The sequence below is a fragment of the Ammodytes marinus genome (assembly GCF_949987685.1).
Source record: "Ammodytes marinus genome assembly, chromosome: 9".
In the NCBI taxonomy this organism is placed as follows: Eukaryota; Metazoa; Chordata; class Actinopteri; order Uranoscopiformes; family Ammodytidae; genus Ammodytes; species Ammodytes marinus.
In genome coordinates, this window is record NC_137213.1 from 21387437 (window position 1) to 21531615 (window position 144179).

Consider the following 144179-nt stretch of genomic DNA (forward strand, 5'->3'; position numbering starts at 1 on the left):
GGCTGAAATCAAAAGCAGCGTATTAAAATCTGCCTCTGTAATCATTTGCAAAAAAAAAAAAAAAAACATTACCTCTGCTGTCAAAGGCACCACTTTATACTGTTGTCCTTTGGGTTTACCCTGGTTCTGGAATATGTCATGTGCTTGCACATGGAGTGAGGCTCAAATACATAAGGCCTTATTTTAGTTAAACTCACACCACAGCACACTCCACCTGCTGGGCATTTTGTGTATAACATGGAAAACAAATTTTTATTTATTTTTATTAATGGTGTGTGCTCACCCACGGTAATACCACAATTTAACACCACTTTACACAGACATCTTAGACTAAGAGAGAGATTCGCCGATGCATAATAGACAATATAGGCGGTCAGCATGTTTGTGTAAGCTGTCTCTGTGTCTGTTGCTGAGGGGGTTGTTATCAATAGACAGCTTACATGCCAAACTGAGGAATGGGGGGAGGGGGGGTAATGTGGCTTCAAAACACCACGCAAGCAACTTGATATGATTCAATTGGGTGCTCAAATTTGTGTCACAAAAATATCTATTTGCCAAGCAAAATGACATGATTACAAATAATCGAAAACTGATTGCAAAATATAAGATACAGGAGTGTTTGTACACACTACAACTGCGTTTGCAAACAGTCTGGTAAACACAGAGCAAAGCCTGCCCAATAACATTGCCATATCTTCTGTGCACAGTAGCTGCACTTCCTGTACCAAAACCACCAACATAACATGACACCATCCTTAGTGTCAATATCAGAGAGGATGTGACCTGAAGAAAGACAGAGCATAGCATTTTCTCATCAGATATATAGGAAATTCTCCAGTCATTTTCTATGGTGTATCATTGTTACACGAGCTGAACACAAACATCATGATGGGTGGTCAAGCTTCACCTCCCAAGTATTCCCAAGAAGATGCAAAGGGCTTTCAAGAGGAACACTGAGTGAGACAAGAACTGCAGGCAGGAGCAGCATTGTTGATTTATGAAATCCAAATAGTGCATGCTCCTATCCATCTGCCAATAGGATCTAGCACTACAAAAAGAGTCTATCAATATTAGACGTACGTTTACAACGTTATATCCGTCACTGCCCTCATACTTCCATGCGTCCTTTATGTTGGAATCGACATTACGCAAATCAACCATTAGTGGGCAGCAGCGCCGCTCAGAGTAAAATGTTACTCAAATAGGAAGAAGAAGAGTCAAACAGTGAATTAACTGGAATAAATATTTTATAATAAAACAGCTTTAGCGATATAGGCCTACTACCGTAACGATGTAAGAGGCTAAACTAGAGGCTGTAGGCTATTATAGACAGCAGGGGTCTGTGAGGACATTAATCACAACATGTCAAACAAACTAGTCTCGCACGGACCTCCGGCACTTCTCTAGCCTGATGCTGAGATTACTATACACTAGAGAGCAGCAGAGCAGCACCCAAAACAGACCCTCACTGACTCATATTCTCTCCTCTAAATACTGCACTATGTACTAGGGGTGGGAATCTCTTGGCCCCTCACGATTCCGATTCAGAGGTCAACGATTCGATTCAAAATCGGTTTTCAATGCATCTCAATGCAAAAAAAATGTATGTATACCCATGTGTGATTTTCAAAAATATATTTATATACATATCTGAGTATTCTACTCAGAGTTTGCTAATCACTTCCTACTTTTGTGATGATCCTTAAAGACAATCAACAGATGAATTACCTTCTCTAATATTTTATTAAGAGAAAAGCTTTTCTTGTCACAAATATGACTTTCTATGAACAGTGCAATAATCAATGCAGCTTGCATTTCAACACAATAGGGAAGTATGTAAAAACTAAACCGATTCAGTTTTATTTTATTTCTAATCTCGTAAATCATGTTTCTATAGGATTTATATTCTATTGTCTATTATTTCCTATGTCATTTCAACACATTGTACAAAAAGTATGGCTTGGAATTCAGCTCTCATACAAAAACGTAAACAGAGATAAAGCCGGTGCAGGTCATGGGTTTGCTGCTCTCAGCCCTTTTGTAGCCACGTTTGTAAACAACTCGCACATGTGTGGTGTGCATGCACAATGGCGCAGGAAGTACTAGTATTTAATAAAAAATAAAAAATAAATCGATTATTGACCTATCTGAATCGATTCAGAATCGTTCAAGAGAGAATTGCGATGCATCGGAGAATCGATAATATTTCCCACCCCTACTATGTACCCACATATTAGGATAAAACACACAACAGCCATCTGATAATTATTTCACTTCATGTCACTGAGTTATGAATTGAACTCTGTGTTTTCAGTTTATAGAGTTGTGTGAATGTAGTATGTTTAGAAATACCTCACATACTTTAAACAGTTGTACATTAGGGCCAGAAAGAAGAAAGTGAAGGTTTGGATTGAAAACAAATTGTTTTTAGAAATATGTAAGTTACTTTAATATCCACCAAAATGTTTTTTTAGCCACATTGGGATATGGCCTCACTTGAGGAGAGAAGCGATTCATTCTATCACCTTGGCACAGACTGTTAGACCGCAGGCTACGCATCTCCCAAGTAGCAAGTATTGTTACTTTTTGTTGACAGAGTAGATGAATATTTAACAGGACGAGGGGAAAGTGGTAGGCATCAGATCACTAAGAAGACAATAACACTCTCCCCATTATGTGACTAGACTATCAATGGTGTGATGCCCGACTAGATTAGCCTACTGCTCTTGATTGGATGCTCAGGCCTATAACTTGCTGGCCCCGATTTATACATGATACATGATGTATACTCACTGTGTGTTTGAAGGTCAGATAGGGTCATGTGGTGGGACGGATGCCTTTGAGAGAGCTGCAGGCAGGGTGGAAATGTGTGTGGTCAGCACTGAGGACATCGAACAGAGGCTCATCCAGGTGATCAGCGCCATGCGGTCGGAAATCAGAAAGCTGAAGCTGGAGAACATGTGGCTGAGAAGGAGGGCTGGCGCTAATCTCCCAAAGAATGCAACAGTTCCCATCATGACAGCTAAATGTAGAGGTACATTTGCCAGCAGTTTATATTGAGTTACACTGTGTACTTTAGGCCTACTATGTTGTGTAACTTACACAACATAGTAGGCCTAAAGTAAAATATAGTGAAGTTTAAAAACAACTAATTTAAAGACATGGTGTGTTGAATCTATTGATATTTTTCATAAAAGACTTGTTAGAAATGAAATAAATATTCCTAAGTATGTTTCAATTAGTATATAATCGCTTAAAATTAAAATGTTTTATTTCTTTTATTTACTTGAAATGAGTCTTTTATATCTACATAGGTGCGGGTCACCCAACACGGGGCTGCCATTTTGCACTGCCTTGTTTCTACAGTAGCACAGAAAAGACACACTTTACAGCCATACACGTTTCTATATAGGCCTAGGGTGTCCTGGGGAAATGCACCGGGTGGTAGATGAAGAATTTACTATAGACAAAATAACTAATTGCATCTTCACCTCACCACTTGATATTGTGGAAAGACATGAGGCAACACCACTAGATTCAACTAAATATTCCGTAGTAGACACTGTACCTTTAAAGTGATATTACACATTGCACCTTTAAAAGGTACAGTGTGTAATATCTGAATATGTAGTGGCATCTCAAGGTGAAAGTTCAAGAAAGCAACGCTCCCTAGGTAACCACTCCCTTTAGAATAATACCAGACGCTACAGTTGCCTTCATAGACAAAAAGCTAGTTACTAAAGATGGCATCATCCACCACTGCCTCATGTCTTTCCACAATATCAAGTGATGAGGTGGAGATGTATTTAGTTGTTTATTCTATAGTAGGCTACTTATTCTTCGTCTTCCAACAGGTGCATTTCCCCAGGACATGCATGGCCATTAAGTTTGTCCATTCTGTGCTTCTGTAGAATCATGAGTGCAAAATGAAGGCCTCTATGGCAGCCTCCATAGGGGGGACCCGCTCCTATATAAACGGCCCACCCTAAGGAAAAAAAATAAATAAATTATTTTCAAGCGATTTTATAGCCTACTTATTAAAACATAGGCTACTTGTGAATATTAGGCTATGTTAAATTTCTACCAAGTAGGCCTAGGCCTAAGCCTATTTTCTGAAAAAGAACACACTGCACCTTTAAACCTGCAGTGTGTAAAATGTTGGGTTTTATTTCCTAGCAGATTTTGTAGAAAGTAATTATAATATCCATAAGTACATTTAATTTAGTGCATAATAGCTGAACATTTTTTTTTGAATTATTATTTTTTCCCTTAGAAAGGGTCTCATATATGTCCATATTTCTGCATATTTTGGACCAAGGCCTAGTGCCGCCATTTTGAAAGTGTCATAGTTGGAATGTCATCAGGTGCATTGTTTAACATTTAGAATTGTTCTTGTCCTTGAAGGCCACTGTAGCTTCTATTATTATTCGAAATGGTTGGGGTTACCCAGGGAGCATTCTAGAACTTTGTAGAACTTTCTTGATGATGTCATATTACACACTGCACCTTTAATATAGGCCAATGTCAAATTACATAATTATTCTGAATCATTTTTCTGGGTAAGGAGACTCCATGCCCCCTTATCTTTTTGTGCATGACACACCCCTGGAGCCTGTGGCATATTGACCATTAGGCCTACAGTCATAGTATAGACCTGGCCTTTTATTTCCGTGGACTCACCTATTTGTCATTGTGTATTTTTTCTGCCAGACAGCGTCGTCATGACGGTTAGAAGATATTCAGTCTTCCAGCCGTTGGTCAGTCATCGGAAGTTGCTCTCGTACAAGGAAGGAGCGGTGGTCTGGAAAACAGCAACGATGAAAATTAGCATGGGGTCAAACTGCGTCTGACACAGAGGGCATGTAAGGTTATGCTTTCTGTTAAAAAAACGTGCTTCTAGCTGGGGATGTTGGCCTAACCTAGAGGCAGGGATACCTGGAGCAAAACAGTGCATCACTTGCACCTAATAAAGTTATTTTCAGAACTCAGTGCCATCCTGTCAATCCTTTTTAATTATATAGTCGCTTGAAGAATTTTTAAATACCGAAAGCGTTTCTTCGAAACAAATGTTATGCCAATGTAACCGCTGTGTTATGACTTAGCAGTTACTATCTACCCAATCAACCTGTGGAATGCACCTGTCACTGGAGTGACTTTACTCTCGCGAGACTTCGGCGTTGCGCAGTGGAGTACAGCCGTCCGCCATCACTGCGAGCACAAGCTAACGTTAGCCAAAAACCACTGAGGAGAAAGCGAGTGACAACAACATAACAGACATTCAGACCGACCTAATTCCCAAAGGGGAGGTCACTGAGTTTCCCTGCCGCTTTCCTGGCGTAGAAAGCAAACCAGCAGCTGCCTTTCATGTAGTCTTCAGGTCAACTTAGACACGAAAGTCGTTCTAACTAATCATGTCCAACCTCAAAAGCAGCACCAAGAAGGACACCAAGATGAGGATACGAGCCTTTCCTGTAAGTCTTCACCGGCTCTGTAGGCGCCGAGACGCTAACTATGAGACTCGAGCACCGCGGATGACAGGTCTTATGCTAGCAACTGCCAGCTAGGTAGCAGGTTAAACGAGAGAAAAAAACAAGTCATTGTCGTGAAATCTGCTATTAGCTGGACAATGTACCTGAAGAAAATGAGCTGTGTTATCAGTTCTGTTCATTTAACGTTAGTTAGCGGCTTGGTTTGATAATGCTATCGTTTGACATGAGCTAATGTTAGCATATGTAACGAAACTTCCTTACTAGCAAATATAAGCTAGCTGTTTAGCAGGCCTGGTAATGTTAACCTAACTGACTTGACGCCAACCAAGTTGCAGTATGTCAGCAAGAATCTTTACGCTATGGTAACGGTAAACTTTTTTTAGCTGTTGTTATTTAATTGCACCACGCGTTTGGCGTAGTCTGTCACATATGTTAATTAACACAATAATGTGTATTGTTAGCCTGAAAGCTAACGCAACTTCAGCCTAATGAGAGGCTACAGTAAACATGCCTTGGGTAACTTGAGTAGTTGATGTTGTTGACGTTGGTCAACCCAGCTACCTACTACTAGTGCTTCTGTGAATTAAACATCCAGCCACTCAAATGATCCCCGTAGTTTGCCCAATTGTCATGTTGTGGAATTGTCATTCATGGCTTGGTTACCTAGTCCCTTTCAACATCCTTCCATTCCTTATGAAGAGTGTTAGCTGGAACAAAGACAAATGCTTTTTTTCTGTTGAACATCCAGTTGTATGTGTGGGTGTCTGGCAGAATGAGTCAGTGAGCCTACATAATGAGTACACAGTTAATCCTTTCTCATAAATTGAACTTGCTTCCAATTGTTAGATCAGCCCACAGTGTAGACATGACCAGGTAACACAATTAGAAACTTAAATTCAGGAATTTATATTTGTTGATTCTATTACAGCTCTTGTATTTCTTGTAGCTGTTGAGACATCCTATGATTTGAAAATGTAGGTTAACTGTCGGGCTAGATTTGGTTTTCAATTCAACTTGTTGTCTCCAGATACTGGTTCTGTTCATTACTAATCTGATACCAGTCGTCTATTTTTAGCAAATGTTATAGTCAGTTAACTAGAGCTAGGTATCATTTAAAACAAATCGATACAGATACTGCTGATTCCTTAACTTTAATACCAGTTCCTAAACCATACTTTTTTAGTAGTTTCCAGTGCAACATGAAAGATGCAAGTAAGTACATAAGGCTCACTGATGCATACTGCGTAACCTATGTTGTAACCTAATGTATTTTTCCTGGATGCTTCAACACAACCAATCACCAGCACTTTTAGATCTTCGCACATCACGCATATTGCATGCTATTTGTAACTGACATTGATGAGATTAAACTCTTAAGTATTGCAATTTGGTATTGAATGACAAGACATTTTTCAAAACTTGAATGTATTGAGGCATTTTGGTCATGTTTAACATGAGGCCAAAAACTGAATTGGCATCACATGTGCCTAAATGAATGGTGGTTATAGCTAAAACACTGAATTCTATAATTACATTGACAAACTGTATTTATGTGGATCTGTCACATCTAACTGAGACCTGGTTGCTCAATATGGCTGGTATTATTGCTTTTGATAATGCATACCTACTTTTCGTATGATTTCTCAGTGCGGCAGAAACTAGTCAGTTCAGGTTTTGATCATGTTCTTGGTTTAGTATATTGTGAGATACCCAGAAAGTGTGTGCCACAAGCGTTTGGTAATTAGGGAGGAATCATAATATGTCATGATAAAAATATAAATTTCATGCCTACCTTTTGCCCTTGACAATACTGAAAGGTTAATGGTGGATATAAGTATTTTGGTAGAGAAGTTTGGAAAACTACATTTTGGGAGAACTGGTACACAACCCAAGCAAGGTCATAATGCCTCTATATATATTGACTTAAATTACATTTTGAATCCTTCATTTTGGACACTCAGGAAAAGAGAGGGTGTTTGGTTACTTGTGTGCTGAAGTCAAACAGCACTGGTTTCTGGACAAGATATCACAACAGTGCCAAGATTGCTGTGATATCTGTTTCTTGCCTTGGCTTATGCTTCTCTGACAGTTAACTTGTATTTTGCTTTGCTTTTCATTATTTTCATATGCTACAACCAAACTAAAAGCATGTTGTGTTGAATTTGTGTCACATTCTCAACACTATCACATGTGGCTGGCTATATTAATCTTTCTACTCGATACCTCCTCAATGGATTTATCAGGCCTCTATTCCTGCTACATGTTCGCACAATTTTGTCAGTGATGGATCTCTTTATTGCTGTTGATGTATGACAGCTTCCTGTTAACCAAAGCCAACAGCTCCGGTGCTTCTCGTTGACATACTCGATCAAAATGCCATTATGTGCTTGAAAAGTTTTCTGACAGCAGACGGAATAGTCCCGACATCACCTGCATACATTGTATCGCAAAGAGAATGGCAAGTAACAGAGATGTGGCTAGTTTGGGTTGCTGCTACACTTAAGTACCCAAGCTTGGCTGTGAAAGTCATCAATCAAACATCTTTGCTTTCAAAAACCCTGAAATGTAGAAATTGCTTGCCTAGTGTGGAACCGAGTATCTATAGAAATCTGCATTACATAGCTTTAAAAAGCTGCAATACTATTAGTCATAAACGTGCAATGTAACTGCACTGTTTGTTATACCTTATTATATCTGCCTGTTTGTTAACTCATTTTATTGTGTTAGTTTTCGTATTATATAACATTTATATACAAATTATATTGTTTTACTTATTTTATCACGTGTTTATTTACCAATACTCCGACCTTGACATCTCCGTCATCTTCTACTTATACTATATGGATGTAATGACCAATAGACATTTAGACATTAGCACACTTTTAATCTTTCTGTCCCCTTCCCAGATGACAATGGATGAGAAGTATGTGAACAACATCTGGGACCTTCTCAAGAATGCCATCCAGGAGATCCAGAGGAAGAACAATAGCGGCCTAAGCTTTGAGGAGCTGTACAGGAACGCCTACACCATGGTGCTCCACAAGCACGGGGAGAAGCTGTACACAGGCCTGAGGGAGGTCGTCACCGAGCACCTCATCAACAAAGTAAAGCAATATATGAGATAATCAATTATAGTAATTGTAAAATGTAATGTCTGTGTTTTTAAATAATTTAAAGTTTGTCCTTGTGTTGTGACCTAATGTTTATCAGTCACCCTTGGTTATTATAAAATTTTGACCTTAATTTAGTGTTTTTTTTTTGCATTTCTAGGTACGGGAAGATGTTCTAAACTCCCTAAATAATAACTTTCTGCAAACACTGAATCAGGCCTGGAATGACCATCAAACTGCGATGGTTATGATCAGAGATATCCTCATGTACATGGTAGGTCGGCTGTTGTGCTGTCTTTTCTCATACTACTCATGTTTTATAATTAAATTGTTCCGTAGTTGTGAATGAATTACTAAAATCTTTACCATTTCACAATGTAATGATGGTTATTTTGTTTTTCTGTCATTGAGAAGAAAACGTAAGTTCTAAGTTCCCCCAATGGGTTCTGTTGCCTCTGCAAGTGGATTACTGTGCTTGCTCCCTCTCATGAATAATTCTGTGCTTTTAAAGAAATGGCCTTTTGTTTCCAACAACTGCCAATCTTCACTTATTGGACTTTGATTGTAAATTTGTGCGCCCAACAATGAGCCTCTGTGGCTTTATTTATTTATTTGTTTGGTTGGGAAACTGGCAGGACTAGTTGATTTTTTACTTAAGCCAGCAGCAGGCCCATAGTTGTTTGTGTGCGAGTATTTGAGCTCTTGAGATAGGCACATGTGTAGGCTAAACAATGGCACAGCCAGAACAGAGACTTCACGGCTCTCTTTTGTTCTACACTCTCCTTTTTTTCCTGTCCTTGCCTTACCCCCGGACAGTCTGCTTACTGTTGTTTAAGTACGGCAAACTCACCACCACGTCGTTGCAATGAGAGCACCCTGCTGTTCTTTTCACCTGCCTGCTGACCTCTAGAGGAGAGCCAGAGAGATGCAGCATGTGTATTCACCTTGTTTGAAGCCACTGCCTCCCTTTAGCCAAACTTTATTTATTTGGCCAGGATAGGGCGATTGTGGATTTTCACACACTATATTAATTCATTTTAATGCAGTGTGGAGCATGTATGTATTTGTTTATTTGAAAATTTTGACCTGTTACTTTTTTTATAAAGTAATATGATAAATGCCAACTTGTGCACTGCTGTAATAAAGGAAAAACTGAAAGGCAGTAGGAAGTCAAACTGCATTTAATCAACAACATAAGGTGGCTGGAAAATTGAAAAAACTAAAAGTAAACTCTTTAATGCAACAACATTTTTTTGTTAATTTAAGTCATATTATAGTATTCGCAATATCCTGGACGTTTGTTGGCTAGAAGAAAGCACCTCCTGTATAAATTGGCACAAGCTAATATTCCTCATTTTGCACTACTTCTGGTCGATTCTAATGCCAAATCTTGCTCCTGAGTAGCTCTGTAAATATTTGATCATCGATATCCGTCTTGATTATTTATGTATTCTGGAAGGGGTTTATGTCGTAACCTTTAGACACTTACCACACATTTACTCAGATGCTCTCGTGAACCTATAAAAGCTTTGCAACCTTTCAGCGTTATTGTGCAGTGTATAATAAAAGGTTTCCTGGCATATCCAGCTCCTATAAAAAAAAAAGTATTTTGCCACCGCATTGAATCACAGTGGATGTATTCTTATGCCTCGTTTCCACCGAGTAGAGCGGGTCGGAGCGGCTCAGAGCGGGACAGCTCACTTTAATAATCTCGGTGGTGTTTCCACCGCCGACCCTACCCTTACTGGTAGGGCGGGGTTTAGGCTGGACTGCGATAGCCGCCGCCAGAATGTGGGTCAAACTATTGGGCTGTGGAACAACTGTGGTCAAGCCAGCGGTCTCTCGTTTTCGCTTGGTCAAACCAGCCGCTTCTTTATTTATTCCCCCCGTGTTGTTGTGAGCACAGAGACGGCTCGGTGCAACTGATAGAGACAGTGAGCGAACAGCGCTGGCTGCGGCAGCTACGTGACATCGTAGCAGTGGGACACAGTGTAGCCAACTGATTCATTTAATGACGAGGAAAAACACCACACAATAAACAGTGCCGCGCTCACATTTTCGCCAAAACACAAGACTCTCTTCACTCTAGCCGAGGTGACTACACACGGCGGAAATTATTATTTCGACCAACTATGGTCAAGCCAGCGGTCTCTCGTTTTTGCTTGGTCAAACCAGCCTCTTCTTTATTTATTCCCCCCGTGTTGTTGTTTGTTTGTTTGTAACCTTTATTTAACCTCGAAAGATCAATTGAGGGGTGACCCTCTTTTACAATGACGTCGAGTGAGCGTGTATTTACTAGCCTACTATCTATGGGGTGAACACACAGAGACGGAGAGGTGCAACTCATAGAGACAGTGAGCGAACAGTGCTGGCTGCGGCAGTTACGTGACTAGCAGTGGGACACAGTGTAACCAACTGATTAATTTATTGACGAGGAAAAACGCCACACAATAAACAGTGCTGTGCTCACATTTTCGCCAAAACACAAGACTCTCTTCACTCTTGCCGAGATGAATACACATGGCGGAAATGATTCTTTCGACCAATCAAATGACGGCAGTGTGTAGCTCCGCCTTTTCGTTACCCTTTCAGGCGGCTAGTACCCCAACGGAGGAGTACTGAGATTAGGAGCGGCTCAGAGCGGTTAGGTGCGCTTAAACCGTACCCTACCCAACTTTTGGCAAATGAAAAGCCAAACTACCCGGACCGAACCGCTCCAATCCGACCCGCTCTTTGCGGTGGAAACGAGGCATTATACTAGTCGGCATGAAAAATACTTGCGTTGCAGTACATACGTAAATACAATTACATACAATTACAATGTCCAATGGAGATGAATAGATTTCGTACACATGGTGCTTAAATTCCATTTACACTTTGATAATCGAGTCAGTTTGGACCAAAGTATTTATTTCATTACATTCGGTATCCAAAGTCTTTTTCACCACACTGTTTTTCGTCTTCCAGGACCGGGTCTATGTCCAACAGAACAATGTGGAGAATGTGTACAACCTCGGCCTCATCATATTCAGGGACCAGGTGGTGCGCTACGGCTGCATTCGAGACCACCTGCGGCAGACGTTACTGGACATGATTGCTCGTGAGAGAAAGGGAGAGGTTGTGGACAGGTAAGCAGGGATACTAATTCACTTTTTAGGCTTAAGGGATACTGTAACTCTGGGCCTGCTCCTAGATATGCCCCAGTTTTAAATCGTTGACATGCTGCAAGTTTCCTATCACTATTACATATTCGAACTTCATCAACAATCATGTATTTACATTTTCTGAAAACGAAAACATGAGAATTTGAATGGTCATTTTAAATCTTTGTAATATTAATTTGTAAACCTTACATTTGTTTTATCATTCATTACAGGGGCGCCATCAGAAACGCCTGCCAAATGCTGATGATTCTTGGCCTGGACGGCAGGTCTGTATATGAGGAGGACTTTGAGGGCCCTTTCTTAGATATGTCTGCAGAATTCTTCCAGGTAAGTCTGTGGTAGATTCTTGGCATCCCTTATGTTTTTGTAACAACTGGAAATCGTTGAAATGTAATACAATTAAACCAATATTTGCTTATTCAGATGGAGAGCCAAAAGTTCCTAGCAGAAAACAGTGCCAGTGTCTACATCAAGAAGGTAGAGGCCAGAATCAATGAAGAGATTGAGCGAGTCATGCACTGCTTGGACAAGACTACTGAGGAGCCCATCGTCAAGGTGGTGGAAAGGGAGCTCATTTCTAAACACATGAAGACCATTGTGGAGATGGAGAACTCTGGCCTTGTCCATATGCTCAAGAACGGCAAAACAGAAGGTAAAATCTTTGCATAATTAATGGTTTCCTTTTTTCAATTAATTCCAATAAGGATTTTCCTCAAAATGTTTTGTTTGTTTCTAATTATTTCCCCCCTCTTGTTTCCTCTCAGACCTGGCATGCATGTACAAGCTGTTCAGTCGTGTGCCAAATGGCCTCAAAACAATGTGCGAGTGTATGAGCTCTTACCTGAGAGAGCAAGGCAAAGCTCTGGTGTCAGAAGAGGGAGAGGGCAAGAACCCTGTCGACTATATCCAGGTATTGCTGGCTAAACAATCGAAACGCACAACTTTCTGTCTCCAAACTTAAAAACTTAGAGCGTCACGCTGGAAACTGTAAATTTGAGAGAAATGGGTCGTTGTAGATTATTTCACCTCTTTGTAATCGCCTCCTCAACAGGGCCTGCTAGACCTGAAGACACGATTTGATCGTTTCCTCCTGGAGTCCTTCAACAATGACAGACTTTTCAAACAAACCATAGCAGGAGACTTTGAGTACTTCCTCAACCTCAATTCCCGCTCACCAGAGTACCTATCACTCTTTATTGATGACAAGCTTAAGAAGGGTGTCAAAGGGGTATGTAGCTGCTTTTGAATTTACATTCATCGCAGAACAAATATTTATCTCTTTATATTTTATTATACATGTCCTAAATTCTCTCATTCTTTTCTCCCTGCATTTTTTCAAACTAGCTGACAGAACAGGAGGTGGAATCTATCCTTGACAAGGCCATGGTGTTGTTCAGGTTCATGCAGGAGAAGGACGTGTTTGAAAGGTACTACAAGCAGCATCTGGGCCGTAGGCTGCTCAGCAACAAGAGTGTCTCAGACGACTCAGAGAAGAATATGATCTCTAAGCTCAAGGTAAAAGAGTGACAAAGTTTGTCGATGCTGCTTTCAACATGTCCAACCCCCCCCCCCGCCCCCCCTCTGCAGTTTTAACTGAATGTTCTTTGTCTTTCTCCTTTGCAGACAGAATGTGGCTGTCAGTTTACCTCTAAACTGGAAGGGATGTTCAGAGACATGAGCATCTCCAACACTACAATGGATGAGTTCAGGCAGCACATACAAACCACGTCGGTAAGGCAATCAGAAAAACAAAACCGTAATTATTCTAAGTGAGGTACAAGCTAAAACAAAAAAAAAAACCTGAAATTTTAATTATGAACACATTTAAAGTACAATTCATGTTCTATATGTTTATGTAGGAACCATCTTAACAGTGGATTGGAAATAAGAGTTTTTAATCATTATTTCATCAGATATTCACACAAAGTGACCAAAAGCCCTACTGTGAACCTATTAGTGTCATGGAGAAGTAATAACTGCAAGGCCATGTTATTTGTCAAAATGTATATTTAGATAAATTCTGAAAAACTTCCATGCATCTTTTTTAAGGCATCTCTTAGTGGTGTGGACCTCACAGTAAGAGTCCTCACTACTGGCTACTGGCCTACACAGTCGGCAACACCTAAATGCACCATCCCCCCTGCTCCCAGACATGCCTTTGAAGTGTTTAGAAGGTAATGCTCTTTAATTTTTTCTCAAATGTTTTTATATATGCTTAAGAGGGCTCAATGTTGTTCTGTGTGTCTAAGTTGTTGTCTAAGGCTCTTGGTCCTGTCTTTTATTCCACAGGTTTTATCTCGCTAAGCACAGTGGTAGACAACTCACACTGCAACATCACATGGGCGGGGCGGATTTAAACGCAACTTTCTATGGAGCTGTTAAAAAGGTAGATGGAAAAATTCCGGTTCTTTTTTGTGGGATGCAGAATTCCAGATAATAAATAATAAATGGTATAGTTTAACATTGAAATTATACAACAAATGTTTTTTCAATGAATGAATGAAGACTTTTTTTTCCAGACAAATTTTATTAGTTCACAGATAATCAAAATATGATAAAGAGCATGTTACAACATGTATTCCATTAACCAGCATTGACATGCCAGAAAGGAGTAGCAGGAAGTATAATAGTTTTCTTGTAAGCCTGATCATGATTAATACATTTGCCTTCCCTTGTCGTTCCTCTGCAGGAGGATGGGTCAGAGGTGGGTGTGGGAGGAGCTCAGGTGACCGGCTCCAACACCCGCAAGCACATACTGCAGGTTTCCACCTTCCAGATGACCATCCTCATGCTCTTCAATAACAGAGAAAAGTGCACTTTTGAGGTAAAGGCACAGTGAAGCACTTTTAGCTGGACATCTTAATCCCACACTACCATTAGATCTTTTCTATTGTCTTTTAAGAGGTTATTTCTGCGTAATGTAGGTCTTGCATGCGTCCGTCCAAGCGAAGAAAGAGTCTTACAATAATTTCAGAGTCAATATGGCTGGTAATATTCCTGATACAACTCATAGACATACGTTTTAAATAGCCATATGATTGTCTACATTTAATTTAAACCAGATGTCGACTGATCCTGGATTTTAAAGGCCAATATAATGATAGTTTGTTACATTGTTAAATGCCACAGTTTCAAACCAGTCATGTTCGCACATATTCCCGGGGTAAGGAGGATCCAAAAGTAAGCTTTACATGGCTGGATTATTTTGAATGGAGAACAGTTTAATGATTTATTTTCCTTCATATCTGTCTGTCTTGTACCATAGAGAAAGACCTGAAAGCGTTGTGTAATATATTTGAAAGAGAACTTTAGTAAAGAACTGCAAACATGTCATATATGACATAAATGCTACTTGTCAGCCATTGCTGTAAAATCAGCTGTTCTAATGTTTAAATCCGCGACCACAATGGTTTAGCCCATATTTTCTTACCCTATCGTAACATTTTTCATAGAATGGCACCAGCGAGGGTAAAACCAAACCTTTCCATAATATAAGTTTATATATCATTTGTCTTTGCAACATATTTTATATGTCATGCAATATTAGGCTATTTAATATTTTATTAATGAATGTATTTATTTAATTATTTGTTTGGTATTTCCCACCTGACATTTTGGGTATAGCTTGTTTTATCGTAAGGAAAACTAAATTAAACTAAATACCGGTCAAAGTTTTGCATATACTGAGTAACAAACACCCTGAATAATCTGTGCCATCCCTTTGTCAACCTAATCGCCCCTTTTTGTCCCCATGCGTAGGAGATCCAACAGGAGACAGATATTCCTGAGAGGGAGTTGGTGCGAGCCTTGCAGTCTCTGGCCTGTGGGAAGCCGACACAGAGAGTTCTCACCAAGGAGCCAAAGTCCAAGGAGATTGAGAGCGGCCATGTGTTTACAGTTAATGATCAGTTTACTTCCAAACTGCACAGAGTCAAGATACAAACAGGTGGGTGAAGAAGATTACTTCTAACACATAAAGTCAACGTCCCTACAGAGAGCTTAAGTCCCACCTCACTCATGGGCCACCAGTTTCCAACCACTACTGTCTGTAACACATTGTAATTATTGGTTAAAGAGTTTCATTTCTAGAACAATTTGAAATATGATTCCGGCGTGGACTCCTTCTATACTCTGTTTTTTTTTTTTTTTTTTAAACCTTTATTTATACAGGTATATCCCATTGAGACCGAAGACTCTTATGCAAGGGAGACCTGTTTTCCTTTCCCACGTTACCATTCACACACACATTCATACACCGATAGCAGGCTAACTATCGACATTCACACGAGGCAAGGTGGGTGAAGTGTCTTGGCCAAGGACACAACAACTATGACACAAGTGGCAGGGCGGGAATCGAACCTCCAACCCTTTGATCATCGGCCGACCCGCTCTACCAACTGAGCCACAGTCGCCCCAATTGGTTCATTACTACGATGTCTGTAAAGGCTGTTTATCTTGTGATTTTTCAAACAAATTAGTTCAGTTATTCTATTAGCATTCAATAACATTATTTGAATAGAAATTGACATCAGTATCATCTTTCACCCTTTCAGGAACATGGTTAGTTGAAAAACCTTTTGTTCAAAAATACATTATGACATAGAGGTTGGGTGGGACTTTTCCTTTCAGCTATAATATAATACAGTACCTTGAGTCTTCATGTTTTCCCCGTTTCCTACTCTTCCAGTTGCTGCTAAACAAGGTGAATCAGACCCCGAACGGAAAGAGACGCGGCAGAAAGTGGATGACGACAGGAAGCATGAGATCGAGGCAGCCATTGTCCGTATCATGAAGTCGAGGAAGAAGATGCAGCACAATGTCCTTGTGGCAGAGGTAAGGAACATACAATACATATGTAGGTCTGTTTCACTTTAATAATGGACGGCAATTATAATTCAGTAATTTTCCATCGTCTCCACTTGATCCTGGAACATTTAAATATAATAGTAACTCCATATTGTATTGTTTTTTAAGTTTCCCTTTTCTTCCATGTGACTTTGTCATCTTCAGGTGACTCAGCAGCTCCGGTCACGTTTTCTTCCCAGCCCTGTGGTTATCAAGAAGCGTATAGAAGGACTAATAGAAAGAGAATACTTGGCGAGGACGGCAGAAGATCGTAAAGTGTACACTTACGTTGCGTAGAAGATGAACTGTGGACGAGAGGAGGAGGAGAAGACTGGACGAGGAGGAGGAGGGGATTTGTTTGTTTTCTTTGGACTGTTGTTACGCATGGACTGGAAGTTTCTTTTAAAGACAAATGCTGGGAACCTGATTCCATCGTCCCTTACAAAAACACAGTAAACACACGTAAATGGGGAATAAAATGTTGGCGCAGACAAAAACATCCATCAAAACTTGTAGATGATTTTTAAATCAGGCCCAGGTCTTCCTATTCCCTGTGAGTTTTAACATGGATGGATCCAGCTTCAAGCTTTTCACTGTTTTACCCTTGTAGAGATCAAACTTGCAAAGAATCCCTTGGGAAAATGTGAATGCACCACATTATTTTTTTGTTTCAATACTGTATAAAAATAATAAAATTATTAAAAACAGCAAACGTGGATTGTTACAAAACATAAAATTAAAATAATGAGTATTGATGCTCTGTAGTTTTTCCACAGAATGCTTTACTCATCGTCCACATTTGAGTCTGACATACTCACCGTCATTGCGATTTTAACATTGCAGTCGGTATGAAAATATCTGCTCTGGTGCTGGAGTCCAAATTATACACTGATTAGTTATCTGATACGACTCAAACCCCATCCATCACATACATAAAAGTACAATATTTTGAACCTGAATTGGCCCTCTGAATAGGAGCCATTTTTCACATTAAATCAATTTTTCATTGAGCATTCAATGTTCCATTTTATTTCCCAAATCCACGCAAATACCCAACCATTTCAGAAGCACAAAGGGGGAGCAGTATCTACTGCATGTCTAAAATGTAAGCACTGCAAACTACAGTAAAAAAACACAAATACACTTCTCCATAGGCGAGCCCCAGGTCTAAATCACACATGTTATCACCAAGATAACAGACATATTTATTACACTGTCTTTCAATCATGAAACTTACACAGCAGACCAGTTTACATATTTTCACTGACAAATCAGGCGACATTGAGCTAGAAACACGTCTGTCAGACTGTGGAGGCAATTTAAAACACAATTCAGACAAATTTAGGTGTGGAAGTTCCCGGGGGACTGTTGAGATCGTCATCAGGTTGGGACTGAATGGCTTTGCTCAGAGTCTCCAGCTGAGTGATGAAAGTCTGAATCTCTTCGGCAGAACTGTGAGTCCAGGCCAGAGGCAGGTGGGCAGGAACAGGCCTACGATCTGTGACGCACACAAACATGTCTTGTCAGAATCACAAGTGATGCCATATGATGGTGTTGACTCAATTCACTAAAGAAGATCTGTGCTGTTCACCTTGAAAGAACTGCCCGCTGCGTGTTCTGGCGGCCGCTCTAGACAAGGCCAACCAAACCACAGTGTCTGCCCCTTGGTCTACGCTGCGCAGCCTCTCCCCCATCATGTGGTGAAACTGAGGCATTGATGTAGCAACAGCTGGAAGCAGGAAAGATTGAGTTGGAGTAAGTGAGGTGTGTACATGCATATTGTATTAACAACAAGCAGGGACCTACAGACTCAAGAAAATTGAACAGAAGTTAGGTTTCCACTTCAGACACACATTGAATAATTAGGAATGATATGAAGTCATTCCGACATCCTCTATCCACAATATTCACATATGTTCTGCAATACATATGTAGTAATGTCATGGAAACAAAAGTGATGAGTGCTTTCAAAAGTAGGTTGTGAAAGAAAAACTAATTTTAAAAATAATTTGGCCATTTCTCACCAAATTGGAATGACTTAAAAAAAAGAAAGTGTACTACCAGATGTCTAATGAATTTAGTATGTATTACCTCATCAAATAATGACATTGGTTGTGTGTTGATGGACAGGAGTACTACTGTGTAAGTGCAGTATGCAGTATCATCTGCCTATAGAGTCAGTACCTGGTGTATCCGCCCAGCCTGGATGCATGACAGAAAAGTGAATAACTGGGTTGGCTTTGGCCCATTCTTGTGTCAGCACCACCTGCTGTCTCTGAAAAGAAATAGCACAATATTCACTAAGGCTGTAAATGTCTTTTTTTTTATCTGTTCCAACCATATTACAGAGACATATACTGTATATACCCAGTGAGACATATGTTTTACTCAAAAGTAAGTAAGTAAAGGTAGCAACACTACAGTCTTCAACCACTCAAAGTCTAAGTCCTGCATTTATTATCAAAAAAAGTACTCATTAATCAGAATGGCCCACTTTAGAGTCATGCATATGATATTACTAGTTTATAATTAGTGATGTCTATGTTGATTTATTCATTTATATTTTGCAAATATAACATCTAAATGTTCAAAACGTAGTGGAGAAGTCAAAAGTAGGATAAAATGAAAAGGCTTAATAAATGTAGAAGGACCCGAAATTGAACGTACAGCGCTTTGTTACTTTTTACCACTATTTTCTAATATAACCTGGATGACATTCTCCTCTCCCACCTTGTTCTGGGCGTAGACCATGACAGCATCAAAGTAGCCCTTCTCTGCCTGCAAGTCATCAACTCTGAGCTTCTGGACCAGCATGCCTCCTGAGGACACAGTGACCTAACAGGCCCGGAGAAAGGAGGCACAGTGTGCTCACAACAGCCGCCACAGCACGGACAGAAGTGGCATTATGCTGTCCACATGATGCACTGACAGTGTGTGTTTGTGTGTGTGTGTTCACGCGCTCATACCACCCTGGGATCCCGGCTCTTCTGTATAAGTGGTATGAGACTCTGGGTAAGGATGTACATCCCTAAAAAGATGGAGATAAGTTAAAAAAAATTGACTTTTGTGCATAGCAGAGTGGCCCTCTTTGGCCGTCAGACTAAATATCTCACCCATAGTGTTGGTGGCAAAGTTCTTCTCCAGTCCCTCAGCGTTCATCTCTCTCTTGTGTACCATGCACCCTGCATTGTTTATCTGTCACCAAGAAGACAGATCAAACAACTGAGCCCACATCAATAACACTATAAGTTAATGGAGAAACACCTACCAACACATGCAAGGATGGATATTGCTTCTTGAAGGCCTCTGCGAACTCCCAGACCATGCGTGTTTCTGACATGTCCACAACATGGACGTGTACCTCCTGAAAGGACCAGATAAAGTATGAGTCTCTCTTTTCTGAAAATCATTGGATTTGCCACATATTTCTTCCCCATTTAGTGTTTGGAATTGGCACCATGACTCACAGTGTTCCCAGTCTCACGGATAATGTCCATCCTGGCCTCTTCTGCTTTATCTTTGTTCCTGCACACCATGTGGACCGTCCCACCTGGAAACAAAAGATCAATATACTTTTTCCCGCCAGTCAATGTAAAGTTCACAACATTCGAAATCTATCTCTCCAACAGTCACCTTTCTTGGCTATAGCCAAGACTGTTGCTCGGCCAATTCCACTGTTGGCCCCGGTGATCATGAAAGACCTTCCCACCACAGACACATTCAGGTCTTGGGGCTCAAAGTATTGAGATGCATTAGATACATATCCCTTCCTAGAGACACAGGCAAACAACACAAAAAACATGGATCACAATTTTTTCTTTATCTACATGGTAGCTTTGGTAGAATCAGGTGATGTGTCAATTTCAAGGCACATCAGCTTTCAATGGAACTATTGTAATTGAACATAAAGGCCAGTTTGTGTGGTGATGAGTGCCATGCAGTGATCAGACCTTTGATATTCGTCTGCTAGGCAAGTAGGAACTATGTAGGCAAAAATAAAGTACACGGAAAATACATTTCAAGCAATTAAAACCAATACTTACACAGTCAACAAGCAGGACTACTACAAATCTTATATTTATATAGGCTACTATTAGGCCTACTGATACATTGAAACGAGCAATGAAATAATTAAAAAAAAACATCCTATGGCAGCAATTTCTGTAGGCCTACATCTCTAGAAACTATCCAAAGTGTCTAGGATGCAAAGGTGTTGACTGACCTTGTATATTGTTGGATCCCGTTCAAAAACCAGACGGCGTTTCGGTACAGAGACATGATGTTACCAAGTGTGTAGTCTCGCGAAGCCAGACCAAACTACCAAGTGTGAAACAAATCCCCAACAGTGGATCAGCTCGCCAGTCCCAGTCCACCACTGTGACAGATGGGTATCACATGAAGCAGACAGGGGTTGAGGGGGGGCATTTGCTGCTCTCTGGCGACGCTACATGGCAATGACAGTCAAATTATATTTGTTGGACTTTCCAGAGATCGTTCACTCATCTTTTTTTGTACAACAAAAGTTGTGAGTGATTGGCGGCCGCGCCGCAGATCTGCAGTAGCCAATCAAAATGGTCGTGAGCTGTGGTGACGCGTCCAGCGGCTACGGGGGCGGAGTTAACCAACTTTCAGACTGAGTAGGAGTGGACGGTGGATAGATATGTGCCCAGGAGGAACTGTTGACCCTTTGTAAGGGTTAAAGTGTATTTTTTCATTTTTTTATATCCGTTCATATAGCCATTAACGAAGCGTCAATATGGTAAGTGTTTTCTACTTCTGCCTGCTCTGTCACAGCGTCAGCCTGTAGGGCTGAACACCTGTTGCACCTGTCGTCGCTGACAGGTAGCTAAAGCTAGGAACTACACCTCTACGCCGCTTTATTTTTACAATGGGGCCTGTTAAGTTTTTGTCTGGACGTTGAACAGCACTTTAGTCTATTCGGTTTCTACTGGGACTTTTTCATTGTGTATATCCCACTTTAAGCGACAGTCGGAGTAAAGGTGTGCATTTCCTCAACTGGTCCACCCTCAGCAGCAGAACAGGTTTCGTTACAGGTTACGTAGCGTCGAGTCGTGCCCTGATGTCGGTTAAACGCTTACCATATCAATTTGCCTATGGGCTGAAACAGGTGATAGCCTACACACCTGAAAGAACCAGTATTGAGACCTGCTGTAGCTTATTTCTAGTATAATGTGGTTGTGCTCCAGGTAACATTTCTCGAGCTGTTTCCTTTTCCCGTCCACTTTACAGTGAAAAGGACACATCTCCTCAGTGTGTTCAGTTGAACTCTGAAATGTCCCTTAAATGACTAAAAAGTTCTTAATGTTCAATTCATTGAAGATATGCACCTTTGGGTGAAATATGAAATCCCAACAAGCCATTAAGCAAATATCTAAATGATAATGTTCTCAGTTCCTTGTAAGTCACTAACTTATTGGCCCTTTTTGGGGAAGAAAGACAGTGCTTTTATGCACAGCATGAGTTAAGAAAGTGTCCCTGGCCTGAACTGGCTAGCCTGTGAGGGTTGAGCAGGGTTTCTATTTTTATTTTGCGCTTATTCACTTAGGCTCATTTGGCCCCAAATGACATATTTCCCTCTAAACCAGTGCATACGCCAAAAAAGCAAAACAATAACACACTCGACATTATAGTATTTCTTAACCATGATGGAAAGGAGAAAGGAAAGATTTAAAGGAAATAGTGCTTCAATGTCAATGTGACTCATTCTTAAATTCATTTTGATATGTAGAGTTTTTAGAAATCCTAAGAAGAACATTCACTTAACAGAGTCCAACTCGTTGGCTCTTTCGAAAATCACAATGGAATCTGCAAAGACCTTTTCCTCAATCATTTGTTGACCTTTACATTCCACTCAACCCCTCCCCCCTTTAAGTGATTTGTTAAAGTTAATGGAGTTACTCTTTAATGAGCCATGACACAGCGGCACACCACTTGTTTGACGCACACACACACAAACAAACTTTGACCATCTGTGTGTGTGTGTGTGTGTGTGTGTGCATGTAATGGAGGGTATAGGCCTAGTTAAAAAGTCCTCTTCAATGACTTGTGTGTTTGTGTATTCATACCATTAGATATAATATAAAAGATTCATACGAGTCCCAGCCCTCCCAGTTTGTGCATGCATCTTGATTGCCACTCTGACCCTGCGGTGTGTCTTGTGTTGTCAGATGCGCTTCCTGCTGCTCTTCAGTCGCCAGGGAAAGCTTCGTCTGCAGAAGTGGTTCACGCCCATATCAGAACGCGAGAAGAAAAAGATCATCAGGGACATGACCGCAATGGTGTTGGCACGGCAACCGCGCACCTGTAACTTCCTGCACTGGAAAGACCTGAAGATTATTTACAAGCGGTGGGTGCTCCTGCCCCTCCCCCCCTTAGGCCTGTTTGTTTAACTAGTACTACTGTTCCCTGCACCAGCCTCTTTTCTACTGATATTTACACTTGCTGTGCCGTGTGTTAGTTTATAACCCCTCTATATAGCTATTTCAGATGAAAATAACTATCACCTTTTTTTCCTCAGGTATGCCAGCCTGTATTTCTGTTTGGGCATAGAGAATCATGAGAATGAGCTGATAGCCCTGGAGGTTATTCACCGCTACGTGGAGCTGTTGGACAAATACTTTGGCAATGTATTTTATTGTGTTTCATTCACTTGACAACTGTGTAACTGTTTTAATGTGGTCGTAGCAGCTCAATGGTACAGTGTGTAAAATGCGTAGCCAATTTATCAGAACAGACTTGGTAGAAATGGAATATAATATTCATAACTATGTTTTAATTAGTGTATAATCTCTTGAAAATAAAAGTACATGTTTTATCACCTTAGAATGAGCATTTTACATCTACATAGGTGCGGGGTGCGCGCCACCAAGTTGCACATCCTTGTTCCTACAGTTTCTACATTATTATGATCATTGCAATAATCACACTGTCATACCTCCTCTCAGGTGTGTGAACTGGACATAATCTTTAACTTCGAGAAGGCCTATTTTATCCTGGATGAGTTTCTCATGGGAGGGGAAATACAAGAAACCTCCAAACAGATGGTGAATCGTGCCATCGAGGCCTCGGACATGCTGCAGGAGGTGAGACGCTTCAGCACACTCTCATGCACAGCACAAGACAACACAACATCTGTGGTGTGAGCATGTAACATTTGTGAAACGGCTCGGCATAATTACAGAAACAGTAACAGGTTTTAATTTTAGTTTTGGAGTTGATTACAACCTCTCTTAATCTGGACTGTGGGGGTGCATAGAATAGTCCAGATGAGTGAAATTGGTTTATTTTAGGTTTTTACTAAACAAGGACACTTGCTGCGTGAATGCTGCATCAAGCTCCAGTATGGGAGCTTGGTTCAGTTTTATTTATGTTTGTGTGAGCTCACCAGCAAGTGCCGCATGTAGTCATAATACAACCTAGTGTGAACATAATTAGTTCAACTTAACAGTGGTGCTGCTGAGTCGTTGGTGTGCCTTTGTCTTTGTCGTAGCTAATAGGCTTGTGGTTGTTAGGTGTTGCTCTCTTTGTTTTGTACAGACTTGTGTTTGTCCAGCCGTTTTTTCTCACCCCTCTGTGTGTGTGTGTGTGTGTGTGTGTGTGTGTGTGTGTGTGTGTGTGTGTGTGTGTGTGTGTGTGTGTGTGTGTGTGTGTGTGTGTGTGTGTGTGTGTGTGTGTGTGTGTGTGTGTGTGTGTGTGTGTGTGTGTGTGTGTGTGTGTGTGTGTGTGTGTGTGTGTGTGTGTGTGTGTGTCTCTCTCTCTCTCTCGCTCTGCCTGTGCGAGTGAGAGACAGATTTCCCCTGGAATGTGGCGTAGGTTTAGTGTTGGCTGATGCTTCCCGCTCTCCCCGTAGGTGCGCGTCTCTGTGTGGTACGGTAGTTAACTGGGTGTGTTGTTCTGTGCTTCTGAGGAGGGGCTGACTAACACTTTTAATCCAGAGTTGAATGTTGTGCAGTGTAGCCTCGCATTCATTTTGACCATTATCGCTTCAGGATGACAACAGTGATTGGTATGAGGTGGAGCTGTTTGGATGACCTTGAATATGGACAGAAAGGTTAGATGTTGTGCTTGTGTTGTGTTGCCTGCTAATCAGCACCCAATAACAGGTGATGTGTGTAGATGTGTGCCTGTGAATATAAATTGTGTTATGATGTATTTTTCACTGGAACTGCAACATGATTTTGTGCTCTCTTTGCCTTTTTCTAGACCATGGAGGAGTATATGAGCAAACCTGCGTTTTAACCCGCGGGGGGAAAAAAAGGACTTGATGTAACAGCGGGAGGAATACAGGAACCAAATGTACTGTGCATGAATCAAAGAGGTTTCTGAATATGCACATTGGATTAACTTTGATACTATTGAACATCTTTACAAGAAGAAATTGGCACATTGAATGTCCGCCCGCCTTCTGCGTAAAGCGTTTCTGCAATGTAACTTCATTTGAGAGTAAGTCTAATATTTGTTCATAGTAATGTGCTCAATTGAAGGGGAGGGGGGGGGGTTTGCATTGTTTGCTGTTATTAAATATAAATGAAGTAGTAATAGAGGATCGGGTTAGGAGCATTATAGCACTGATTTCTAGATTGATATATTAGCTGCATTTCTATTTAAATTGTGTACTTAATATATTGGATGTGGATGGTTTCATTTTGAAAACACTACAGATGAATTGCTTTAAAGAACGGAGCTACTTTCCAAACGAAGTCGATACTTCAAAATATCAAATTTCAGTCTAAAAAAAACATTTATGAATGATGTTCCAAAAATACTGTGATGGTATGAGAACAAATCTCATTATCAATTAATATTATAATTACAAAAAACTCATTTTGAATGATGCTGATTACGACAAATTTCTGTTTAGGATCTGTTTAACCTTTTGTCCATGTGTAGGACCATTAGTTTGTAAGAAGAAGCAGTCTCTTGTGTGGTTGTGATTATCACTTGTTTTTACAATGTGCAATTTTATGATGTTGGAGCTTTTGATTAAAATGTGTTTTTATAAACTTTGAGTAATAATTGTTATAGTCATTGTATATTTGTTGACTCATTTGATTTTGCAGATAAAAGAAGGAAGAAAAAAAAAAGTTATATTTTACCCAAAAACTATTTCCCCAACTTCCTGATTGTAAAACCTCATAGTGTAATTTTTAATAAGGCAACACAACTCAGCAAGAAGAAAAATAATACAGCTGATGCTTTATTCACCTGTGATTCATCACACATTATTGAACATGTACAAAATGATTTATAAATGAGCATACATAACACAACCACTGGTAGGCCAACAACACAGAGCTTCGCAGTATGAAAAGGTTGGAAGGCAGGCGATGTCTGATAATTTAGCCTTGGAAATAAGTATCCATAACAATAACGATAAATCCACTAACCCTGAATATATCATGAGTCACAACACTCCTTTCTCAACTCAGCGCACTGCCCTAACGAAAAATTCCCATAATATTTCTATAATACTCCTTATACCGTATGCTAGTGTTTTTAAAGGCCAAGTCATCTATACACTTTACAGTTCCAGTCACATCGATGAAAAACAGCTTTGTTATTTACTCAGTTGATTATAGTTGAAAATATAGGCCTTTGTTCTGCAAACACTATTACTGTAAACAAACCTTTAACGACATCACAAAACTTGAATAGCTTGGAATCCATTGATTTGATACTGTATATCTCAATTTAAGAGTGTTGGCAGGTTCACATCCAAATCAAAGAGTTTTTTCTGTGCACGGATTGCACCTTTTTAAATCTCCTAACATATCACTATACTATTTCTTATAAGGTTCTTGCAGCAAGTAGGGACAATTTTTTTTTTAATATTTTTTACTTTTTTATGGAGGTGTAAGACTAGTTCCTTTTCATTAGGGTGGATATTAGCAATACCAGCTATAGTTTATATAATATAAATTTTGTAAACTAGATCACATCCACCAAACTTTGTTTTCGAGACAGTATAAATACTATATTCATGATTTCGTCGTGCGTCTTGAAGGGGGCTATAGGCTACATCCCAGCCACTGCTTTCTCACGGTGGTGCTCCTCCTCCCCTTCGTTCACGGTCTGTGGAGCCGAGGTCTTTGCGGTCATCTCTTCGTTCCCCTGCATCTCTGTGGGATTTACATTCTCCTCCGTGGCTACCTCGGTCTCCCTCTTGGCCAATGGCCTCTTTTCACTGTCCGCCTGCTCCAAGTAGTCCTTCAGGGCCCGCTCGTACAGCTCGTACGGGAACTGTCCCTTCAGCTGTGCCTGGGTGTCCCGCTTGTTGATGGGGTTGGGATACTCAGTGAAGATTTTCGCCGCCAGGTAGGTCGTCACCTCGTCTTCCACATCCCCGTCTTCGTCTTCATCGTCTTCTGACTGGCGTTTCAGGGGCATTTTGTTGAGCTCGGATAAGAAGAGGTTCTCCCTGCGTCCGGAGGGAGGGGGGATTTTAACCGGAGCTGGATTTACAGGGGGCTTAGACACAGCGGGGACCCTGTCAGAGGAGACGGAGGTCTTCTGGGGTCTCTGCACCACAGGATACTCATTACTGATAGTCTCCACGCCGATGATGTCTAAAAAGTCCTCCCTGTCCATATCCTCGGGGGCAGGGGCGGGCTTACTCTTCACCGGCAGGCGGCGGCTGTAGTACCTGATCTTGGGGGTCTGGCCGCCGGTTGTGTAGCTGAGGCGAGCCGGGGAGGCGTGGGGATCGCGGTGGAGTTTCCTGAGCTCCTCCGTCAGCAGCATGTCGATGAGGTCCTGCGGAGGCACGTGGAGCTTTAGGGAGAGCTGCAGCAGCTCCTTGACGGTCCTGGGGTCCAGGATGGAGGGGCGGATCAGTCTCTTTCTCTGGTCGCCGGTCTGGTCCCTCCTCTGCGTCTGGTCGCTCATCTCCAGGACCTTCAGCAGGTAGTAGTCCACCAACTTGGTGTCGTCGTCCGACTCGTCTTGGTTCTGGCCAGCGCGACGTTGCATCTCCTCCCTCTCTGCGTCCTCCTGCTCTCCCAGGGCTCTCTCCATCTCCTCGTGGCTCCTGTTGATCATCTCCTCCGTCTCCTCTCTCTCCTCCACGGGGACCCACTCCTCTCCTCCAGCCACGTCCTCATAGGCCGGGCTCCTCAACCCGAATCTGTCCTCGCCCTCCTCCTCCTCCTGCTCCTCCTCCTCCTCATTGTCGTCCCCGAACAGGTCTCTCTTCTGGCCACCGAGCATGGGCATCCTCTCCAGTTCTTCAAAGATGGACCTTAAATTGGCAAGGCTCTGGGGTGTGTACTGCTCATCCAGGTCCTCCGTGGCTCGCTTGGAAGCGTCTGTGTCCTCCTCGTCTTCAAACATCAGCGGGTAGTTCTTGTGGGGTCTGGGGAAGTTATTGTACTGTACCCGTGCGCTCTGGGGGACCTCCGTTTCTTTGGCGCGGTGCCTGTGCGTGCGGCGGTCGTTCCTCGGCGCCGATGCGGGGCTGAGCTTTGGTTGATCCTGGAGAGACTTGAGCAGGGCTTTCATCAGCTGCTCGGCGGTAATGTCCTGCCTCGGCACGGCGGGGGCGGGCTGTCGGTCCCCGGGAGCCTCGTCCTGCTGCGAGGCGAGCTGAAGCAGCACCTTGAATTTGTCCACTTCGTCGTAATCCGCGGGTTGAGGTCGCCCCGCGTTGCGCTGCTTCAGGTTTTCGATGTACTCCAGGGCTTTGATCATGTCGGAGCCGGGTGGGTAGGCAGCCGGCTGCCCATCACTCTCCCCGCCTCGGAGCCTGTAGTGGCGGGGGAGAGACGCAGCCTGCACGGCGCATCCATGGAGGAGGAAGGCGAGCAGAACCACGGCTCCCCCCACTGGCAACTTGTGGTGGAAATGCAGCATTATAGGCTATTTTATACCTGCAAATGAAGAGAGGGTAACGTGTAAGTGAAGCTGTTGGAAAACAAAATAACCCAAATCCATTAGAAGCTACCAAAGGCGAATATCAGTGATCGATTACGGCCAACAACTTACTCGACATCAGCATCGAGCATTAGCGTGAGCAAGTCTGTTGCGATCTGGGATTTGTGCGCCTGTGAGGGAGTTACGCTCCGCAAATTGAATGGCACGATGGTGTGCGTGAGGAGATGCATTCACATCACTGGATGAGTCACTCCCCGCGTTGTTGTTTTCAACCTCCTCATCCGATTTCCTCTTTAACAAAACAAACCTTCCTTAAAGAATAACCACCCTTTCCTCGTTACTTCACAAACCTTCCTTAAAGAATAACCACCCTTTCCTCGTTATTTCACTCTTGAAACAACTGATTGTAATCTTCGATTGTTGAGGATGCGTTTAATCGCATTGATAAACCCCACTTTAACTAAGTGTCGAGATCTGCGACAAGCGAACGTAAATGAATAAATAAAAAAGGGAACAAAGACCGTCTTTACATCTAAGACATTTGGATATTAATTTAAACTAAGATAATTAAACAATCAAAGCAAGTAAAAAAATAAGTGTCTTACCTTTGGCAATAAAGCTCAGACAGCAGTGAAGGTGTATGGCATCTCCTCTGGAACGGGTATCTTCTCTTCTGTTTTCAGCACTTGGACAGCTCCCCTCGATATATGAGGCAACACCTGACCACCGCGTCATCGCATAACGCACGCACGCACGAAAGAAAAAAAATCCATCTAAATGATTCAGGTATATGATATGGCATATACTTTAAATCTCGCTGTATTAAAAACAGTTATCTGCTGCACAGCACCCCTCTGTAAAACTTATTGCCTTGACGTATCTTTAAAACGTCTGGAATCAGGTCTAGAAGCCATGTATGTTTGCTTTTATTCATCTATTTATAACATGAATGATGAAAATGTATTCAAAGGAGATCTTAATTCTAAATGGTAATTTCCCAACGTTAAACAGCAACTATAAGGCACCACTTTTATGAGACTGTCATCTTAAAATACATATTTCAAATGTCTATACAAAAAATCAGTTTTCTTTCAAAAACTTCAGTTTTGTGACACCTCGGTGCAAAGCAATATACAGTTTAACCATCCCCGCCACTCTTTGTCTTGGTAGCGGAAGAGTTAAACCCTCTAGCGATGACTCACAGGCTAAAACCACCGCGGAGTTGCTGTCGCAGTTCAGCAGCCCTCCCTCTTCCCCTCTCTCCCTCGTCTGACAGAGACGCTGATAAACACCCTCCTGTCGGCGTGGGGCCAAAGCTCCGGCAATCCGCAGGTCGACAAAGATAAAGCGGTCCACAGCACGGAACCTGTCGATTAAAGGTCAGGGATGGGTGGCGACAAAATTGTTTAAGCCTTGCAACATGTGGAAATCTGTGGCTACCATAATTAAAGACACACTTTCACAATATTGAGTAGCATTGTTTCAGATGATGCCATCAAAGCACAATAAAGGATCTGACCCAGGCACAGCAATTCCCTCTCTGGAAGACATGCAAAGTGGACACTGGCTAAATTCCTTTGTGATTTTGGGCTATTTCCCTTTGGGGGCGGGGGGGAAACAAAACAGCTTTATTATTTCATTTAGAATACTACTTAAATGTATTGTCACATGAGCCACTTAATTTAACACATTAAAATCAATATTTAATTGAGTATTTACATTCTAGTATTCCTGTTTCATGCTTTGTTGGTATCTCCCTAACCAACCTGATAGTCATTCAATTACATTAGGATGATTTTTATGCTGCAGCAACATCTCAGATCTCCTTTATACCCTCTAAGTGATTCTAACTATTAGCTCAATGCACTCTGACACCCCCCATACACATAAGTGCTCTTCCATTTGAGCCCTGCTCTGACCCACAACCACCGTAATTTACTTGTGCAAGTAATTGCATCCAATGTTTTCCTTTTTAAATCCAAAATTAGATCCTTTCTCGTCCGTTATCAAACTAGTGAAAGAAAGATACTGCACCCCTTAATCTTTGCATGTCACTCTCACCTCTGGAGGACACTGTGTCATCTAATTAAGGCGACACCAGTGTTGGAGGTGGTGCCGATTTACTTGAATGTGCCACCAGCTACCGGCTCTCCACTGCTGAAGAGCTGCAGAGAGCCTCCTGCTCGTGACGTTATTACACGACACATCCATCTGGCCTGGCTTCTGCTGCTGCTGTGTGTGTGTGTGTGAGCTTGTAGAGCCTACGTATGTGTGGAGAGGGAGGAAAGGAAAACACATTGTGAAACGCAGATCATTGACTGATAGAGAGAGGGAGAGAAGGAGAGGTGATGTTTGCAAGATGTGTTTTATTATCCCACAGCATCTCTCCATTCAGAAACAGACTCCCTCCAGCCCTGATGGACAGGCATCAGGTCCTGAGGTCACGACAGTCAGCACACACAGTCAGTCATTCAAAGGTTACGGTACATTGTCTCCTGTGCCCATGTAAGAGCTGCATAATAGAATATGCTCACTGTCTGCTTTCACAGGGGGTATATGTAAATGAATTCAAATTGTTCGGGTAAATTCTTGGCCAGGCCACTGACAGAACACGTATTTAGAAAAATCTAGAGCTAGAGAGAGACAACATGTTTACTTACTGTCTTTTCATGTTGGTCTGAGTCAGAGGGGCTCAAATGCTGTGCGCCTTCCATCGTTATAAATAAATCGTCACATGGCCGCTGTGATGTGCATGAGGAAATCACCACAACAAGTGAACAGACAGGCATATTAGGATATGTCATACTCTCAAACTGACCTCTGCCAGTGCCATAGATAATGAGGGGAAAAGTCCTGCATTCAGAATCATATTTAAAGTTTGTATTAGCAAAAAGTGCCTAGTAGGCTATGGAGGTAAAAGTACTGATTCTAAAGACATCTGTCACTGACTCGCTATTATATAAAATATCCTGTATATTATTATTACATATTCCACTATTATATTTAATAGTTATTCCTCAATGCATACGTTGCATTTCACTGCTGCAATTGGTCAAGGTTGGGCTAATTTCAAACCCTCTATATACCGTTAGGTAGTTGAATCTACATCAATGCATTGCTCATTTTATGTGTTGTATGTTGACAAAGTAGCTACGGCTTTCAAATAAATGTAAGGGAGTAAAAAGTGCATTACCCTCTGAAATGTAGTGGAGTAGAAGGTTAAAATAGCATGAAATGGATCCACACAAGTTCAAGTACCTCAACGCTGTAAACACACGTTGTTGTTCTCAATTTTTTCCGTGTGTTGGGGTGGAAAGTGTGCAACATTTCTCTCAATTCTTTAAAAAAATAAGTTTTAACTGCAACAGTTAAGGTTAACATTTGGATGGATATAACAGAATCAGATATAAGCAGTTTGAATCGAATCTAAACGTCGGGATTAGTTTTTGAATCTGTCGTTGTGTAATTGTGCCCCAGGGCGCTGGAGGGTTCTGAGGGATGGATCAGTGCTTTTAAAACTCAAATCCCAGCAGGTTCCTGGTGGGGAAAAAGATTCACTGGCTGAATCTGTGATATTCCTCTCCGGGGGCTTGTGATGTGCTGTCTGTATTCCATGCAGACCCACAGAGTTATTTCAGACAGTGGGGGGGGGGGGGGGGGGGGAAGACATTTACAGTGATTGGTACGGCTGTGTCCCTTTTATCACTCTTTCTCTTAAAAAAAATGGGAATATATACAAACTCCTAAATGAAGAAGAAGCTGATTGATCAATAGTTTAACCTCAATTCACCTTTCCTAACAAACAGAAAAGATAATGTGTAATTTCACTGTATCTGAAAGGCATCCTGTGAGGAAATAAATACTCTAGCAAATTGACATTGTGAATACTTGAGTTGCTCTACATGCAAAGGCTACTAGTGAAGTATGCAAGATGTTTAGATGGATAGAAATATGGATGGATGGAGATCGATAGATAGATACAGACATACATACTGTACATACATACATACAAACACATACAAACATACTAACCTACTATCATTTATTCTTCACCCCTGAAAAGAAAATGTAAACTACACACTGTTGGATGTGTAGGAAAAGCCACACAGTCCACACTGCTCTCTCCCCATTCAGACAATCTCACTCTCTGTGCTTCTTCATCTAGCATATTACAACTGCTACCAAATCAAGCCAATTAGATCCCGTTAGCTCTAACAACAGCGTTGACAAAGTAATTTATCAAGTCAAGTAGTTGGCTGCTGCTGTAAATGAACACAGTACACAGACACAGACCTGTACTGCTTGTGTTACCTATATGGCAGTGGGCATGTGATAGAATGTATAACAATGAGTAGAGTATTTTTGCCTTTTATCATCATCTTTGTTAAGTTTGTATATTCAACAGGATTTATTCATATGGCTATTAATGTCATAAATGAATATTGAATATTTTTGGGCAACATATCATAACTTTTATATATTCTTTGAGTAACTGCGCTGATTTGTATACTTTCGCCTCCTTGATCATTCAATAAAATCGCCCACCATCCACAGTATCTCCTTCCTCCACCCTCAGTCTGTAAACCCACAGCAGTCAACTGGGACACTGCTGCTGTTTATTCACATGTCATTCAAAGCTGTGGGGAGAGAATGATATCAGCTCATGGTGTGCGTCACAATGGAGCTCATGCACACGCCCATCTGCAAACATACAAACATACACAAGCACAGGCCCACAAAGCAGCATTTTACAGGCTGCTTTTTTTTCTCCCCCAATCTTTTGTTTGTGTTTCAGATGCTTTATGCTTTTATACTTCATCAGCTCAAGGACTCATGACTCAACCAGGAGCTGAGGTGAGAGAGCTGCCAACACTGCATTGTTTCAACCTTGGATTTCTTCTCCCCAACGTTCTAATGTGACACCGTTACATCACTGTGAAAAGCCAGAGACCGGAGACAGGCCCATGTTTGAGCTCCATTGTTTGTTTTCATCCTCTTCCTAACCTCTTCATGCCCCCCCCCCCACCCCCACCCCCACCCCCCATCACACAGTCGTCAGGTGGGGGAGAGATGGCACGCCTGTTGTCATGGCTCGCCTTCTCCTCAAGCGACGTCTCCATGGCGACGCAGCCTCACAGTTTTTCATCTGCATCCACCTCCAACTCCATCTCTTCCCACAGGTTGGTATGTGCCTCCCCTCCATTAGTCTTAATATATATATTTTTTAAAGCTGCTAGCATTCATTACCTTTTTCTCATCCGTTTGTGCCTGTCGGTCTCATCTGTCTGTTTTTGCCAATTAACTGCGGGTTTAAAGCAAGGGCCTTGTCTTCAGGAGGCAGGTGGGCACAGAAATGGTGGTGATTAGAGCTGAAATATGTAGTCTAAGCCATTAGGACAGAGGATTGGAAATGAGGATAGATGGACGGAGAAGATGCTTGAGCAATATAGGGAGGAGAGAGGGAGCGAAACGGAGAGAGTGTGGAAGGAACAAAGGTGGATATTCTACACAAGCCATTTTGAAAAGGGCACAAGTCCACGTAATGCCACAGGAATGCAGCAGAACGACTGTGAGAGTGGGCTAAATATCTCGGCATTAATGAGACTGCGGCTCACCAGTTGAGCCTGTCTCTTCGGTCATCTTTTGATTTTCCCCAGAGAAGAAGTTTGACATTCGGGAAACACGTGTAATAATCTAACGTGCTTAATGAAATTTAGATTAGGATATTAATACCACTACAATATCTACAAGGTAAATGTACAGCTAGAGCCAACATGCAGAAGCTGTAATAATGACTTATATGTACATGAAAATGCAACATTTATCTCTGAAATGTGGTGGAATACAAGTACAAAGTGGTATGAAAAGATGAACAAGACTCAAGTTCCTCAAATTTTTACTTACAGCAAAGTTACTTCAGTGCATGTATTAGTTACATTCCACCACTGACTCATGTCATGCTGCCCAATTTATTTTATTGATCCATTTCTTCGGACTGAACCAGCAACATTTGCCTTCTAGGGCTGTTGCCTTATCCCCTATAATAAGTGCACCAGAGTTCCCAGTGCTTTGCAGTTGGTTAAGTTTCAATCCTGAGCATTTTTATTTACGTCCTAACCTACGACTCTAAATTAAAATCACTATTTGAGTCACATCTTGCGACCACCGTCACAAACCTGATTAATCTCTATCGTATTGGCAACCATCCCTTAATGTCTTTCCCTTCCTTCAGTCATCAGTTTCAGCGACTTTTGAGCCCTGCCTCCTACTGAACTGTCACACTTCATTTTGAAATAATGACTGTTTACACTCATTATTATTACTAGTGTCCACCCCCTGCTTTTTTCTACCCTTTACATATTATTGGTTATGAGTGTTCACCTTGGTGTTCTGACTCATCCCCTTTCAACAGGCCAACAGTGTGCAGTGTGTGTGTATGATAACACGTGCACAGGTTCCGCTAGTGTCTAAGGGGTGCGGCGTGACGCACTGGCTGATGTCACCACAGGCAGGATATGTTTTCTGATGGAGAAATCCTAGTAATTAAAAGAGAAACAGAATGCCACCATGAGGGAAAATGACAAAGTTAAAGGGATCTCTGTTCAACACTCTAAGTCCATAGAGACAGCTGCTGAATATACCATTAGCCTAGTAATGAACAGCCAAATCATAAATACATCAATGTTTGCAAAGCTCCAAATATTATTTTTGCTTCTCAAATTGCATCACTAATTGGTTGTGCATGTAACATCAGTATGTGTTTTGATTACTGTGAAGATGTGCAGTGTCTAGGCAACCACACACACACACACACACACACACACACACACACACACACACACACACACACACACATATATATATATATATATATATATATATATATATATATATATATATATATATATATATATATATATATATATATATATACAGTCATATGAAAAAGTTTGGGACCCCCTTCTAATTTTGGGGATTTTTGTTCATCATTACCTGGGATTTCAAAGAAGCAAATTCCTTTACATATATGACATACCTTAGGTAAACAGAAGCAATTCAGCAGTGTCATTTTGTTTATTGGAATAATAGAAAATATGCAATAAGCATCATAACAAAATTTGACTGGTGCATAAATTTGGGCACCCCAAAAGAAAAATGTCATCAGTACTTAGTTGAGCCTCCTTTTGCAAAAATAACAGCCTCTAGACGCCTCCTGTAGCCTGTGATGAATGTCTGGATCCTGGATGTAGGTATTTTTAACATTCTTCCATACAAAACGACATTAACAACATAATCCAACCAATTTTGTGTTTAAAGTCCTCAGTTTTACATGCTGTTACATGCATTAAAATCAGCAAAACCACAAGGGCTCCCATATTTTTGCACAGTTTTTCACATTTTATTTAATTTCATAAAACTAAATACTGCTTTTCAAAAAATCTTTGTTTGGAAAACATCCCAGTACTTAGCTGTTCCTGGTAAATGAAAGACATACCACTTTTATCTTTTTTGTGTGAAAGCAGAGTCAATTATAATGCCGGCTGAGAGGGGTTCCCAAACTTTTTCATATGACTGTATATATATATATCTCCATCTATATCCATCTATATGCATGTGAGGCTGCAGAAAAGTGTGAGTCAGTCGATGTAATATGTGTAAGGATGTTTGTCACTATACATTGTAGCGATGTTATTGATGTCGTCATTATGCAAAACCAAAGATGTCCAATGTTTGCAGAGGTGCAAGCTCTGTGTTAACACGCAGTTTGTCTCTGCAGCGTGGCACGCCCCAGCCACATTTGTTTTGTTTTCTTCTTTATGTGAGATATAGGCTCATTCTCATACGCACACTGTTCTATTTTCGTCTCCCCTCCTCTCTCTCATCTTTGCACTACGTTCAGTCTCATTCATCCACCCTTCCAACCCTCCCTCTCCCCCACTTTGCCTGTTTTCCAACCTCCTTCTCTGCTTTAGGCCCCTCCCATTATCCCTCTCTTTCCCCATTCCTTCTCTTCTCTTCTCTTCCCTCCCCTCCCTTGTTTCTTCTCTGTTGCTTTATCTCTGCGGTCTCTCTGTCTCTCTCTCCACCACTCCCTATCGGCCCTGCGCTGATGCTGTCCTGGCCGCCTCCCAAACCTCCCTGCTGATGCTATAAATACCCACCATCGGTGAGTCATCGCCGAGACGTATGGGTTGCCTCTCCCTCTTCTTACACACACACACACACACACACACACACACACACACACACACACACACACACACACACACACACACACACACACACACACACACACACACACACACACACACACACACACACACACACACACACACACACACACACACACACACACACACACGGAAACACACACGCACGCACACACACACACTCCCACTCTCTTTACCCCTCTCTCTCTCTCTCTCTCTCGCTTTCTGCTCAAGCTCACTGCCAGCCCTCACACATTCTCCCACCTCCAACTTTGGCCCTCACATCATCATGACCTAGCTCAGTCAAGCCTGTGCCTGGCATGGTGCAGCCAGTGTTTGCCGAGCACAGCCAAAGGTCAGCTCGACACCTTACCACCGAAAAACACAATCAGCAGGAGTGCACACAAGATGGGCACCACAGTCCAAACCAAAGAGGGAGCATCACAATGACTCATTTTCCGATTTTTATGATAGAAAAAGGTGGCCAGTGCCCCCTCCAAGTAGCCCCTAAGTACTTCAAAGTAAGATCAAAGATTTATCCTCTTTAATAACTAAAGATAAATATATTCAGTATCAGCTTGTTCCATTGTTTATTTACTGTTATATCACTCTAAAATGCTGACATCAAAGTCTAATTTGACTGTAGTTCAGCAAATACGGTATTTGGGATCCCTGAAAGCCTTTCAATGTTGATTTCACTAAGTTTAAATGTCTGTACGTGCTTTAGCACACATATGAGTTATTAGGGACGGACCAGCCAAAGAGGTTCATTAGATTATAGGCCTTTGTGCAAAAAATGGAGCTACTTTAGGCACAAAAGTGTCATTTTTAAAATAAAGGAGAGCAGTCGAGAAAGAAGAAAGAGGGCAGCTCAAGAAATATCTTAAATCCAGCAAATCCCTACTGTACTTAGTACACTGTGTCATTCATGTAATGTCAACAGTCCAGCATCATATCTCAGTTCCGGTTATCGCTGTACCACCATTTCTCAGCCACAGATGCAATTACTGTTTTATCCAGCCGCCACCACCCACCTCCCAAGAGCTATGAGACAGCTCCGGTTCAGCTCTGCTCATCCTTGGGTAAACTCCAATATATGGCGTATTGGCTAACACTGGAGTGTGCGCATTAAGCACAAACACAGATAAATGCTTTTTTGCGCACTTCTGAGTCATAAGTAGACAGGAAGAGGAGCAAGGTGAAAGAGGGGATTGGAGAGAGGAGGAGAAAGAAAAGTTGGAATAGAGTGTCAGAGACAAAAAAGAGAATGTCCTTCATGTTCTTGCTGCTTTGTGCTGTTGGTGTTGCCTTTGTGGTAGAGACCCTGAGTGTGTGTGTGTGTGTGTGTGTGTGTGTGTGTGTGTGTGTGTGTGTGTGTGTGTGTGTGTGTGTGTGTGTGTGTGTGTGTGTGTGTGTGTGTGTGTGTGTGTGTGTGCGTCAGAATCAGTAGGCTAATGAAGGGAGTATATGCCTCTGACGCACTCTCTGGTCCCATAGGGCTGGATGGAAGGAATAGAGGAGAGGAGGAGTTAAAAGATTCTCTCGGTGTTGTTGTATCCTGTGTGTTTAAAAAAAGAAAAAAAAATGCAAGGGCAGACAGGGCCATAATGTAAGATTTGAACCACTTGAGGTCTTACACCAGAGGTTTGTTGTTGTCAATAAAGAGATGCAATTGCAATGTATATTACAGCTCCATATACTTACATTCACCGGCCACTTTATTAGGTGTGGTTCAATTTCTTGTTAACACATATAACTTATCAGCCAATCACAGGGCAGCAACTCAATGCATTTACGCATGTAGAGCTGGAAAAGACAACTTATTGAAGTTAAAATTTGTGTGGACGAAAATGCCTTGTTGATGTCAGAGGTCAGAGGAGGATGGGCATACTGGTGCGAGATGATAGAAAGACACCAGTAACTCAAATAACCACTTGTTACAACCAGGGTATGCAGAATACCATCTCTGAACGCACAAAACGTGACCAACCTTGAAGCAGATAGACTACAGCAACAAAAGACCGCACCGGGTGCCACTCCTGTCAGCTGAGAACACTAACTGAGGCTACAATTCACACAGGCTCACCAAAATTGGACAATAGAAGATTGGAAAAGTGTTGCCTGGTCTGATGAGTCTCGATTTCAGTTGCGAAGGCAGATGGTAGGGTCAGAATTTGGCGTAAACAACATGAAAGCATGGATCCATCCTGCCTTACAACATCAACCATGCCACATTTTAAGTCACTTAAACCCCCTTTCTTCCCCATTCTGATGCTCGGTTTTAACTTCAGCATGTTGTCTTGACCACGTCTAAATGCCTAAATGCATTGAGTTGCGGCCATGTGATAGGAAGATTGGCTTTTTGTTTTATAAGCAATTGATACTTTAGATCACCATTTGCTTTTAGAGAGGCTGCATGAAATTGGTTTTGATTATTCTACATGTAGCTGGTTTAGGGACTATCTCTCTGATAGACAGCAGTCAGTTAAGCTGGGAAGCTACCAAACTGAGTTTTTAACAGTTACAAATGGTGTTCCGCAGGGCTCAATTTTAGGTCCGGTCCTATTCACAATTTACATCAATAACATTGTTTCATCACTACAAAACTGCCATGCCCATTTGTATGCGGACGACACTGTACTGTATTGCATTTCTGATTCAGTGCAACAATCTGTTCAGAACCTACAGAGCTCTTTTAACACCCTGCAGAATTGTCTAGTGGATCTCAGGCTTGTCCTTAATATAGAAAAAACAAAATATATGTGCTTTTCCAGAGCAAGAATTACACATTTTAATGATCTTATTATTCACACAAATAATGGATCTCATATTGAAAGAGTCACTGAATATAAATATCTTGGCATCTGGATAGATGAAAAACTCTCTTTTACATTTCACATAAAAAAATCTTGTCTGTCGTCTCCGACAAAAGATTGGCTATTTTTATAGGAATAAAGCCACCTTCCCGTTGTTCAGTAGGAAAAGGATTATTGAGGCAGTTTTTATGTCTGTCCTTGATTACGGTGATGTGGTTTATCGGCATGCATCTCGTTCATGCCTTAAACTCCTAGACTCTGTATTTCACTCTGCTTTGAGATTCATTACAGGAGATGCTTATGATACACACCATTGTGTTTTATATGAAAAGGTTGGGTGGTCCTCCCTTAAGGAGAGACGTGATGCACATTGGCATATTTTTATATATAAAGCTCTGACTGGAAAGCTACCACTATATTTGACAGAAATGCTGCTTATTTCAGATGGGCTTTATCAAACCCGCTCGACTGACATGCTCATGTTATATGTCCCATATGCCCGGTCTGAGCTTGGTAAAACCGCTTTTAGCCATAGTGCCCCTGACTCCTGGAACAGCCTACAACATACAATTAAAATAAATACACTCATAACTGTTAACCAATTTAAAATTATTATTTTGAATCAGCCCCTCTACACTAGTAACTGTTTTAATTAGGCTATTATGTCTCTCATTCAATTGATCTGAATGTTTTAAATTGTTGTCTGTGTGTGTGTGTGTGTGTGTGTGTAAACTTGTTATGTATTCTCATTGTATATTGTGTATCTGTACAAACTCGACGTCATTGTAAAAGAGGGTCACCCCTCAATTGATCTTTCGAGGTTAAATAAAGGAAAATGAACAGATGTACCTAATAAAGTAGCCGGTGAGTGTACATAGTATAGAAGCCCAAGTGCAGATTTGGCATTGGTTGCTTTATATATATAGCTTAACAATGTAACCTGCACAACTTGTTTATATTGTGAAGCCGTGAAGCAGATAACACAATAGATTTAAACGGGAACAGCCCGAAGATGAAATGTTTCTACGGAAAATATATAATGAAGTACTGCTGAGTCCAACAATCTACTAGTCCATTAACTCAAAATGTGGTTCTGTATAGTTTTGATAGACAATCAATTATGTCCTTTTTCTTTAATAAAGATACATCGATACCAAACAGATGTGAGAAACAGGGCCTAATCTCCAAGATTCATTTTAGGAGACTTATCCTAAGAGATGCAGACACTGCTTAAAGGCTGGAACCAGGTGTATACAGATGCATTTGTATTAGGAGTACTGTGAGCCAAGTTACCCCCTTTAATAAATCAAGTGATTTCACACGTCTTGGACTCCCTTTGTTTACTAGCTCTGATTGAAGGTTGTCTTCCAGGACTGTGTGTTCCGTTTTCGTTGAGGCACCACACACAGTCCCTCACAAATCACATGCACAGACACACTGGCCTCTGTTGCCATAGAAACTCTGGTTTCAGGCTGATTCAAGCTGCTGATGTGATCATGTTGTTCCTCGCAGATTGCTTTCAGGTGTTAAACAAGCCTAGAGACAAGCAATAATTACAACACAAACCATTCTTTATTTCATTTCATAACATAATTTTCAAGGCCAAATCACAAATAAATAAAATGGAGACACTTGCGATAGACCCCGAGTTCGCTGGGCCACTTAACCACATAAAAACAAGGAGGAGACCCCAAAAAAAACTGGTCAGTCACAAAGACTATTAAATATGTCCACATCAGGAGACTTTACACCTGTACAATTATTGGTAGTTTGAATGAACTTTGATCATTGATCCCCTCTTGACCTATTTACAATACTAGTGAGAACAGCATGGAGTGGAGGAATTCACCAGTTTTGCACCACTCCCGTTGTCTTTGCCTTGCTGTACAAATGGATGTAGTCAAGACGCGGCGTGTGAGCCATCAACTAAAAAACGCGAGTGCTTCACATTCTTAAGACCCCTGAAGACAGCTCATGTGTGTCAAAAGGCAACTAGCCGCCTCTAGCCAGGCAGAGGACAAAGCAGCAAACACCACAGTAAGCTACTGACCTTCTAAAAAAAAAAAGTATCAGGAGAAGGAAAACGTTCTTAAAAAATTCAACAGGAAAGGGAGGAATGGGTTACCACCAAATCATGATAGTATCATGGTCAAATATTTACAAGCTAAAAACAACCCTTCTGCACTGAGCTAGTAGACATATGATAATATAATTAGTTAAAGTAGCTGACTGTACCTTTATTAATGCTAAAATGTGTTCAGTAAATCCAAAGCAGCCCCCTTACAAAAAAAGACCAAAAACTATTTCATCCGTCTGTCTGTTAAGCCTTAAAGAGAAGAAAGACTGAAGCAAGAGCCATACCATTACCAATACCATTCAGAGAACATCACAGCCAATCTTAAAAAAACTAACAATAATTGACATAGGCTATGATGAGGTTGCACAGGAGTTCAAATAGTCACTGGACAGAATCAAAGAACTGTAGGCCCTTTTTTTTTATATACATTGCACACATATCATTTGAAGATATAGAAATGTTACCAGCACTCTACGAGGTCAGCTGAGCTTATATACACACTGACACGATTAAATAAAAAGGAGTGTATCCATAAGGGGTTCCTTCAGATGTTCGACTGGAGTGCAACTTTCTCATTTCTCTCAAATATATATATTTACATATAAATTCAAGCTTCGGCTTTGGTACAGTTTAACGATTTTCGTCAGGCAATTTCTTTGACGCCAAATCGTAACACCTTGGCTTTACAGTCTTATTAGAACATTTCATTAGGTTGAAATGGGCTACATCTGGCCTTCCCTATCAGTGTCTCTCTACCCTCCTCCTCTTTATTCCTACGCTCACGTTCCTACAGGTCTTTCAAAGATGCACTCAAGTGGAAAGTAAGAGGCCTAAACATTCATACACTACGGAGAGGCTGCTGTCTGTGCATTTCTCCTTCCTACATACTTTTAAAATTTGTGTATAAATATTGCACATTCATTTTGTATTTTGTAAGTTGAAAAAAAAAAAAAGGTAACAGTAACTAGAACTATGGCAAATAGGATCACATGTACAGTTGCACCAAAAAAAGTACTTGGGAGGAGCAACCAATGAAAGTCTATTACTATCTTTCTACAGTAGGCTAAGTTCCCTTGGAGACATCCATAGGTGCATTGGTCATGGTCAGGGGTGGAGAAAAAATACGTGGCAAATGCGACGGGGCTTCGGCATGTCGATGACAAATAAAGCAAGAAGACACAGGTCGGGAGGCATCTCCATTGGCTGCTAAGATCCGGGACAGAGAGCAGGAATTACAACAACAAAAAAAGGCCCAATGGATGGATGCCTTTTGGAATTGATTTCTGACCTTGCTGCAAAGGCAAAGAGCAGAAGGGACTGTAGATGGGAATGGTTGGGACTTGTCAAGTCGGTAAAAACTAAAAAAAAAGAAGAAATAAAAAAGAAAATAAGTACAAACTTTGGGACACAGGGGGAAAAAAAAGATACAAAAAAATAGAGCTTGTAAACACAGCTTATAAAGTAAAGTTAGCGTAAACAAATTGGCAATAAAAAAAACCGGGAGAACAAAGCATAGGAAATTGTAAGAATAAGTGCTTCAGAAAGCCTTAATGCTCAATCTCACATGGCTTTGCAACAGCGATTCCTCCGACACAGGGCTTTCTTTTCAAAAGCAGACAAACCAAACAAGAATGTAACAATACAAAACAAATTTAAAAAACACATCATAAAAAGATAACAGAGCATCCCCTGTATAGATTCCAACCTGAATGTTGCTTAAAAGCCCAGGAGGAGGGATCCCTTAATCACACTCACGCTAACCCATTTCACTGCCAGTCCACCGACCATGCCGACACTTGTGGTGGAAGGCTCCGTATGGAAGAGGGGGTGGAGAAGCAACAACAGAGGGGGCGGCACTGACATTGGTCCAAGATACAGCTAGCCTGACATTTCTTTTTCACTTCGCAGACGTCCGACTTTATGTGCTGCCAAGGTTGTCATAGCAACCATGGTGGGGGGGCCTAATCCATCAAAGAGGAGCAGGTGAGTTGTCTTGTCTGGCTGGTTCAGTTGTCTTTGAAGGACCTTCTTTCTGCCTTATGGCTCTGGACATACAGCACGAAGATGGATTCAAGAGTCGTTTTTTTTCCCCTCCCCCCCTTCTTTGATCGAAGCTGGTCGCGGGGGGGGGAAGCCAAAGAGGAGGAGGTGCATGAGACGCTTTGTGTGTCTGGAATAATGTATGTGTGTATGTGTGTGTGTGTGTGTGTGTCTGTTACCTGTATCCTACAAGTATAACTCCTCTCCTAGTAGTCCTGGTAGTGGCTTCTGATCTTCTTGTGTATGTGCGTAAGTATGTATGTGTGAGGTGTTGCTGTTAGGTTTTGGAGTGTGTCTGTGGGTTATTTTCCACCGTACATCCTCTCAATGTCTTCCTGGTAGTGTGATTTGAGCTCCTTGCGTTTCAGTTTGAATGCGTCCGTGACCAAGCCGGTCTCTGGTGTCCAGGCCTCGGCACTCAGACGGATCTTCTTGGGGATCTCGAACCGCTCCAGTTTTGCTGTTTATTTTGTTGGGGGGGGGGGGGAGAGAGAGAGAAAGGAGTCGCAAGTCAGAGGGACAGATATAAGTGTAACAGTAGTACAAGTGAGGCGCAAAGGCAGAAATTATCACACCAAATCCAAAACTGATAACTTGACAGAAAGTACAACCAGGCTTCAAAAAGGTGAAATCAGCGATTCTGGAGAATGCTTGTTGTCAAAATGTGTGTGCTGAGAAAAAAACCTCAAGCCTAGGCTCTGTAAAAGGGGCACGTTGCTAGCTACGGTGGGCCGCCTTTGTTTACATACCTGTCTACAAAGCCTAGGCCGCCCAATAAAACTGGATTTCTTTTTCAGTGCACACACAGTATGGACAGTGGATTGTGAGGAAATAATCACTGATTATTTCGACAACATCCATTCTCCAGAATCGCTGACTACACCTTTGATCAGATCATTTGAACTCTGAGTGAATTAGCAGGATAAAAGACAACTGTAAAGAAATACAGAAAGGGCTCCCCCCTACCTGAAATAGCAGCTTCAGTAATGATGCGGAGGACCTCTTTCTCCACCTGGGAGCTGTTGCAGATTTCCTCCCATGTGCCCCTCACCTCCACTTGCTCCGCCAGTTCCATTAGCTGCTTTTGGTTAGGCACCACAAAGCTGATCACATACGACTGGTCACTGCAAAATGAGCCCACAAGTTTAGTTTAAAAGGGAGAGAATGAGTTATAACAAAGTATAAGCATTGCATCGATAGGTGGTTCTACAAAGTATTGACTCAGGGGGGCTGAATACCTCTGCAAGCCACACTTTTCAGTTTTTTATTTATATAACAATTGAAAACAATGTATAATTTGCATTCCACTTCACAATTATGCACCACTTTGTGTTAAATGTACGTGTGTGGTTGTAAAGTGACAAAATGTGGAAAAGTTCAAGGGGTATGAATATTTTTGCAAGGCACTGTACAAAAAAATTAGACAGTAGTGCTTGGCTGGCAAGCACTTAAAATAGGGAATTTTTAACTTAAGTCAATAGAGTGTGTGCAGGATTGTACCTGTTGGCGTAGGCACAGATGTTGTCTATGAGCGAGCAGTTCTTCAGTACAGCCTCCACTTTTCCTAGTGAGACGTACTCGCCTGCCTGCAATTTCACCAGGTCCTTCTTGCGGTCTAATGGAAGACAACACACGCGTCACAATCCCAGCACATATAACACTTGAACGCACACATTACGTACTGCACGCTAGTTCAAGGATCTCTCACCGATGATCTTTAGGCATCCGTCGGGGTCGACCTCACCAATGTCTCCGGTACAGAACCATCGCTGGCCGTTCTCGTCCACATAAAAGTCATTGCGGTTCTTGCCTTCACTTTTGTAGTAGCCCATTGCTACACTCGGACCGCCGATCAAGATTTCCCCCCGTGGGTTGGGCTTGTCTGTGCAGTAGTAAGCGCCTGGAGGAGGAGGAGGAGGAGGAGGAGGAGGAGGAGGAGGAGGAGGAGGAGGAGGAGGAGGAGGAGGAGGAGTATGACAAATCTGATTGGTAAGAAAACAGGAACATTTTGGTTGCCTTCTCTAAGGTTTTGTTGTTGCCATGACCACTCACCCTCCTCCCAGTCTTTCAGTTTGATCTCAGAACAAACCAAAGGAGCACCAACTCGCCCTGTGCTGTAGTCGCACTCTGAAAAAACAAAACACATCCAAACAGCAAAAGGTCCTGCATTAGCATGGCATATTTAGATAATAACTTCAAATCAAGTTTGTTATTTTTATTAGCTTGTTCCTTTATTTCCCAACGGTGGAGGCAAACAAAATAAAAAGTTGCTGTTTTAAATTCCTTCATGAAAACCACTCTCTTACCCTCACTGATGGAGCCAGCTCCACAGGTCTCTGTCAGGCCATAGCCCTGGCCAACAGGGCAGCACAGGCAGATGTTCATGAAGCGCTGTGTGGCTGCTGAGAGTGGAGCTCCGCCAGAGAGCAGCACCCGCGTGTCCCCTCCCAAGAGCGCACGCACCCGTTTAAACACAAGACTGGGTGGGGCACGAAGGCACAAAAATAAACAACATGGAGATGATGAGAAACGGCTAGAGGAGACTATAATAAAAACAACAACGAAAGACAAATAATAATAAAGCAAGTTAGCCATACATCTCCATGGTATCCAGATATTGGCTTATACCGAAGAATGCGCCGTGCAAACACACTACTGGGATCATTACTAAGCAATGATTCACATACTCTGGCTAGAGAATAATTCCCTACACCTTTTGCAGTGACTCTGTGCTAACAGGAAAAGTTAGGATGAGCCATGGAGTCACAGAGGCTAACGTTTGCTTTTGGGCTAAAACTCCTGTTCCTTTATATGACCAACATAATAAGTGGATTACCTGTCACAGAGGGGCGTGCTGTAGCCCTTGGTGATCTGCTCTATCTTGTAGTTGTAAGCCAGCACAAAGAGTGTCTTCTGGAACTTGCTCATTCCCTCCACTTTGGTCATCACATTCTTGTAGATTCGATCCATGATCTCCTACACACACACACACACACACACACACACACACACACACACACACACACACACACACACACACACACACACACACACACACACACACACACACACACACACACACACACACACACACACACACACACACACACACACACACACACACACACACACACACACACACACACACACACACACACACACACACACACACACACACACAAACTCTCAGTTAACATTAACATAATTTGATTGTAGAATGACACATCATTTAATTTAGAGGCACTATCACTAATACAATACATTTGATGAGTTTGAGCAGAGGTAAAAAGACTTACTGGTACAGCAGCCATGAGAGTAGGTTTCAGCACACTGGTATCCCCCTTACTGCCCTTCTTTATCTTGGTGGACTGTGAAAATGAAAGACAACAATTGGTGACCAAACGACCCAGGCCTGTAGTCACTAATGTAGGTGTCTGACTATGCAAGGCTTTAAATGGCCAAAGGAATTTGAGTCCGATTTTAAGGTGGCTTCAGCTTTTTGACTCATCGGTTCTGTAGAAGGCTTTTAGTCAAAATCAATGAATATCTCCTCACGATCCACTATGTGTATCTACTGTGTGTGCCCCCCCAAAAAATGGTGTTAATTCACTGTATACTGGAATGTAAACAAAGGGTATGTAAACAAAAGGGGGCCCACCACAGCTAGCAACATGCCCGTTGACGTCGCCTAGGCTGTGTATTAACACCATGTTTTTTGTTTCAGCGTGCACAGTACGGACATGGGAGGATCGCGATCGGGAGGAGGAATACACTGATTTTGACAAAAAAGTGATTTTGACAACAAGCATTCTACAGAATAGCTGACTCTGCCTTTAATAATCATTTTCATCTCAGCTTTCTATACAGAGGAAGTCTAGGTTTGATATGGAACTGAAATGTATCCAGGAGAGACGCACAACACTGCAAGGAAACATGGCGGCCACAAGGGGTTTCTCTGCTCGTGTGCACTCACCTGGTCGGCTAGAGTCTGAGGGGAGGAGTAGCCGATGCGACCGCCATGAGAGATGCACACCAGCTCGGCGCTGAGCTCCAAGACGTGGGCCAACGGCAGGTAGCCAATGTACGTGTCTGTTTCACTGTCGGCACGGAAAACAAAACAGCAGTGGTTACCAGGAGAGAGGCGGATGAGAGACATAGCGAGGTGTGACACGGGAGGAGGAAAAGTCAGTGTATTTGTTTCACAAGCAGTGCAGAGAGGCAGAGAGAGAACAAGGGGGATGTTTTTGGGGATTTCAAAGACTTGCAGAACATAAGGAAAAGTAAAAAACTAAGAAAAGGAAGGAGAGGATGTGGCAGTGACGGGGATATTGGCATACTTGAGGTTAGTAATTCGCTCAGCCATGCCAGTGATTCCGGCAACGAGGTTGCCATGGGAGATCATGACACCCTTGGGGATGCCAGTGGAGCCGCTGGTGTACATGATGACGGCGATGTCCGAGGGCACTGGCTGCCTGCGCTGCATCCCTACTGCAGAGACACCAGAGTGGAGGGGTGATGGTTAGAGAAGAGATCCATTCACAAAGATAAAACCCAATATAAAAATGATTAGTTGTCATCATGAGTTATAAGAACTGTTTGCTCACTGAACTACAGAATGTGTAGGGCTGTAATCAACAACAGTGTTTTCTCACCTCTTGCTGACTTTGTCACATCACTCCAATTACACCACAGGGTATTGGCTTTGTATTAAGCCTTAATCAGTGTACTTTCATTTGCCTGACAAAATTAGAAACCTTTTGAATCACATCGCACAAACACTCACTGTTGTCCGGCGTGGATCCCATCTCCTTCACAGCATCCATGCTGTAGACCGTGATGCCTCTGGGGATGTTTGGCCAGCTTGTGGGTTTACTGTCCACCACAATGACATACTGTAGCCTTGGCACATCACACAGTATGTCCTGGTAGGATGTTTGAGGGAGAGGAAGTGATAGGAAAAAGGTAATATGAGATAGAATTATAGATAGATAGAACGGAGCCCTACTGGTATACACAATAGACAACCTGTAACTCAGTGAAATGTCAGTGAGTAAAGCAGTCAAGCAGGTACCTTAAGACGGCCCTGAAGCAGCTCTTTGCTTGTGATGATGTGCGTGACCTCCGTCTCGTTCAGACCGTGGGCGATGGCCATCGGTCCGAGAGTGGAGTACAGGGTCACAACTGTCAAATTCAAGTTTCAGTTAGTTAATCCTGAGTGTTTCACTGTAGGTCCTAGAATGTACAAATAGTACATGTATTTGGCAGTCTTGTCACTCACGTGGGAAATTGTACATGAAGCAGGCTTGCGCTGCCACGATCCACTCTGCTCTGGTCTCACAGAAGATGGCGATGTTACGCTCTGGCCTCTGGCCGAGGGCTGCCAGGCCACTGCCAAAACACTTTGCTGCATGGTGGGCTTCCTCGTACGACATCCAGTTATAGTTCCCCAGGATTACCTGCAGCCAACATGCCAAAAGTACATGCAATATTCAAGATTATTTCCATATATGACACCAGTGACTATGAAAGCAAACATTCTACAGGCCTGGGTAGCTTCACAACATGTTTTCAGGAGCAGCAGTCTTAGTCAACAATGAACATGAACAAAATTCCTAAATGATTCGGAACCTTATACCCATTGTATTCAGGTGGATGGTATTAATTCTTTTTTTAAGTATAAAAAAGGTTAATGCACAAAACTGACACAGCTGAATTCCTAAGATGTTTTTACCAGTCATACACCTTCATCAATCATACAGTCAGTTGGCGCCATCTACAGGGCCATTATGCAGGTGTTAATGAGGAAGCCCCCAGCTGTGAGACAAAGGGCCAGTATCACTGTTACTTCCACCCACATTGCTCACACTGTGCACAGCGGCAGACTGTGCCGTCAGCCTCACAGACTTCATGCAACACCAAAGATTCAAAACATATGCACCCACTGCTTTAGCTATATACTTGCTTCTGACAACTGACCAAACTTTTAAAAGAATAATGAAACAAGGTAATACACAATCTGTTACATGTGTATGTATGTATGTATGTATGTATGTATGTATGTATGTATGTATGTATGTATGTATGTATGTATGTATGTATGTATGTATGTATGTATGTATGTATGTATGTATGTATGTATGTATGTATGTATGTATGTATGTATGTATGTATGTATGTACAGTATCTCACAAAAGTGAGTACACCCCTCACATTTCTTCACAATTTTCTTTATATCTTTCCATGGGACAACACTGAATAAATGCCACTTTGATACAATGTAAAGTAGTCAGTGTACAGCTTGTATAACAGTGTAAATTTACTGTCCCCTCAAAATAACTCGACACACAGCCATTAATGTCTAAACTGCTGGCAACAAAAGTGAGTACACCCCTTAGAAAAAATTTACAAATTGGGCCCAAAGCGTAAATATTTTGTGTGGCCACCATTATTTTCCAGCACTGCCTTAACCCTCTTGGGCATGTAGTTCACTAGAGCTTCACAGGTTGCAACTGGAACCCTCTTCCACCCATTTATGACAGCATCACAGAGCTGGTGGATATTAAAGACCTTGCGCTCATCCACCTTCTGTTTGAGGATGCCCCAAAGATGCTCAATAGGGTTTAGGTCTGGAGACAGGCTTGGCCAGGCCATAACCTTTACCCTCAGCTTTTTTAGCAAGCCACTGGTCGTCTTGGAGGTGTGTTTGGGGTCGTTATCATGTTGCAATACCACCCTGCGGCCCAGTTTACGAAGGTTGAGTGCACGTGGTCAGCGTCGTACACAGAGGTTGGCTTTGGAAAATAGACGTATGAGTGCTGCCAGCATTGCTGAAGGGCTTGAAGGGGTGGGGGGTCAACCTGTCAGTGCTCAGACCATACGCCACACTCTGCATCATACTGGTCTGCATGGCTGTCATACCAGAAGAAAACCTATTCTAAAGATGATGCACAAGAAACCCCACAAAAAGTTTGCTGAAGACAAACAGACTACGGACATGGATTACTGCAACCATGTCCTGTGGTCTGATGAGACCAAAATACATTTATTTGGTTCAGATGGTGTTAAGAGTGTGGAGCGGCAACCAGGTGAGGAGTACAAAGACAAGTGTGTCTTGCCTAGAGTCAAGCATGGTGGTTGGAGTGTCATGGTCTGGGGCTGCATGAGTGCTGCCAGCACTGGGGATCTACAGTTCATTGAATTCTAACATGTACTGTGACATACTGAAGCAGAGCATGATCCCCTCCCTTCATAAACTGGACCGCAGGGCAGTACTGCAATATGATAATGACCCCAAACACCCCTCCGAACGACCACTGGCTTGCTAAAGAAGCTGAGGGTAAAGGTTATGGACTGGCCAAGCATGTCTCCAGTCTTAAACCCTATTGAGCATCTTTGGGGCATCCTCAAACGGGAGATGGAGGAGCGCAAGGACTCTAATATCCACAAGCTCCTTGATGTCGTCATGAATGGGTAGAAGAGGGTTCCAGTTGCAACCTGTGAAGCTCTAGTGAACTACATGCCCAAGAGGGTTAAGGCAGTGCTAGAAAATAATGATGGCAAAACAATATATTGACACTTTGGGCCCAATTTGGAAATTTTTTCTAAGGGGTGTACTCACTTTTGTTGCCAACAGTTTAGACATTAATGGCTGTGTGTCGAGTTATTTTGAGGGGACAGTAAATTTACACTGTTATACAAGCTGTACACTGACTACTTGACATTGTATCAAAGTGTCATTTATTCAGTGTTGTCGCATGGAAAGATATAATGAAATATTTGAAGAAATGTTAGGGGTGTACTCACTTTTGTGAGATACTGTATGTATGTATGTATGTATGTATGTATGTATGTATGTTAGGGGTGTGAACGTTTACAAAAATGTCTAACCGTGTACACGACGGAATTTTTTTCGTGTACACGGTTAACCGTGACGTCATTACGTCACGGTTAACCGTGTGAAAGGGCGCGCTCCCGCCCGCCCTTTCGTAATGGTAATGGTAATGGTAAATGGTCTTGTATAGCGCTATATCTCCGTTTATCACAGACTCAAAGCGCTTTACATTGTTTTTTGTACACATTCACCCAGTCACACACACATTCATACACCGATAGCAGCAGCTACCACGCAGGGTAGGCTTAGCACTACGGTGCTAAGCTAACTAAGCTAACTATCGGGAGCAATTCGGGGTTCAGTGTCTTGCCCAGGGACACTTCGACATGAGGCGGGGAGATGGGGGATCGAACCTCCGACCCTGCACACCAGAGGCGCGCTCCCTACCCACTTCGCCACTGCCGCCCAAATATAGGGCGGCAGTGGCGCAGTATATATATATTATTCCTGATTAATATAGCCTATCGCTTTCTACATGTCCACGTTCATGCAGGTTGAACAGGTGTTATAAAGTTCGGGCTACTTACGAGCTTAGTTCACGTCAACCGAGTAACTTTAATCTTTAGGTTATCTTTCATCACTCTTCCGTGGCTGTGAGTCGAGCACCGGCACGGCGACTCCCCGTGTGTGTGTGTGTGTGTGTGTGTGTGTGTGTGTGTGTGTGTGTGTGCCGATACACACACTCACACACTCGCCGAGGGACAGACCGATTCGGCAGACTAGCTTTTATCATCCCCAATTAGTTTAGTCCTACTAGTGATGTAAAATCAATAAATGTGTGTCTCCAGAACATATTTAAAAACTTTGAAAAAAAGAAAATTTTAAATTTGAAGATTTTTTTTTTTTAAACGGTTTTCGTTTATTGATTTTTCCTAAACGGTTATGATTTACTAAACGGTTACACGTGTACACGTGCACACCCCTAATGTATGTATGTATGTATGTATGTATGTATGTATGTATGTATGTATGTATGAGTAACCACGGTGTGGTGCTATTTTAAATAGAATATTAACGGAGTGCATGTGTGCATGTGCACTGTAAACATGTTGCTCCTTTTCTGTTTGAATAAGTTGTTTAACAACTGCTCCTACTGTTACATGTTTACATAATATTAGTCAACTATAAGGATCCAATTATTTATAAATAGTTTGATTATGTTAAGGCTGTCTCAAAATAATAATCTGATGACATATGATATGAAAACATAATCAGTGATTGCGCAGCTGACAAATGTTGACCTTCGAAGACATTGTTTCCACATTCTGTCAGCTTTAAAAGAATAAAAAAAAACACAAAAATAAAGTAACTTTTGCACATCATTGTAAACGTTTGAATGAAGTAAAAGATGCTTTGCTGCCTTTGCATCTTCACTAACGTTTAAGTAAAAAATAGATGTGACAGCTACATAGATGGAGCTATCTTGAAGTGCTCACAAAAGTGGACACTAATTCCAACCAGATTATGCAAACTGCGAATATCCTATTTTCCTCACTTTGAGAAGAAAAGTACCGACAGCCCTGGAAGTACCAGTAACTGATTGAGTTCCATGTCTCTTTACCTTCTTGAAGACCTTGCCGTTGGGCTGGGGCTCGTCCTCCTCACTGAGCACCTCTCTGGTGCCTAGGCAGTCTCTCTGTGGGAACCTGCTCAGGGCGTATTCAAACATCTTGTCCAGGGTGTTGACCCCGGGGCTCAGCCACGCCACTAGCTTCTCTTGGCTGTTGATGGCCCTGTAAGGCCCGGCCGGGTGTCCGCTGACCGAGCGCGCCTTGATCCGCCGAGCGCGTTCCAGGTTGGAGCCGGCGCCGGAGAAGAAGTACCAGGGTATGAAGGTGATGACGGAGTAGACCCAGACCACAGAGCGGAAGACCTGCAGCAGCAAGGGGTTTATATCCTCCTTCAACTTCATCTTTTGAAGGTTCAAGTCAAACCAGAAGGGGCACCGATGAGATACTTCACACTTTGACTTGCTGCAGAGGCCTGAAGGCTGCAGTCAGCAAGTTAACCACACCTGCAAAACAAGAAACACAACGTGACATTTTAGAAGTATAAAGATGTATCGGGCCGCGTCGCACATTTGGAAATATCGAGCGGCCTAACGGCCTCCTGGTAAATTAATCCTTTCTTTCCTGAAGACCATATTTTCTCTGCCTATTCTTAGGCCGGTTTCACAGTCAGCCCTATTTTTGTCACCAGAGGCAAGGTGATGCACGGTTTGCCAGCTTCACGGAGAAAAGCATGATGCTATTACTACGACAATACGGCTGAGATGAGTTAATTAACTGATCAGTTCTTAGACAGACCATGTGTTGTTTCATATGTGAAGATTTGCTACACTTCATTTAATCATTTAATCTACATAAGCAATTTGAAAGAAACCTTTTGTGTTTTGTAAACAGATCCAGCTCCAGGCGTTTATTTTTCAAATCTTCTTTATGCCTCACCACTAGTTTTCCGATACCACACAACAAGGGATTATTATGTTTGCAATATAAGTATACCATGTGCTATACAAGTTACTGCCTCTCAGTTGTTTGGCTAAAACAACAAACATCTTTGGATCAATTATATTATATTATAATATAATGAATTAGGTTTTTCTTCCCTAAATCTTCCCTTGGCCCAGCTGCTCTGTTAATCCTAACCCTACATTTTCCCATATGTGATGTCACACATGCTAAAATGTAGGGTTGGACTGTGAGACCATAAAACACTCTTTCTGGCCTTTTCTCAGGCTAGGATGAAACGATTCCTAAAATGTTTGCACATTTATACTACATAGGATCTCAGGGTTGAATACACCTTCATATTTCCACAGGTGAAATAGGTCTTTAAGCTAAAGCCAGAGTGGAAATTGCAGTGTAGACCAAGAGCCACAGAGACAGTGCATGCTTGAACTAGTTGCTGTGTGCTTCACACTGCATTTTAGGATGAAACGTCCAGAGGTCACGTAGGAGGTTAGCATGACCTTACCTGATAATATAACAGTACTGAGTAGAATCCCTGAGTGGGGCTGCTCCCGGCGTTATGCAAACACAAGCTACGAGAGAAACCACTACAATATGACTCAAAGTCATTCTACATGTTTAGCATTAGCAGCACATGAGAACTTCCAGGGAGATCTCATTTAGATAAACAAATATTTTGTCCTTCTAACATGCAGAGTGTGCAGAATGTGACTTCAGTGACAATGTGGGTCCTTGGGGTATCAGCTACTGCACTGCACTGCAGGCTTGTGCTCGCAGTAAGGATTGCGATGCGATGATGACGACCGGTGCAATATTACACTGCAGGGGTCAATCTTCTTTTTCTACACAACACTGATTGCCTCTTAAGGTGAGAACACACCGGGCGCGTTGGGTGTGGTGGGCGCGTTGAAAAATCCTATTTTTGCATAGGGAACCATTGGTTGGGGCGCGAGGATCCGTTGGCCGCGGCAAAGCGTTGCTTTGGGCACTTTGGGCGCGTTGCCAAAGCGTCACCGCGCCGGCAAAGCGTCAAAAAGCGTCACCGCGCCGGCAAAGCTTAAAAAAAAAGATGAAAATATTGAACTTTCAACGCTCCGGCGCGTGACGTTTAGCCGCGTTGGCCAATCAGCGGTGAGCTTGACCCTACGTCACTGGCAGAGAGCCGGAGGACAGAAAAATCTGAGACAAAATGGAGGCGCAAATAATCACCGCTGTGTGTGCGAGACCGTGACAACACAGAGGCAAACACCGAGTAGGAAATGTATTTACGGCTGGCTGCCTGGTGCTGTATGAAGCCGCTCGGGGTTATAAGACGTGGGGAAAGTGAACCAGGAGCAAATAATCACCGCTGTGTGTGCGAGACTGTATAAACACCGTGGAGTTAATGCGGCTGGCTGGTGATATGAAGCCGCTCGGGTGGGGAAAGTGAGCCAGGAGAATGGGCTTCCTGGTTAATTCAGTGAATATGTGTGGCTGTGCTTAAGCCGATAAACCAAGTTAGCACCGGTCGGATAGCGTTAGCTAACTCACCCGGCTGTGTGCGGCCACCACCTCCATATAATGAACCCAAACACAACGGCTAAATCCGGGGAACTTTCACAACGAGTACAGCGAAGCACCGGTGTTTATGCCTGCCCTATAGGCTATCTACGCCAGCCACGGTCCCGTCACAGCCAGGTAATGTAGGCTACTTGCCTTTATTTTCTACTGCCCTGTGCACAATGCTGCTGTAAATGTGTTTGGTATGGTGCTGCCTTGCTGTTTGTGTTCATTTCCGAGTGGCGTGAATCTGCAATGCTGTTTTAAGGCTATTTGTTCCGTTCACTTGCTGTTTATTTGTTTTTTGGCACAATTGTTGGCCGTGTAGGTGTTGTTTTTGTGTGGACATGAACGCTGTTGTGTCGGGTCGGATCTGATCGCAGCCATGGTTGATTAGGGGAATAAATATATCGGGGGAGACTAGCTGCGTAGCTCCGTTCCTCGGACTCCCACAAAAGATAGAGCGCAGCGATGGGGATTATCTCAGCCATGGTTGATCAGCAATAGAAAAAGCGGGGGGAAATAAGTTTCGTGCGGGCTCATCTACGTAGGCCATGACGTAGGCGCGTTGCTTTTGGGCGCGTTGGACCATTTTTTGACACAAAATGACCACGCGCCAGATCGGGCGCGTTGGTCGCTTTGGCCCAAAGCGCCAACGCGCCCGGTGTGTTCTCAGCTTAGTGTTGGGGTTCATTTTAAATTCAAAGCAGCACGTACGTGCATGTTTTAGTGAGTGCATGTGGATGTTTAGGCAACTGCTCCAAAAGTCCTCATCTGGATATTTAAATGAATACCCACGACCTATTACCACAGAGCTGAAAAGAATCATTTCAGAGTGAAAAGCTGCAAGCTAAACGATAGCATCAGTATTTACACTGTTACACATACATGCTGGTTTAACCGCACAGGTGGAGGCTGAACGTGTCCCACCTGTTTTGCAGAAGTTCACACATAGCACGACCAACTGACAAAACCACCTGTATTTGATCAGTGTAACAAACGGACAAAGAAGTCACAGGCACATAAGGCGGCAACTCACTTTGGTTTAATATCTTGTAATACAGGTATAGTCACCCAGCAATAAAGTATGGAAAGCGTAGACAGAAACGCTCATAGCTACAATCTGAACACCAATGTGGTACATTATCAGATAAAAAATATTATTAAATCATTTTAGCATGTAATGCACGGTTATATAGACTAAACAGATATTCAGTTGAACACTTAACATGCCATGATGAAAATATCACCATAATTGTTGAAATGCCAAAAAGCAATAACAGATTGTCAGAACAGCAGATGATATCAAACAAGCACACATACACCAATTTACGAATTGTGTGTATGTTAAGTACCCAGTTCTTAACACAAGAGAAAAATAAGCTTCCTGCAACCAGTTAATACAGCAATATGCTTCATCAGATTAAGATGGTATTCAAGTGAGTGCTACAGCTTTTAGCCTGACTATCCATAATACTCAATGTATGTCACTGTAATTTGATGCTGAATACATTGCATCTAAAGTGCCACAATTTGAGAGAGCATCAGGAAAAAACATGAAGCATAAAACCCGAATGCAGGTGATAATGTCGCACATTTTCGTCAGATACATTATTCATCATTGACATTGTTGAATGAGACACCGCCTCGCCTTTTGATGCACCCTAGACTGTAGCCTACAATTAATTCCCTTATTAGACTGTTATTACGTGTTATATACTTCATCTACGTTGTCCTTCTCATGTGCAGCACTAAATAAGGAGTCGCATCGATCATGTTTTGATTTGTGTGTAGATTATAGCTATAATAATAATAATAATTGCTTGGATTTATATAGCGCCTTTCATGATACTCAAAGCGCTATGAATGTGAGATAAGATCGCAACACATTGTTGTTATGCTAACCGGCATAACACAGTCGCAGATGCTATTTGTGACGCTATCAAAGCTTTACTCAATGAGAAGATAGGTTTGATTCTCATCATGAAATAACGGGACATTTTTTCACTCCATGGGCTCCGTATCTGACGCATTTAAAAGGCTAGCGAACCAGCATCAGGATTAGCAGCTAGCTTACAGGTCAAAACGCGCTAGCAGCTATCATAATTTAGAGCTAGCATTTAGCGACTCAGCTAACCGCTGCAGCTGCTGTCGCCACGCTGCTAATGAAGAAAATCAAGTGTTTTCGTCGAGATACACGTACAGACTTAGAGGCAGCCACGCGCCTCGCACACTACACCAATATGTTGCGTATTAAAGGGCGACGTGCCGCGCTATTGAACTCAGTGGTCGCTAACAATCAGCCCCTCTCATCAACATCTGCAAAGCGGTCATACGGCAACAGTCTCACCTCTTTTCTCAGCTGCTACGCCTGAGTCACTGCGGGATTGGAATCGGGTCTATTTATCCTCGTAGCCAAAGCTCAGACATTATACTTGTATTTTGTATTACCACGTTGTGTTTGGTTATAAACAACTGCAAGTCTGTTATAAAAACGAATATACAATTCTGTAAAATGTAAATCAGAGCATCACCGGGACGGTGGTGTTAGTCCGGAAGCCATTGAGTGACGTCAGGATATTCCTCTTTAGCGATTGGAGCGTTAGAGGTGGCGCGTGCTGGGGGTAGTGGGAACGTCAGTGAGGTTACTATCGTTCACAATCAGAACTGTCGGGGCAGCCTGGGAAACCTGTGCTCCAGGGTCTTTCGAAAAGGTCAGACATTAGGGGTTATTTATTTTTTTATTTATTTTTTTATTTCATTATTTCAGGACAATGCACATTGATAAACATAGTCATTCCAACATGTAAATGTGCCAGATTGTAGCCCAGGGGCTAATTTCCATCTGTTGTCCATAGGCAGGTGGATGTTACAGTAAAAGCAATACAAAAGATATACAATAAATACATAACATGAAAAGGTTCTATAAAAAGCAAAGACAAACATAAGTATTGGTTAAAAAGGAAATACAATTCAATAGAAAGTGGGCCGATACAGTGCAGTGTTATATGTGGTTACATGTGTGGTTATCAGTAAGCCATGTCTTTATTTTGCGCTTAAAAGAGGCCAGTGTGGGACATGCCCTTATAGTTGGAGGTAGTGTGTTCCATAATGCAGTACCGGTAACGGAAAGGGTGTTATGGCTAAAAGCAGTTTTCCTGAAAGGAATCTCACTCATCTCTGCATCATACTTGATAAAGTCTACATTTAATTTCACGGTATCAATTAATAATGATAGGCTACAGTCTATTGTTTTACCCAAGGAAGAGCGAGAAACAATTCTTAAGTGTAAGCTATGCACGAGCACGAGGTAGAAAAAGGTACGCATGTAAGGCCTCTGCCTCAAACATGCTGATTCGAACCACCTGCAGACCCTTCCACGTGTGTCTCCTGCATGGAACAAGGTATGAAAGTGTTTACAAAGAGATGTATCACTGAACCACCATCACTTTTTGGAGCCCTAATATCGTATGACACATGCAAACACACACATCCCCCCCACACACACACTTAAACAACACACAATCTTATTTTGTCATGAACATGCAGACATCAGTCCATACTATCCATATCAGAACACCTTTGACATGTTTCTTTCGATTTTTTTGTCACAGTGGCCAGTAATCCTGAAGTTTGACAGAAAATATGAAAATTTTATTTTTTTCTCGTTTGTGTCATTTGGCATGTTTGTTCCTCAGTTTGAGACCATATGAAATGAATAAATCAACTAGAAATTAGTTAAAACCTAAAATGTGATGCTTTACCTTCAAACTGAATTCAACAAATTATATTCTGATTTTATCTTGCTATTGCCAAGGAATCAAAAATACTGGTTTTATGGCTTTTTAAAGGTACGGCCACACCAAACGCGTTAGGCGTGGTAGAGGCGTAGAAAATCGTCATTTTTGCATAGGGAACCATTGGTTTAGGTGTGTTGATGCGTTACTCGCGGTAAAGCGGTGCATTGGGCGCGGTAGCCGCTTTACCAGCGCGCCTACCGCACCAACGCATCAACGCGCAAGTTCCAAAAATTGAACTTTTTACGCTCCAACGCGTTACGTTTAGCCGCGATACCCAATCAGCCTGGAGAATGACCCGACGTCACGGACATTGGCACGGTGGGAGGACAGTGAACACAGAGGCTGAGAAACACCGAGGAGGAAATGTATTTGCGGGCGGCTGGTGCTGTATGCCGCTCGGGGTAGAAGACGTGGGGAAAGTGAGCCAGGAGAATGGGCTTCCTGGTTAATTCAGTGAATATGTGCGGCTGTGCTTTAGCCGATAAACCATGGGGCAAAAAATGGGGCATTTTTTTTATTGACCTTATTTTACTTATTTTTAGTTTAGTACAGAGAAATGGGAAATTACAGTCAAAATTATGTTTCACTTTAATTTTAAGTGGGGGGGGGTCAACATTTTTCGTTATAATGAAAGTCAATAGTACAAAGACATGTAACAAAAACATCTCTTCAAAATAAAGTAGATATGGATTAAACTCAGAAAATCCAAACTTCATTGAAAAACACACCTCCTTACCAAATTTTATGGCTATAGGGAACAATCACAGCCAAAATTATCTCGAAAATGCGACCCCAGATACACAAATTTCCACCAACGGGGCTTAATCACCCAATAAGGGTTAATCACCCAATTAACAACACACCGACTCCATGGCTGATCGCAACACACCAACACTCACTAAAATATCTTCACCCATTCAGTAATATCTAACTAACTCACACCCATAGGGTTTGCAATGGCTTAAGCAAAGTGTTAACAATTGTATTTAAGGCCATAGTTTCTTTCTTACATGTTAAGAGTCTGGATATCGTCCTTGACAGCACTCTTATCATTTTAGCCTTTATACACAATATCAACCGCCTCAGTCCATCTCTCGCACCAAACACCACAGCCATTCTAGTTGATGCACTTGTCACTTCCTGTATAGATTACTGTTACTCTCTCCTCTCCGGTCTCCCATACTCAAAAACAACTGCACTGGCTTCCTGACAAACACCGTATAGACCTCAAGCTCTCCATATAACATGGCACCCCCTTCTTTGATCACCTCCTCCTTGACTAAACCCCTACTCGTACTCTCAGCTCTTCCTCCTCCATGCCCCTCACCACACCTGCACGGTTGTCATCCATGGGGTCATGAGCTTTCAGCCGTCCAGCCCCCAAGTCTCCTGAACTCTCTCCCACAGTCTATCTGTGAAACTGACTTTCTCCCCACATTCAATCTCGTTTGGAAACCCACCTCTTCAAACTGGCATTTTCTGTGTAATTCTCAGTATGTTTAGTCTCTTGTTTTTATTATTGCTTTGTATTTGTATGCTTGCTCTGTTTTATTGTTGTGCATCTGTTTTTGTCTGTTTATTATTGTCTACATGTAAGGTGTCCTTGAGTGACCTGAAATTTGCTCATTAATACAATGAATGCCTTATTATTATAAACAAGAATATGCTTTATCACAGGGTTACCACAATTAAATATCATAAGAATAGTTTTAGGTAGTATGACTCATCCTTAACAAAAGTAACTGATTCAGGGGGTGTAAAAAGTCTTTGAACTGCTGCCAGTTGTGTATGGATCCTTTTCTGGTGAAGTGTTGAGCGTGGTGAAAGTTTCCCTTCCTCCCAACTGTCTGTCTCACTTCTATTTTTGGCCTCGGCTCGGAGCTCTTTGTAATACTGCCTCAGATTCTCCATCCTGGCCTTGTTTATTATTTTTTTCCATTCCAGATCTTTCCTTTCATTTGTTCGTGTCAGTATAGGATGACGAGGCAGAGAAGAGCAACCCAGATGATGAAGATGGGTGTGGGTGGAGATACATGGAGAATGAGGAGTGATGGGGGAGGTGTCAGGGGGAGGACAATCCTTGATCCATTTCAACCATTACCCATAAAGATATAAAGATTTCATTCATCAAAAAAATCTAATACACTGATTAAAGAAAACAGTTTTTGAAAATCAATAAAGTCTGGTCCCATGAGAGTGACTGGTGGCCATTTGAAGAAAAAAATATGTAGTAGGGCAGAACGCAGACTGAATAGTTTGCTGGTTCACTTACCCATACAAAAGAGACGACTACCAAAAATAGCTGATGACTGTTAGCTGTCGTTAAAACTGCCATACTGATCAATACTCGCCAAGTAAAAATGACCAATGGACCAAGACACTGAACTCCAGTTTCTATTGGATTACTGTACTTTGTTGTGTTGTATTGTTGTAACAGACGTGTAAAACAAATTCAATTTATTATATATATATATACATATATATATATATATATATATATATATATATTGTTAATTTTTGTAAACTGTGGGCATGTTCCAGCTTCTCTTAAAAAAAAGATGTTATTAAATTTTTTTCCATATAGTTTAGTGTGTGTGTGTGTGTGTGTGTGTGTGTGTGTGTGTGTGTGTCTGTCTGTCTGTCTGTCTGTCTGTCTGTGTTTGTAAGTTATCTGTTTTTTATTTATTTAGTTAATCAGGATTCAACACTCATTTTCATTTATGCATAAAAACTACCTATCTTTTGCTGCATTCTGACTTTTATACACCAGGGGGAGTCGATGAGCGTTTCTTCTTCAATCGGGGCTTTCCACTTCTCTCTCTCCTAATGCCATTTGTTTCGGCAGAGAGAAGATCTAACAGTGTTTGCATGTGAGTGTTCAGAACAGAGGAAAGTCTTCTTTGACATCTGAAGAGCAAAATGATGAAAGCGAAATGGCTCGGTAAACCGTGTTTGACACTTTGACCTCAGAAATGTATCCACCCACTTGTCTTTGGAGTGTTTGCATGCTTGTTAAGCCATATGTTTGTACAGACATATTCTGACAGATATATGGACATCAACACACAAATCCACGCCTCCAACTCCCCCCCCTCATAAACACACACAAGCATCTACACGAGCATGTGATCTCGTGGCGAGTGTGTACAGAGTGGTGATAATCGCACTCCTCAGGCCATGTCTTTGGGGTCATCTTGATGGGACACAAACCATCAGAGGGCAGATGTTACGTGCAAAAGGAACACTTTCATCTCCTCCGTGACATGTGTGTGTCCAATCTGATAATGACACAGGGACACAGACTTTGCACACACTTATAGGCGAGAGACAGGAAGAGAGGAAATGTATCTTTTTTCTGAGTTGCTGTTGCTGTTCCTTTGGGATTCCTCTATGGCAGCCACTGACCAGCGTCATGTGACTTTTTAGGTGATTTATATAATAATATGCTCATTTTAAAGCTATAGTGCGTAACTTTTTTCATATACAGTCCCCTCCATAAGTATCGGAACAGTGAGGCCAATTCCTTTATTTTTGCTGTAGACTGGAAACATTTGGGTTTGACACCAAAATAAGAATATGAGACAATAGATCAACATTTCAGCTTTCATTTCCAGGTATTCACATCTGGATCTGATACACAACTGAGAAGATATCATTATTTGTAAAGGAACACCACATTTTTAGGTGAGCAAAAGTATTGGAACAGATACACTTAAAATAAATTAAAGTGAATAAGACTTAATATTTTGTTGCAAAGCCTTCGCTTGCAATAACTGCATCAAGCATGTGACCCATTGACATCCCAAAACTTTTGAATCCTCCTTTTTGATGCTTTTCCAGGCTTTCACCGCAGCCTTATTTAGTTGCTGTTTGTTTACTCTCTTCAGTCTCCTCTTTAGCAGGTAAAATGCTTGCTCTATATGGTTTAAGTCTGGAGATTGACTTGATCAGTCTAAAACCGTCCATTTCTTGACCCTGATTAACTCCTTTGTTGTTTTTGCAGTGTGTTTTGGGTCATTATCTTGCTGCATGATGGAGGATCCTCCAATCAGTTTGGTTGCATCTTTCTTTAAATTGGCAGACAAAATGTTTCTGTAAACTTCTGAGTTCATTTTGCTGTTGCCATCATGTGTTACATCATCAATGAAGAATAATGAGCCCGTCCCAGAAGAAGCCATGCAAGCCCAAGACATGACATTGCCTCCACCGTGTTTCACAGATGAGCTTGTATGCTTGGGGTCATGTGCAGATCCTTTCTTTCTCCAAACTTTAGCCTTTCCATCACTTTGGTAAAGGTTCATCTTGACAACAACACATTAACACATGATGGCAGCAGCAAAATTAACTTAGAAGTCTACAGAAACATTCTGTCTGCCAATGTAAAGAAAGATGCAACCAAACTGATTGGAAGATCCTTCATCATGCAGCAAGATAATGACCCAAAACACACTGCAAAAACAACAAAGGAGTTCATCAGGGGCAATAAATGGAAAGTTTTAGACTGGCCAGGTGAATCTCCAGACTTAAACCCTATAGAGCATGCATTTTACTTGCTAAAGAGGAGACTGAAGAGAGTAACCCCCCAAAACAAACAACAACTGAATGAGGCTGCGGTAAAGACCTGGAAAAGCATCACAAAAGAAGAATGCACAAGTTTTGTGATGTCAATGGGTCACAGGCTTGATGCAGTTATTGCAAGCAAAGGATTTGCAACAAAATATTAAGTCTTATTCACTTTAATTTACTTTAAGTCTATCTATACTTTTGCTCACCTAAAAATGTGGTGTTCCTTTACAAAAAATGCTATCTTCTCAGTTGTGTATCAGATCCAGATGTAAATACCTGGAAATTAAAGCTTAAATGTTGATCTATTGTCTCATATTCATATTTTGGTGTCAAACCCAAATATTTCCAGTCTAAATCAAAAATAAAGGAATTAGCCTCACTGTTCCGATACTTATGGAGGGGACTGTAAATGAATGTCGGTTACATTCAAGCCATCGCCAAACAAGTTGACACAAAGTTGATTAAGCCTATGAGATCAACAAAACTCTCTGTATTTCTCAATACGGCAGCGTTTACAAACTGGTGTCACCCCATGACACTGGCGCAGGAGCTCAGAAAAATCCCAAGAAGTGCCCAAGAAAGTTTAAATGTATTACTTCTGCTAAGAAAAAACTAAGACGTACTGCAGAAGCTATAAAGTCCATGCTTATTCACCGACTTATGGCGAGTCGCTGACAGTGTGTTTGTAATTCCTCAGAATTCCTCATGGTGGCAACCAAAACTACGCACTAAAGCTTTAAGTTTTGGCTGCTTTCAAAGAGACTTCCACCGTTTTGAAAGGACAAACATTTTAATATTTTTATAAGGGGCAGGAGGTGTCACAACAAGACAACATTGTTACATTCCAACGTTTTAAAATAAAATATATAAACTAGTAACTTTTGAACCCTTGGCTGATTATGAAGCCCCTTGACATCCAATTGGATTTATAGGTAAGAGGAGGGGGAGGGCTGTTGTGTGGGGATTATGGAACAAAAGGATCCTTCTCTGTCATCAAAGAGGATCTGCTCCCAACTCATCCCTCGCTCTGTGGCGTCAGCTTTTCATTTTTTGGGGGAGAGGGAGTGACGGCTGGAGGGAGGGCGGGCTGGAGCAGGAGAGTTTGATGGTAGGGGATGCAGATTTCAAAGTAATCTTTAAGTTTAAGCCCTGCAGTCCCTGTGAAATGAAGCCCTCTGCTTCAGACACAGTGTGAGCCTGTGGCTCCCAGTAGAAGCCTGCAACCCCTCCTTTTTTTCATGCTTTTGTCACGGTGACATTTAAGTGGCATTACTCAGCGACTGGATGAGCGAATGAAGGAGTCCCTTTGAGGGACCTGAAAGAGATGGATTTTTAACTCCAGAGACCAGTGTCGCCTCTTAAAACAACACTAAGTGGAGCTAAATACCCACTGTGATATTGGGATTCAGCGAATACCTAAACTAAATGGAGACATCTTTTTGAATCATATAACTAATCTAATGACCCAAACCTGGTGAATTGACAGCAGTGTTAGTCTCATATTAAAGGTGGAGTCAGCGATTCTGGAGAAAGCTAGTTCTCAAAATGTTTCTTTTGTCAAAATCAGTGAATATGTCCTCTCAATGCGCTATCTGTCAGTACTGTGTGCGCTGAAAGAAAATCCTGTGTTAAAGGTGAAGTAAGCGGTTTATTTATGTTAATATAAGTGTTAAATCGCTCTTTATTCATACAGTGATCACTTTCATATTGTGCGCATTTCATAAAGCCAATTTCTCAGTCAGCTGCTCTGCATGTAATCGGCTAATAAACTTTTCGGGGATCCCGAAATTAATATCCAATCACACGAGAGAACGCTACACGCAAGCGGTGCACGCAAGAGCAACAGATGGGTGAATGTTTATGAGCCTACAATGGCGGAGCAGGTAAAAATCCTTCCCAATGTCTGTTTTGATGGTTTTTATCATGTTTTTATCACACTTGTGGATCTGAGATGATGCTAGATAACTCGCTGCTTGAAGACAGCAGTGCATTAATGTGGTGACGTAGGGACGAGCGAGGGGACTGCTAACTGCAGTAACTGACAGGGAGTTAGCTAAAAGAACCATTCCGCTTACAGCACCGTTAATACACAGCCTAGGCTCTGTAAACAGGTATGTAAACGAAGGGTGTGCCACTGTAACTAGCATCATGCCCATTTATAAAGCCTTTTTGTGTATTAAAACTGGATTTTTTTTCAGCGAAAAGGTATAGCGGATTGTGAGAAGATATTTGCTGATTTTGACGAAAGTGTTTTGACAACAAGTGTTCTCGAAAATCGCTGACTCCACCTTTTAATTTTCATAGTATTGGATAGGGAGGGAATCGATTGGGGCCTAATTTATAACAAATACACAAGAATGTCATTCTTTTATTGCACACTTCCCTGTAACCTAAGACCTGGGCGTGGACCCAGTCATTAGCCGAGTTAATATCTTGCAGTTTTTATGACTTGGTATAACAAACTTAAGCCCATCAGATGATTTAAGACCCCTAGGAGGTCATCTGCACTTTCATTGTCTCACTACTTTACAGCACTACTTATTTTGGCCTCCTACCCCAAAGTTATTTCTCTCATCTCGGGATGGCTCATGTCCCCTCAGGGTCATTTGCCCGGGATCCCCTGCTGACCTGCTCCACCACGGGGAGTCAATGTAATCACACACAGGTGGTTATGGGGTAAGCAGGTCATTGTCTCACCTGCCTGTTGCCACTATGGGGCATGCTGTGAGAAATGATGATGACAGAAGTAGGTTATAATAAATAATAAATCAGTCAGATACCAGCAGCTGGACACATAACACTCCATGTGAAATCTGTCATACAATAATACATTAGTAAAATGATGATAGTACAGGAAACAGATGTGGGAGGACAGTGGGCGGACGGTGCTGTTTTCCTATTATTCAAGTCATTTCTCACTAAAGTTTCCATTAGCAAGAAAAAGTTAAAAGTGCCCAATCAATGATTTTCAGCCATATACATTAGCATTTTTCATAGCATTAGGCCTACATGCCTGTACACAATATGACGGATTGGTTTGGCGCAACAAAGCAAGAACATGAGGCTAAAGTGCTTTCTCTTTAAAGAGGGTACAAACATAAAGTCTATAGTTGCATAGCAAAGCTAAGGCTCATTTTGTAAGACAAGCTAACAATATGGGAAGGCAATGAAGCTTCACAATTAGGCTACTGTAACCAAACACATCGTGTGGCAGTGAACCTTTTACTTTACACGCTAGAAGTTTTTCAGATTACACGTAGGCCCTGTGCAAGTTTCACTTGAACCATGATGCTCACACAACCAAAGGTCAAAATAGGCCTTTTTCAATTCAGACATTTTGAGTTTATAATGAAAGACACAGATGTCACTAATAACATTAAAGACTGGATCTGTTCTGTTCAAGTGTAGGCTACACACATTGGAACCTAATCTAAAGTAAAATGTATTCTACCATCACCATGATTTGGTTTCCAATTCACTTTTCACAATAAAAACATGGACTGAGGCATTGATCAGGATGTCTGACAAGTGCAACATTACATTATAGCCTATTAGAAGCGTGGGAACTGAAGTTGCTTGCTTCAGTTTCGGTTTGGTACTTCAACATGCACATTAACCAAGTAAGAATGAGCGAGAACAGGGCGAGGAGACTGGCGACGAACAGACAGACGGGGCCGACGGGCCACGCAGTGTTATTGAAGTTGTGTACAAAGATGAGGCCCATCAATAAAAGCACCGCCATGGACAGGAAGGAGAAGATGGCGCACGCGCAGCCGCTCACGAACGCAACCTGTTTGCAGGTCTCGCAGCTGTCGGACCTACTCTCTTGGGGGGCAGCGGCGGACACTGCCAGACCGTCCGTGTTTGATGAGTCCATGAGCTCGTGCGCTTTGAGCGGGAGCGCCTCGGTCAGTGTAGTGTTGTCGGGCAGGTTGCGAACCCGATATTCCGGAACCGGAGTTCGGTGGCGACACACGGGGCAACCGACTCTCCACCCTCGGCCCTCCCGGGAGTGCAGAGCGTCGAGGCACTCCTGGCAGAAGCTGTGGGAACAGGCCAGCAGTTTGGGAGTGTGGCGCTCCAGGTCGAAGTAGTTGTAGCATATTTTGCACTCGTACTCCTCGCTGGGGAACGAATCGGCCACGTCTGGCGGAGCAGAGCCACGGTCGCCTCCTGCACTGTCCGCCTCCTCCGCCATGTATATGGGCTACAGAAACAACATTATGTGTGACATATTATATGTGGATATTTAAATCCCCTGCACGTACCGAGGAGTATCCGGTGGTGAACATCCAAGATATTATGTTGTAAAGCGAGAACCAGTTTCAATCTCCACATTCCCCGGTTGGAGCCAGCCCCGTTAGCTGTCGCAGCTCAATCCGGTTGTGCGAGCACAAGCTCGTTGTGTAACCGGCCTAGGGCACAACAACCCGTGAACTGGGTCAGAATAGAATCCATAAGGACTGTATTACTACTAAACCCCGTTTACTTGAAACAATCTAGTCGATAGACTCGTTCAATTTGATTTCCCGAACTGTGCATGTGCCAGCTGGTTGGTTTGTCACCAGTGCTGGTCAGTCGCATAAGGTGGATTTAAAAGAACGATTTAACCGTATCATTAGTATTTAACGCCCGCAGCGACAGTAGCCTTGGCCTAATATGAAGTGTTCATGGTTTTTTGACCCCCTGCCTTTCAGCACCACAGGCAGTGGACAGCTCCGATCAGTGTGTTAAGCAGTGACACCTTCGGCTTCTGCAGCTCAGCAACGTTGCCGTCGTGTTTAGTATCGGAGTGGGCTGAATACCAGCAACTACTGTAGATTAGATATCAGTCTATGTGTTTGGTGGTGTCCTTCTGTGATTCATACCTACGTTTAAGATATTGTCCGTTTGCTGCAGGACAGACATTCGCTTCCTCAACATACTTTAAAATATTGTTCAGGATGACTATATTTCAGTAATTACACAAGTTAAGAACCTGTCTGCCCAATGTTGTCTCTGCGATCTTTTGCATTCATAGGGACTTATTTATGCAAAAATCTTGATAGAATTTTTTAAGACTTATATATATATAGGCAAGTCAATATGCACTGTCTGTGTCTGTCCCTGTTTCCATGGGATGCAATAAGTCAGATACATCTGTGCGACACCAATGGAAATTACTTTTACATGTTCTGCGGCATTTGTAGCTTATCCCCATTCTGGAAAAATCAATTGGAAAGGCTGTCAATGTCCATACCAAGTAGTGCAACACCTTTCTCCTGACAGCCATCCCATCCTATGGATTGACTGAGGAGTGAAACCTTGTCTGCTAAACAAAAAGTTTCTCATATAATCTAATTGTGGACTTGTGTGTGTGTGTGACATTAAGCAATAGCATGTCTTCCTCACACATGATAGCACAAAGGTAGCACTTAAATGAAATGAGGCAAGAGAAGTTCACAATGAAAGCCAGATTATAATACAATTCCTATTAAATGCAGGTTGGTGGGTCTCCTGGTACATCAGACAGACTACATGTCCCATAAATTGAGCTAAAATGTGCCCTCTTGTGGCTAAATGTATGCATGCATGTTTGTACAGTGATAGTACACACTGCATTGTGTCTAACTGGATTACAAGTGCATACAATTACATGAGAATGAATTGCATTTTAACAGTGTGGTAACATTAAGGAGTAATTCATTAAGGAAAACAGAGTAATCAGATTAAAAATGCATTTGGGGACAGTTGTTACATTAGGGCTGCTTTACAAAAGCATGCTGGTATGAGATGAAAGGACATTGACATAGGCGACAGCAATTGTCTTGCTTATCCTTGAATGTATGATTATTGTTGTTTTACTGTACAAATACGTACTCCTCATAAGTAAAGTGTAATGCATAGTTTTGATATTACACACCCACTTTTGCACATGTGAAGACACTTCCACATTACTTATCTCAAAGCATTCTTCACAGTTGCAAAGTTACTTGTTAACATTGATTTTTTATTTTTGCTTTCAAAATATTGTATTGGATAGGTCTCATATATGAAATATGTTATATTTAGCTTTTTTAATATATTGCTTTTTTCGTTTAGTTTCTTTGGAGAAGTAGGAAATCAATTTCAATTTGTTGTCACAACACTAGATAACATTTCCTCCTTCCCTCGCACAAACACACACACACACACACACACACACACACACACACACACACACACACACACACACACACACACACACACACACACACACACACACACACACACACACACACACACACACACACACACACACACACACACACACACACACACACACACACACACACACACACACACACACACACACACACACACACACACACACCACATGCCGAAGTGAAAGCATTGTGTGTCGTGGGCCAGATAAGAATCTCACAGGAGGTAACGTTGCACGTCCATCATGGGGCCATAAACTATCATCTCACTGTTTTCAATCCTCATGTGCTGATCTACCGAGGTAACCCCCTGCATGCCCACAGGCTGTATGGTTAACAAATGCTCCGCTTCTCTTTTTCTTTTATCCTGCTCACCTGGGTGCACCTTTGTCATGATAACCGTGCTCGGTTTGAGCCCCCACTGAACTGTTGTGATTCACATGTATTTGATAAGATCAAGCACATCAGAAAAACACTAACTTCTTTTGGAAGTACCTTGTAACCGTAACATCAATAGGCTACTAATCACAGAGCGGATTTCCTTCCTCTAAAGATGCAGTGTTTGTGAGATGCCTATCTAAATGTGGCCCTGGCCGTTCTTCCAGGCTGTTTCTCCTGTTTCACACAATGTCCGATCCGTAGTCAGTTGTGATGCAAAGCTCTTTTGAATTTGTTACAGATGAACTGCTGTAATTAATAAAGACAAAACCATCAAACATGGCTGTTGATACATTGCATGTAACTATATCAAATAATAGCTGTCTTATTTTTGAAGGGCATTAAAACAACACTGGAGTGTTTCTTGTCACCTTTAGGTAGTGTTAATATGAAACATGGAGCATTTAGCTTTATTATATAGAGCATCAAGAAATGCAAAATGTATCTTGCATGCACAAATAATAAATGATAAACTTGTTTGATCAAGGCCTTACTTGGATGAATCAGAAAGAGTACAGCGTAAGGCCACACATTGACCTCAGCCCTATTCAGGTACTGTGTCTGAGTGACATGTGGCTAAGAGTAACAGTGTAGTACACAATTTCCAAATCTGTGTTTGGAATTTCACAAAGACAGAATCATACTCTTCGTCAAAGCCTCCACTGTAATTAGTGGGCCATGGCAGCATAGAACCTGATATTACGGCTTGGTATTCGAACATTCCCTCACAGCAGTGGAACGATTCTCAGAAGACTAATAAAGGGTTAGTTAGGCGCATGCTGTTTTTACAGCTGACTGTTATTTTAACATACCAAAACCACAATAAACTGAATGAATAATGCAAATTAGGGTTATCAACTTCAGGTATCTATCATTCTTCTTGTCCAATGAGCAACCAAATAGTTTTTTCCACCAGAGTTACAGTATAGTCTCTTATACAGTAAGGAATGCATGACGGACTATTTTAATTGTGAGAATTAGTTGGACCTTATTAGTTCAGCAGTTTTACTCCCCATAGCGTATGGTCAGATAATCACTGTGATGATTTGAAATCCATATACATGTCTATCTATATTTGATCTGATGATGTAGTGTAAGTCGTGAATACTGAGCGGCATTGCTCATTGAGATTGTTCCAGTGTTCTAAACAGGCCTTAGTCTGATGCAGTGCAGGGCCTTATCGCTACAGGGCCGAGGGCAAGATCTAAACTGCCTATGGGTTATTTGCCATTATAGACTAACTTTATCTTTAGTGGATGGGGGAGCAAGTCGGTCTGATTTTTTTTTATGTGTACGGTTTCAGACATATAGCCTTGAAAGACCCTGGCTTATTCTGTGTGTATGCCTAGTAAAGGCAACCCGCTATTTCTTTTCAGGGCCATTTTGTTCTTTTATTTTTGATGCAGTTTGTCCACCACCACAGCACATTTCTGACTCAGCTTACCCCACTAATTGATTTGACACGGTAGATCCAATATCCTTTTCATGATAGTCAAACTTTAGTATGATAACTTTCTTTCTGCCCCCCTCCCCCCTCCCATTCCTTCTTTTTATGGACATATAATGTTTCCACATGTTCTGTGTCCACTCCCTCATTTTCTTTCTACATTAAGTCTTATAGGAGGAATAATAATACATCATGCTGTGGTAGACGGCAATGAACTAGACATAAAGAAGGACCCTCTCCTGCTATGAAGTATATATATATATATATATATATATATACACTATAAAAAGCTTGTGAAAATAATATTGTTTTGTTATTTTTGTTATGTTTCAATTATAATGCAGCAAAAATATTGACAATACTTGGCGATGACAACTGCTTGTCCAGACTGTCAGCTCTGAGGATGCAGCAGCTCCTCTTATGGAATTCAGAAGCAGTCAGTCCATCATGGGGATGCAGGTCGAGGAGGTCTCCACACACACTCAGCCCCTATACATGACCTTATTCCTGTGGGGAAAAGGGAAAAATGTATCGGTCTGTTAAACACGCCTAACTATCATAATTATCACAACTCTCCGTGTTTCAGAAAAAGTCAAATGATCCGTCATGTGGTTCCGTATGGCTGTAATCGACCATTTGCACGGATGTGTTACACTGCCGTGTGGCTCAACCACTGGGCCGCGCAGCATCCATTGTTGATGCCGTGCGATTATTACATGGCTGCACACAGAACTCTGGAGTGGGGTGTGTAGAAGAAAACAAATCCTTCTCTGCACGCCGAGTTTCCCCGACATATTTGTCTTCTGACCTCCATTGTGTGTGCTGTCTGCTGGAGTTAAGAATCTTCCTTCGAAGATGTTGCATGCTTTTAGTAAAGACAAAATAAGCCACTGGCTCTTTACGGGTTTGTTTTGTTCTCAGTACAGGCCTATAAACATGTGACACAAAACAAAAGCCTGTTTATAGGCTACAGACTGATGCACTCATTCACACAGCATGGGGACCTGGACCTATAGCCTACTACAATTATTACAATTGACGCAATAACAACGAGTTTCTGATAGGCTCCTAGACCTGATGATCATGCTATCATGCTGATGATGATTCATAGTTATCATAATATTAACAGACGAATTCCACGGTGTCCGACTATACCTTATTCTCTGGCCCAAACTTTTTAATATTCTCACCTGTTGCGGTGTTCTGACCGTTTCATCATTTTGTTCAGCTACTGCAGTTGATGGTGAAGTGTCACACTTCCTATCTGTTTGCATAAAATGAGTGTAAAAAGCGGTCACCTGTGATGCACCATGCAGTAGGCTAATAAGTGCTCGGTAGCTGTTTGGCTTGTACGTGCCTCTTCTTGTCTTTGCCCTGCAATGAAATCCTCACACATAAAGGCCGATGTGATTATCTTTATTAATTATGATGAGCCCAAATTGATACAGAAAAAAATAATAAATAAAAAATGTTCCAAAGTTCCATGTGTTTTGGAGTCTTCCTTCCATTTGTCATTTATAAAGTAAATATTTATTATAATAGGCTAATAATACTAGAAAAAACACGTATAAAACAATAACTAGCCTGCAAGATCTAGTCCATATAAAAATGCCAGTAGTGATAGCCTACCAATAGTTATTGTAATCCAAAAATTACGAACAGAGGTGTTCTTGATGTTATAATATGTTTAGAGAATATTAAATGTGCAATATAGTGCTCGTGTGTGTGTGTCTGCATGTGCCTGGAAAGTCACATCTAACATGCTGTCTAAGAACTTTTTTATTTCACAAATCCTATTCAGTAGGTTTCAATGAATAACTCGGTCCAAACATTTGATATTGTCTGTCACGGGGTTTTATTTATTTGCCTAGTATTATTTTGTTTTCTGTTTTCTTAACTGATCCAGACTCGTATCTATGTAGACTAGACCTACATCTGTCCTCCAGACCGCAACAGTGATCTGATTCCTCACCTGTATAATGAGGTGCATCATGTTCATCTCAGCTTCTTAGAATTAGTTTACATCAAAAGTTAAAGCGGAGCGGCTGGTTAAAAAGTTTCATGCGCAGTAGCAGAAGCTTGTGACACGAAGAGCTGACCTCGTGAGGTCAATCCAGACAGAAGGGGAGCCCCTGCTGTCCAATCACAACGCCCCTCCAGCCCCTGAACGTCCGGGTCTCTGGCCAATCAGGGGGCACAGCGCGGAGTCAGAGGGGACAGCAACCACAGATAAAATGTTTGACTTCCATCTATCCTCTCAAACTATCCTCCCAATCGTCGCAGGGACTGTGAGCCACCTGCACTTTGATTTAAAACTTCTCACCTCAGCCCACAGCGGCCACCGGATACCCGTCAACAACATTTCTCTCCTTGAGGCAACCTGTTACTCGAGGAACGGGAGGCGGCACCGCGTCCGTAGAGAAGGCGAAATTCTAGGCTACATCAACAACAACAACAAAAGCTGTTTTTGTGGGATTAAAAGTGACCAGCAAAGGCAGCCTCGTTTCATCTGTTACCTGGCAGAAAGTCAGGAACCATGACAGCGCTTGCAGGAGGCTTGCCGAGAATGATGAGACCGACTCCTCACCAGAACTTCCCCCGCGGAGGATACTCTCTGGAAGGTAAGAAACCGCCACCAGTTGCTGTGCACGAGAAAAATGCAACTTATACAACACTTCAGCAAAATTTGACAAACTCGTGCGTTAAATACGAAAATAGCCCCCAATACTTGTTATTATCGACTCAAAGCCTATTCGTGTTGTATAACGTCTGAAATGTCCTTTTACAAAAACAAAAGAAAAACTTTCCCCGGTACATTTCCAGTTGTAGTACGGCGTGCATTATACAATATAATTGGGTGTATTATTATAATTATTAGTATATTATTATTATTATTATTATTATTATTATTATTATTATTATTATTATTATTATTATTATTATTATTATTATTATTATTATTATTGGGATATTGTTATTGTCATGACTATTGTTTTATTATGTATTACACATTAGGCTATATCACATTGATTGTGTGAGAAATTAGTGACAATTTAATACATTTGTAGATTTGTTTGGTTTTACAAATACCTTTTTTTTAGCTTTACTTAAAAAAGGAAAATTAAAACATTTTCAGGCTGAATAGCCCACATTAGATGAACAACTTGATTATTTAGATCTAGGTCGCGCATTTAAGTCCTTGTTTTACTTTATTCGATTTCACTTTTTTCCCTTACAAGTCGGAAGTTGTTTCTAATAATTAAAACATAGTTTTTTTCGTTGCACATAAAAAAACGTGTATTAGGTCTGTGCAAGTTTATCCTGAGAATCCAACTAACTACATCTCATGCACTGCTGTCCAGTGTCCACTCCGTTGGGACAGGGTCGGGTCAACCAGCTCGGCGGTGTCTTCATAAACGGCAGACCTCTCCCCAACCACATCCGTCATAAAATCGTGGAGATGGCGCATCACGGCGTCCGGCCGTGTGTCATCTCCCGTCAGCTGCGGGTGTCCCACGGCTGCGTCTCCAAAATTCTCTGCCGGTACCAGGAGACGGGCTCCATCAGACCGGGGGCCATCGGAGGCAGCAAGCCAAAGGTGAGAGATATGGCCAGTGAAGTTACCGGGGGAAAAGGGGACGACCAACTGTGTTTTTACCCATTAATATATTTGTTAAGAGGACAGACCAACCACTGATTTGGAGAAAATAAAAAGATGGGCTTGCGATCGTAATAAAAACAAATTTGATTCTAAGCTATGGAGTTTAACAAGATATTTGAAGGAAAAAAGTATGTTGCTATAGTCTATTTCACGTTCGACTTAAAAGTTCGCTCAGATAAATTATCATTTGGATGTGCTTGGACCTACAAAGTGCAAAACTCACTCTCTCTCTCTCCTCCTCTAACAGCAAACCGCTTCTCCAGAGGTGGACAAGAAAATCGAAGAGTACAAGAAGGAAAACCCGGGCATGTTTAGCTGGGAAATCAGGGACAAATTACTGAAAGATGGAATATGCGACAGGAACAACGTTCCCTCAGGTATGGCGATCGTTTCTGCGCCTGTGGGAAGTTAAAAGAAAAACAATATTCTAGTATGGTTGGGAAAATGAGTGGCTCATATTTCACGAAAAAAACTTGTTTACTCTTTATCAAAACAAAATGAAAACGCACACTTGGTTAACTATGCATCAATCGTGTGTTGGCTTAAAGGTGACGTTATTGATTTGCATAAGCATACAGGAAAGGCTTTTTTGTAACTTTTATTTCTCCATATATTAAATATTATATATTTGTCCCCTTTGCTTTATTATAAGTGAGCGCAATCAGTCGCGTGATGCGGTCTAAATTCGGCGGAGGTGGGGATGATGACGAGGATGATGATGAAGTGGTGAAGAGGGAGATGGAGGAAAACGAACCTCGGACAAAACACAGCATCGATGGCATCCTGGGAGACAGATGTAAGTGCAGCTTTATGATTTTACAAAAAAGGGACATCTACGCTGGTAACAATCCAAATTATGTCGCAAACTTAACACACGAGAATTACCTTTTATATCTGGTTATGAATAAATACTTATAACAATAACAATAGTTATTAATATTGTAGCAACGATCTTAATACGGCAGAGATTTAGTTTTATTCATAGTGTTTGCCATGAAATAATAGTCTGACCATCTGTTTCAGTTAACATGCACAGGAAAGTTTCAGGAGCTTACACGTGCGTTAAAGCTTCTGAAATTTTACAAATGTGCAGACATTTTTTTTAAAGTGGATAATCAAACATTTGTCTAACTTCCAAGCCTGAGAAACTTTTTTCTTTGTATTTTTTTTCTCTATATATTTTCTTTTTTACACACACAATCGGACACTTGAGGATGAACTTCAGGGGACAAAGCATGGAGAGTCCATTGAGACTCACACCTCAGTTTGACGCGCACAAAAGCCAAACTCCAGTGAGCGGCTCAGTGGTGTACAAAAAGACGCCAGGGCCTTTCAAAATGGGGAAAGAAAGGAAGAAAAAACTGCGCTGACAAAGGGCCAGGAGAAGACATTATGAACCCGCAATGAGCGATGAATTATTCAGGGACACCAATAGGCCCAGTCCGACCTGCTTTATAGACTGCTCAAAAAAGTGCCAATTCGGGGACTTTTCCCACTGTTTACAGTTAGTCATTCAGAAAAAAAAGATTCGGAAAAAAATCTCAGACCTTAAGGCAAACACCTGTTGATTTATGACCTGTTGGGGTCTGAGAAGGTTTGCCGTAAAAGGGAAGGTTGCTGTTGGATACATAATGCAGGGTAGCTTATAGCCTAGTTAATTATTAATGACTAGAATCTTCAGTCTCAGTGGTAGTGTTTTAGCAATATAATGCAATTACTCGCAGACTAATTAATTACTCGTTTTTATATGTTTGTTTGTATTTGGTTTTATTGTTGAATTTACAATAAACATTAAGTCAACGCTTTTGGCAGCTGCCAACAGGCTCGTGTTTTTTCTATTATTTTTTTTGTTGCCCGAAACTTGGTCAGTCTTGCAAGTTGAACGGTGCGGTTACTTTCTGCGCACGGAGCTTTTGTCAGTCTTTGCGCATGTGAGCGTGACGCCTTCAGCCAGTCAACGCATGGTAAAGCCTTCTCTCCACTAGATTAAATCCAAATCTTTTATTTCTCTCCACTTTCATCTCAGTCAAAGTCCGCCCCTTTCCTTTCCGCCCAGGGCGCACACATTCATGCAATATCTGTGGGCACTTCCCTCGCCCTCATCCAGGCGAGACACATCCCTCAAGCTAATTTCCAAAGAAAAAAAATAACAACACATTTAACACAGCGCATACAACACAAAAAAATATAAAAATATGCCCAGTCAAATAATAGTTTTTCTGAATTTAACCATGTAAAAATACATTTGGCCCCTTTGTTGATCTTCCTCTTTAACTAACTTGTTTAATCAGATGAAGGTTTATCAGTGTTATAAAAGGTGCGATTTGGAATTTTTTTTAATACACATTTAATTCCCTATACTCTCAGGCTGGTATGATTTTTTTCAAAGAAAACAAATAACATTAGCTATTTCAAATCAAATAGGTGACATCCTACATGCAAACAGCTCAGAGGCACTTTCCCCCTCCCATTGATATACAGAACAGTGCTTCTTCATTCTTGTGTCTCTTTGTGGAAGTAGTTGTTGTTTTTCTCTTTTATAGCACTTCATTAGAATGTGAAAAGGCTGGTTTGGGGACTGGGAGAGTGTCTTCTGGCCAAATATTGATTAAGTAGGTGTTTGCAGAGGCTATTGTTGTGGCTGAGAGAGGCCTGTTGCTCTCTGCCCCTTTTCTCCTCCACCACTATTGTTGGCTTTCCTTAAGTGCTAAGATCAAAGCTGACTCATTTAGATTTATTTGTCTGGGAAAAGGACTGCTTAGGTTGGTGGGATAAAGTATACCGGGCATGCCCCAGGTCTGCATGGCATTAGCAAGTGGATTGTGTGGAAGTTTGTGGGAAATGGATGTTTGCCGGGATGAATCTGATGCTAAATTGTTTACATCTCCTTTAACTGTCGGGTTATGGAGGGTAAATTTACACCGGCGTGCACAATTTAAGCAACATGCACGGTTGAGCTGCAGCCTGATATGCGTTTGAAAAAATGTATCGTGCCTTTTTATCACATTTGCCGATACAAGCAGGTGTTTATCTAATATATTTGAATTTCTGGTAATTAATTTGAATTGGAAGATTGAATAATGCAACCGTGCCAATAATTTGTTTTTGTGCTAAATTAATTGGTAGCATCCTTTTCCTCTCTTTCTTACTGTTAGCACTTTAGCCCTCATTTAACTAATTAAAGTAACCAAAGTCATGAAAGAGGAGCAGCCACTCTTGCAAGAATCCATTTATGGCAGTGGGGGTGAGAGGCAGAAAGGAGCAAAGGAAAAAGAGAGCTCAGAAATACAAACAGTCAAAGGGATAACTTTTCTTTAAAGGGAGTCCTGCAGTGCCAAATTGAATGAACCCAGTTCTTTCAAATCTGCCATGGTGAACGCAGTCAACATGTAATAATTGGTTTCATTGAGGTGCATTCCAACAATCTGCTGCCATTCTCCTGCCTCCATTGTCCGGAGGCAGGCAAATAGCCAGAGGGACAGGAGGAATCAAGTGCTGACAAAACATGAAAGATTTAGCTGCTTTTGTCAAAGGAGCTGAGTAGCACTTTGTTTGTGTAAATAAACTGGGTTAGTGGCTCCCTGTGACTTTGGCATGGATTTAGAGCGATGGAAATTGAGAGAGGAAGGAGAGCAGAAAGATCATATTTACTTTTTGAGAGTTTACCATATTCTTTAAGCAGTTAAAAATGCAGCACAGAAGCTGCCGAAAAGTGTGTGTGGGGGGAAATAATGACGGTAGCAAACTTCCACTCGCAGCTGCCACGTCCGAGCCAACTAATCCAATTTTCAAAATTCAAAACTTATATTCTCACGAGACGTAAGCAAAAGAAACTGAGCGGCGCGGCAGTCACCCACAACTCCAAACAGAGAGATAGATGTGGAATTTTTTCGATAAACTTCTTTGTCAGGGGGTCCTTTGCATTTCCACGGTGAATGAGTTAAAGATTGGAGGTTTAGAGGAGACCGTCTCTCCTATGCGCAGCAGACACAAGGCCTCAATGCAACCAGAGGAATGTCTGCTACAGCCACATTTCCATTTTCCTCTCAGGGCTGGATAATGGAGACATTTTTATGTGGGCCTCACTCTATGTTTTCGTATGTTTAATATTTCTTTTACTGCTACTGTTGCCCCGTAGACGGCTGTGTGAAAAAATTACCAAAGTTCACAATATATTATATTATAGTATTAATATAGATAGATAGATAGATAGATAGATAGATAGATAGATAGATAGATAGATAGATAGATAGATAGATAGATAGATAGATAGATAGATAGATAGATAGATAGATAGATAGATAGATAGATAGATAGATAGATAGATAGATAGATAGATAGATTGATTGATTAGAGCCCTGTGTATGTCCCTCTTCTCAAATATAAGTACTCAACTCTTAAGTCCTGTGTTGGCATGATTCTCAAGACTCTCTCTTTTCTCCAAAAAGAAAGGAAAAAATCCACACTGGCTGATCTGCAACTGAATGAAGACTCTATGCTTCATTAAAGCCTCTTTCTCTGTTGGCACCCGCATTGTGATCCTCCAATATTAATTCAAAGGACAATTAATGAATGCAGGCCAACTTTGAAGTAATAGGCTGGGGTCCTGCCCTGAGCCGGCCCCTCGGCGCTGATGTACTCTCCCTATTCTCCCCACTAACCCCAGAGACACTGTGAAGTGACTGAAAGAGAAGCAGTGAGCAATGGAAGGTCAAGGAGAGGAGCCCCAGTAGAAAAAGAACTCTCTATTTCCTTGGAAGTATTAGCCAAGCAAAACTCTGTGATGGGGAGGATAAAGGAGGGTGAAGAGAAAAGGGTCGGGGGCGAGGGGACTCGGCAAAGAGGAGCACAATGGGATAGTTAATTGAGTAAAGCCAGACAGCGTTGTCAATCACTTAACTTTGTTTAGCCTCTAGTTTTTGTGGAGCTGTTTCGTCCAGCACATTGCACATTAAGAACACACTAGCGCAACTCTGTTGCTCTTTTGAATAATGTATTTTTTGCTGCCTCTCTCTGAACAAATAAATAATAATAAATAAAACAAACAAACAAAAGAAAAAAAAATTGAGTTAAGATAATATGTATATATATATATATATATATATATATATATATATATATATATATATATATATATATATATAATTATAATTCATAATGTGCAATGTGCTGGACGAAACAGTGTGCTCCCAAGTTCCTGCATTTTTTTTTCTTCAAAACCCAGGCCTTAAAACAATATGAATTTGAACTGTGCATGCAATGCTCAAGAAACCAAAAGAAGGGCAGCAATCGATGAGTGTTTGTGGGGTGAAAAAAAAGAAAGGTGGAATGTGATGATCGATTCTCTCTCTGGTGAGCGTCTGTGAAGTTTTGTGGAGGGTCGGTGGTGAGGCCGTCTCCGCTGCAGCGCTGTGCAGTAGCTGTGAAAAGGTCAGGGGCTAACCTAGGGTCACTTGACTGTTAAAACTATCAGGGCCCCAGGAAAAGGAGGTTACGATAATGTTTGGGAAAAGATGACAACTGACTGACTGCCTCGTATTGGATCAGTGTGAGTGTCAGTGTTGATTTAATAACCTTCCTTAAAGGTGCCTCTAGGCTTGTATCTGTTGTGTGAATTCACATAGCAGTTTCACTGTTGAGAGCGTATGCTGGGTTTTCTTTCCAGGATCCAGGTGACTGGTCTGGTTGTCTTTGGAGGTGGGTCTCTGCTAGTTAGTCTCTGTTTGACTGGAACGTGCAGCAGACGGGCCTGTTGCTTTGCCCCGGCATGGGTTGTGTGCCGTTGCTTTGTGCCTGCCCCGAGGGTGGAAATGCCACCGTGAAACTGTCACCTAACTGCACCACGGTGGAACTAAATAATAACCACCGCACACTGGGCACACATAATGGCCATGAAGGGCCATTTGTGGCTTTTCTGTCACTTCAGCGATATTAGACAGAGATACATCTTTCAAAGTCATATCGTCAGCCATGTCTTTGTCCGTTAAGTGCTAGCCTCCTGCGCTTACTCGCATGATTTTCTTTTTCCTCAGACCATCACATCATCATCTCCCTCTCTCTTTCTCTCTATCTGCCCCCCCTCCTCTTTCCCAGGCAGCTGCGGGTTCCTGGAGGGCTCTTTAGCAAGTCAAGTGAGCAGCCCACTCGCTCCCATTTTTCCCTTAACTGTTAACCCCAGCTGAGCCCATAAGCTGTCAGTTAACCATTCTTTTCCTCCGGTGCATCTGCTCGCTCTGGCTCTATGTGGCATGCCACTATTTTATTCAGTGGCCAGACTCGCACTATGGCTCTGTGGCCTGAAAGGGCCACATCATCAACTTCCCTGGGCAAATAACTAGTTCATTTGTCTCTTCTGCCCTTTGTTTTGTGTTGCGAACACATGTCACCAGCTCAATTACTTTCTCTATTAACAGCCCCTGGAGGAAGGGCTAGCCAGCCCCTACCAAGACAAGGCTATAAACTGCCCCATATGCTCCGCTTCTCTTTCTCTTTCTCACTGACGCTCTCCTTCCCTTCCCTTTGCATTCATTCTTTCATCGTCTCCATATTTCTTGCTTCTCTCTCTTTTCCCTATCCATTTTCATTCAGGCCCACAGTTCCTGTCACTCTTTCCACGCTCTTTCCTCAATTCTTTGCCATTTCAGGCCATGGCCGTGAATTTGTATTCCCATGTGTGCACATACATGGATGCGTGCGCCTGTGCATGCCTCTTCATATTAACATCTTTTGAGCGGATGGGAGGGGGATGAATGCTTGGCAAGTCGAGCCGTGGCCCGTGTAGGCTATGCGGTAAACAAGAGCAGTATTTATTTTTGCAGTTGGAGTCCTCACTTGGTGTTTTTGGCCTGTTAGAGGAACTACTGCTGCAGGTGAAACTAATGCATCTGGACATTGCCCAAGTTCACATCTGTGGCCCTCTGGAGTTTATCTTCCCTGCCTGTCAGCCTCGTCAGTGAGCGATAAATGGTTGTGTTTACTCTAAATGGTCAGTCAGTAGCACTGTCCTTTTCCAGCTGATGTTTGACTTTGTGTATGTATGTTTACACACCTGTAAATGCACGTGCTTGACTTTATTTAAGAGTCTGTGATCAGGGAAAGGAACCTGTTGAATTCACTTGTTGAATACTATCAAAACCTCACTAAACTGTGCTAAATACAACCTTCCAAAAGATTAAATGGATTTTAAATAAATGATCTGCTATCCGTTCTACTATCTAAACTAGCTTGGTGTTATTTTTATCAACGTACATCTGACTTTGTTTTGAAACGTCTGTTTTATGGATGTTTCTGCAGCAGCCCCAATTTCCGCCCGAGGGATAATAATCTATCTTTCTACTTAAACTCTTGTTAGAGCCACTGCCAAACTGTGAGCGGCTATGGACTATTTTCAGCTCCCTGGTGCTTTAGCCGCAGCGTAACATTTGATTTGGGTGTTTAAGTAAGGAGGTCGAGGCCTCCCTTTGTGTGTTTAGTATCCTCTTCTGCCGTTTTGTTGTGGGGAATGCATGGGAACAACCGCAACCCAGCTTCTGCTTCGGGCCCTGCTTTTAAAAATCGATCCACGGCGGCGTGAGGGTCCCGTTTTGAAAGTGTCAAAGACGTGAAGGCGACAATAAAGAGAGAGAGAGAAGTGAAGTGAATGGATGAGATGGAAGGGACAGGTCCTCCTTTTTAAGAAAATGATCGTCATTCTCTTTAGCTTGGCAGCCCCAAATCCCCCCTTCAGCCGAGCATCATCTTCAGGTGCTTACAGCCTCCCATCTCCTCTTCATGTCAACTGGCCCTTCCCCCCAGGCAGCTCTGTGGCCCTCGGGCCGTGGAGGGAGAGAGGGGAGGAGAGGGGTTGCTCCCCTGCTGTGCCCCTCCACAGCCCCCAGTGGCCCTTCTCTGGACCCCTTTGTGCCCGCCCTCCTCCTCTCCCCGCCCTTCATTCCCCCACTCAGCCCCTGGCCCTGCACACTCCCCCCATCTCACCCTACACACCCCCACCCCTCCCCACTCCCCTGCTGGGCAGGTGACAGGCCCCTGAATGCGGGCCCGGGCGTCCCTGATGGCTCCTACAGATGGAGCGTGGTAATCGGTCCAATAGAGCCCTGCCACAGGCTTTTCCCTGCTCAGATACAAAGGGCCTGGGCCACATCGCTTCCAAAAAAAAAACAAAAAACAAAAAAAGAGAAAGAAAGACAGAGAGTGAGTGAGTGAATGAGTGAGTGAGAGAGAGAGGAAGAGAGCAAAAGAGAAAGTGCAGGCCAGAGGATGACAAAAGCAACACTGTCATTTGCCATTAAGGGAGAGTCTGTGACGGAGTGTTTTCTCTGTAGTTACTAATAATAAAAAACGGGGAGGGAGAAAAAGAGAGGGAAAGACAGAAATAAAGGGGGCAAAGGAGAAGAGATCCACCCCCACCCTGCAGTTAACATGAGTTACAGTGCCAATGGGGAGCTTTCTCCTCTGAGGAGTTTTATGAGCTCTCTTTCCCTCCCTCAGGAATCTTTTGCTTTCTGCGCTGTCATTGGTCCTCTGTCTTTTTTTTTTACTCTTCCTCCATTATTATAATGGTAATGACATTGCGACTTACTTCGCTCGCCGTTTTTTCGTGCTCCTCTCCGTTGGGTGTTGTTCATGCGTTGATTAATGGAAGTTGCACTCACTAATCTCAACACTAATAATGTTTGAAAAAATGTGTTTATAGGAAAAGGATCGTGTTTTCTTTTCATGCTGTGTGGCCTTCTCCATATGACTGTTGCATTATTACGTTTGCTCCAACTTGTCTCAGGCCCACATCCTTACCTAAACAAACCACATCCCAAACATAAAAAAGAAAAACTTTTATAGCGCACGTTCCAGGAGCAATCGAGTATCCAGCCAATCCTCTGTGAGCCTTTATGCCAGCTTGGCGCCCTCAGTTCAAATGTAATAAAGAGCTCCTCTCAGCATCAGAATCTTGTGCGCTTGGAGGTCTCGAGCGCCCAAGCATTCTCGGGGAGCAAATCCGTGTGTAATGCCTGGTCAGACACACACTGGCAACCGGCGCAAACATTTCCTGCCTGGCTCCAGAGGCTCCAGAGGCAAGGGGAGATCCCTGCTATACCCCCCCCCCCCACCCCCCGCCTGTCTGACTTGGCACTTTTTAATTAAAGCTTTAAATCTGGAGGGGGCAGAACTGGAAAATGAACAGTCCCCCTCTCCCGAAGCCTTTCTGTTGCTTACACCTGTCCCTCTGCCTTTGAGTCCCCAGTTAGGTGTTTGCCTCGCAGTCGAAAAGAGTGTCGAAAAGGAGCAGTGAACCTTCCTCGTGAGGTTTAAGAGGTCCATCTGGGGTTGGATTTGGGAGTGGATTTCAAACTCTTTCTGCCTTGTGTCCATCTGTGTTTTTTGACACATTGTCATGGACTCCGTTCATTGAGTGAAAGCCCATATAGCCGAGACGTGGCAGATGCATGTTTGTGAGTGTGCGTATGACTGAGAAAGAGATGGGGGGGGGGGGGGATTGCAGACATGTTATGGCGAACAATGGTAGGCTGTCACGCTAGTTTGTGGAGCCTAATCATTATTTAATAGATGGGTAACCTCCCCCCGAAATGCAGCAATAGTCCTCTGTCTCTAGTCTCAAGCCTTCTGATTCACCCTCTTCTGCTGAATTAGATCCCAATAGATGTCTCCCAGTTACCCCAGTCTCTCTCTCTCTCTGGCCCTGAACAGAACAAACAGATTAAAGAAGCACCTGCGAAAAGGCTGTGCCTATACTCTATCACTATGGGACTCTATCGGCCACAGCGCACAGCATGGCTAAGACTGTGAGAGACACAGTGTCCCTGGGAATAGTTGCCCCGGAGGGATCTAGTCCTCTTTAATCCGTGTTCAAGCAGCTTCTGGCTTTTTGATCCCCTCAGGAACCAGTGAAGGAGTTTAAGGGGAACAGGAGGACACAATTCTAGAGTTACTCTGTACCATGTGTTCTACTCAGCAGAATCTATTGTCTAAGGGTCTCTCTATTGTATGGTTGATGTTTTATTGTGCAGCACTTTGAGTTGGCTTTGTGTACCAAATGTGCTATACAAATAAAGTTGCCTTGCCTTGTATGGCAGCTTTAGGTATTTACCCCAAAGTTCGTTCCTGCTGCATCAATCTGATCCCTTCTGAATGTTGGAAGAGTGACAGTCGTTTTTTTTTTTTTTTTTTTGCAATTCTAGCAAGTCACTCGGACGAGGGCTCCGACGTGGACTCTGAGCCAGGCCTGCCTCTCAAGAGGAAGCAGCGGCGCAGTCGCACCACTTTCTCGGCGGAGCAGCTGGAGGAGCTGGAGAGGGCCTTCGAACGCACGCACTACCCGGACATCTACACGCGTGAGGAGCTGGCTCAGCGGGCCAAGCTGACAGAGGCGCGAGTTCAGGTTAGAGACGTTAGAAAAGCACAGGCCGACGACTCATCTTCATCTTCAAAGTGTCAGTCTGTTATGGATATATGTGTCACGTGGGCGTTTCGATTGCCTTGGGATGTTGCCACACATTCCCGAAACAGCCATTAGACATGTGCCCCCCTCCCTCCCTCTCTACCCCATGCTTGACCCCCTTCTCCACACATACAGACACAGACACAATGCAGACACACAGTGCACCCAATGTGTATGAAAACAGATTCCCATTTTGGTATTTTATGTGTCATTGTCAGACTGCAAACAAAGGGGGCTATGTAAAGAGATTCCCAAAATAGATGACTTATTTTAGAAAGTGTGGTAATATGGGCTTTAACAGCTGTAACAGCCCTCTGGCATAACATTCTGAACCTAGTGACATGCAGTAGCACACAGAGATGTAATGTCTGTGGTTTGACTGCACGCTCCAGATGTTAAGATCTCTATCAGTTCAGCTCCCTAGTAATGGTTTTGAAGTAGCCAAGCACACACACACACACACACACACACACACACACACACACACACACACACACACACACACACACACACACACACACACACACACACACACACACACACACACACACTTTCAAAAGCTCAGAGCACTCTAACAAATACAGATGACAATATAGTCAAGTGAACTTATTCTATTGGGTTAGCAGATAAATAAACATAGCTATTCTCTTTCTGTTCGTCTCACAGGTGTGGTTCAGCAACAGAAGAGCCCGGTGGAGGAAGCAAGCAGGAGCCAGTCAACTGATGGCGTTTAACCACCTTATCCCCGGTGGTTTCCCTCCGTCAGCTATGTCAGGCCTGCAGTCCTATCAGCTGTCAGACAGCCCCTACACCCCTACTTCTATAGCCCAAGGTGGGTTCAGCTGAGCGCACACCCAACATAAAGGAATATTCTCATAAATTAATTTAAAAAAAACTTTCCTCACAGTAAAATTGGATCCCTGGAACCCTGCTTGTAGTTAGAAAGCTACCTTAAAAGTTACTTTTTCACTGTCAGCGGGGCCAACAGTTCAGTTTTCAAACCTATTCTGGTCTCATGTTTGGTTCCAGGTGCCTCAAAAATTTAATTGGGCTATGATTAAAGGTGATAGAATAATTCAATACTAAGAATTACATGTAGAGAAAATACGGGTCTGAACATTTGAACAAGAACCCCTCCCCTGCGTACACTGCATAGTGGACCTTTTTAGATGTATGCATTCAAATGTCTGAACTGGGGGGTTAAAGCATTTGCAAACCTGATGACATAAATGGGATTTTTAAGTAGAATGTTTTATTCTTAGCAGTGTCCGAGCATCCCGGCACAGTCCACAGACCGCAGCCGCTGCCGCCCACGTCTGTGCACCAGGGTGGGCTGAGCTCGTCAGCGGGCTCTCAGGACGGCAGCTCTGCATACTGCCTGTCCTCCGCACGCCACGGCTTCTCGGGCTACTCGGAGAGCTTCGGAGGCCCGACGGGACACGGCAACAGTGTCAACCCCTCCATCGGCAACAGCCTCTCACCACAGGTTTGTCTCTTTTTAAAAACACTACATACATGTAGAAAAAACACAAACCCTTTGAATATCTGCATAAGTGTGTGTGTGTGTGCACATGAATCCTTTCTCCAACAAACACACACACACCCACACACATATGTTATCATGCCAGAAAACAGGACACCAACTGTTCCTCATGGCATTTATGAAATGCACCATATGGAAGGATAATGATGCACACCTAAACACACACACACACACACACACACACACACCCCTCCTCCCTGTGTGTGACCCCAGGGGATGTCATTGCAGTGACATTAATGAGAACCTTGTTAGGCTAAGGAACACGGTTGCTTTTCATTTTTTGTTTATTCTGATGGGGTGCTTGATGAATTTATAATGTGGCAAACGTCAGTCTTTGGGAAGGCAAAAGTGAGCAGACATGAGAAAGGATGTATGGATGTCGGATGATGACACAAATCAAAACTGAAAAGACAATTATGGTCGATTACACAGTCATCAGTGTCCATCAGTGGCTCCCTACCAGCCCAGAAGATGGCCTAACAGGCGGAAAACTAGCTTTTAACCGCCACAAAGGGTGGCCAGCCCACATGCAATGCATGCTGGGTACTAATGCCCATGAGAGAGGATCTCAGACTCCTGTCAGGCACAGATAAAAAACTGCCTCGGGCAGTCTTGTTACTATTTGAATGCCTGAGGATGTATATATATTGAATAAAAGAAGATCTTTGTTGTGGCTGCCAGGGTGCACGGTCAGAGAGTGCTGGTGGCACCATTGTGGCTGAAGGTATAATTAACTGCTTTGATATGTGAGATCTAGTTATGGACTAGGATGTGTTGTCGAGAACTCGCCACATTTATTTTTAAAACGTTATTCCTTGGGGGATTTTTATTTTCATTGGACGGATGAAAGTATAGAGAAACAAGGGAAAGGGAAGGCGACAGGAGGCTGCGATTGTCATTGGTTGATGGTTGTAAACTTAGCAGTAATTTGTACTCCAGTTAATTACTTTGTTGAAGCCTAACTGGTATGCTAACCTGCCCTCCTGTATCTGTGTGCATGGCCGTGGTGGGAGTTCATGCACCCAAAGGGTCGCTGAGTGACTTAAACTCCAATAAAGAGGCCAAAGGTGCAGTGGCCTTGTGAATGGTTTCAGCATTAACCTTAGCAGGCAGCTCCTTACAGAATGGACATCTCGTCTTGCGTAGGGACGGCGGCGTGCCTGGAATGTTTTCTCAGTCTGGAATTGCAATCACAGAATGTTCCAGCGTCTTAATTGATTGGAATGAAGTAATCTATCCCCTCGTAACAAAGTGTGTAATTTATGCAAATGACTCACTTTGTTGGCTAATTTGTTTTAATTCATGTATTCATTGCAGCTGTTTGAATGTATATTGCGATACAGTTTTCTCCATTTCGGATGAGCATATCATTAATTTCCCCGATTTTAACTTAATAAGATGGCGGAAATGAAAATTGATTTAATCCTATGACATTGATAGTTAATGCTTGAAGACCTCTCTGCACTACACAGAAGAGCTTTACTGCTTTAGTTTTTCTTTTACCTCCAATTGCTGCAAAGTTTTGTCTATTTTCTATTAAATCCTCCCTGTAATTATCTGAACTTTAAATCTGTCTTTAAAAAAAACAATCTATTTTACTATTCTGTATACAGCGGGAGATTTGGAGGGTTCAGGCAATCTCCAGATACGGTTCCATTTGAGCGCCATGGAGTTTTAGTATAGATGAAGTTGACTTTAGATAGGTGATATTCTTGAGCAGTTAGCTCTGTATTGAGAGCTTGAGTCGGGGCCGGTGGTTTCCCTGTGGTGCGGGATCTCTGGCGTCTCACTGCTGATCTAGTGCATACCAAAGGAACCCTTTCTCACCAAGGAAGCGAGCGGCCAGGATTTGCACCCCCCTGAGACCTAATCCCCGGAACAACCTCAAAACAGACACCGTCGGGGAACTGCTGCCGTTTCAGTTGCAGACAGAGCGTGCATGACCACACAAGCATGCACTCAACAGACGCATACCACGCAAACTACAAGTTTTGCTCTGGAATCTACAGCATGTGTTAAGTAATTAGAAGAAATGGGCTCAACACCATCAGATAAGCAGGGACACCTTTTTTTTTTCATGAAGCCACGCAACTATACATTTGAGTTTTTTTTATATTCAGTAGCAATAACTTAATCCACTAAATATTTCAGAAAAAAATAAATAAAAAATGGCTGATTCTGTTTTAGAGCGACATGAACATTTGTAGGTGAATAAGTATTTTTTCTGAAATCTGTACACTTTAAATATAGAGCCGAAAATGGATGGACTCTGCGTGCATGTGTTTTAAAGTATATTACACATCCTTAGCAGAAAGATGAATAATGGTTCGGTGGGAGGCTGCATTGATGGGTTTGTCAGATGTGTGAGGCCAGATCACCGACAGACCAACTGTAAATTACATACATTAAAGACATCTGAGGTTGCCTCGGTATGTCTACATGTGTATACGTGTGTGTGCCAGCGAGCTGTCGGTTAGGAAAACCCTTGTTTTCACATCACTCAGCGTTACTTCTTTCTTCTTCTCCTTTCCAGGTTATTTTCCATGTGTTGGGTTTCGTGCTTTGCTTTAGCAAAATTTTCTCCTACACGGACTGTAACTCTTTTCCCTGTAACTCTTGTTCTCTCTTTAACTTCATTTTTTAGACACTTTCATGACTTGGCTTCTCACGCAAACCCTATGTGCAGCTGTTCACGGTGTATCAACGATACCCCCGCAACCCCTGACATCAGAGCAAAAAATGCTTATATTACACACCGCTGTGCACACGCACGCATGCACACACACACATGCACACGGACACGCTCACGCACACACACACATACACCTACACACACACACACACACACACACACACACACACACACACACACACACACCTACACACACACACACCTACACACACACACACACACACACACACACACCTACACACACACACACACACACTCACACACACACACACACACACACACACACACACACACACACACACACACACACACACACACACACACACACACACACACACACACACACACACACACACACACCTACTGTTAAACTCCCAGTTCCACACGTAGGAGAGGTAGCTCTCACACACAAACACATTCTACTCCCCGTTCCCACGTACCCTTTGGCCTCTTAACCCCGGGCCCTCACAAGGACACGGTGATTTTAGGGCATCAAGAAAAACCAAGAGAGGTAAATAGAGACGATAAGAGAGAGAGCACATTTCTCAGAAAAGGCCCACATCAGTGGGCACATACAAATCTGTTTTAATTCCTCTTAAAACACATCACATTCTCATTCTTATATTCCGATCAGCCATAACCAGACATGGACTCTTAATCTGTTTTTTATTTATTCCATTTGTAACACAATGCTATAGAAGCCAGCATGTGTCTTGAAGGAAAAATAAAAAGTGAAGAAATATCCTCTGCGTCCATAAATTTGACAGGATAACTCTAACAGAAACCACTAGTGGGCCAAAGGATTGAACTCTTTAGCCACCATCTCCTCAATCAGTCAAGCAGAGTAAAGGGAAACCACATGTTTGAGGGAAGCCAGTAATAATGTTCCTCTGACAATGAACAAGGAGAGGGCCTACACTTCAGCCCACCTGAGTGGAAGAGTGTTTTGAGGCAAGGAATAAATTGGCTATGTATTTTTCATTTTAAAATGTACTCTTTAACACTTCAAGTTCCCCTATGTAGCATTTATGAGCAGGAGACAAACATTTCATTAATGGTTCATAACACACATAATATAATACAGTATAGTTGTAATCAGCTATAGGACATTTACAGTGTTTTATTAATGCACAGTATTTGTCAGCAAGTATATATTTTCCTATGAAGACGTATTATATAATAATAATATCTGTTGTACCTATAAATGAATGAACACTTTTGACTACATTATAATGGGTTTATAACCATTTATTAAATGTTCATATGCTGCTTGCAAATGCGTGATTTTTGCAGTTTTAAGTTTATACTTTCATGGCTGAATGCACTTGATAAACAATATATTTCATTTTGCATTACTATGGAACAACTAGAACACTTTTGGTCTTTTCTATTTGATTCTGTTCTATTCTAATAACCATGGTGTTCCTCTATTTCTCCTCTCAGGTGATGGGCCTATTGAACCCCGGTGGAGTGCCACATCAGTCCCAGAGTGACTTTGCCCTCTCCCCGCTGACAGGAGGCCTGGAGCCAAACGGAGGTATGGCTGCCAGCTGTCATGGTTCCCAGCGCCTGGAGGCTCTACCAGGCCTGAGCAGTATGCCCAGCCTGCCTAACACCCAGTCTTACTGTCCACCTTCCTACACCACCCAAGCCTACGCCATGGACCACCATCCATCCTACCAGTATGGACAGTACGGTCAGAGCAAGGTACCCTTGAAACACACTCTATTCTCGAAGTGCTTTACTTAACTTGTGTTTCCCTTCTGATTTAGGGGACATTTAGAGACTTTCATTTATGTAATAGAATTGAGTGACCTACGAGTGATTAGAAGTTATGCCCTTCTATAACTTTTGCCCTTGCTATGCGATTTAGTTTATGTTTTTTTAAACCCACGTTAATTGCGCGGACCCCTCTGATGAGCGAGCTTCTCAAATCACCCCGCGCACTGCTGGAATTACATGTATTTAAAGAGAGAGTGAGTAGTGGCCAGGTTGCCTCAGTTTACATTACCATCACCGAGCTATCCACGTGGCCCTGATGCGGGAGAGGCATGTCCGGGTCTTATCCAAACACACTGTCCTTTCCTGACCCCCGTATGATGAGCCCGCCCATCAAACCCCTCGGTGTAGCTCACCTAGCCATGTAATGACCTCTGTGTAACAAAGATAGCCGCCCAAATGAAAGGAGCTACTTCCCAAAGCGTGTTTGACAGGAGGGATGTGGGGGAGCGTGGGTCTCGGCGGTGTGTTGTTGGGGCTGATCTGAGGTACACTACCACATGTTGACTAGCCCATCAGTGGCAACATCTTGATGTCATTAAATTAGCCAGTCCTGGGAGAGACCCACATGCAGCTTTTGGGGGTTTGGTGAAATGTGTGTGTCTCTGTGTATATGCGTATATATGTGTGTGTGTGTGTGTGTGTGTGTGTGTGTGTGTGTGTGTGTGTGTGTGTGTGTGTGTGTGTGTGTGTGTATATAAAAGGAGAGTAGGGGCTCTTTAACAGGGGGCGATTATGGCCCTTGGCAGGCCAGGATTAGAACCATGTGTCCCACTGGAGGTCAGATTTAGAGTTGTTATTGATCAGTGGGGCAGAGCCAGAGATCCTGGCTAAGGCTCAGTCTCAGGCTAGTTTGTAGCCGACCACATTAGGTTCAAAGAACGTCCAGGGAGATTCCAAAAGCTCTTCACCTGTTTTTTTTAAGTTTTATAATTTCACCTAGGACCCCAGTTTCCATTCCCACCTGCTCTCCTCTGCTCTTAAACACCCCTCCCTCTTTCACAGTCTTTTCACCTCTCCACTAACTTCCCATCTCACACCTTTGTGGCAAGGTGACCATCAGAGTATATTTAAGCAGCTAAAGCCGAATTGAAATGCATAGAATCTCATGAACCTTCCCCTCTGTCTTTCCCTGTTCTCCTCAGGTGCCTTTCATTATATGAAGCCCCCAACATGGCCTGAACAGGAGGTTTCCCTGGGCCAGTCTGACATTCATCACCAGAGAACACTCCCCACCCCCCCGCCCATCCGCTACCTTTGCCAAACCTCCCCAAACCCTGAGGACAGTGAGAAAGCGGGTTTGGGTGTGTGAAGGGGGTCGAGGTTTTTCTCCTTCCGCAAAGGGAATCAGTTGAGATGGAGGTGTAGCGATTGGCGTTGGAGGAGGGTTGACTGGAATAATTAGGACCAAAGGCAACAGACTCTCCTGTTACCTGGCAGTCGCTTTGCCCCATGCGTCACGTCATGCTCCAAGGAAGCGAGCAACGGTTTGTTGTCCACGCTCATAGAAGGAATGAAGAGGGCTGGGGAAAGGGGAGTAAATACATTCAAGATTGTGTATTTGATTTTTTGTAATAAGTGGCAGAGATGCCAGTGGAGTTGGACTCGGTGATCACCCCACCCCACCGCTACCCCCATGTGCTTCTCTTCATCACAGTGTCTTAGGAAAATAATATTTACTTTACATTGGTGTGATTCTTGTATAAGACATTGGTGATGCAAATTGTGACTACACCAGTGATAAAACCAGCAGAAAGGCATGAATGGAGGCGGAGTGGAGTCATAGTGAAACCACTGCAACCCAAAGAAAGTGCAATACATTCATACCTCATGAACAACGATCAAATAACCCCTGATTACGCCCTCAAGAATATGCTCTCCCTTTTTTAATCTCATTCATTGTGGGTTGTGTGCATTGACCAATCAGGGGAAAAATCATCATCATCATCATCATCATCATCATCGATGAAAACTAGAAAATGTAGTTGTGATATCATTAAGCCAAAAAATTATCTGCCATTGAATACATTATTCAGTTTGACAGTTAATTTTCTTTCTTTTTTTGTTGTTGCATGTGTTCAATTAGTTTTCAACAGGAACTTGCAAACATTTCTTTCATTACTTATTTATTTAGTGTTGTTTAAGTGTTATGTCCCTTCTGTACTATATGTCTTGTATTGAGCGCCCTTAGGTGCTTAAGTAAGTCTTACACAATGTTCATTATACATGTTATTTCTTTTGTATGATTTTCATTTACAATGGCTTAAAAGGATTTAGTTGTAAGAAGTTTTGTGTACAATACAGCACTATTTACTATTTATAATAAACTGTATAAAAATGCTGAAAGCTGCGACTCTGAGTGGGTGTCATTCATGGGATACCAGGGCTGTGGTTGCTTTCGAGAAGACTGAAGCCATGTTTCAAAGAGAAAAAAAAAGAAAGTGTGTGTGTGTATTTGTTATTTTACAAGTTTAAATTTGACACATTTTAGAAAATGAATTCAAATTGAAAAAATATATAAAGCCTTCTGGATTTACTCTGCATAATTCAATTCTTAGCAGTGTGGAGGAGGCGTTTAAACACCGTTTAGACCTTCATGTTAGGACATTCAATTTAGGGAAACATAATCAAACTGGAAAATGAATACAACAAAATATGAAAATTAAGTAATTGAAATATTTTGTGGCCGTCTTCTTGATTTCCGGTTAAACATTTGTAAACATTGGAGTGGTTTCTTTAGGGATTGGAGACCGCAGCATTTCTAAAATCTTTCTTTCTTTCTTTCTTTCTTTCTTTCTTTCTTTCTTTCTTTCTTTCTTTCTTTCTTTCTTTCTTTCTTTCTTTCTTTCTTTCTTTCTTTCTTTCTTTCTTTCTTTCTTTCTTTCTTTCTTTCTTTCTTTCTTTCTTTCCAGCTGTTTACCCCCACCCTATCTAAATCCAGATGAGCAGGACATTGACCGTATACCTATACCTCTGTGTGAGCTGCATCCCTCATGCACTCTCCTGGAGCACTAAATTATAAATAAACCCCCTTTCATAAACACTCCTTTTGGACAAATTCCTGCTCCCTGGGGGCTCCTTCACACCCCTTAATGACTAAAGCAGAGCTGCTGTAAATTATATAAGCACATCGGCCCACAGTCACACTGGGACATCCGTCACTGACACGGCTGTGCAGGGTTCAGAGGGGTTTTGACTCTCACTTCCAAACAGAAAGGAAAAACACTGTTCACCCAGTTGGCAGTCTTCTCAAAAAGGGTTACAGATATCACGTTTGCATTTTTTTTTTATCACTCCCTGTAGTATTTTTTTGTGGATTATTTTCTCTAGGGTGTTAAAGGATCAGGTATGCAGCTGTCCATGTCGTTCATGGTTTATCAAGTGTGCATGCATAAGACTACACTAAATATTAGTTTTTATATGTTTTAAATGCTTTTTTTTCCTGGTGCATATTTGAGTATGACCCTGTTTATGTGCGAGTTTCTGCTCACTGTTTGCATCCAACATAGCCTAGATCAAGGCAAGATCACATTTCACTATTTTCTTTGCTCTCTACAAACTTTTTGTCTTCTTTTTTTTCCTCTTTTACAAGCGCTCATCTTGTAAGACACAATGAGTGAAGAAGCCAAAGGGGTTGCTTTGGAGTGGAGTGTCAGTCAAGCAGCAACACACTGGAGACAACTTAACCTCTGACCCCAACACTCTTTGAAATGAGTAGACTACTTGACCGGAGCTGACAACAATCCAAGCGTCTCTTCAACTTCCAAGAGCCAAAATTGAAAGTGAAGGAAGGAGCACAAAGAGCTGAGAGAAAAAGGGGACAAAAAAAAATCAGTTAGGAAAAAGAGTTGAAAGGGTGCTGGAGAAAATATATGTGGAGACAAAAAATATTTCCTTGAATTGCTATCTGTGAGTTTGGATCAAAATGAAAGAAATATGTCGGGCAAATCCTTCACCATTATGAGGTCATAGTTGTGCTTTTATGACAGTTTTGCATGCGTCCAACTAGACAGAATAGCAGTGGCCTTTATCTATCAAATGCCACCTTATCAAGTCTCTTCAAGAGTGGGTGGATGACTCACAGCGTGCCTTTCCCAAAGTGGTAAGTGCCTGCCGCTCACACTTTCCATCTGCAGTGCTTTCTCAGTTGACCTGGTCCTTTTTCTGTCTAATAATTTTGGTTTATTTTGTGTCTGTCAACTTTTTTTCCGTTGTCTCCCACCTTCCATTTTGGTATGAAAGGCATCAACCGGACCCTCCTGCTTCCTCTTCTTTCCAGATGCCAGCAGCTCCTGGAGGACACTGGTCTCCACAGCAATGGACTGCAGACCAACAGCACTGTTTCCAGCCCCACAGTGAGCCCTCTGTCCAGCACTAGCCCAGTGTCCACCATCGCCAGTTTCAGGGAGACTTACGATAATGCCTACTTTTACATCCTGTTTGTCATGGTCTTCTACTCCTTCATGGCCATGACACTTTTCATGTGCTTCGTTGGCAGCGACGAGGAGAAAAAGGACCCCTACGACGAGTTCACAGGGACCGGCCAGCCGTCAACACAAAAATTCAACACAGGCCACATGGTGGAGAAGTTTTACTTTGAAGAGGAGAGCAGCCTGTGAACCACAGGCTTTCTAGGGAGCGGGAGGGAGGGAGAGTATGAACGCATGGGGGGGATGTTTTGACAGTCACCAAGCCAGGAAAACGTCAGTGCGGACTACTCAGGCAAGACCTGCTAGTGATTTTGCAGAACCTGTAGTAAGTTCATTTTCCCCTTTCCCCCTCCCCATCCATCTGACAATCAGAAAGCACACGCAAGCAGGCAGGCCGAGCGGCCAGCCGGCAGGAGGAGACGGCTGCCTCTGATGATCTGAGAGAAGGGTGGAAACATGGAGAAGTGTGGGTCAATGGCAGGCCGGAATCTCCTCCTGTGAGGCCCAATCAGGATCAATAACACCGGGGCCTTCGACATGCACACACCGCAGGATACCAGGGGATACCTCAACTGACTGATGGTGTGGACAACATGGACACTGTGTGTGTTAGTGTGTGTGTGTGTGAGAGAGAGAGAGAGAGAGAGAGAGAGAGAGAGAGAGAGAGAGAGAGAGACTATTGACCTGCCATTGGTTTTCCTATTATCCTAATTTAGTTAAAGTCAACTGAACATATTGAACAAACTAGATAAGGGTTATGCATTGTTTTACTGAAAATACGTTTAAGGCATTTACAAACATATATTTATGAATTATAAAAATGTTGGGGTACGAACATGAACTGTCCACTTAAATGTTGATTTACAGTATGGATTGTAAGTTTTGTCATTTCACTCTATTTTGTCATTTCACTCTAGAAGGTATCCTACTTTCATTTGATCCTGATTGCAGTTTCGATAGGATGTAATGTAGCCTAAACCAAAATGTTAATGCACGCAAATGATGTTGCTGAATAAAAATAAAATGAAGACTCACTCTCAAATTGATTTTAATTAGGCCCAAAAGCCCCTTGCAATAAGCCAAGACCGAGCCACATTCCTTTGCCATTACATAGTAACTGATCTTTGTAGAGTCGACGCACAGGCCGCTCCAACCTCCCGATGACCCCATATGATCTAAGTTTACAAAGCTGTGGCGAAACATGAACCCGAGACCCACTCTGCAGAATTATGTGCAATTGTGGGATTGCGGGGAGGACACACGCTTCTGATTTGCACCACGCATCGCTAACGTCACCTTTGCGGAGAAGGGAGGAGAGGGGGGACGCTTTAAATTAGCGGACCCGGTATAGCTGAACAGGTATAGGGCCTACGGTTGGGAACGGGTGAAGGAGTGAATGAACGACACTGATGCACGTACCAGGCAAGTAGGTATGCCTATAATACAATGACAAGAATAATTCAATTATTTTTTATTTTATTTATTTTTTATTTATTTTTGCATGATGGTCTTCTGAGCTATTACATCTCCGGGGGTCAAAGGTGGGTCCGGACTGACAATGCTGGTCTAATTTGAACTATCCGCTCCTATAGGATATGCCGGTCCCCGAGGCCATGTAGACCCGCTTCCTCTTCTTGCCCCTCATAATTACATTTTTGTCCCATCCTCTTCATCCCCTTGAAGTGCTGGGGTCACCACGTGTAGAGATCCATACCTGACATAACAACGATGCCTTGATGTTTTTGGGGAGCTTTCCCCAAGTATTCAACAGATAGTATACTGACCGAATTAATTGGCTATGTGCATTTGGATCATTTTATAGGGCTTAAAATGGAAACTGATCATTTACACCTTTCCTCACTTCCTATCTTCCTTCTTTATGCGTTCATTTATCGTAAAAGACAACAATGCAACGCAAACGTCGTTATTAGCATTTTATTTTATTTATCTAATTTGGCTATGTGCATTTTACGGATTCGGATTGTTGAATGATTAAGTTTGAGTGGCTGTTCACCATTATTGACAGTATTTTTTTTTAGACATAACATTATGCAATACATCTTTAATTTAGCCTAAACAATTATATCAGCATTACAGGTAGACTTTATTACACTTTTGTGCAGAGGCTTTTGTGACATTAGCACCACATGATGTTGTGTCAGATAAATAAATGGACAGTATGAAAACAGCATAGTTAAGAAATGTAGGCTACTTACATTTTCTTTTCCATTTGAACTATATATATTTGTAAAACAGGCTGTCCCAGACGCTCCTGACACAACAGATCAATAGGTCTGCAGACAAATTACTGCAGGACATTGAACACAAATATTAAAGGAAACCATAGGAAAGCTTGCTCCGCACTCAGTAATTAAAACAAAGGTATCGTGGGTGATAGGGCCCCGGGAGAGTGCATCAATCAACAGTGATCATTGAAAAATGTCCACCGTCCTCAATTATTATTTTAAACATTGCAGTAGATGCATCACACACACACGCACGCACGCACGCACGCACGCACGCACACACACACACACACACACACACACACACACACACACACACACACACACACACACACACACACACACACACACACACACACACACTGAATACGCAATAAACTGTATGATGAAAATGAATTGCATCTATTTACACAAAATACAAATCACATCTTCATTGTCGTGCTCCTGGGTTTTAAACAAAGTCGTATCGGTGAACAATACCTAAGACACCTGCATAAATAGAACATGCATGTTGCCCTTTAAACTGTTGACTCAACCATTGGATTGTATCCGCGTCAATGACTGTCTTCAAAGAGGATAGTTGTCCTGTCGGACACTTGGTTGCAAGCTGTGGATATTGCACCATCTGCTGGTGAAGATGTGACTGGTTTGTGTCAGTGAGTTCCCTGCTATGTTAAGAAGGAAACTCTTGAGAAGCGAGAAGAGTGTGTACAGGTGTGGCAGCTACAAAACTAGGCCTACAACAATACATTCAACAACAATATTAGGAATACATTTTGGAGGAATAGATGTATTGTCTGCATACCACTTACCTGGAGTAGTGGAAACTGTATCCTAAAGTTGTGCTGTCATTTAGTGTATCCTTAGTGCTTGCTGCCACCTACTGGTGTAGATATCATACTGCATTTTTTGTAGGGGTTTCATTTGTAAAGGTTTTTACAATACAAACCTGTCCATAAACTGACTTAGCCTACATCAAATGCTTGAAACTGTGCACCTTTGTGTTTTTGTGTTTGCCTTCACTTACACTGTGTGAACATGGGAGTTGTAGTCAGGATAGAAATCCTTACATGTCATGCAGGTCATCTAACAGAACACCTGTAACAGTTATTATTAGTTTGACCTGAGCATCTGGCTGACTGGTTGACTTTGGGAAGAATGAAATGACTGATTCTATAGTAAAACGCTGATCTTAGATTGGGTCAGATTTGAGCACTTAGACACGGCATACAATGATACTAATATCGTTATAATAATAATAGCTTTGTTGTATATAGCTTCTTTTAAGAAACCCAAGGACTCTTTAGATGATGTAGGTAATACATAGACTGATCAGGGCTTCACACTGTTGCAGTGAACAAGACCCCTATGAGAGTTGGATGTTTTTTTTGGAACTTTTTGTAGTGTTTGCAGCTGTGTTTTGAGCTACAAAATGAAACTCAGATGTGATTTCACCATTATTTAAGAAAACACATAGGTGAGTGTCCAAATGTTACTTTATTGAGCAACGAAAGAAGGCAGTGATGTAACATAATCATGAGGTACACAATATTCAGTATACACGCATTCAAACACACATTATGACGAACTGCCAACAATTGCAAACACAAAAATGTCTAACTCAATCATCATGTATTATTTGTTTTACATTGTGGCCATTATGGTATACGACATAGGCACTAAACACACATCTCCACATGAAACCATACAAACTGAAAAAAAAGAAAAAAAAATACTATTGAGTTCCCTCAGTAAAACAGCGCCCCCCACAGCCAAACAATTTACGTGTTTCTGTAGAAGTGAACCGTAAAGCAAAGCTGGTCGCACTGTGAGCTTGCGACAAAGAATATAAATACAGCAGAGTTAGTTAGTTTTCTAATGTTACTGTTTAGCCGGCGGTAGCAGCAAGAAATAAAGGGAACAACCTCATTTTCAAGTGATAAAAGATTTTGACATAGGCCTAAACATAACCACTTCACGTCCGAGAGGGGGATGGGGTTCGACGTCAAAACGTAAGTCCAATACTACATCCAATGTCCTTCTGTCTGTGTCTGACTCATTGATAGCTGGTGTCTTCCCTGACTATTAAGGGACTCATATTCACTTTGTTTGTAGCCTAGCCTACTCTGAAGCTGTTTTGTTGTTGCTGAAGAGTGCTCGATTGACCAATTTTGTATTTTGGTGTTCAGTCACTGATGTAGCTAATGATTAGTCAATTAACAAATCTCGTTCCAGCTTCTCAAAAGTCTTATTTTCTGATTTCCGTTGTCTCGTTTGAAAATAAACTGAGTATCTTCGGTTTTTGGTCTGTATGTTGGACAAGATGAGACATAAGAAGACATCATATTTGGCTTTAAGTAAATGGTAATTGAGTAATAGAGAAAAATGATTAACAGATGAAATCATAATGACAATACTTATTTTAGCCCTTGTTTGTTTGATCTATGCCCTCAACTTAACAGTAGGCTACTACACATCTAAATTTAGTGACCACAAATTCCATTTGTTTGAATTCATGTCTTTTTGATTGAGGTGAACAGACACTTGTTCAAAAAGATGTTAAGATGTTCATTTGATATTGCATAACTGATTAATCAACTAAATGGTTCTATTACTTAACTTTTATATAAGCAACATGTGCAAAATAAGAACTTAAAGTTGTAAACTCCATATACAAGGTAAAAGACTGTCTTCTTTCTCAGTCAGCCGACACTAGGCTCCAGCAATTCTCCTTTATGCCCCCAAACTGACCTGCAGGAGTTACAACAACACACCAAATCCATTAATAAACACATATCATACATGCTATGGTTCAAATGGAAAATCATTCATTGAAAGCATGTAAATATGAATACATGAAAATGGCTCATACACTGAGATTCTATATTGTTCAAATGAAACATCACCTTGCATTTTAACTTAAGGGCACCTTCTGTCTTGGCTTCTGAACTAACCCACTGCCTACATGGATGCTTAATTTCATTGTCAATTTAAGTGATACACATTTTAAAAAATGGGCTAGAACATCCATTGCCAACTTATTTAAGCTTTTACTGTAAGTGTTGGCAACATACAGTCATATGAAAAAGTTTGGGAACCCCTCTCAGCCGGCATTATAATTGACTCTGCTTTCACACAAAAAAGATAAAAGTGGTATGTCTTTAATTGACCAGGAACAGCTAAGTACTGGGATGTTTTCCAAACAAAGATTTTTTGAAAAGCAGTATTTGGTTGTATGAAATTAAATAAAATGTGAAAAACTGGCTGTGCAAAAATATAGGAACCCTTGTGGTTTTGTTGATTTTAATGCCTGTAACAGCATGTAAAACTGATGACTTTAAACACAAAGTTGGTTGGATTATGTTGTTAAGCCTTGAACCTCATAGAAATGTCTGTTTAATCATGATAAAATGTATTTTAGGTGCCTAAATGCAAGTTGCACTTCTCTTTGACTCTCTGCTGAAGTGAGACAGAATGGGATCATCAAAGCAGCTCCCAAAAGATCTGAAAAACAAAGATTGTTCATTGTCATGGTTTAGGGGAAGGCTACAAGAAGCTTTCCCAAAGGTTTCAATTGTCAATTTCGACTGTAGGGAACGTTGTCAGGAAATGGAAGGACACAGGCATAGTGGCAGTTAAACCCAGGCATGGCAGACCAAGAAAAAAACAGGAGCGGCATAGGTGGAGGATTGTGAGAATGGTTGCACACAACCCACAGATCACCTCCAAAGACCTGCAAGAACATCTGGCTGCAGATTGTGTATCTGTACATCGTTCAACAATTCAGCGCAATTTGCACCAAAACATCTGCTTTTTATAAAGACCAAATAACTTAATTTTTGTCTCATCAGTCCAAAGCATTTTCTTCCAATATGAATCTGGCTTGTCTAAATGAGCTTTTGCATACTCCATGCAACTGTATCTGTGACGTGGGCGCAGAAAGGGCTTCCTTCTCATCACCCGCCCATACAGATGTTTTGGTGCAAATTGCACTGAATTGTAGAACCATGTACAGATACACAATCTGCAGCCAGATGTTCTTGCAGGTCTTTGGAGGTGATCTTTGGGTTGTGTGCAACCATTCTCACAATCCGCCGCATATGCCGCTCTTGTACTTTTCTTGGTCTGCTAGACCTGGGTTTAACTGCAACTGTGCCTGTGTCCTTCCATTCCCTGACAACGTTCCTTACAGTAGAAATTGACAATTGAAACCTTTGGGAAAGCTTCTTGTAGCCTTCCCCTAAACCATGACAATGAATAATCTTTGTTTTTAAGATCTTTTGGGAGCTGTTTTGATGATCGCATTCTGTCTCACTTCTGCAGAGAGTCAAAGAGAAGTGGAACTTGCATTTAGGCACCTAAAACACCTTTTATCATGATTAAACAGACCTTTATATGAGGTGCAAGGCTTAACAACATAATCCAACCAACTTTGTGTTTAAAGTCCTCAGTTTTACATGCTGTTACATGCATTAAAATCAGCAAGACCACAAGGGTTCCCATATTTTTGCACAGCCAGTTTTTCACATTTTATTTAATTTCATAAAACTAAATACTGCTTTTCAAAAAATCTTTGTTTGGAAAACATCCCAGTACTTAGCTGTTCCTGGTAAATTAAAGACATACCACTTTTATCTTTTTTGTGTGAAAGCAGAGTCAATTATAATGCCGGCTGAGAGGGGTTCCCAAACTTTTTCATATGACTGTATATTACACCCTATCCAGCCAAACAGGCCCGTCTGCCTTGATCTGTTTTTGGCTGCTCATCCTGTTAATACCTGTTAACTCCCAACACTTAGTGCTGAATAAATATGTGGTTATATGCAATTGTATTTGCCAAAGTGTTAAGCAAGCACTAATCTTTAAGAGTTTATACAGGTTAAATCTGTATAATTTATGTTGTTTTTTGAGAGTTTTGCACTCTGTTGTCAGTGTGGGCGACTGTGGCTCAGGTGGTAGAGCGGGTCGGCCAATGATCAAAGAGTTGGCGGTTTAATACTCGCCCTGCCACTTGTGTCATGATTGTTGTGTCCTTTGGCAAGACACTTTACCTTTCACAGGACCTTTCTCATGTGGGATTGATGTGTCTGATAGTCGATGTACAGCCCTCACAGTTCTGCTGGAGAAGGGCCTGGGATATGAACTGTGAGAGAGAAGACACATAAGTGTGTATACTGTATATAGTAATGTTTTGTGATACTGCGTGATGTTTATTTGAAGGTTGTTTGTACTTGCATTGGATACAGCCTCTAAAATCACATCTTCATTTTCCTCATTACTTGATAGAACTGAAACCTTTATGTGGACAGTCGCTATTTGGGCATCTGAAGAAAGAAAGGTGCAAATAAAAATGCATTTGAGCATTTAAACTGTAAACACTGAAGTGCAAATATCCATTTCACTGATTTTACCTTTAGCTGAGCTGGTGCTGGTCGTGGAATCTGTCTTTGTGTTGGAAGGTCCAGTGTTTATTTCTCCTGCTTGTGAAGAGGTGACACTACTAGTATATAGAGTTCGACTTGTTTCTGTCAGTGTGCTTGCTAAGAGGATAAGAAAATGTCAAAAGCCTGAGGTGCTAGAGCGTGCCAAAGGAAGTGACTGACTAATTGTTATTTATTATAGTTTTGAGAAAAAATTGCCAAGACAATTTTTAACATTGACAAAAAATAAAAATGCAAATTTAAAATGGTTTAAGGGGAGGCAAATCATAAAAACCAACCTGTAGCTGTGGAGAATGTGGGTACTGAAGTATTGCTTCCTCCTGATTGGGCAGTCATGCTGCTTGTTGCACTCTGTGCTGTTGTTGAGGAGACTGAGAATGAGGAAGATGGATGAATATCTACTAGTGTAGAGGTACCACTGCTGTCTGTTTGGCTGCTTGCTGTGGGTGCTGAAGTTTTGTTTGACAAGACTGTGGATGGTAGACGCCACAAAAATATGTTCACTATAAATCACACAAACCCTATCTCATCGGTTCTCTTTCACTCACATTGTGTGCAGATTAATTTGAAGTCAGGACAGCAGTCATTGACTGTCTCACAGTATTCGTCACATAAACATTGTCCTGTGGAACAGCTGTTGTTTTGACCAGAGCAGCACTGCATAGGTGGACCTGCACAGCCTGAAACACACACACAGCACAGCTGTATACAGATCAACAATGTACCAAACTATGGCTATATTTTTTATCCATATGCATTACTATTACAAAATGACACTGTTGGCTTACAGAAGCATCATGATGCTAACAGTAAAGCACATGACTGATATGATACAGTAGCTAGTGCAGACATAATGGTATTAGCAATTGTCGCTGAGAGTGCTAATATGTGGCTGTCTGGCAGTGCTGTTAGTGTCCATTTAGGTCGACAAGGACCCACTTCAAATCGGAACATGAGTGGTGAAAATGCTTTAAGGCTTCCTGGTGGATGAGCTGAGAGAAATTAAAGGGTTGTTGCTGATCATTGCGGGGTTGAGGCAGAGGCAGACTATGACCCTGTTTCCACCTGGGATTATGATGTGATTTTGTTCAATGTGATAACAAGTGGCCAGCTCTCTGTCCGTGTGTTCACATTTGTCTTTTCACATGTGACTTCTTTGTCTACATGCGATCGGATTTCATTTACCCGCTCTGTATGTAAATCAACACGTACATAATTTCCGTTTGCATTGGTGTTTTTAACCGGTGGGGTTCAAACAAGTAAATGTACAGGGCTGTACAGTGCCACAGTTTTAATCACATTTGCTATTAAAATGCATTACGTGCAAAGATAATTACAAGTCTAGGTTGACGAGATAGGCTACTGTCTCATTTAGACAAAGAGGAGCGATGCACAACACTGCTTAGAGGGCTCTACATTAACACTCGCCAAATCATCATCATCATCTTCAACTGAACTTGAATTTAGAACTTTTATTTGAATGTTTCATTTCGAATATTAACTGATTCAGATTCAAGTATAATTAATTCAAATTCAAATGATTAATTCATATTCAAGTGTATAAATTCTAATTCAAGTATCAATAATTCAAATGCAGGTTGATCAATTCATATTCAAGTCGATCAATTCAAATTCAAGTTCTACTGACACATATCTCTGCCCATAGAATAGTTCTGTTAAATCTTATGTGCAGAAGAAGAGGCTTGCTTTTAAGAGCGGATCAGTCTCTGAGTTACATGTGGCTACTAAAGAGCTGAAAATTGAAATTCTTAAAGCAAAACAGAAATATAAGACTGATTTGGAGAATAAAATGGCTGCCAATAATTTGGGCTCAGCCTGATCTAGCATGAAAACCATAACGGGCCTCCGGAATCAGAGACACAGCAACCATCTCTCTCTAGTGGACTTCAAGTTGGACACTGAGTTTGCTGATGCTCTTAATTGCTTTTATAATTGTTTTGATACTCTTGATTTTAGCCATGAAGTTCAGGAACTTGGTTTGAAACTCAAAGAAAAACAGCACTTTCAGAAATCACTAAATTATATTTTAAATGTTTTTAACTCAATAAAGGTCAACAAAAGTACCGGCCCTGACAATATATGTGGCCAACTACTTAAATCCTGTGCTAAAGAGCTCACTTTTTAAACACCTGGAGGGAAGTGGGTCTCATGCTCGACTCCTTTATTTTGACTTGTCATCAGCTTTTAACACAATCCAACCCCACATCCTGGCAAGCCGGCTTTTAGAACAATTCAACCTAGGTTTTAATCTTGTGGGCTGGATTGTGGATTTTTTAACTGAAAGGTCACAGTGAGTAAGGGTTAATGGAGTACTCTCCAGCCAACTCTGCTCCTCTACTGGTTCACCACAGGGATGTGTGCTGTCACCCTTACTTTTCATCCTGTCACCAACATGTGTCAAAGTAAATATGAAAACAGGACTGGAGCACTTTAATTGTTTTACCTACTGTATGTAACTTTCCCATTTGTGTTTTGTGTGTATGTGATGTCCTAACTGTGTGACGGAAGCTCACTTTTAAACTGCAACACAAGTTTACCTACGGTACGAATAAAGTAACCTGAACCTGAACCTGAACCTGAATGTGTTTTTTGTGATCCGATCTCAATGCGTCTTGAGAGTGTTTTCACCTGTAGTTAGAGCTGTATTCATGTGATCCGATCACAAAAATCACATATTAAAGACAAATGGAAACGGGGTCTATGTGTGGCACTGGAGGAGGTGGGGGGAGGCAGGGGGTACAGTGAATGAGGTGGTGTTGTGGATATTACCTGACGTTGTGGTAGTGGGAGCTTTTGTTTGAGCTAGAAAATAAAAAGGAACAGCACAGTGGCATATCACTTCATTGGAATTCAGGAAAACATACTTGAATTGAGCCCATGCTCAAGATTAAATTACAAATTCATCATGATCTAACAAACGGTAATAAAACACATGACTGATCATAGATTTTGCTATAGTATGTAGTGTGGATAAGAGTGCTTATATGATGTGGCTGTCTGGCCGTGCTGTTAGTGTCCATGTAGGTCAGGGGTGTCAAACTCATTTTCACAAAGGGCCAAATTACAACATGATAATCACACTAAGGGCCAGACATGTCGCTTACTGAAATGCATTCTTTTCAATCCAAAAATCAAACAGCATATCTAGGTATATAACCTGCGTACATACAGGGCCATAGGCTAGGTTTTGTTTAAATATTTTGGGGGAACAAATTATTTGTGGGGGGTATCGGGGTGATCCCCCAGAAATTTGTGTGCGTCAAACACTTAATTTCCTGCATTCTGGTGGATTTTTCTGTTTCTGTTTTCTGTGCCTTCTGTGTCAATTTATTGTGGAAATGTCTTTATTTTTGTATAGGAAAAGACAACATTCAGGTTTCTGGTGAAACAATTATAAGGAATATACTGTAATGCAGTAGGGCTCTCAGGCATTCTGGATTGAGCCACAATATTTTTTCTCCTGTATTTTTCTAAACTTTCTGCACATTCAAAACATATCAAGTTTTTTTTATTTAATTTTGTATAGGAATCATGACCCAGCACCAGTGTTAACTATTGATGACACTTACTTTACATTGGTAATGAAATGCAAAGCCACCATTGGAAACGAAAGGGGTGGGCTATCAGTGGCTATCTAACGTTAGCTACTGAGCTATATTGTAACTTGAGACAAAAGTTAGAAACCAGATAATGTTAGCATTCATCCTTAGACACTTGACACAATCAATCATCAATATTAGCATGCTATTTAGCCACATAGATTGGCCTATTGACAGCCATTAGAAAACTGACATATCCTAGCAGTAAGCTACGTGAGTGTCCTAACGGTTGGGAGCGTGTGCAACGTGCGGATATGGCACAGGCATGAGAACAAAACAAAAAAAATATTTTATTTTGATTTATTTTTTCTTGCGGGCCGAATTGAATGGAATTGCTGAATTGGTTCGCGGGCCAGATTTAAATATTGAAACGGGCCAGAGTTTGACACCTCTGATGCTAGAGCGTGCCAAAAGAAGTGACTCACTAATAATTATTTATTATAGTTTTGAGAAAAGATTGCCAAGAATAATTTTTAACATTGACTTAAACATTTTTCAAATGCGAATTAAAATGGTTCAGGGGAGGCAAATCATAAAGACCAACCTGTAGCTGTGGAGAATGTGGGTACTGAAGTAGTGCTTCCTCCTGATAGGGCAGTACTGCTGCTTGTTGCACTCCGTGCTGTTGTTGAGGTGACTGAGAATGATGAAGATGGAGGGATATCTACTAGTGTAGAGGTACCACTGCTGTCTGTTTGGCTGCTTGCTGTGGGTGCTGAAGTTTTACTCTCTTCCACCAGTGCAGATGTTGCAGTGCTGCCCGTTGTGCTGGGTGTTCTAGAACTGAAGACTGCGGATGCTGAAGTTGGGCTGATATCTGTAAGTGTTGTACTGGCTGCTTTTGTTGACCAGACTGTGGATGAGCGGTATTCATTAGTATAAATGGTAGAAGCCATAGAAATATGTTCGCTATAAATCACACAAAACCCTATCTCATCGGTTCTCTTTCACTCACATTGTGTGCTCTACATTCAGAATAAATGATTTGACGTGAACACAGTCAACAGTTAGCCTAATACAGGGCTATTCAATTAGTTTTGAATGGGGGCCGGTTGGTGGAAATGATCCAAAATGAGGGGCCAGAAAAAAATGCCTAAAATTGATGAGCATCACATCAATAGCTACATATACTGTAAAACACTACAACGACATAGGAGTGCATATATTGTCTTTATTTTATCAAATAGAGTTCACCAGCTTATCAAAAAAAATCCCTATTTGATTAACATAGGCTGCCTGTTGTTTAAGTGTTTAACAATCTTATCAGTTCAGGAAAACACAATAGGTTAACTCTTCAACAGTTTATCAAAATACATAGAAATAAATGTACTCTAAGTGCAACAGCTTATCAAAATACAGGTAGGCCTAGGTTTACTAAGAGTGCAACAGCTTATCAAAAAACATATAAATAAATGTAGGCTACTCTAAGTGCAACACCTTACAGTGGTTCCCCCCAAAAATGTGTTTGTCAAGGGGTCACTGTCCAGGGTCATGGTAGGTGCGGCGCAGCGCGCCGCGGCAAAAATTTTGGCTGTATTTTGCTCAAAGATGCCAATGCACAGTACAGAAATAAACAACTGCTTATTTGAATACAAAAAACTACAGACACTGACTTTACAGTTGTGCAATTTTGTTTGCTATGTGAAGGTATAAATGTTGTGCAAACATGCAAAGTTCTACTGGTGCAATATTATGCAGACACACTAAATACAAATAATGGACCATACACTTACACTGCGGTACAATCGCGCCCGCAAAGCTGCATGTGCACATTTATTTACTGCAGATCGCGGCCTTTCGTGCAGTTATGACCATGCAAAAGCACACATCACACGTGCTAGTACATTGATTGTGCACCACTAAAAAAAAAAAATAAAAAAAAAAAATCTTTTTTTTTTTTTTTTTGGGTCGGTCGGTAGTCAAGGCGGGGGCCAGTAAATATTCCTTCGCGGGCCGCACCTGGCGGGCCGCACCTGGCCCGCGGGCCGCCTATTGAATAGCCCTGGCCTAATGGGTGTTCACTCTCTTCAGCAGCAGAACGCAGGTGGAGCTGCATGCTTCAAACTGAATGCGGACGTGCTGTAACAGGCTTATCTACAGTCAGGGCTGTAAGTGACAACAAACTCAAATCTCACAGTTTCTCTGAGTTTAATTTAAATAAGAGAAAAAAAATCTTCTGAAAAATACCTTTTTTTTCCCACAGTGGCCCTAATACCCTGTAGTTGCTGTTCCGTCAACCTGTTTTATTTTCATTATTGTTATTAGAATCTTTTATATTAGGTTATTCAACCCAGTCTCTCAGTACAGTGTTTAGAGAGAAATCAGGAGAAAGCCCGCCCACAGATGGATTAGCCAATTAGCCTCTTTTATTAGTTTTACAGTCAGAAACAAAATAAGGGGAAATTGGACACAAACAAACTGCTTTTTCCCATTTTCTTGTTTCTGTCAGTCTTTTTTGGCTTTGTACCAATAAACAAGAAAGGAGAATTCGGCTTGTACTTTCGTTCAGGGCCAACGGACTGCGGGGGAAAGTGCGACAGTCTTGGGGGGGCCCAAGGAGGAGGGGGGCCCATCATTTTTTTTTTTTAATTTTTTTTTCACTTTCTACCCCATAAGGGGTAGAAAGTGGGAAAGCTTTCTAGGGCCCAGCCAATTGGGGGCCCATGGTCTTTGGAGGCCAAGAACCTAGCTAGGCTAAACTTTATTTTTAACCGAAATTCACTTTAACCAATTCAAACTTGCATGACTATAACTAAAAAACAAACATTTAATTTATTGTTACTTGAGTGAAATGTCAATATCTGCTGACCATCAGCTACCTCAGTTTGTGTGCGAGCCCAAAAAAAGTCTGGTGTTTACACACAGCCGGCGCTCCCCTAACGGCAATTTAAAATGCCTGGCTCAGAGCCATGTTTATATGAACCGCGGCCAGAACGTATTTAACAATAAGGTTAGTATAAACATAAACAAATGTTCACTAAGCGTTCGCTGGACATTACCTATATGCCTTTAAAACAACATAACTCTATGTACATTTGCCAGGGCGCAGTGTGGAAAATCTGCTGATTGTAGGCCTTGAATCTGTTACGGGTTGGTCGACAGCCCAGATATTGGAAGCAAAAAGGGACCACAAAATTAAAATCTTGAATGCCCAACAATCTAAATTAAGTACAATAAAGTACATTTTGTGCTGACTCTGGACTGGAGACCATGTATTTAGGTAGATCGTTTTGATTTGGTCCAGTCTACCATTGATGGTATTCAATCTGGACCATAATAAACAGTATACTGTATATCTTTTATCACTTCTGTTTCTTTGGTAATAGTGAAGATGAGTATTTGAATCTTGTGTGCCTGTGCTATTTGTTTATCTGAGACGATACACCTATTTTGAGAAACATTTCCTCCCCCACCCTAACCCAGGGCAGGTGGACTGGGTACCACAGAACTGTGCTGAGGAGTAATGGAGGTTGGCCAGGGGACTTGTAAAACTTATGATTTTACCCCTTATACAGTATATGCCTTGAAGGCTTCCCACCTAGTTGTGGCAGAGGTCTGGGATGTGTTAATGTAAAGATAAATATCAATTTGTTCCCCCAGAAATTTTAGAAACTTTGAGGCCAGGATACCTTTACTTTTAACTCTCAAAAAAGAAACTAGTCTTGAATAGCTTTTTTAAGTTTGAGTACAGTAAAATTATTTATATGATGAATTCAGGCTTCTCCATATATCAGATACATGTAGTTCTTTAATACAATTATGCATTACTTTCCTTTACTGTACTCGGACAATATCTGTGGAAGCATTAAACCCAGATTATATTATTAGAAAAGTAGACATTTTCTAAATATTTTAGATTGAGCACAGCGGTGTGTAACTGTTTCAAACATCATCACATCCTATGAACCATTTGTGTGCCATATGGTTACAAAATTGGGTTTTGATAATTGTACAGTTTTGGCACATGGATTATTTTACCTGAGTCGTTCTGCTACTGGTGTCTGGGCGTCGTTCTATGAATTGTGAAAAGTATTTGGACCTCATTGAAAAAACAAGTTTGCACCGTTTGTAGTTAGTTCTTCTACATTCTTGAACTTGTACGTTAAGAAATGTAAACCTGTTTGTAGACTGAGGAAAACTACAGAGTAATTACCTTGTCAACTTTATAAGAATGAAGAAGAACAAGAAAAGGTAGACCTGTTTTATGTTTTACCTGAGGGGTCCAAATACTTTTCACAATTCATAGAATAACACCCAGACACAAGTAGCAGGACAACTCAGGTAAAATAATCGAGCCAAAACTGTACAACAATATATCAAAACCAAATTTTGTAACCATATGGCACACAAAAAAGTAAAGGAAAGTAATGCATAATTGTATTAAAGAACTACACTTATCTGATATGGAGACACCTGAATTCATCAAGGAATTATTTTTACTGTAACTCAAATTTAAAAAATCTCTTCAAGACTAGATTATTTTGAGAGTTCAAATTAAATGGATAATGGGCTGAAATATTCTACAATTCCTGGGAGAACAAATTGATATTTATTTTGTGATTAACACGTTACTACGACCAGGTCGGAAGCCAACAAGGCATACTGTATAAGGGGTCAAATGATAAGTTATACAAGTTCCCTGGCCAGCCTCCATTCCCCCTCAGCTCAGTTTTGTGGTACCCAGTCCACCTGCCCTGGGTAAGGGTGGGGGAGTACATCATGTTATAATAAAAATAATAATACATTTAATTTATTGGCGCCTTTCAGGACACCCAAGGTCACCTTACAAAGCATAAAAGAAAATCATCATAAAATCATTAAAAACAAGACATTGTGGAAAAAACAAAAAAAAACAAAACAAAACCAACAAACAAACAAGACAGGGACCAGTTATACTTTGTGTGCGAGTTTGAAGAGGTGAGTTTTGAGTTGTGACTTGAAGGTTGTAATGGTGTCTGACTGTTTTATGTGTGAGGGGAGGGAGTTCCAGAGCCTGGGTGCTGAACAACTGAATGACCGGGCACCCATTGTGCTGAGGCGTGATGTGGGGATGGATAGTAGTCCTGCAGAGGATGAGCGGAGGGAGCGGGAGGGAGTGTATTCTTGGAGGAGGTCGCAGAGGTACTTGGGGGCTAGGTTATGGAGAGCTTTGTAGGTGAGGAGTAGGGTTTTGTATTGGATGCGGTAGGGTACTGGGAGCCAATGAAGTTGGATGAGGACAGGGGTGATATGGTCAGATGATGCTGTTTAAAAGGCATAGGTAATCTCTAGCCAACACTTGGCGAATCTTTGTTTATGAATACTAACCACGTTAATATTTGTCTCTCAGAGCCAGTGCCCCACCTAGCCCTTCCCCGAAATGTCAAAATCGTAAATATAAACAGCTAATGGCTCTGAGCCAGGCTTTTTAAAATTGGTGTTAGCGACTTTTTTTCAGCGTGCCGTGCACACAGGACGGACATAAATGGAGGGTAGCAGAGGAGTAGATATTGTCATTTTACCCAAGTTACAATATTTCAAATGTTTGTTTTGTCGTTATGGTTGTGCAAATTTTAAATGGTTATAGTGAATATTTCTGTTAAAAATAATGTTAGGCTCAGTTAGGTTCTTGGCCTCTGAAGACCATGGGCCCCCCAAGGGCTGGGCCCTGGAAAGCTTTCTCACTTTCTACCCCTTATGGGCGGCCCTGAATACAGCCTGTACCAGAAACTAGTAGCATAGAACATGTGCAGTATGTTTCCTTTGTTGTTGCCTGCTCCACTAGTGAATACTAGATTCGGGTACAGTGATGTTGAAGATATAGAAGTGTTTAAAACTTGGAAACTTATAGTTGTGTGGCGACCGGTGGCCACACACACCCAGTCTATCAACATATGAGACATTGCAGAGAAAAGTCAAATGAGTGCACGAGAGTGAAGGGCCAAGCAAGTTAAACAAACTCTCAGCAAACTCTGCAACTAGAAGGACTGAATGAAATGTGTTGAAAACTGTCTCCAATGATAAAGAATACTAAGGCTAACTTGGGAAAAAGGCCCTATGTCCAAAATTCTGAACTACCCCTTTAAGTTTAAAGACACTGCTACTGTCTTTGCACTTTGGAGGAATGCATTTATTTTCATGGGGGTAAAATGTTTTTTTTATTACATTTTTTAAACCATAATTTTTATTATTTTGAAAACAGTATGCCTAATAGGCATTACAAGCTTTATTTTATATATTTTCAATGATTCTTAATATGTGCATGTTTTAAATTGAGATATACAGTCAAGTGCGAAAGTTTGTGAACCCCTTGAGCCTTTTGGAATTTTATTTATTTTAACCATTATTAATTCATTTTTATCAATACCAGTATTTTTTATATGAAATAACAGATGTTTGTTTATCAATTCAACATTTTTCTTTTCCAGAAATCAATTGTTAAAACAGATAAAACAAATTATTTGACGAATGTTGTATGTGCAAAAGTTTGTGAACCCTGAGCTGCATTGCTTAAATCGAGCAGGTTGACACAATCAGGTTGGCCAAATTGGTTGATGAAATAGACCAATGTAATGAGAGATCTTTAGGAAAGAAATTGGGTGGCACTAGATAAAACAGAGATAAAACCAGGTCAGTTTAGGCTCACCAAAGTGAACCCATACAGGTCAGACATGCTAAAAGGGAAACAAATCTCAGAGGATCTCAGGAATAGAGTTTTGATGTTACACATTTGTCTGGGGACAGTTATAAATTCATAAAAAAAAATTTGAGCTCAATCGGTCCACCGTGAGGCAAATCATCTACAAATGGAGAGCTTTAAGAGTGACTTAACATCTGCCTAGAAGTGGACTTCCTTCAAAAATATCCTCAAGCGCCACAAGAAAAGTGATTTTTCAGGTAAAAGCCAACCCAAACATTACACCTGGAGATTTGCAGACAATTTGAAACCACCATTATTCACTTGGGAGAAGGTTCTCTAGGTGGTAGGCAGAATTGCGTTTTTGCCCAAACATGGCGGTTTTGGTTATGACCAAACAGTTCAATTTTTGACTAATCTGTCCACAGAATAAGACTTCAGGTATCTCCAGGTGCTCTCTGGCAAAGTTGTGACAAGCAGTTTTGTTCTTTTTTGAGAGCAGAGGCTTCTTCAGCAACCATCCCATGAAAGCCATGTTGACTGAGTTTTCTTCTTATTGTGGAACCATGCACATCTGTCCCAGATGCTGCAAGAGAGGTCTGCAAATCACCAGATGTAATGTTTGGGTTGGCTTTTAACTGAAAAATCACTTATCTTGTGGCGCTTGTGGATATTTTTGAAGGAAGTCCACTTCTAGGCAGATGTTCAGTCACTCTTAAAGCTCTTCATTTGTAGATGATTTGCCTCACGGTGGACCGATGGAGTTCAAACTTTTTTTAAAATAATTTATAGCTGTCCCCAGACAAATGTGCAGCATCACAACTCTATTCCTGAGATCCTCTGAGATTGTTTCCCCTTTTAGCATGTCTGACCTGTATGGGTTCACTTTGGTGAGCCTAAACTGACCTGGTTTTATCTCTGTTGTATCTAGTGCCGCCCAATTTCTTCCCTAAAGATCTCTCACTACATTGGTCCATTTCATGACTCAATTTGGCCCATCTGATTGTGTTTACCTGCTCCATTTAAGCAATGCAGCTCAGGGTTCACAAACTTTTGCACATACAACATTCGTCAAATAATTTGTTTTATCTGTTTTAACAATTGATTTCTGGAAAAGAAAAATGTTGAATTGATAAACAAACATCTGTTATTTCATATAAAAAATACTGGTATTGATAAAAATGAATTAATGATGGTTACAATAAATAAAATTCCAAAATGTTCAAGGGGTTCACAAACTTTCGCACTTGACTGTATGGGTTTCAAAACCTGTAAAGTAACTTTTAAAGTAACTTGTAATCTAACTTACTTACTTTAAAAAAAGTAATCAGTAATCTAACTTAGTTACTTTTTAAACCAAGTAACAAGTAAAGCAACTACTTTTTAAAAGTAACTGTGGCAACACTGGCAGAGGGTACAGTGAATGAGGTGGTGTAGTGGATATTACCTGACGTTGTGGGAGCTTCTGTTTGAGCTAGAAAATGAAAAGTCACAGTGACAAATCACTTTATTGGAATCAGGAAATAAAGACACTAGAATAGAGCTCTTAAGATAGGAGAGGAGTCTGGCATTGATCTCTCTGGTAAAGCAAAAGCAACAGGCTAATGCTCGCTAAAGGGATTACTGCTCTGTCCAGACAGCACAACTTACTTATTTTCTTAATTAAGTTAAGACTAATAACATAATAAATACATTAGTAATTTATTATTCTGAGGGTAATTATCACCTGGAGATCTGTACAATTATCACTGATTAATGACCTCTCAGCAACATGTTATATGTTAACTACTTTTGCTTATGACCATTTCTGTGATTTAGTTTTAAATAAAACAAAGCTAAATTGTTAATAATAAGTGGAACTGCACTTTTGAGCTTTTAATTATTTTCCATGATTTATTGCAATAACGAAACAGAGTCATGCAGTATTTAAATTATTTAATAATTAAGCAATTAACTTTTTCCAATCTGGGCACAATAAAATAAAGTTAAACAGCCAGTTAAATCATTGTTTTCTCCTATAATAAGATAATTATACCATGACTTCACTAAATCAAACCTTTCAACATTAACTATCATAATGATTTACTCACCATCATAGTGTGGTAGCAACCCCAACAGGAGAAGGAAGTACAATGTAAAGCAATCCATGACTGACTGCTGAGTCTAACCAGGGTTCATTTGTACATACTGTCCTGGCAGTGAAATACCAGTTTGTCTAGTTAGGATGAGAATTGAAATACCATTTGACAGTGTCACAGCCCGGCTCAAGGAAATGACAAAAGAGGAGACCACACAATAAAGGTAGTTTTACCAAATTATAATTTATTTCAGTGTATCCCCTAGAATTTTTTTTAGGCCCGGTGGTAAGTGCTGATAAAGAGTATGCGTGCCGCATGCGTACCAAATTTCTAGAAGAAATGGACCAAAACGAACCCCATTTGGGATGAGCCTCTTTTGACAGCCCCGTTAAAAATGAGGGCATGGGGCGCCCTTAGCTCAGTTGGTAGGGCGTCCCCCCCATTGGCCTCGGCCAGCAGCGGACCCGTGTTCGATTCCAGCCCGCGGTCGCTCTCTGCATGTCACTCCCCTCTCTGCCCCACTTCAACTCTGTCTCTACACTATATCAATAAAGCATACAAATGCCAAAAAAAAATAAAATAAAAATAATTAGGGCATAGGGTTATACTTTCACATTCAGTACGTTTGTACATGTGGTGTTTCTCACAGGATTTTTAGATCCTGCTGGGTGAGAATGGACCCTCTAGGGAGGTCTGGGGGCATCCCCTGCAGAAGAAACCTTATCCTTTTAAAGTTAAATGCATCAATCTGGTGCACTTTGAGAGGCGAAATCTGTTTAATGCTGTGCTCTGTAAACAACTGTCATATGTCCTGCCTATAACTTTTCTATAATAATTTGGAGACACAAGCCATGTAAACTATTGAAGAAAAACACGTGGATTTCAATTAAAAACAATAAACACTAAAATCTAATATAGACTGGTCCTGTCTAGTACTCATTTCTGGAATAATCTGAATCACCTCACCCATAGACGGATTATGAGACAATGGGCCCCTGGGCACAAACTCTTAAAGGGCCCCCCCACTCCTCCCTATCCAGTCCGGTACACTGACTTTTTTGCACAGATACATACAATTAATGGCAAACCATATTAAGGAAGTCAGTGTTTCCCACAGGTTTTTGGGATACTGTTGGAGGGACCCTGTACCATGTTGGAGGGTCCGGGGGCATGCCCCCCAGGATTTTTTTTTTTACCTTGTTAAAGTAAAATGCATCAAGCTGGTGCACTTTGAGAGGAAATTTTAGAGGCTATATCAAATCCTGAGATGCAGAAGGAACATTATTCATATTTTTCTTAAACAGATTGGTCATATCTGTGATGTACGTTATGTCACAGATTAAACAATGTCAGCTTTCATTTGGAAGAGGATGACTTTGCAGTATGAAGTATAACAGGTTTTTTTTAACACTCCTGGCAAACTAGCCAGACTATTGATAGCATCTGATCTGCTTGACTTGGCCCATTGTCACATTATCAACAACAGCCTATTGTTGGTAAGTAGTCCACATGGTTTCCTATTCAACATCGTGAAATCTCAATCTCTCTGTCAAACATATCTTGGTATCTGTGTATTCACAATGAATAAACGTATTGTTCCTGAACCATCCACATTTGTCTTTCTGTCATAATTTAATTGCTAATTATTGAAGGTAACTGTAGCAGAGATGGAGCAGATTCCAATTCTTATTTTTTTCTCTTTCTGTGCTAACCTTAAACTGTGAATGATACAAAATCTTCATTCTAACTCACAATAGATATGCTGTAAAAACTATACCAGTGTGCCACACACTTGGATTGACCTTGGCTTTCACTCTAAGTAAAGATCATGATGTTTCTTCATCTTAAACTTGAGCTAAGCAAGGATGACTAGATGCTGGTAGCAAACTTAAAATCAAACTCTCTTTTTTGTGAGACCATAAAACACTCGTTCTGCCTTTTCTCAGGCTAAGATGATCCGATTTAAAAAAATAAAATATATATAGATATATAAATTAAATTGCACATTTGTACTAAATAGGATCTCCGAGTTCAATACACCTTCATGTTCCAACCGGTGAAGTAGGCCTTTAATCTATGAATACAAATCATTGCAGTAAGTTTACCTGTTGCTGGGTTGTAATTGCCAGTGTTTGCGTAGACATTCTTGTAGGTGAGTGTGATCTCAGCGCTTAATGGTCCAGTATTTCCAACGTTGCCAAGGCAAGGCAAGGCAAGGCAAGTTTATTTATATAGCACAATTCAAACACAAGGCCACTCAAAGTGCTTTACAGGGGCAAGATTAAAATACATAAAACACATTAGAAGACATTTAAAAGCGAATGAAAAGAAGTAAAACATTTAAATAAAATAAAAAAGTACAGGTTAAAATGGAAACAGAAAAGTCTTCAGACTCGTTTTAAAAGAACTGAGGGTTGCAGCAGACCTCAAGTTTTCTGGGAGTTTGTTCCAGATATTTGGTGCATAAAAACTAAAAGCTGCTTCTCCTTGTTTAGTCCTAACTCTTGGGACTGTAAGTAAACCTGTCCCAGACGACCTAAGGGCTCTGGACGGTTCATAACAGCTCCAAAAGCCACTTGGTTACCTTGAGAGGTTGCATGAAGAGGTTATTGTCATGTTTATTAATTTAAAGACAACTAAACCTATTTTAATTGTCTTTCATTTCATTTAGTCTTTATTTCGAACAAAAATAAATAAAATAGCAAGAATGACACAACATACAAATACACATAACACGAAACAACAATAATTATCAAGTGTCATGAACAATATTTATAAAATGTATGGTCTTTGTCCGACATTTCTGGTGATGCCACCAGAAAATGGAAACCCTTTCATACACACCAACAGAATGTAAACCAATCGCTTACCTTGGATCTTTCCCTTTAGATCCCTCACTTCGGCCTCCAGTTGTCTTAAGATGAGAAAAAGCTGGCTTCCATCCGCCTGCTTGACTTCAGCCAAACTAAGGCAGAGGAAGAGAAGAGTCAACAAAGCCACTGAGGTCGCCGTCTTCCTATCGCCCTTTCTGGTCTTGATCAGCTCAAGATCCCATCATGTTTTATATACCTCACTGAGACGGAAATAATGTAGAATTTGACCAAATGAGGAAGGACGTTAATTTTTTCTTGGACTTCATTCCCACGAAAAGAGGAGGAAATGCCCTGGCAAATATCAGATGACATGATTGGCCGTGATGCAACATATTGACATCAGTGGCTTTCTTCCTTAATAATAATAATACATTTTGTTTTTATAGCGCTTTTAAAGATAAAAAAAAATAACTTTATAATAAAACCAGTTCTCAATGACTCAAATGAGCACTTAATGAGCTGGTTTTTCTAGCAGTTTTGCCTTGCTGCCTACAGAGTCAGATTGTGTACAGGTGTTGATGAGTCACTCTGGTCTTAGAGGGAACATTAAAGAAAAGACCTCACAAAACAAGGGACTGAAATAGACTAAATGCTCTGTGTCTGCCTCACACTGCACGCTGAGTGGGGGCGGGGGGGACACATAAGGCACACAGAGATGCAAAAAAGGGCAACAAAAAAAATTGATTTCAACTACTAGAAACAGTATACTTACATGAAAACACCAGCAATATTTGATTATTATCTCATTCTATCTGGGAGATCAAACTTTAAAACGTATTGACGAAGGCCTGTTTTTTTTTCCTGCTAAAGGCCTAAACTTGCTGAACTATGAGGCTTTGTTTTTGGACAGTGAAGAGGTAAACGTTTAGTATTACTTCAACACCTTGAAGCTAGCCTATTGAAAACATTTCTTTATTATTTTTTATGCAAATAGCCTTGTTGAAAATAAATGAATTAACATAGGCTACACATCATGATTAGCCTATCAACATGTGTGCTACATAAGGCGAATTCCCTATTACGACCATTATATTTCATCTAGCCTATTTCTCAATTTAAAACATAAAAATAAAGTAGGCTAGGCCTAGCATTGAAAATACAAAACAATAAAGCTTGTAGGCCTACTATGGCCTGCTGTTTTCAAGATAACTTAAACCTGCAGTGTGTAGAATTTTGGGTTTTATTTTCTATCAGATTTTGTAGAAAGTAATTATAATATCCATAAGTACATTTAATTTAGTGCATAATAGCTGAACATTTTTTTTTTAATTATAATTTTTTCCCTTAGAAAGGGTCTCATATATGTCCATATTTCTGTATATCTTGGACCAAGGCCTAGTGCCGCCATCTTGAAAGTGTCATAGTTGGAATGTCATCAGGTGCATTGTTTAAAATTTTGAATTGTTCTTGTCCTTGAAGGCCACTGTAGCTTCTGTTATTATTCGAAAGGGGTGGGGTTACCCAGGGAGCGTTGCATTCTAGAACTTTGTAGAACTTTCTTGATGATGTCATATTACACACTGCACCTTTAACAATTAAAACAATACATTAATTAATGTCCCCTGAACATAAATGAATGCTTTTCTGAGAAGAATGCCAAAGGCAGTAGCAGTGTGGCACTTCTGTAAACTTACTGAAACAAGTGCATGCCGTTTTTTCAGCGCTGTCTCTGCTGTTGATACAGATTGGTTGTGTTGCCACGGCGACGTAGCGATTTTAACTTTCTAAGTTTTGCTCAGCACTTTTTCCTGTTCAACGTCCCTGTTACTGAGTCCTTAATATCTCCATAGAGCAGGTGCTGGTTTTATTTTCGCCACTAGTTCAACGTTTGCTTGCTAGTCATGCTCCTGCTCATTGGCTTCCGTGTCAAAAATTGCGCACCGAATGCACGCGCATCGCGCCGCGCGCAGAACACATACACACACACGCAGGCACACAGATCAGATGATGGGATGATCAAACAAGAGGTTGTAAAGACAGGCGCACACGAGGGGTAGACCGACTATTACGGAATCAATGAAAAATTAAAACTGCAAGCAGTGATGAACGGGCCCTCGCCCTCTCGTGCTGGACGCCGGAAGCGCGGAAGTGTCCGCGACGCGCTCGATACGGACGCGAGGACGACCTCAGGCCTGGGCTCTCACCAGGCGGGTGAAGTTTGGAGCACATGGGACAGTGCAGAGCGAAATTACAGTAACTTCCTGTTTCGTGGCAATGATGCAGAGAAACTACGAAGGCCACGGATCCGATAGAACCGGCTTCCCGTGTTATCATTGTCTCTAGACCTCCCTGAGCTGCTTTGAGGTTGATTTGATCAAGTGTGTAGGACGTGGAGGTAAATAAGTAGCATGCAATATTTAGCAGTTGGCGCTCTCACTTTAAATGAATATTAGCGTGCGGGCTTCCTCAGGCCTTGGGTGTCATTGACCATAAAAAATTTGGAGAAGATGAGACAGAGTATGGTGGAGCCAACTTCCTGTTTTTTTGGCGAATATTTCAAAATAGAACACTTCCTGTTGATTTTGGGGCGGGGCGTCAAGAGGCTTTTTTGTTCGTACTGGGATTGTACATTGCTGTATGAAATTGTGTGGTTCTAAGTACAACATAGCCTGAGTTATGATCAATCAAATGGTTCATGACGTCCGTTTTTGATGTTTTTTGGCGAATCAGGCGCCGGTGCTGCAAGACGGTTATTCCGGAAAAATCGAGCTTTCGGGTATATCATCTTCCATGTCGGAGGACATACCCTATCATGTTTTTTTTGCACAAAAAGTTGTTATGTGTGCACTTTACTCTGCAATCCTGCAGAGTAATGTGGAGTTATGACATATGACGGATTTTTGGAGAATATCGGCCTCCATCTCGACATAGTAATTCGTAATCAAACAACATTTTTTTTGGTATATCTTCCATGTCTTATGAGTGTCCCTAGAGTTTTCGTTTTGCTAAATATGTTCCTGCTAGGAGTTATTAATTTTTGAACATTGTGATGATTTTCGAGTCAGAAATTCACATATTTCAAATTTAAAGACTTCGTGTTGATTTTGGGGCGGGGCTTCAAGAGGCTTTTTTGTGGGGCCTGCAAAGATACATTTGGGTTTGAAATTTGGTGCAGCTAGATATAACACAGCATGAGTAATGATTAATTCATGAGGTGCGTATATTATGATGTGTACCGCAACTTTGACCACCAATAGATCCCTGGTACTGGGAGAATTTTGAAATCTTTCCGCAATTTAACATCGGGCAAGGGTCTTTGGTAACACTTTATAATAACTATCCGTTGTAACTCGTTAATATATCATTAGTAAACTCTTAATTAATGATTTATTAATGATTTGTTAAGTGTTTGTTAGCAGTTTGTTAAGGATTTATAACAATGGTAGATAGTTAATAGCTTAATAATTGAATCAGTTCATCTGGGAGGTAATCCGAGATACCGACGAGGCTGAAATAGGCTATAGACTATACACAGTGCATGGGCAACTGAGGGCAGCCCCATTTTCAAATATTTTTAAATAAACTCAATACACACTGTGCATGCCATGGACTTGAACATGACGTGATCAGTTAATCTCGGATTACCTCCCAGATGAACTGATTAAATTATTAAGATATTAACTATCTACCATTGTTATAAATCCTTAACAAACACTTAACAAATCATTAATAAATCATTAATTAAGAGTTTACTAATGATCTATTAACAAGTTACAACGGATAGTTATTATAAAGTGTTACCGGGTCTTTAGTATTTGAGAAGTGGTGTGACGTCCCTGGCGTAATATCTCTAGGAGCCTTTCGTCGAAATGCGAAAAGTGTAAAGTGGCGGTTTTAGGCACTAAATCCAAAATGGCCGACTTCCTGTTGATTTTGGCCCAGGACATAAAATTGCATTTATGTGTGCCTTGGGCCATTACATGTTGTCCTGTAATTTCAGGCTTCTAGCCCAATTTTTGAGCATGTATTTCCTGAAAAACTGTTTGTGGCCATAGGGGGCACCGTTTTTGAGATCAAATCCTGAACCACTGATACATTGCAATTTGTTGCAGGTCTGATGGGTACGCCACATATTTTCAACTTATGCATGACGGGAAGGGGGTCAAAAGTGCCAAAAAAGAGTCGGAAAAAGAATAATAATAAGAATAAAAATCCTACCGGTTTCAATAGGGCTTTCGCACATGTCTGTGCTCGGGCCCTAAAAAATAAAAAAAATGTTTTAAGTCAGGCTGCTGTTGGCCTGGCGGGGGGTCCTGTTGGCCTGGCGGCCCCGCCAGGCCTGTGTAATGGTAGGGGAAACACTGTATTTAAACCAATTCAAAATTAAACTAATAAATGGTGCGTGAATGTCAGTAGTCAGTAATGGGTGCGGTGTCTGTGTGAGTGAATGAGTGTATGGTGTGTGTAAAGCAGCATTAACTCAACCTAACTAACCCAAACCAATACCAAAACCAAAACAAACCATTCGTCAAGAGAGGGGAGCCCAAGTGGCTGAGAGCAGCCAACATGGGTGTTGAGGATGAGCAATCAGCTCCTGGTAGCCTGCCAATTAGGAGGTGCCAGGAGCTGTCACACCCCCCTCCATAAAAACGAGGCCCACCACGTCACCTGCAACACAACAAAAGTTATTACGTTTTGCATTGCCAATCATTTTTGCCTCTGTGGTTTTGTCCCTGTTACACCGGTTACACCTTGTTCTTCTGGCAAAGTTCACGTTTCCGCACTTTTTATCAGGACAAATCCAGTCCCCGCGCCTGACTCGAAAACTCTTCCCCGACATGTTTACCTTGCGCCCGTTCACGCCTAGTAGCTCTCTCTGGCGGCAGGGTGTGAGCGGTGTTCATGCACCCGCAGCGAGCTCGGCGCCTCCTCCTCCCTCTGATGCTGCATTCAGGGACCTCAGATCTCGCTTTAAAAGGAGACAATACACCCCACCCATCAGAGGTGGCCGCATCAGGCCACATACACGCTCCTGCCAAATCATTGCCCAGAATAATGTCAACACCTTTCATTGACAAATCTGGACGCACACCCACCTCTACATCCCCCTGTATCATGGCACAAGACAAATGCACAGTACGGACAGGCACAACAATGGTGTTTAAACCTATTCCTCTGACTCGCACACACCTTCCTGTGTCAGTCTGGTGAAAAAGGTAAGACTGACTCCCTAATGAAGCCAGTTAGAGCCCCAGAATCTCAAAACATTTTGACAGGCACCTTCTTGCTATTGTCAACTAAGGATACAAAACCCTCTGATATAAATGGAGCATATCTTAAAGCAATATCAGCTGCACTCAACACTCTGGGTTGCATCTGAAAAGGAGGGACAATTTTGTCAGTACTTAGCTCTGAGCTACTAAGCGGAACCGCTAACCCAACAGACTGAATAGGCCCTGTACTAAAACCCTTTTTTTGATTTCAGCAAAGGGCACTCCTTTTTCCAGTGCCCTTGTCGCTGACAATAATTACAAGCTGTATTAGAATCATTATTCCCAACTGTGCCTAGCCCTCCCTTTAAAGAGCCCAGACTGAAATCTGATTCACCTTTCTCTCCGCTGTCTTTAAGTCCAAACTGCTGTTGACTCTGCTCCCCAAAGATACGTTTGTGTGTTAAACCATATTCGTCAGCGAGTACAGCGGCTTCTTTAGGAGTTTTAACCTTTCGCTCATTGATATAAGTAGATATAAAGTCAGGCACAGACTGCTTAAATTGTTCCAGCACAACCAGGTCACGCAATTCTTCAAAGGAAACAACACTGGATGCAGAACACCACCGATCAAAATGTATATCCAGCTCCCTTTCAAAATCCACATGTGCTGCTTTTCCACTTTTTTCCAATTTCTGAAGAGCTGCCTGTAGGCTTCAGGAACTTATTCATAAGCTTTTAAAACGGCGTCTTTGACCAATTTATACTCTTTGCACTGTTCTGCTGCATATGCCTTTTGGGCTTTACCTCTAAACACGCATTGAAGTAACAACGTACGTTCACTATCAGGCCACTCCTGTGAATCAGCTAGACGTTCAAACAAGGAAAAAAACGTATCTGGGTCTTCCTCATCAAACTTAGGCAGCAATCTGAGATTCTTAGTACAATCTACCCTAGATGAACCAGCAGACTTAGTTACTGTATTTCAGTTCCTGCCATTTTCCCTTCTCTGTTCTTTGTTTCATTTCTTCAAGCGCTAACTCCTTATCCATTTTTCTACGTTCAAGAGCCAATTCTTTATCTACAAGAGCTAACTCGTTATCCAATTTTGTTTTTTTCAAGATCTATCCTCATTTTTTCATGTTCCATTTGTATTAACATCAGTTGCTTTTGTTGACCAAAGGTGAGACTCCCCCCTGGTGAAACCATCGTACTTGGTAAACCCTTACCTTCATCAGAAGCCAGAACCCCTTCCTCCATCAAAGTCACCTTTAGGATACGTTTGATTGTGTCCTTCAGACGTGTGGCTGCAATTTCAATTCCGAAATGATCAGCAATTTTCAACAGTTGGTCCTTTGTACAGCTGTCCAGCAAGGTCTCAGAAGGAGACTGAATAAACGCTTCTACTACAGCAGCCATGCCAAAACAGCTTTGATCACTGGGATGCAACTAGAATTAGAACTTCCCCCCTAACTGCCTATCCAAACCTGAATAATCTTGACCCTAATGTTCATGCAGCTTGCGGTGGGTCAACCTGGTATCACGCCGAGGCGTCACTTCCAGACGCATGGACCGGCGGCTCTATTTCACGCCTTGCCTGACCAGGGCGGCTCTTTTACACGCGCACCTCCCGCCGTCCAAATGAACGGAGGAATAGTCTAAATTAACGGAGGAATAGCACCAACAGGGGCCGACATGTTCTCCCAGGGATAGCACGACATGTTCTCCCAGCATTTCAATACTATCTAGCTGCAGCCCCCTCGGTGGTTAGGGTTAGGGCAAGGGGACAGGGAGAGGTTATAATATAGATAAAACATTGACGGAAAACCGCGGCCGCCATTTTGACTACGGGCGGCCGCGACAGCGGCCGCCATCTTCACTACGGAGGTGCGCGTGTAAAAGAGCCGCCCTGGTCAGGCAAGGCGTGAAATAGAGCCGCCGGTCCATGCGTCTGGAAGTGACGCCTCGGCGTGAGATCGGGTTGGGTGGGTATTTACGCACTGTAAACCAGCCAGTTTGAAAGGCGACCTGCAAGCAGACAACCCCCAATATCCCGGACGAGCCCCCATGTCACAGCCCGGCTCAAGGGAATGACAAAAGAGGAGACCACACAAGAAAGGTAGTTTTACCAAATTATAATTTATTTAAACCAATTCAAAATTAAACTAATACATGGTGCGTGAATGTCAGTAGTCAGTAATGGGTGCGGTGTCTGTGTGAGTGAATGGGTGTATGGTGTGTGTAAAGCAGCATTAACTCAACCTAACTAACCCAAACCAATATCAAAACCAAAACAAACCATTCGTCAAGAGAGGGGAGCCCAAGTGGCTGAAGCTGCAGGAGAGCAGCCAACATGGGTGTTGAGGATGAGCAATCAGCTCCTGGCAGCCTGCCAATTAGGAGGTGCCAGGAGCTGTCACGACAGTAAGTAAAATAATTAGATCTTTAATTAGATCTGTAATGCTTGCATGCATGAGTCATCGATGAATAATAATAGATTATTTTATTATAATATTATTCTAATTATAAATAATACAAATACATTTAATTTATTTTTTAGTTTTTTTTTAGTTTGTGTGTTTGATATTATCATATTATGCAAATGTATCGTAAGTTATCATACCACTTTGGCTGGAGAAAGATTTGTGCTCTGCCAGTTCTTATAGCAAAATAAACTTGTGTCAACACCGGTAATGCCAGGGACACAGCTTTCGACATTAAAAAACACAATCTAAAGATCAGCACGCAGCTACTGTTAAACAAACAGAGCATTAAGGCTACGGCTTCACATCAAAAGCATTTCACTGTCTTCACATCAATAGCATTTCAACTTTGCCAGAGAGCACCTGGAAATACCTGACGTTTTCTGGAAGTCTATTCTGTGCACCGATTAGTCCTAAAGTGAACTGTTTGTTCATAACCAAAAACCGCCATGTTTGGGCAGGTATGCAACACTGCCTACCAGGGGCGCAACTACCCACTTTCTGGGGGGTATCTAGACACTTAGCAGGCGCCCTCCCCCCCCCCCGAATTACAGACTTCCATTTTAAGTTACATATTAGAGCAGGTGTTCGGCTCAACCATGTCATGCCTGCCTGCACTGATTTCCCCAAAAGTAAAGGACACAGTGGAGGTCAGCAAAAATTAAAACCATACTGGGCATTTAGGTTTTTGTGGCCTCACTAGTGTCAGGCATGCAAACTCATAAGACATGAAAAAGGTGACATGTCCGAAAACAAACCCCTGTAGGGCGGTCTGGGGTTTTCCCCCCCAGAACAGAACATGTAAAATGGGCAATTTGGTGTACTCTGGTGAAGAGAATTAAAGACAAAGAAAACTTTTATTTCAGTTCAAATGAATAGTAAAATGAGCCAAACAAGTTAGTCAACTAACCTTCTTGACTTTACCCATACAACGTCTGTAGGTATTTACTAAGAAAAACGTTAAAAAAACAGCTCAGAAAAACGGTTAAATTGGAAAAACCAGCTTGTTGATAAAACTTTTTTTTCAAGTGAATGAGAGAGAAAAGGCATTAAATAAGACAAAAAAAACTTAGAGCCACCAATCTATCGCACCAAATTCCCTTACAATAAACTATTATATACTCTCTTTCTCTCTTCCAACCCCCTTGTATGTCTGAAATGTTGCACCCGGATGATCCAATGGGTGCCCGGGATGCTTTTCATGACAGTAATGGAGTAGGCAGAAATGCCATTGCTTTATAGTTGCTTGTTTCCTCTAGTGTGAGATGTTACATTCCAGAGCCATTTTCCACACAGATTTTTAAAATCACTCTTTCCTGACAAAAAAAGAAAAGCTTCTTTAAAGGTATTGTTCTTCATGCTTCCTGTAGCCTAATACTGTATGTGTAACTTACACACTATTCAAACTGATCCTGAATTGTAATGCTTTGGGGGAAGTGATACTTTGTGGTGCCCCCCCCCACCCTTCCTTAGCATTGTACATTATACTTAGCATTGTACAACATACTTCAAACACTATACATGTACATAAGCCCTGCAGCTCACCCGCAGAAAACATTTCCTCAGATTTTTTTTTTGTCGTTACACTCATAGCTTCAAAGAAAAACCTATTGTTCTAGTTTACACTACCTGGGAATCTTATCTACTGTCTGAAGCTGTAACATATCTCTTTAGACTGAGAGGCATCCAAGCGAATCCATCATCTTGTTCAGTGAATTGGAAACAGAAACTAAGACAAACTTAACCTCAGTCTTTTCATGTTAAGTTATTTATACATTTTAATCAAATGAAATTGTGAGTCTGGCACATTGCCTCTGTAAGGAGACCTTACTCCCTCTCTCTCTCTCTCTCTCTCTCTCTCTCACTCACTCTCTCACACTCACTCACTCACTCACTTACACACACATACTCACACAACTCAGTCGTGCGCTGGAATGGTGCAAAATATGATAATAGTGGGAAACAGGTGAGTGTGTTGTTTTGGCGCTGACCTGCTATAGGCTAATAAAATCACTACACTACCATTCAAAAACTGTGAAAACAGATATAGTTAAAAACTTGAGGTGACACATAGATCTGCAGTGACAATCCGCGAGTCGCGGCCGATAAACAGTGTGCATTAATCAATACAATTGGCCATATAAAACAAAAGCTTTTTATCATCCCCGCAATCTTTCTCCTTATCAATCTTCCCGTTTTCTGTTTTGTGCCCCCGAGAGCTTTCTTTTCTGCCTCTCCAACTTTAGGTCCCTGTCACCAAATGACAACACGATTCAAATGAAAGCTCTCGCGCTCCAGCGCGTGCTCGAGGGGGCGCGCACTGGAGCGCCTATAGTGTGGGGAGGAGGAGGCGAAGGAGCGGGGGGCGCCTTATCAGTGACGTGCCTCTGTTATTGATCATATCATTTACACAAACGCTGTTAAATACGGAAAAATGCCGACTCCAAATCATTTTCCCCGATCGCTTTGGCGCCCCTCTAGTGCGGCGCCCCTATGCGCCGCATATAGCGCATACCCACTTTTTGCGCCACTGAGGAACGACACAGGAAATATAATCCAGCCAAAACTGTTTAATAGCCTATCAAAACCCAATCTTGTCACCATTTGGCACAGAAAGGGTTTATAGGATGGATTATGTTTGAAACAGTTACACTTCGCTGTGCTCAATCTGAAACATTTTGAACATTTCTGCTTTTCGACTGCTTTTTAAATGGTCGTAAGCGGAGCCGCGGCTCTGTGTAAACACCCAACTTTGAATAGATATTGACATATCTAAAAATAATTAGTTAAGTTCTTGGCTTCCAAAGACCATGGGCCCCCCAAGTGGCTGGGCCCTATAAGCCTTCCCACTTTCTACCCCTTATGGGCGGCCCTGCACTCACTCACTCACTCACTCACTCACTCACTCACTCACTCACTCACTCACTCACTCACTCACTCACTCACTCACACCCTCCTTCAGTTCATCTATTTCACGCTCTTCCTTTCTCACGCACCCATACGGTCAGTCAGTCAGTCACTCTCACTCTCTCTCTCTCTCTCTCTCTCTCTCTCTCTCTTTCTCTCACTTGTTCACACACTCACTCACACTCTCTCTGTTGCAGTAAATGCAATGGTCCCTGTAAAAGGCTGTTAGCGGCATTTTACACACTTTAAACAATAGTTTACATTTTGAGAAGCCTTGTTAAAACATTTTTAAAAGCCTTGTTAAAAGATGAATGGAAACACTATTTTAGTGCTATATAGTGTTTCCATTCTCCCCCATCTCCCATGTGTTTCATAGCAAGATAAGGAAATAAGCATTTTGGAAACAAACACAGGTTGCCATGTGGGTCTATAAACAGACATTGTTTTGGAAACATTCTCTTGTTCTCTTATCAGCTCTGCAAGGGAGGGAGACAAAAGTTATATATTTGCATTTTTATGTCTGTACAGGAGCTCTGTGAGCTGCTGTAAGTCGGTATTTTCTTCTAGAACCATCAAAATAAATTTTTAGGACACAACTATTGTTGTCACTGCAGCGCGGTGGACCATTCAAGTGTGTACAGATTGGACTGCAGGCACACAAGCGGTGTAATGACAGGAGGGTGCTAGAGAGAGAGATAGAAAGGTACAGACAGAGTATATACTTAGTCATAGGCTTAACATGACCAACAAAAGGGTCTAAGCAACCAATACACTCTCTCTATACAGTATATACTATACATTTGACTGTATATTTATGACCCAATATAACTTTACCACGGATAATTAAAATATGAGGTGTAAATTATGCATAATGGAAACCCCAGTCTACTTCCTCTTCTTGCTCCTCATGATTACATTTTTGTCCCATCCTCCTCTCTTGAAGTCCTGGGGTCACCTTGTGTAGATATTTTCCCCAAATATTAAACAGATAGTAGGGGAGAACGGGGTAAATAGGCACACTTTTTACTCTAGTGAGAATTGCTCATCACCTAAACATCTTTCAATAGTCATTCCTACATTAAATTGAAGCTTAAGGTGTTGGCTTGAAATGTGTACCCCTCACTTTTTCTATCTTATTGTAATAAAGAAGAAATTAATCATCAAAGACACCCTTACACATTGTGACAACCAACCCCATCAAGGGGTCGGTTGTCAAACACTATGGGGTTGTTTGTCACAATGTTATCTTAATGGGAATAATCTTAAAAAGAAGGCAAGCAAGTAGAACTAAATTAGAAAGTTTAATTGCATTGTCAAGTTGACAAATAGGCCTACATAACTTAAAGGTCACATATTATGCTAAATGCACTTTTTAAATGTGTTCTAACATATCCATGGGTCCACGGTGTGCCTAGAGACTGCCAAAATATTTAAAAAATAACAATCTCTCCTGTTCTCACTCTCCCCCTTTCTGAAACCCCCACCCCTCCCCCCCAATATACTCCAGTCAGAATTTTCCCCTTTTCTGACCTCACAAACTGGAAAGCCAGAAGCTTCCACTGTGCAGCCCACACCCCTATTTCTTATTGGTCCACGGCCCTGACAGACAGAGGGCGAGGCGTATCTGGCTTCGCTTCCGGACAGGGGGCGGGGGCAGCTCAAAGATTGTATATTTACGAGAGGAGCTGCAGCTCTTTTTAAAAAATAGGCCATTGTGAGATTAGCTGAACATCAGCATAGTACAATAAATTATCTGAAAGTTTTTTTCAGCAAACAATTAAAGATAAACGTATTAGGGACCACTAAGACCATATAATATGGGAGCTTTAATGTAGCTGGTCTAGTTTGGGATGTGTAACGGTTGTTGAATGGTTACTCTCTTCATGAAGACTATCACAATGCCAGGCTTCAGGATCTGCACATTTATTTTCTCTATAAAAAAGCAGTGGAGGGCACAATTAGCATACACACAGGCAGGTAGGTTCTCTCTCTCTCTGTTAGTCCCCCTAACAAAAGTTCTCCAATCTTTTTTTCTAATAAAATAAACATAAACACTATTGTGAATAAAATAAATTCTCTTAAAATAAATAATCAAAATAAATTAATTTCATATTCAATGCAGTCCTTATAAGCATAAACAATCATTACAAGAAAATGTTTCAACAATGCAACATACCTATAAAAAAGCAGTGGAGGGCACAATTAGCATACACACAGGCAGGTAGGTTCTCTCTCTCTCTGTTAGTCCCCTTAAACAGACCAAACGATATGCAAAAAAATTAACTAAAATAGCAGACCATTTAACGGACATTAGAAACATTTCCTTAGCAACAACTTTTAAGTACACCTAGCAAAACATTACATACAATCTCGCCAAGATTAAATTACTTAAAAATGCAAAGTTAGCAAGAAACGGGAGAGAGCAACAAACACATCTTACCCTAACAAAAGTTCTCCAATCTTTTGCCGGGAAAAAGCAATGACGTCACCCATGTGTCTTGCTGTGTGCAAGGTTAATTAAGACCCCCCTTGCTGCAGAGTAACTCGGAACTATTAAAACATTTCTCATTATAAAAATAGCGATATTAACAGATATGTAAATGGTTTTATGACAAAAAAATAACACATACAGGTTTTGAGAATGTTCACAAAAATAAAATAAAATAGGCAACAAATTGACTCAGCTACAGATGCACTGGGTTGTTTTGAGTTTGTTGCCCTTTTTTCTTTTGCATGCTAGCTGCCTTTTCTTGCTCTATTTTTTCCTTCTCTGGGGTGTCAGTGAGGATACAGTTTGACAATTTATTTCATTATTGGGTTCCTTTTCTAGCTGCAGCCTTGAGATAACGTGACAACCAACCCCCCAAAAAATTTGACGACCAACCCCAACTTGAATTTCTTGCTAACATCAAGGCCAACAACCATCTGACAACTAATTAGCTTGCTAACCACAATCTAAACTATAGTTTACCCTTCACACTTTGTATGGGTAACAAGTGTTTTGTTATAATCCCATTGTGTAAAAGCCTAGAAGAAAAATACTGAGGAGCTAAATATTTTCAATTTGACATGAAAAACACAAACAATCGTCTCACCTCAAATTCAGCAGTCTAACTCCAAGGAAGACTATGTAGGTGACCTCTGATCCCAATTCTGGATATTTACATACCAAAATTTCACAGACAGCGCCTTCTGGTTCCGAGATATAACGATTGTGACAACCAACCCGTGTGACAAATTACCCCGTTCTCCCCTAGCCTACTAACTGAATTAATATGTGCATTTGAGTAATTTTATAGGGCTTGCAATGGAAACTGATCATTTACACTTTTCCTCCATTCCTTCCAACGTCGTTATTAACATTTAATTTTATTTGGCTATGTACTTTTTTGATAGTATTTTTTAAATATAATTTAACGTATGCAATTCATTTGTAATTTAGCCAATACAATCATATCGGCAATACAGGTAGACTTTATTACACTTTTGTGCAAAACGCTTTTGTGACATCAGCACCACATGATGTTGTGTCTTTGAAATAAATGGACTGTATGAAAATAGCACAGTTAAGAAATGTAGGCTACCTTTTCATTTTCTTTGCATTTCAACTATATACAGTATATATTTGATTAACAGGCTGGCCCAGATCTTCCTGACAAAACAGATCAATAGGTCGGCAGACAAATTACTGCAGGACATTTGAACATTCCACCGTACTCACAGTTTATTATTTTAATCTTTTATTATTTGCATCTCACACACAAGCACGCACGCTAACACGCACGCGCACACACACACACACACACACACACACACACACACACACACACACACACACACGCACCCTGCAGCCTTCTTTGGAGAACATAAAATAAACCATGCACACTGAATACGCAAGGAATCTTTATGATGAGAATTGCATGTATTTACACAAAATAAAAATCACATCTTCATTTCCATGCTCCCGGGTTTTAAACAGAGTCGTTTCAGTAAACAATACCTAAGACACCTGAAGAAAAAGAACATGCATGTTGCCCTTTAAACTGTTGACTCAACCATTGGATTGTATCTGTTTCAATGACTGTATTCAAAGAAGCTGTCGGGCACTTGGTTACAAGCTGTGGATATTACGCCATCTGCTGGTGAAGATGTGACACTACAAGTAGACAGAGTAGTGCTGGTTTGTGTCAGTGAGTTCCCTGCTATGTTAAGAAGGAAACTCTTGAGAATCCGAGTGTGTACAGGTGTGGCAGCTACAAAACTAGGCCTACAACAATACATTCAACAACAGTATTAGGAACAAACAGGAGGAATAGATGTATTTTCTGCATACCACTTACCTGGAGTAGTGGAAACTGTAGGCCTATCCTAAAGTTGTGCTGTCATTTAGTGTATCCTTAGTGCTTGCTGCCACCTACTGTTGTCGATATCATACTGCATTTTCTGTAGGGGTTTCATTTGTAAAGGTTTTTACAATACTAACCTGTCCATAAACTGACTTAGCCTACATCAAATGCTTGAAACTGTGCACCTTTGTGTTTTTGTGTTTGCCTTCACTTACACTGTGTGAACATGGGAGTTGTAGTCAGGATAGAAATCCTTACATGTCATGCAGGTCATCTAACAGAACACCTGTAACAGTTATTATTAGTTTGACCTGAGCATCTGGCTGACTGGTTGACTTTGGGAAGAATGAAATGACTGATTCTATAGTAAAAAGCTGATCTATTGGGTCAGATTTGAGCACTTAGACACGGCATACAATGATACTAATATCGGCCTGGTAGGGTCACATAATAATAATAGCTTTGTTTTATATAGCTTATTTTAAGAAACCCAAGGACTCTTTAGATAATGTAGCTAATACATAGACTAATCAGTGCTTCACACTATTGCAATATCTCACACTCCCTTTACTTTAAGCATCAAGCCAAAAAAGAGAGACCCACAGGTACAGTTGTGTTCAAAATAATAGCAGTGTGTTTAAAAAATTGAGTAAAGATCAAAATCCTAATAATAGCTTTTATTTCCATACACGCAAATGCATTGGGGACATTGCACATTCTACAGACATTCCACGGTACACTTTGAAGACAGTGAAGCATGGTGGCACAGACATCATGTTATGGGGATGTTTCTCATACTATGGTGTCGGGTCTATTTATCGCATACCATGGATCAGTTTGGTTACATTTAAATACTTGAAGAGGTCATGTTGCCTTATGCTGAAGAGGAAATGCCCTTGAAATGGGTGTTCCAACAAGTCAACGACCCCAAACACACCAGTAAGCGAACAAGATCTTGGTTCCAGACCAACAAGATTAACGTTATGGAGTGGCCAGCCCAATCCCTGGACCTTAATCCAATAGAAAACCTATGTGGTGACATCAAAAATGCTGTTTTTGAGGCAAAACCAAGAAATGCAGAGGAATTGTGGAATGTAGTCCAATCGTCCTGGGCTGAAACACCTATTCACAGGTGCCATAAGTTGGTCGGCTCCCTGCAACACAGATGCTCAGAAACAGAGGTTATACAACTAAATATTATTTCAGTGATTCATAGGAAAGCTAAATCTTCATGCATTTTTCAGTTGATACAGTAAATGTTTGAGTTGTAAAGAAAAATGCAGACACTGCTATTTTTTTGAACGGTCTAATATTCCTTTTTCTTCACTTTCTGTAAAGATGAAGAAACATTTGACAAAAGTTTCTTCATATTTGGATTTGGAATAGAATGTGCAATGTCCCCAATGCATTTGCGTGTTTGGAAATAAAAGCTATGGTAAGGATTTTGATCTTGCCTCACTTTTTTAACCCTTTCACGCATAGTGGTCACTACAGTGGACAGCTATTCAAATGCTGTTTTCTTGAATATGCATGGGTGTAGATCGCCTAGTTGCATATCAGCCACTACAGTGGACTCGTGTGTCATCAAATGCATTGCCAACCAGTGGCCAACCATTGTAAGAGCAGCCACAATTAGTCAAAACCAAGATGGCCGACAGGGAGCAGAAAAGTTGAGTAGCTCAGGAATATCCTGTAAATACTTCTAAAATAGGAGAGCCTGGCAGGTAAAAAAAATATGGCAACATCAAGTAACATCTTAGGAGTCATATAGTTGTTCAAATTTCCAATTATTGATTTTACTTTGGGAGGAAATTATGTTTAATCACCTGTCCACTAAATTGGACATCATGCATCAAAGACTTCAATAAATACCACTAATTATACATACTGCAGATGTGTTGTGCTTGAAAAAGCTTACTTTGCTGCAACTTTTAGATTTTAAATCAATTGATCTATGTTATTAGAGTGCAACTTGAAGTATTTGTGTAAAAAAAAAAAAAAAAATCCAGATTATTCCATTATGTGTAAAACAGTTGGTGTCACTATGATGCCAATTTTCATATAAAAATAGCTTTGATGAAGTGATGTACAAGTCAGTAGGCTGTACTACTGAATTACACCTGAAAAAGAGAAATTGGAGAACCAAGGAAAAAGTTGTCTGTTATTTTCATAGAAAAATTTGACTGAAAAAATTATTCCACGCTTTTTCATTAGATTGAAGTATTGGAATATGTTAATATATGTGAACAGGCATTGAAAATATATATTATTTTATAGTTTTCAGATTATATATCATTTTTTTTACTGTTTTGTTAAATAAATAAGGTCAAAATTGAGAAGTCAAAATGCATGGAGTCCACCCAAGTGGACATGTGTAAAACTCTCTGAAAAATGTGTGTTTAAAAAAAATTAAGTTATATTTTTTCTTTTCATGCCTAAAGAAGTATAAAATCACTTGAGAAAAAAATCCAGACTAAGGATATCATAATTCATGCATGAAAGGGTAAACACACTGCTATTATTTTGAACACAACTGTATGTGGCTGTGGCTGGGCTTGCAATACACAGAAATACCATCAACAAGACCCCTAGGGGTGAGAGTTGGACATTGTTTTTTGGAACTATTTGTAGTGTTTGCAGCTATGTTTTGAGCTACAAAATGAAACTTACATGTGATTTCACCATTATTTAAGTAAACACATATGTGGTGACTGTCCAAATGTGACCTTTGTGGAGCAACGAAAGAAGGCAGTGATGTAACATAATCTTTTCCTCATCTGAATTAGAAATTAGGCATTCTGACGGCCAAATTAAGGGGTTAATTATTCAATTTTTAAAGTGGCCTAGCACTAATGAATTACCTCCCAAAGACATGAGGTACAAAATGTTCAATATACACACATTCAAACACACATTATGAACAACTGCCAAAATTTGAAATATTTATTTTCAAAAAAAAAATCTAACTCAATCATCATACACTGATTACAAATTATAATTTAATTATTTGTTTTACATTGTGGCCATTATGGTATACGACATAGGCACTGGAAAGACACATCTCCAGATGAAACCATACAAACTGAAAAAATAAAAAAATACATTTCTATTGAGTTCCCTCAGTAAAACAGCGCCCCTGGTTGTGGTTGGCAGCCTAGTAAATGTCTTTACATTTGGTTGGTCAAACAATTTACTAACAGCCTCGGCAAATGTGGAGTCTTAAGGAAATACGCATGGTAATATTAAAACCAATATAAATGAAGTCTTACATTCAGTGGCTGCCACAGCCAAACAATTGACATATTTATGTAGAACTGAACCGTAAAGCAAATCTGGTCGCACTGTGACCTTGCGACAAAGAATAGGCCTATAATTAGCCTACAGAAGAGTTACTGTTGCTGTTTAGCCGGCGGTAGCAGCAAGAAATAAAAGGAACTACCTCATTGTCAAGTGATAAAAGATTTTGACAAAACATAACCACCTCACGTCCATGAAAGATAGGGGGATGGGGTTCGACGTCAAAACGTAAGTCCGATTCTACATCCAATGTCCTTCAGTCTGTTTCTGACACACACAGTAGCTAGCTGCTGTCTTCCCACCCTGACTATTAAATATATCATCGGCTCTATTCGCTTATCCCAAAGTAGCCTAGGTAATGATGTTACATAATTGAACTAATATTCACTTTGTTTATAACCTTGCCTACTCTGAAGCTGTTTTGTTGTTGTTACTGATGAGTGCTTGATTGACCAATTTAGAAATTTTGTATTTTCTGATTTCCGTTTTTTCATATGAACATGAACAGAGTATCTTAGGTTTTTGGTCTGTAGGTTGGACAAGATAAGACATTAGAAGACATCATTTTTGGCTTTAAGTAAATGTTAATGGGCATTTTTTTTACCACTTCATGAAATTCATACCTTATTGAGTAATAGAGAAACATGATCAACAGATGAATCCATAATGAAAATAATAATTATAGACCTTGTTTGTTTACCTATCCCCTCAACTTAACAGTGCTTCAAATCTAAATGTAGTGACCACAAATTCCATTTGTTTGAATATTTGTCTTTTAGAGGAGGTTCATTCTTGGCCTAACTGAAGTGAACAGACGCTTGTTTAAAAAATAGAATCCAGATGCGATTTGAAAACAAAGATTTCCATTTACTATTCCATAACTGATCAATCAACTCGTTCTATTACTTAACTTTTGTATACAACTTTAAAGTTGTAAACTCCAAATACAAGGCATAAAGACTTTCTTCTTTCTCAGTCAGCCGACACTGGGGTCCAGCACCTCTCCTTTATGCCCCAAAACTGACTTGCAGGAGTTACAAAAACTAATCAAATCCATTAATAAACGCATACTGTATATCACACATGCTTATGGTTCAAATGGCAATTAATTAATTGAAAGCATGTAAATATAAATATAAGGAAATGGCTCATTCAATGATATTCTTAACTGTGTTGTCTTGTTATTGACCTTACCGACCCGCTCTGCTCGGTGGAAACGAGGCATTAGGGGCACCTTCTGTCTGGGCTTCTGAACCAACCCACTGCCATAATGGACGCTTAGTTTCATCGTCAATTTAAGTTATCCACATGTTTTAAAATGGGCTAGAACATCCATTGCCAACTTATTTAAGCTTTTACTGTAAGTGTTGGGAATATACATTACACCCTATCCAGCCAAACATCACTGCCTTGATCTGTTTTTGGCTGTGCATCCTTTTAATACCAGTTAACTCCCAAACCGTAGTGCTGAATAAATATGTGGCAGGGCTGTACAGTGCGACAGTTTTGATCGCATTTGCTACTGAAATTGATCACGTGCGATGATGAATACGAACCCATTAGCACTCGTGCGACAGCTTGCTAATGAGGAGAGGCTGTCTTTGAAACACAGAGGAGAGATGCACAACACTGCTTAGAGGGCTCTACATTAACACTGCGGGTAAATGAGTCTTAGGCAAGGAAGTTATTGAATCCACCCTCCACTTTGGCTGGTGAAAGATGTGTCCTCGGGATCTGTGCGGGTGCAGCGATTCTAGGTATAAAAACTTCACCAACGGCAATTACCGGAAGGAGACGGCACATTACCGCAGTTAAGTTAGCTCGTGTACAAACAGAACATTTCCTGTGCGCCTTCACATTAAAAGCCTGTTATTAGCCAAACGTGAGTTGACTTTTATTTTGAAGCCGGTAAGAACAGGAAGTTAGCGCTTTTTTCTAGCTTGAAAGGCAACTCATTCAGCTGCAGAGAGCAGTCAACAGTAGCCTAGTCTATTTACAAAGTTTTAAATAAGCCACTGAAAAGCTACTCCCAACACATTCACAACAACCTATTTAATTTATCCTAAATTGTACCAATATTTATACTTATTTATTTAATAGGCTATGTTTAGTGTTTTAAAGTTTGGTTTTAATTAACAGAAGGACATTATAATAATAATTCTGAATCAGCAAAAAATTGCAATTGGCAGGTTAGATTCTTTTTTCTAAATTGCAATCAGTGCACCCCTATTAATTTTTCTACAATTATTACTGCACCCACTAGGATATCATATTAATTGTGAATCTCAAATGAGACCAGGATGACATGCTCAAAGGTAATTAGAGCAAAATGCAAGGGTTAAGGTTATGCAAGTTTTCAATCATAGCCTACTTTGTGTGCTACCAAATTTATTTTTGTGCTACTGAATTTTTTTGCTTGCTAGCACCAGTGCTACCACCTGAAAAAATAAGCGTACAGCCCTGGCCACTGTGGTTATATGTAATTGTATTACCCAAAGTTTTAAGCAACCACTAATCTTTAAGAGTTTATACAGGTTTAATCTGTATAATTTCTGTAGTTTTTTGAGAGTTTTTCACTCTGTTGTCAGTGTATGCTATCTGGAACGTAGGACCTTTCTCAGGTGGTTTGATGTGTCTGATAGTCGATGTACAGCCCTCACAGGTCCTCCTGTAGAAGGGCCTGGGATATGAACTGTGAGAGAGAAGACACTCGCTCATTAGGTGACCAACAGATGTGTGTATACTGTATATAGTAATGTTTTGTGATAGCCTACTGCACAATGTTTATTTGAAGGTTGTTTGTACTTGCATTAGATACAGCCTCTAAAATCACTTCTTCATTTTCCTCTTTACTTAATAAAACTGAAACCTTTAGGTGGACAGTCACTATTTGGGCATCTGAAAAAAGAAAGGTGCAAATAGAAAACGCATTTGACCATTAAAACTGATAATGAAGTGCAAATATCCATTCCACTTTTACCTTTAGCTGAGCCGGTGCTGTCTGTGGAATCTGTCTCTGTGTTGGAAGGTCCAGCGTTCATCTCTTCTGCTGGTCCTCCTGGACTTGTTTCTGTCAGTGCGCCTGCTAAGAGGATAAGAAAAATGATCAAAAGCCTGAGAGCGTGCCAAAGGAAGTGACTGACTAATTATAATTAATTACAGTTTTGAGAAAAAATTCCCAAGGCATTTTGTAACAGTGACTTAAAAAAATGTATTTCTTCAAATGTGGATTTTTAAAATGGGTTCAGGGGGGACAAATCATAAAGACCAACCTGTAGCTGTGGAGACTGTTGGTACTGAAGTAGTGCTTCCTTCTGATAGGGCAGTACTGCTGCTTGTTGCACTCCATGCTGTTGTTGAGGAGACTGAGAATGATGAAGATGGAGGGATATCTACTAGTGTAGCGGTACCACTGCTGTCTGTTTGGCTGCTTGCTGTGGGTGCTGAGGTTTTACTCTCTTCCACCAGTGTAGATGTTGCAGTGCTGCCTGTTGCACTGGTTGCTTTAGTATTGTAGACTGTGAATGCTGAAGTTGGGCTGATATCTGTAAGGGTTGAGGTAGCACTTGAGGTACTCTTGTCCACCTGTGTAGATATTGTGGAGCTGCCTATTGTGCCTGTTGTTTTAGTATTGTAGACTGTGGATGCAGAAGTTGTGCTGATATCTGTTAGCAGTGAGATATCACTGCTGTCTGCTGTGCTTTGTGGTGTTGTATCAGATATTGTAGATGTTGTAGTGATAGGTACTGTGACAACTGGTGTTGTGATCACGTCTGCTGGTGTAGATGTACTGCTGCTTGTTTGGCTAGTTGCTGTTGTATCAGAGGCTGCGGATGCTGAATGTGTCGGAATGTTTGTATGTATTGAGGTAGCACTTCCGTTTGTTTGGCTGTTTGCTGTAGTAGTAGAGCTAGTGAAGACTGGTGTTGTGCTCACATCTGCTGTTGTAGATGCATTGCTGTTTGTTTGTCTGGTTGCTGTAGTAGCAGAGATGGCTGGTGCAGAAGTTGTATTGTCTTCCACCAGCGTAGATGTCACACTGCTGCTTGTTGCACTGTGTGCTGTTGTTGAGACTGCAGATGAAGAAGATGGATGGATATCTGCTAGAGCAGAGGAAGCACTTGTGTTTGTTGTTTTTGGTGCTGTTGTATCAGAGATTGTACTCTCTTCCACCAGTGTGGATGAAGCAGTTGTACTATTGTACACTGTGGATGCTGAAGTTTTGCTAATATTTGTATGTATTGAGGAAATAGCATGTCCTTTTTGTGTGCTGTGTGCTATAGTGGTAGAGTCTGTGAAGACTGGTGTTGTGTTCACATCTGCTGGTGAAGATGTCCTGCTGTTTGTTTGACTTGTTTCTGTAGTAGCAGAGATGGCGGGTGATGAAGTTGTACTCTCTTCCACCAATGTAGATGATGCAGTGATGCCCGGTGTGCTGATTGTTGTAGTTTTGTAGACTGTGGATGCAGAAGTTGTGCTGATATCTGCTAGCGTTGAGATAGCACTGCTGTTTTTTGCACTGGGTGCTGTTGTATCAGAGATTGTGGATGCCAAAGTTGTACTCTCTTTCACCAGCATAGATGAAGCAGTGCTGCTGGTTGCACTGGATGTTGTACTATTGTAGACTATGGATGCTGAAGTTTTGCTAATATTTGCATGTATTGTGGTAGCACTTCCTTTTTTGGGGCTGTGTGCTGTAGTGGTATAGTCTGTAAAGACTGGTGATGTGGTTGCATCTGCTGGTGTAGATGTCCTGCTGTTTTTTTGGCTGGTTACTGTAGTAGCAGAGATGGCTGGTGCTGAAGTTTTACTCTTGTCCACCTGTGTAGATGTTGTGGAGCTGCCTGCTGTGCTCGTTGTTTTAATATTGTGGACTGTCGATCCTGAAGTTGTGCTGATATCTGTTAGCAGTGGGATATCAATGCTGTCTGCTGTGCTTTGTGGTGTTGTATCAGAGGTTGTAGATGTAGTAGTGATAGATACTGTGACAACTGGTGTTGTGATCACATCTGCTGGTGTAGATTCACTGCTGCTTGTGTGGCTAGTTGCTGTTGTATCAGAGGCTGAGTGTGTGCTAATATTTGGAAGTATTGAGGTAGCACTTTCGTTTGTTGGGCTGTGTGCTATCGTAGTAGAGCTAGTGAAGACTGGTGTTGTGCTCACATCTGCTGTTGTAGATGCATTGCTGTTTGTTTGTCTGGTTGCTGTAATAGCAGAGATGGCTGGTGCAGAAGTTGTATTGTCTTCCACCAGCGTAGATGTCACACTGCTGCTTGTTGCACTGTGTGCTGTTGTTGAGACTGCAGATGACGAAGATGGAAGGATATCTTTTATTGTGTTTGTTGTACTTGGTGCTGTTGTATCAGAGATTGTGGATGCCGAAGTTAGACTCTCTTCCACCAGTGTAGATGAAGCAGTGCTGCTGGTTGCACTAGAGATTTTGCTGATATCTGCTTGCGTTGTGATAGCACTGCTGATTGTTGTACTGGGTGCTGTTGAGGAAACTGCAGATGATGAAGATGGGGGGATATGTCCTAGTGTAGAGGTAAAACTGCTGATGGTTGTGGATGTTGCAGTTGGACTAATATTTGCAGGTTTTGAAGTAGCTCTTCCTTTAGTTGGGCTGTGTACGGCAGTGGTAGACACTGGGGAGACTGGCGTTGTGCTAAGTTCTTCTGGTGTAGAGGTACTGCTGCTTGTTTGGCTAGTTGCTGTAGTTGCAGAGACTTTGGGTGCTGAAGTTGTGCTGATATCTTCTAGCGTTGACGTAGCACTGTTGTCTGTTGTGCTTGGTGCTGTTGTATCAGAGGATGTAGATGCAGACGTTTTGATGATTGCAAGCATAGAAGTAGGTCTAGCACTGCCATTTGTTTTATTCTCTTCCACCAATGCAGATGTTGCAGTGCTGCCTGTTGCATGAGGTGCTGTAGTATTGTAGACTATGGCTGCAGAAGTTGTGCCGATATCTGTTAGCGGTGAGATAGCACTGGTGTCTGCTGTGCTTTGTGGTGTTGTATAAGAGGTTGTAGATGTGCTAGTAGAGACTTTGACAACTGGTGTTGTGCTTACATCGGCTGGTTTGGATGTACCACTGCTTATTTGGCTAGTTGATGTTGTAGCAGAGACTGCCGTTGCTGAAGTACTACTCTCTTCCATGAGTTTAGATGTTGCAGTGCTGTCTGTTGTGCTGGGTGTTTTAGAACTGAAGACTGCGGACGCTGAAGTTGTGCCCATATCTGCAAATGTTGTACTGGGCGCTTTTGTTGAAGAGACTGTGGATGAGCGGTATATATTAGTGTAAATGGTAGAAGCCACAGAAACATGTTCGCTATAAATCACACAAAACCTATCTCATCGGTTCACTTTCACTCACATTTTGTGCAGATTAATTTGTAGTCAGGACAGCAGTCGTTGAATCTCTCACAGAACTCGTCACAGAAACATTGTCCTCCAGAACAGTTGTTGTTTTTACCAGAGCAGCACCGCACAGGTGGACCTGCACAGCCTGCAACACGCACGGCACAGCTGTATACATCAACAATGTACCAAACTATGACAATACCTTTTATCCATCTGCATCATTATTACAA

At 41.4% G+C, this 144179-nt stretch overlaps 8 protein-coding genes across 11 annotated transcripts; 3 read left to right on the forward strand and 5 right to left on the reverse strand.

The window, feature by feature from the left end:
* The first annotated feature begins 5198 nt into the window (after window positions 1-5198).
* LOC307255680 (cullin-3-like) lies at window positions 5199-17521 on the forward strand. Of its 2 annotated transcripts, none has more exons than XM_080034424.1 (16): window positions 5199-5471; window positions 8396-8593; window positions 8760-8873; window positions 11567-11727; window positions 11976-12090; window positions 12187-12415; window positions 12528-12673; window positions 12815-12991; window positions 13108-13278; window positions 13387-13494; window positions 13813-13937; window positions 14053-14149; window positions 14453-14587; window positions 15523-15709; window positions 16451-16596; window positions 16774-17521. In XM_080034424.1, exons 1-16 carry the CDS (start codon window positions 5412-5414, stop codon window positions 16903-16905), a joined length of 2301 nt encoding a protein of 766 aa, XP_079890550.1. In that variant the 5' UTR covers window positions 5199-5411; the 3' UTR covers window positions 16906-17521. The 2 variants fall into 2 exon arrangements, with proteins under 2 accessions (XP_079890550.1, XP_079890549.1); XM_080034423.1 differs by having other exon boundaries at window positions 14053-14148; window positions 14449-14587.
* Window positions 17522-17827: 306 nt separating this feature from the next.
* On the reverse strand, window positions 17828-20939 carry LOC307255178 (dehydrogenase/reductase SDR family member 12-like). Its single transcript, XM_080033817.1, has 10 exons — window positions 20831-20939; window positions 20242-20378; window positions 20076-20158; window positions 19877-19972; window positions 19722-19803; window positions 19575-19636; window positions 19339-19443; window positions 18793-18883; window positions 18200-18337; window positions 17828-18106 (listed from the first exon to the last, which is right to left on the reverse strand). The coding sequence occupies exons 1-10, from the start codon at window positions 20884-20886 to the stop codon at window positions 17940-17942; spliced, it is 1017 nt and encodes a 338-aa protein (XP_079889943.1). The 5' UTR covers window positions 20887-20939; the 3' UTR covers window positions 17828-17939.
* Window positions 20940-21241: 302 nt separating this feature from the next.
* On the forward strand, window positions 21242-25637 carry LOC307255805 (AP-1 complex subunit sigma-3-like). Of its 2 annotated transcripts, XM_080034596.1 has the most exons (6): window positions 21242-21367; window positions 22797-22975; window positions 23147-23255; window positions 23574-23711; window positions 24618-24679; window positions 24832-25637. In XM_080034596.1, the coding sequence occupies exons 1-5, from the start codon at window positions 21365-21367 to the stop codon at window positions 24657-24659; spliced, it is 471 nt and encodes a 156-aa protein (XP_079890722.1). In that variant the 5' UTR covers window positions 21242-21364; the 3' UTR covers window positions 24660-24679; window positions 24832-25637. The 2 variants fall into 2 exon arrangements, with proteins under 2 accessions (XP_079890722.1, XP_079890723.1); XM_080034597.1 differs by lacking the exon at window positions 24618-24679.
* A 316-nt stretch (window positions 25638-25953) lies between these two features.
* scg2b (secretogranin II b) lies at window positions 25954-28476 on the reverse strand (the record flags this gene model as incomplete). The annotated part of the gene is made up of 1 exon (XM_080034813.1): window positions 25954-28476. One exon carries the CDS (start codon window positions 28474-28476, stop codon window positions 26644-26646), a length of 1833 nt encoding a protein of 610 aa, XP_079890939.1. The 3' UTR covers window positions 25954-26643.
* Window positions 28477-41076: 12600 nt separating this feature from the next.
* On the reverse strand, window positions 41077-58080 carry acsl3b (acyl-CoA synthetase long chain family member 3b). Its single transcript, XM_080034589.1, has 15 exons — window positions 57892-58080; window positions 53093-53545; window positions 48919-49096; window positions 48712-48821; window positions 48424-48562; window positions 47978-48128; window positions 47614-47737; window positions 46937-47008; window positions 46477-46616; window positions 45947-46119; window positions 45693-45767; window positions 45349-45540; window positions 45141-45255; window positions 44607-44764; window positions 41077-44100 (listed from the first exon to the last, which is right to left on the reverse strand). Exons 2-15 carry the CDS (start codon window positions 53441-53443, stop codon window positions 43943-43945), a joined length of 2136 nt encoding a protein of 711 aa, XP_079890715.1. The 5' UTR covers window positions 53444-53545; window positions 57892-58080; the 3' UTR covers window positions 41077-43942.
* A 9368-nt stretch (window positions 58081-67448) lies between these two features.
* LOC307255397 (RING finger protein 228-like) lies at window positions 67449-68105 on the reverse strand (the record flags this gene model as incomplete). Its single annotated transcript, XM_080034080.1, has 1 exon — window positions 67449-68105. The coding sequence occupies one exon, from the start codon at window positions 68103-68105 to the stop codon at window positions 67449-67451; it is 657 nt and encodes a 218-aa protein (XP_079890206.1).
* A 6405-nt stretch (window positions 68106-74510) lies between these two features.
* Window positions 74511-93767, forward strand: LOC307255398 (paired box protein Pax-3-like; the record flags this gene model as incomplete). The annotated part of the gene is made up of 12 exons (XM_080034081.1): window positions 74511-74595; window positions 75337-75572; window positions 75883-76012; window positions 76288-76431; window positions 85829-86028; window positions 86755-86920; window positions 87354-87574; window positions 91767-92030; window positions 92490-92590; window positions 93108-93154; window positions 93248-93388; window positions 93682-93767. The coding sequence occupies 12 exons, from the start codon at window positions 74511-74513 to the stop codon at window positions 93765-93767; spliced, it is 1821 nt and encodes a 606-aa protein (XP_079890207.1).
* A 6626-nt stretch (window positions 93768-100393) lies between these two features.
* LOC307255573 (uncharacterized protein) lies at window positions 100394-116665 on the reverse strand. 2 transcript variants are annotated; one of them, XM_080034265.1, is made up of 10 exons: window positions 116546-116665; window positions 115903-115929; window positions 108384-108692; window positions 107010-107042; window positions 104768-104899; window positions 104498-104590; window positions 104190-104255; window positions 104014-104102; window positions 103830-103921; window positions 100394-101529 (listed from the first exon to the last, which is right to left on the reverse strand). In XM_080034265.1, exons 1-9 carry the CDS (start codon window positions 116601-116603, stop codon window positions 103847-103849), a joined length of 882 nt encoding a protein of 293 aa, XP_079890391.1. In that variant the 5' UTR covers window positions 116604-116665; the 3' UTR covers window positions 100394-101529; window positions 103830-103846. The 2 variants fall into 2 exon arrangements, with proteins under 2 accessions (XP_079890391.1, XP_079890390.1); XM_080034264.1 differs by having other exon boundaries at window positions 104190-104318.
* Window positions 116666-144179: the final 27514 nt, after the last annotated feature.

What these genes read in the sequence shown, in the direction of transcription:
- LOC307255178 (XM_080033817.1), bottom strand. Translation starts at nt 20,886, where the DNA reads ATGTCTCTGTACCGAAACGCCGTCTGGTTTTTGAACGGGATCCAACAA. An exon ending in ATCCATCCTTGCATGTGTTG is followed by an intron (nt 19,804 to 19,876) that starts GTAGGTGTTTCT and finishes TCTTGGTGACAG; the next exon opens with ATAAACAATGCAGGGTGCAT. An exon ending in AGAGCCGGGATCCCAGGGTG is followed by an intron (nt 19,444 to 19,574) that starts GTATGAGCGCGT and finishes CGGGCCTGTTAG; the next exon opens with GTCACTGTGTCCTCAGGAGG.
- acsl3b (XM_080034589.1), bottom strand. Translation starts at nt 53,443, where the DNA reads ATGAAGTTGAAGGAGGATATAAACCCCTTGCTGCTGCAGGTCTTCCGC. An exon ending in GGGATCCACGCCGGACAACA is followed by an intron (nt 48,129 to 48,423) that starts GTGAGTGTTTGT and finishes GTGTCTCTGCAG; the next exon opens with TAGGGATGCAGCGCAGGCAG. An exon ending in CGGATGCCTAAAGATCATCG is followed by an intron (nt 45,256 to 45,348) that starts GTGAGAGATCCT and finishes GTCTTCCATTAG; the next exon opens with ACCGCAAGAAGGACCTGGTG.
- LOC307255573 (XM_080034264.1), bottom strand. Translation starts at nt 116,603, where the DNA reads ATGGATTGCTTTACATTGTACTTCCTTCTCCTGTTGGGGTTGCTACCA. An exon ending in TCCCACTACCACAACGTCAG is followed by an intron (nt 104,900 to 107,009) that starts GTAATATCCACA and finishes TGTGTGTTTCAG; the next exon opens with GCTGTGCAGGTCCACCTATG. An exon ending in CACATTCTCCACAGCTACAG is followed by an intron (nt 104,319 to 104,497) that starts GTTGGTTTTTAT and finishes TTATCCTCTTAG; the next exon opens with CAAGCACACTGACAGAAACA.
- LOC307255805 (XM_080034596.1), top strand. An exon ending in TGGACAAATACTTTGGCAAT is followed by an intron (nt 23,256 to 23,573) that starts GTATTTTATTGT and finishes ACCTCCTCTCAG; the next exon opens with GTGTGTGAACTGGACATAAT. An exon ending in CCTCGGACATGCTGCAGGAG is followed by an intron (nt 23,712 to 24,617) that starts GTGAGACGCTTC and finishes TTATCGCTTCAG; the next exon opens with GATGACAACAGTGATTGGTA.
- LOC307255680 (XM_080034423.1), top strand. Translation starts at nt 5,412, where the DNA reads ATGTCCAACCTCAAAAGCAGCACCAAGAAGGACACCAAGATGAGGATA. An exon ending in ACCCTGTCGACTATATCCAG is followed by an intron (nt 12,674 to 12,814) that starts GTATTGCTGGCT and finishes CCTCCTCAACAG; the next exon opens with GGCCTGCTAGACCTGAAGAC. An exon ending in GCCTTTGAAGTGTTTAGAAG is followed by an intron (nt 13,938 to 14,052) that starts GTAATGCTCTTT and finishes TTTATTCCACAG; the next exon opens with GTTTTATCTCGCTAAGCACA.